The sequence below is a fragment of the Oncorhynchus masou genome, chromosome 32 (genome assembly GCF_036934945.1).
Source record: "Oncorhynchus masou masou isolate Uvic2021 chromosome 32, UVic_Omas_1.1, whole genome shotgun sequence".
Classification (NCBI taxonomy): Eukaryota; Metazoa; Chordata; class Actinopteri; order Salmoniformes; family Salmonidae; genus Oncorhynchus; species Oncorhynchus masou.
In genome coordinates this window covers 25,865,196-26,009,374 of record NC_088243.1, presented here as the reverse complement: position 1 = coordinate 26,009,374, position 144,179 = coordinate 25,865,196, and the positions used below count along the sequence as shown (strand labels likewise).

At 43.5% G+C, this 144,179-nt stretch overlaps 3 protein-coding genes across 7 annotated transcripts; 1 reads left to right on the top strand and 2 right to left on the bottom strand.

Moving 5' to 3' along the window:
- Positions 1–58,894: 58,894 nt before the first annotated feature.
- On the bottom strand, positions 58,895–120,612 carry brf1a (BRF1 RNA polymerase III transcription initiation factor subunit a). Of its 2 annotated transcripts, none has more exons than XM_064953650.1 (19): positions 120,363–120,612; positions 119,532–119,760; positions 115,315–115,395; positions 111,142–111,315; positions 105,736–105,767; positions 104,728–104,800; positions 98,280–98,429; positions 97,268–97,361; positions 97,024–97,150; positions 96,851–96,890; positions 96,649–96,741; positions 95,649–95,912; positions 84,644–84,705; positions 84,435–84,516; positions 79,864–79,919; positions 78,681–78,949; positions 63,545–63,596; positions 60,885–61,035; positions 58,895–60,707 (listed from the first exon to the last, which is right to left on the bottom strand). In XM_064953650.1, exons 2-19 carry the CDS (start codon positions 119,713–119,715, stop codon positions 60,676–60,678), a joined length of 2,016 nt encoding a protein of 671 aa, XP_064809722.1. In that variant the 5' UTR covers positions 119,716–119,760; positions 120,363–120,612; the 3' UTR covers positions 58,895–60,675. The 2 variants fall into 2 exon arrangements, with proteins under 2 accessions (XP_064809722.1, XP_064809723.1); XM_064953651.1 differs by having other exon boundaries at positions 119,532–119,741.
- LOC135525790 (BTB/POZ domain-containing protein 6-B-like) lies at positions 101,223–104,413 on the top strand. Of its 3 annotated transcripts, none has more exons than XM_064953654.1 (5): positions 101,224–101,581; positions 101,830–102,103; positions 102,302–102,392; positions 102,490–102,608; positions 103,035–104,413. In XM_064953654.1, exons 2-5 carry the CDS (start codon positions 101,919–101,921, stop codon positions 104,065–104,067), a joined length of 1,428 nt encoding a protein of 475 aa, XP_064809726.1. In that variant the 5' UTR covers positions 101,224–101,581; positions 101,830–101,918; the 3' UTR covers positions 104,068–104,413. The 3 variants fall into 3 exon arrangements, with proteins under 3 accessions (XP_064809724.1, XP_064809726.1, XP_064809725.1); XM_064953653.1 differs by having other exon boundaries at positions 101,224–101,608; XM_064953652.1 differs by having other exon boundaries at positions 101,223–102,103.
- Positions 120,613–130,451: 9,839 nt separating the features above from the next.
- LOC135525788 (zinc finger FYVE domain-containing protein 21-like) lies at positions 130,452–140,269 on the bottom strand. 2 transcript variants are annotated; one of them, XM_064953648.1, is made up of 8 exons: positions 140,043–140,269; positions 136,629–136,679; positions 135,127–135,295; positions 134,560–134,635; positions 134,272–134,363; positions 133,860–133,913; positions 132,549–132,679; positions 130,452–132,393 (listed from the first exon to the last, which is right to left on the bottom strand). In XM_064953648.1, exons 1-8 carry the CDS (start codon positions 140,166–140,168, stop codon positions 132,358–132,360), a joined length of 735 nt encoding a protein of 244 aa, XP_064809720.1. In that variant the 5' UTR covers positions 140,169–140,269; the 3' UTR covers positions 130,452–132,357. The 2 variants fall into 2 exon arrangements, with proteins under 2 accessions (XP_064809720.1, XP_064809721.1); XM_064953649.1 differs by lacking the exon at positions 133,860–133,913 and having other exon boundaries at positions 140,043–140,263.
- Between the last annotated feature and the right edge of the window lie 3,910 nt (positions 140,270–144,179).

Here is a 144,179-nt window from a genome sequence, read left to right as displayed (position 1 = left end):
TGAGCTGTAGTGGGAGCAGCTTGACTGTATGGTATGTAAGAAGTGCCCATCAAGCCAATCCAACTTGTGGGAGGTGCTTCAGGAAGAATGGGTGAAATCTCTTCAGATTACCTCAACAAATTGACTAAAACTAAAATGCCAAAGGTCTGCAAGGCTGTAATTGCTGCAAATGGAGGATTCTGTGACGAAAGCAAAGTTTGAAGGACACAATTATTATTTCAATAAAAAAATCATTATGTATAACCTTGTCAACGTCTTGACTATATTTCCTATTTATTTTGCAACTCATTTCATGTATGTTTTCATGGAAAACAAGGACATTTCTAACTGACGCCAAACTTTTGAACGGTTGTGTATATAAGTACAGTAGCTAGAAAAACAGTTTCAATGATTTATTCCTATTCAACAATATGTACTATATTTAACAAAAGACAAGTACATGGTAAAGAAAGTGTTCTCTTTCCAGTCTTTTCGGTCCTCTGAAGCAGCAGGTAGTCAGCAGGTTGTCACTGTCAAAAATACAGTTCTTGGAGAGCAATTCTGAGGTAATAATTTTGTGCGGACTGAGTGAGCGTTTATGCAGTGAAATAGAACTAGATCAGAGCAAGTTCACAAATAAAAAACATCTTTATGATACCTTGTGTAGGGATAACAAAGACACAAAAATGGAGACAGATACGGTAAAGTGGTTAATGGAATGCAGACCGTGGATGATAGGTATTTGGTATTTGGTATTTTATTAGGATCCCCATTAGCTGTGCAAATGGGGGCAGCTGCTCTTCCTGGGTCCACACAAAACATGAAACATTTAAAGGCACACATAGCCTACATATCAATGCATACACACAATCGATCTAGGTCAAATAGGGGAGAGGCATTGTGCCGTGAGGTGTTGCTTTATCTGTTTTTTGAAACCAGGTTTGTGGTTTATTTGAGCGATATGAGATGGAAGGATCTTCCATGCAATAAGGGCTCTATATAATACTGTACACTTTCTTGAATTTGTTCTGGATTTGGGGACTGCGAAAAGACCCCTGGTGGCATGTCTGGTGGAATAAGTGTGTGTGTCAGAGCTGTGTGTAAATTGACTATGCAAACAATTTGGGATTTTCAACACATTAATGTTTCTTATGAAAAGAAGTGATGCAGTCAGTCTCTCCTCAACTCTTAGCCAATAGAGACTGGCATGCATAGTATTTATATCAGCCCTCTGATTACAATGAAGAGCAAAACATGCTGCTCTGTTCTGGGCCAGCTGCACTTAACTAAGTCTTTCCTTGCAGCACTGGACCGCACGACTGGACAATAATCATGATCAGACTAAACTAGAGCCTGCAAAACTTGCTTTTTGGAGTGTGGTGTCAAAAAGGCAGAGCATTTCTTGATTACGGCCAGACCTCTCCCCATCTTTACAACCAATATGTTTTGACCATGACAGTATTTAATGTAACGTCAGGTAAGTTAGTCTCCTCAACTTGTTCAACAGCCACACCATTCATTACTGTCACAATCGTTGGAAGCATACTCGGACCAGCGTGCAGCGTGATCTGGGTTCCACATCTTTTATTAGAAATAAGTGAACCACACAACAAAACAATAAAGACAAAACGTGACGAAAATGGAGTGCTAACATGCAACTACACATAAACAATATCCCACAAAACACAGGTGGAAAAATGCTACTTAAATATGATCCCCAATTAGAGACAACGATAGCCAGCTGCTTCTAATTGGGAATCATACCAAACACCCACATAGAAAACAAAACTAGAACCCCACATAGAAAATATAAACTAGACTAACCCCCCAGTCACGCCCTGACCTACTCCACCATAGAAAATAAGGACTCTCTATGGGACTCCGGCCGCAAAACCTGAAACCAAAAAGGAGGGTTAGGGGGGGTGTCTAGTGTCGGTGGCGGCTCTGGTGCAGGACGAAGAACCCTCTCATCCCGCGGATCTGCCAGCTTCGGACGTGGCTGTGGTGCGGGACGAAGAACCCGCTCATCCGCCAGCATCGGGAGCGACTCTGGTGCGGGATGGAGAACCCACTCAGCTCGCGGATCCACCTGGTGGTGGCTCTGGTGCGGTGCGAAGAACTCTCTCATCCTGAAGATCAGGCCATAGACCCAGGCTGAACACTGTGTCTGGACTGGACCTTGATGCCGAGGTAGGCTCTTGCCATGGAGCGGGACTGGACACCGGCCCTGGCCTGGACATCGGTGCAGAGGAAGACTCCTGCCATGGAGCGGGACTGGACACCGGCCCTGGCCTGGACATCGGTGCAGAGGAAGACTCCTGCCATGGAGCGGGACTGGACACCGGCCCTGGCCTGGACATCGGTGTAGAGGAAGACTCCTGCCATGGAGCGAGACTGGACACCGGCCCTGGCCTGGACATCGGTGCAGAGGAAGACTCCTGCCATGGAGCAGGACTGGATGCCGTGTCTGGACTGGGCATCGGTGCAAAGGAAGGCCCCTGCCTTGGAGCTGGACTGGACGCCATGCTCGGACTGGGCATTGGCGCAGAGGAAGGCTCCTGCCCTGGAGCTGGAGGTTCTGGACCGTGGACCGTCACAGGAGGTTCCGGACAGTGGACCGTCGCAGGAGATTCCGGACCGTGGACCGTCACAGGAGATCGCAGGAGATTCCGGACAGTGGACCGTCTCAGGAGGTTCTGGACCGTGGACCGTCACAGGAGGTTCCGGACAGTGGACCGTCGCAGGAGATTCCGGACCGTGGACCGTCACAGGAGATCGCAGGAGGTTCCGGACAGTGGACCGTCGCAGGAGATTCCGGACAGTGGACCGTCTCAGGAGGTTCTTGACCGTGGACCGTCTCAGGAGGTTCTGGACCGTGGACCGTCTCAGGAGGGTCTGGACCGTGAACTGTCGTTGGAGGTTCCGGACTGTGAAACGTCACCGGAAGCTCTGGACTGGGAACCGTCGCTGGAAGCTCTGGACTGGGAACCGCCGCCAGAAGCTCTGGACTGGGGAGATGCACTGGAGGCCTGATGCGTGGAGCCGGTACAGGTGGCGCCAGACTGGTGACACACACCTGGAGGACTGGTGCGTGGAGCTGGCACAGGACGTACTGGGCTGTGGAGGCGTACTGGAGACCTGGTGCGTATAGCCGGCATCAATGGTACCAGTTCGATGACACACCTCGCACGGTGAGTACGAGGACTTGGCACAGGAAGTACTGGGCTGTGAAGGCGTACTGGAGACTTGGTGCGTAGAGCAGGCACAGATGGTGCCGGGCTGAGAAGGCACTTTTCAACGCGCCTGCGCTGCAGCATACTCCTTTCCACAACCTCTCTCCGGTATCTCTCATTACCTTCTTCTATCGACTCCCACACAGGCTCTGGCTCACTCCCCGGTTCCGCCGACCACCCCATGTGCCCCCCTTCAAAAATAAATTTGGACTGTTTTTGGGGATTTCTATGTGGCCGCGAACCCCGGCGTCGTCGCTGCCCTCCATCATAACCTTCCATCTGCTGCTCCTGCCAAGGAAGGCGATTCAGGGGCCTGTTCAGGGGCAGAACGACAGATTTGTACCTTGTCAGATCAGGGATTCGAACTTGCAACCTTTACTAGTTACTAGTCTTACGCTCTAACCACTAGGCTACCCTGCCGCTGATGTCTAGAACTTAAGGAATGATTTGTACCAAATACAATGCCCTTAGTTTTAGAGATGTTCAGGGCCAGTTTATTACTGGCTACCCTTTCCAAAACAATCTGCACCTCTTCGTTAAGAGTTTCAGTGACGCTGGATTGGCACACATTCAACAATTTTTTATTTTTACCTCAACACAGTGTGAAATATACTTTAAAACAATATAGCCTCAATGTATGCAAATTTAGCTGGGGGACAATGGGGAGATTTGGGATGGAGATGCATGTGGGAAAATGGTGCAGCCTTTTTACTTCACGCTATCTTGGCTGAGCTCCTATGTCAAGCACCAGGAAATGGACTCCAACATCTCAGAAGAGGTATGGTCTTGTCTTTTCGTTTAGGCAGTTGCTTGTAATCAGCTGGATGGCTATAGCAATTAGCCTTGAATCACTACAAGTGGTGTGGTGCAGACCAATTTATTGGATGCATATGACAGCTCCCCAAAGCACAAGAAGTATGATTGCTCTGACTTCTGAGGAGGCCGGATCACAGTAAATGCAGTACGGGCCACTGCAGATGTCGGATTGACCACGCAGAGGCTTTTACTCAATGCAGATGTCAGTGGGTGCATGGCATGGAGGAGCAGGCAGGGTTTGGGGGTTATGGAGTTTTCGGGGTTAATGGGGTAGAGGGAGGCCCAGCAGCTAACAGCAGCTCCACTTAACCAGAGCACTGTGTATTTTATGAGGCATGGCCTTGTCATTATCAGGCAGGTTTCCATTGCATATACTTGATGTTGGGGGCTCCACTCCAGAGGGAAGCTTTCATGGTTAAGTAGCAGACTCTCCCTCCAGCTCAGTTTGCATGTTGAGGCAGGCCTCGCCCCTGGAGGAGAAATTAAAGGCACTGGTTTTTACTGTTTTTATAAGGTGAGTGATTGGTTTTCATCTAGAGAGGATTACATGCTCTCACCAAACTGGCCTCATAAGTATTTCAGTAGCTGTAAGAATAGTACTGCTAATACAGTATTTATTCAGTTGACATTGAGCTTCAACCACATCATACATCCCAATAACAGAGTTATGGTGAATGGTTTTATCCCATTAGTCCTTTCACTAGATGTCTCTAGTTAGTCTGTCTCTCGTTGGAGATTTCAGGCGTCGTTGAAACTCTTCAGTGCATTTCTTTGACTAACAAAACAATTATTTCAGAACTTTCCTGGGTATAGGACCATCCACAAAATGTATGTCAGAGGTGTGTTTTTCGAGACTACCTTCTCTCCTTAAAGCAATTATATCACAGTTTGATTATGATGTGAGAATAAAATGGGACAGGGGAATCTACAGCACACACCCTTTCACTGCTCACACAGCTAATTTTGGTTCCAGAACTGTCTGAACAGAGCAAGGGCACAGGATGTTAGATGCATCCCTCGCCTGTTAACCGTGAATCTCATCGGGGCCTATAGAGACGTAGCGGAGGTTTACCGTCTCAGACAGGGGAGTGGGTGGAGGAGAAGGCAGCCGTGTGCCAGGTCTCTGTGTGCTGTCACGAGCCATCCATGTCAGGACATGCCCTCTCGCCTCCCTCACACACCCTCCACACACACAAAACTCCTCGCCAAACACAGTGCCAGGCGAGTCACACACCTCAAACACAGCCCAAAAACAGGACAGGACAGGAGACTTCTAAGTCATGCTCAAATAGTCTTAGTCCAGGACAGACTACATTCACCACAATATAACATCTCTACTGCTTTGCCTAGGCCCTAGAGGAACAAAGTGTTATTGAATTTAAATGGAATCTGTCTCTCTCTTTTCCCTCTTCACTGATGAAGCACTGTTTATCAAATCAGGATGTCCTCATTCTCAACTTGTAAATCAAATCAGGATATACACTCCTCAGGAAAGCTGAAACAGTAAAGATGGAACTAATGGTGAACACTTGTGTGTGATGTAGAATGTGGAGTAATGTAGAAACTATGGTAGAGTATGTTCATGAACGATGGATCACTACTTCGGAGAGAGAGTACTCATAGGGCAGAGCCATGTCATTCGAGATTGAAGACGATATTCAACGTTTGTCCAGGTCGAAAAGACGTCGGAAGATGACTTCAAAAACACCACACTATAAATACAAGGTATGTGGACAATCCTTCAAATTAGTGGATTTGGCTATTTCAGCCACACCCGTTAATGACAGGTGTATAAAATTGAGCACACAGCCATGCAATCCCCATAGACAAACATTGACAGTAGAATGGCCTTACTAAACAGCTCAGTGACTTTCAACGTGTCACCGTCATGGGATGCCACCTTTCCAACAAGCCAGTTAATCAAATGTCTGCCCCGGTCAACTGTAAGTGATGTTACAGCTCAGCCTCGAAGTGGTAGGCTACACAAGCTCACAGAGTAGGACCGCCGAGTGCTGAAGCACATAGCACGTAAAAATCATCTGTCTTCGGTTGTAACACTCACCACAGAGTTCCATACTGCCTCTGGAAGCAACGTCAGCACAATAACTGTTCGTCGGAAGCTTCATGGAATGGGTTTCCATGGTCAAGCAGCCACACACAAGCCTAAGATCACCATGCGCAATGCCAAGCATCGGCTGGAGTGGTGTAAAGCTCGCCGCCATCTGGAGTGATTAATTACATCTGGCAGTCCATCTGGTAGTCCAACGGACGAATCTGGGTTTGACAGATGCCAGGATAGTGCTACCTGCCCCAATGCGTTAGAGCCAACTGTAAAGTTTGGTGGAGGAAGAATAATGGTCTGCGGCGGATTTTCATGGTTCGAGCTAGGCCCTTCAGTTCCATTGAAGCGAAAACGCTACAGCGTACAATGACATTCTAGACGATTCTGTGCTTCCAACTTTGTGGCAACAGTTTGGGGTCCCTTTCCTGTTTTAGCATGACAATGCCCCCGTGCACAAAGTGAGGTCTGTACAGAAATGGTTTGTCAAGATCAGTGTGGAAAAAATTAACTGGCCTGCACTTCAACCCCATCGAACACCTTTGGGATGAATTGGAACCCCGACTGCGAGCCAGGCCAACATAAAAAAAAGTAGGATCAGAAAACCAGGTGTGACCACCATTTGCCTCATGCAGTTCGACACATGCAGTTCCCACTCCTTAGTTGTGTAAAGTTGCTGGATATTGGCGGGAACTGGAACACACTGTTGTACACGTTGATCCACTGCATTCCAAACATGCTCAATTGGTCTGGTGTGTATGCAGGCCATGGAAGAACTGGGACATTTTCAGCTTCAAGGAATTGTGTACAGATCCTTGCGCCATGGGGCAGTGCATTATCATGCTGAAACATGAGGTGATGGTGGCAGATGAATAGAACAACAATGGGCAGTAGGATCTTGTCACAGTATCTCTGTGCACTCAAATTGCCATCAATAAAATGCAATTGTGTTCATTGTCCGTAGCTTATGCCTGCCCATACCATAACCACACCGCCATCATGTGGCACTCTGTTCACAACGTTAACATCAGAAAACCGCTCACTCACACGACGCCATACACATGGTCTACAGTTGAGGCCGGTTGGATGTACTGCCATATTCTCTAAAACAAAGTTGGAGTCGGCTTATGGTAGAGAAATGAACATTAAATTCTCTGGCAATAGCTCATGGACATTCCTGCAGGCAGCATGCCAATTGCACGCTCCCTCAAAACTTCAGACATATGTGGCATTGTATTGTGTGACAAAACGGCACATTTTAGAATGGCCTTTTATTGTCTCCAGCACAAGGTACACCTGTGTAATGAGCATGCCGTTTAATCAGCTTCTTGATAAGCCACACCTGTCAGGGGGATTGATTATCTTGGCAAAGGAGAAACACTAACAATCAGGGATGTAAACAAATTTGAGCAAACATTTGGGAGAAATAAGCTTTTGTGCATATGGAACATTTCTGAGATTTTTTATTTCACCCCATGAAACATGGGACCAACACTTCACATGTTGCATTTATATTTTTGGTCAGTATATAAGAATAACATTGCTAATGCCTTCAACAATCATTTAATTGCAGCAGGCAATCTTTTTGAGAAAATGTTGACCACAAATGAAGGAAGAAAATATAATATATATATGAAGGGATTATGCATGAGAATGCTGATGGTCAGGGTTTCTCACAAAGCCTCTTCACAGAGGAGAAAGTTATAGATGCCTTGCTCGCGATAGACACTAAGAAAGCAACAGGGGCTGACAAACTTGACCCAGGGTTGCTGGCTAGAGCTGCATGTTCATTAATTGTTTAAGGTTCATTGAACAAGCATGGAAAACAGTGTTTAAACCATTTAAAATGAAGATCTGTGAAGATATTTGGATTTTTACAAATTATCTTTGAAAGACAGGGTCCTGAAAAAGGGACGTTTCTTTTTTGCTGAGTTTATAACTAAGCTGGTAAAGAAGCTGAAATTGAGAACTTTCTTTTTTTATAGAAATAAATCTAGTCTATCACAGCACAGAAGGGACATTGTTTTGGCCACTTTTATGTCAGTGCTTGATTATGGTGATGTTTTATATACGCATGGATCAGCATTAGTACTGAAGAAATGGGATGCAGTGAATCATGCAGCGTTGCGCATTGTTACTGGTGCAAACTTTTGCACACGTCATTGATTTAAATGTATCCAAGATGGCGTAGCAGTCAGACATCTTTGTCCTTCGTCTTATCGTGTCCCATGTATATATCTTTTTATTTATTTTTCTTCGCATGTCTTTTTTATATTTTTCTAAACCTCAACTTCAAAATACTCTCCTGCAGCCCGCGTCACCCAATGTGGTGTGGATCTGTTTTTTTATTTACATCTGAACCGGAATCCCCCATCAGAAGCTAGCCAGCTCACTAGCTACTAGCTAGTAGCTAACCTTTAAGCTCTCACCAGTTTGTACAACGCAATTCAAACCAGAGTATACCGGACCTATTTTCTCTCCATATCCCCGGCTTCCTACCGCAAGCTCTGAACCTTTTCAAATGGATCGCAGCTAGCTAGCTGCAATCCGAGTGACTACTCCTGGCTAACGTCTGTCCCGAAGAAAGCACCAATTAGCCTGGAGCTAGCCCATGCTAGGCCCATCTCCCGGCTAGCTGAAGAGGCCCATCAGCCACTCCTGGGCTACAATACCCGGACCCCTTCTACTGCCGGTACGGGGCACGGAACCCCACCGATCCTTCACGACTGGACTACCGACGTAATGTGCTCGAGGGGGTAATCAACAGGCCCCTACGTCGCAACATCCCCTGAATGCCCATCTGCTAGCCTGCTAGCCGCGGCCCACTAGCTGTCTAGAGAATATCGGACTTTTAGCTAATAGGCCCATCGGCCAATTTTTCGGGCCACTATACCTATTTTGACAATTGGCCTGGGCCCCTTTTACTCAACGAAGCCCTGCTTATCCATCCCGACTGGAATACCGACTTCATCTGCCCAAGGTTTTTTCTCCAACAGACCCCTCTGTCGCAACGTCCCCTGAACGTCCCCATCTGCTTGCCTGCTATCCGCTACTAGGTGACTTAAACTGGGACATGCTTAACACCCCGGCCCTCCTACAATCTAAGCTTGATGCCTTCAATCTCACACAAATTATCAATGAACCCACCAGGTACAACCCCAAAACCACCCTCATAGATATCATCTTAACCAACTTGCCCCCCATATACACCTCTGCTGTTTTCAACCAAGATCTCAGCGATCACTGCCTCATTGCCTGCATCCGTAATGGGTCTGCGGTCAAACGACCACCCCTCATCATTGTCAAACGCTCCCTAAAATACTTCAGCAAGCAGGCCTTTCTAATCGACCTGGCCCGGGTATCCTGGAAGGATATTGCCCTCATCCCGTCAGTAGAGGATGCCTGGTATTCTTTAAAAATGCCTTCCTCACCATCTTAAATAAGAATGCCCCGTTCCAAAAATGTAGATCCAGGTTCTCTCCAGACCTGACTGCCCTTGACCAGCACAAAAACATCCTGTGGCATTCTGCATTAGCATCGAATATCACCCATGATATGCAGCTTTTCAGGGAAGTTATGAATCAATATATACAGGCAGTTAGGAAAGCTAAGGCCAGCTTTTTTTTCAAGCAGAAATATGCATCCTGTAGCACAAACTCAAAAAAGTTCTGGGACACTGTAAAAGCCATGAAGAATAAGAGCACCTCCTCCAAGCTGCCCACTGCACTGAGGCTAGGAAACATTGTCACCACCAATAAATCCACCATAATTGAGGATTTCACCTGGTTACCCCTACCCCGGTCAACAGCCCTGCACCCCCCACAGCAACTTGCCCAATCCTCCCCCATTTCTCCTCCACCCAAATCCAGATAGCAGATGTTCTGAAAGAGCTGCAAAATTTGAACCCCTACAAATCAGCCTGGCTAGACAATCTCAAGCTTTTCTTTCTAAAATGATCTGCCGAAATTGTTGCAACTCCTATTACTAGCCTGTTCAACTTCTCTTTCGTATCGTCTGAGATTCACAAAGTTTGGAAAGCTGCTGCTGTCATCCCCCTCTTCAAAGGGGGAAACACTCTAGTCCCAAACTGCTACAGACCTATATCTATCCTACCCTGCCTTTCTAAGGTCTTCGAAAGCCAAGTTAACAAACAGATTACCGACCATTTCGAATCCCACCGTACCTTCTCCGCTATGCAATCTGGTTTCAGAGCTGGTCATGGGTGCACCTCAGCTACGCTCAAGGTCCTAAACGATATCATAACCGCCATCGATAAGAGACAATACTGTGCAGCCGTATTCATCGACCCGGCCAAGGCTTTCAACTCTGTCAATCACCACATTGTTATCGGCAGACTCAACAGCCTTGGTTTCTCAAATGATTGCCTTGCCTGGTAAACCAACTACTTCTCTGATAGAGTTCAGTGGGTCAAATCGAAGGGCCTGTTGTCCGGACCTCTGGCAGTCTCTATCGGGGTGCCACAGGGTTCAATTCTCGGGCCGTCACTCTTGCTGCTAGTGATTCTCTGATCCACTTCTACACAGACACCATTCTGTATACCTCTGGCCCTTCTTTGGACACTGTGCTAACTAACCTCCAGATGAGCTTCAATGCCATACAACTCTCCTTCTGTGGCCTCCAACTGCTCTTAAATGCAAGTAAAACTAAATGCATGCTCTTCGACCGATCACTGCCCGCACCTGCCTGTAAACTTTCCTTCCAGACTCAAATTAAGCATCTCCAATCCAAAATTAAATCTAGAATCGGCTTACTATTTCGCAACAAAGCATCCTTCACTCATGCTGCCAAACATACCCTCGTAAAACTGACCATCCTACCAATGCTCGACTTCAGCACATAATTTATGTAACGAATCTCGTCCTCGTCTGATGAGGAATATGACAGATCGGACCAAAATGCAGCGTGGTACGTGTCCATGTTAACTTTATTAATCTGAACACAAAATAACAAAGGTGAAACAACAACAAAACAAAACAGTGCTATCAGGTGACAAAACACAAAACAGGAAACAACTAACCACAAACACAGGTGGGAACAGGCTACCTCTGATTGGGAACCATACCAGGCCAAACACAGAAATACAAAACATAGAACAAAAACATAGAAAGCCCACCCCAACTCACGCCCTGACCAAACCAAAAATAGAGACATAAAAAAAGGAACTAAGGTCAGAACGCGACAATTTACAAAATAGCCTCCAACACTCTACTCAACAAATTGGATGCAGTCTATCACAGTGCCATCCGTTTTGTCACCAAAGCCCCATATACTACCCACCACTGCGACCTGTACGTTCTCGTTGGCTGGTCCTCGCTTTATACTCGTTGCCAAACCCACTGGCTCCAGGTCATCTACAAGTCTCTGCTAGGTAAAGCCCCGCCTTATCTCAGGTCACTGGTCACCATAGCAGCACCCACCCGTAGCACGTGCTCCAGCAGGTATATCTCACTGGTCACCCCCAAAGCCAATTCATCCTTGGGCCACCTTTCCTTCGAGTTCTCTGCTGCCAACGAACTGTAAAAATCACTGAAGCTGGAGACTCATATCTCCCTCACTAGCTTTAAGCACCAGCTGTCAGAGCAGCTCACAGATCACTGCACCTGTACATAGCCCATCTGTAAATAGCCTATCCAACTACCTTTGCACCCCAGTATCTCTACTTGCACATTCATATTCTGCACATCTACCATTCCAGTGTTTAATTGCAATATTGTAATTACTTCGCCACCATGGCCTATTTATTGCCTTACCTCCCTTATCCTACCACATTTACACACATTGTATATAGACTTTTCTACTGTATTATTGACTGTATGTTTACTTATTCCATGTGCAACTCTGTGTTGTTGTATGTGTAGAACTGCTTTGCTTTATCTTGGCCAGGTCGCAGTTGTAAATGAGAGCTTGTTCTCAACTAGCCTACCAGGTTAAATGAAGGTGAAATAAATAAAATAAATACAATTTAGGGGCCTTCCGGGTGGCACAGTGGTAGGGATATACTTGTCTCATCGCACACTAGCGATTTTGTTTTGTTTGGTTTTAAATTCTTATTAATTGCTGTGTTGTTTTTATTGTTGTATCACAGGGCACAACTGTAAAAGAGACTGTCTCAGCTTGTTTCCCTTGTTTAAATAAAGGTTAATAAATAAATATACACTACCGTTCAAAAGTTTGGGGTCACTTAGAAATGTCCTTTTATGTTTTATAGAAAAGCACTTTCTTTGTCCATTAAAATAACATCAAATTGATCAGAAATACAGTGTAAACATTGTTAATGTTGTAAATGACTATTGTAGCTGGAAAAGGCTGATTCTTTTTTAAATAGCTTTTTTTTCAAACACAAGGACATTTCTAAGTGGCCCCAAACTTTTGAACGGTAGTGTATACATAGACAACTTCCTAATAATGACTTGCTTTAACCCATAAACGTATTAATGAATGCATAAACTTAACCGTTGAAATTTGACGTTTATCCCCCATATTAAAAGGAGGTGTGTGCAAAGCTGTTGGGAATGTGTTTGAGAAGACTTAAAAAGGGTTGGGGAATAGATTCATATCGGTACGGTTTGGGGGATACTAACTTGTCTAGTAATGCAACATAAAAATGTTTATATATTTTAAGAAACATTTAGATAAATGAGGTTCAGGCTGATATGTCAAATCATGGGGGTAAATAAAAGTTATGTATGAGCTTTAGTGACTTTAATAGAGTTTATTATTAGCTTTCTTGGTTTAGCAACAGAGTTTCTAATCCCATATGTGCAACATCGCGAAACTTCCAGGAACGCTTGCGAAGCAGACCAAGCAGACCAAGCAGACCAAGCAGACCAAGCAGACCAAGCAGACCAAGCAGACCAGGCCGGGGTTTGGGGTTTGAGAAGTCAATGAGAGAAGTGAAAAATTATTTTCTAGTTGTTCATTTTCTCGAAATCTAAAGGCACAGCCTAGATTCAAGCCAATGTCTAAAGTAGTTAAACATATTATTACTCCAACCTTGTGAAAGTGACAAACTGACACATTTTGATTTTCGGCAAAAACTGATTCATATTGAAGGGGTACATTTGACTTGACAACCTGCACATGTGCAGTTCGGCGTGAGATGGCCGTTAGACCCGATGACTTGTTTCTGCGGATGAGGTTAGCTAGCCAACATCGCCATTGATATCGCCTACGAGTGTGATCAGGGATTTCTATTGGAGAAGCAGTTTCTGTCTTCATACTGTACTGCCTTTGGTTTAACGTTGTCTGTGTGTGTGACGAGATTGAAGCCCAGGCGATTCTGATGCACAATTTCCCACAAAGCACCTGTTTTTCCTCAGAAAATTCAATTTTCCGCTTCCTCAGTAGACCATGATGTTCTCAAATGTGCCCGCTGTTCCGTTTGTGACAAAGCTGTGCCATTTTTGCAGTTCCCATGGCAAGACTGAGGCCCAGGGTGTATTGCAGGTTCAGCGAAACAGACAGAGAGATAAAGAGGAAGAGAAACAAATTATGAGGGAGGATTCAATTAGACAGAGGTGGCTTTCCTCCAGAGGCAGGAGTGAATCATGCTGCCTGAGCTGGCTTCTGTGGGTCTCAGACACTAAGGATCTATTTGTTTGGGGTATTATATGGTTATAAACTGGTTGACCTTATTTCATCATATCACACTTGGTCAAGTCAACTCTGATACAAAAGAGAACTTGTCCAGCAGGACCCTGACTTCAAATTGCCCATCATGCATGTTGCCCAGCTTTTTGCCTGTTCCCTGCACTGCACTATACATTTCACATTATACACATTGAGATAACAGCACAGTAGCTTAGCCTACGTAGAACTTTCAACATATATTAGGTGCGTGATATTGAGCAGAAATGGAATCTTCTAAGTGTTTATGCAAAAATAAATCAAAAACAGATGGGAAAACACGTTGCATATCATAATTATGATTATGATTATTCTAAGTGTAAATAGTGTGACTGAGACAGATGACTCTCTAATCTCAACCACTCAATTACCCTCTTACCTCTTAACGGGGCTTTTATACACTCTAACAACCACTTCTATTATCCCTTTTAGTATTAGCACAGAGAGAGAGAGAGAAATAGAGAGATAATTAGAAAGAGAACGCACAGGAGGTTTGTTTTAATGTTGGCCATTAAACCAAATGAGTCCTGTGAAAAGGGATCAGAAAACAAACAGGATGCTCTAGAGTGGTCCCAACATCAACACCGGGAATTACCATTATCATTATTATCATCATTATGTTTATCAGACCTCTCGCTCTCACTTATTGCCTCAGTATGAGACTGCACATTTCTCTGTCAAGTTGCCATTTGGAAATTCATTTAAAAAGCCACATTTTAGATTGAGGGAAACTCGCTGCAACTCCCCAACGGGCTCGTCAGAGGTGAAGGTGGAGTCATGCGTCCTCCGAAACATGACCCGCCTAACCACTTCCTCCTTAACACCCACCAGCTTAACCTGGAAGCCAGACGCACCAATGTGTCAGATGAAACATCGTTCAACAGGGGAAAAAGGGTTGCAAGAGCGCAGTGAACCAAGTAAAGTCCCCCCAGCCAAACCCTCCCCTAACCAGGACGACGCTGGGCCAATGGACTCCTGGCCACGGCCAGTTGTGGCACAGCCCAGGAATGAACCCGGGTCTCTAGTAACGCCTTAGACCGCTGCGGCAATCGGAAGGCCCACCGCTTTGACCTTTCTGAAGCGGAAAATATTTTAATAAATGTAATTAATTAATTAAGGACAATTAACGACCTCAAGAGTCTCCATTGTACCCCAGGAACAGCTGCAGGTACACACACACAGTTGCTATGGATACCTTAAGGATACCTTATTTTGATAAGGTATCCATAGCAGGGATAACCCCCTCTACTCCCTCTGTGTGTAAGATGGATCTACTTTCATGTGTTGCTCTGATGTTACAAATAAGGTTCTTTACCCGCTGCCCCTAACAGACTACCTGCTTTGTCCCTTTACAAATACATACATTGAGCTGATTGTATTTAGATTATGAATGAGCAGGCTGAAATACATTGTGCTGTCAGTTTGTTCAGTCTTAATTACTTAATTAACCTTTCTCAACAGACCAATTAGTACAATTCTGGGACCCACTTTAGCCACCCCCTCCCCTCCTGTTCACCCTCCTCCTTTTCCAGAGAGGTCTGTACAGTTGAGTTGCTGGTAATCACTCACAGTCTGTTTCTACATAACTAATAGGCTCATTACTGGTGGAGAACAGGCATATGGTACCAGAGCAGACAGTCATGGTTTCCAATGTTTGCTCTTTGTCAGGGAGTGAGGGCGGAAGGGGGCTGGCAACCCCTTTTCATTTCTAGCATCTCTCAATTCCAATAAGAGATTGTAATTGCTGTCCTACTCCTACAAGTGTAAGACACCCCCCACAAATATGTATGTGCGTGTGTTGGTGCCCATACATGCATGTGTGTATGTATGCATGTTTGTTTTAACACAAGCTGCCTCTCCTCAGCCTCAGAGGGGGCTAGGCTGAGCAGCATGGCGGTCTAAACACTTCCGCATGCATCACATCACTGACTACACAAACAGGTTACATAACATTCACTCTAGGGAACAGCCCTCTCCTACCCCCTCCACACCTCTCGCGTCATCCTGAATCAGTGCACGGAAGCAGGCAGGGTGATGACCAGGCTCTGCCACAGGGGTTAAAGCTCTCATCCCACTCCCCACTAGGGAAGAAACCTCTGCTTAGAGGCTAACCCCAGCTCAGCTATCACTGTCAGTACTGATCACAGCTATGGTGGGGGGAGAGGGGGAGAGGGAGAGAGGATACTGCCCTAAAAAAGGGGAGAAAGAGAGGGGAGAGAGAGAAGCTCAGTCATATTTATGTCAGTGTTTTCTGTTGCAGTGCACAGAGAGATAGATATGGAGAGCCAGAGGGGGAATGGAGAGCGCAATGAGGCCAAGCTGAGGCCAAGCGTCGCCAATATTTTTTCCATATGTATCTGTTTTACATTTATACATCCCCTTTGCAGCAATGCTGTCCATGGAGGACCGCAGTCTTTTCCAAATGCATGTAGACTCTAGTCTACAGAGAAGATGGCCAGGTTTGTTTCCCAGCACAGTGTCCCACATAAACCCAGCAAATAAACCTCAATTACTGAATAATTTATTCAGCCTTTAAAAGCAGACTGTTATCAATGGGAACCGTAGATAAAGAGGATGGGCTGGATGGAGGCAGATCAGAGCAGAGCAGATGGGAGGATTTCAACATAGCTGTGTGTGATGCAAACTCACAAGTCACTAATGATCTGGGACATGAAATGTTACCTGCAGCGATGTTGTTGTCTGTGTTGTTGTTGTAGTAGACGTTGTTCTCACTCTCTGTGTGTGTGTGTGTTTCTGCACACGTGTGTTTACGCATCTGTGTTTGTGTCTGTCTGTATCTGTGTCTGTGTGAGACATTAGTAAGTTTTGACAGAGTGTGGACTAGAGGTTGACATGGGAACAGAACTCCTGTCAGAGTGATTTTTATTGGGATAGGACAGGAAAGTTGTCGGGGTTATAGAACTGTTGTGGGATTGGGACAGTACCCAACAACAATTAACAGGACAGGACAGGAATTAATTCATTTTTACTCACGTGTCAACCTCGTGTGGGCTGTGGACATGGACCAGGACAATACAGAATGCTGTTACAGTTACAACTCTTCCATCTAACCCCACAACACAACACCTCTCCCCATCCTAACCCAAACATAGACAACAACATGACCAAGCCCTCACCTCTGGATGCAGAATGCTAATTTAGAGGAGAAGAGGAGTTGCCCGGAGCAGATAAGAGAAGGGTTACATGGGGAGGAAGTGTCCTTCTTCTCCAGGCTGAGATAGCCACTCTGGGATGGGATGTTGGGGTGGGGGGTTCCAGTATGGTTCTGTAGATAACAACAGTCTGGTCATTACTGAAGGTGTCAGGTGAAGAGTGGGAGAGGAGGAACATGGTGTGTCAGACACATTTCCCTGTGTGGATCTGCTCATTAATCTTCACACGACCTTCATGGATGGGAGAATGAGAGAGAGAGAAAAAGAAAGAGGTGTAATATCAGGATGTGCTGATGAGTGTTTTTGTGGACAGGTTTGAAGGATGAGGGTGTTGTATGGAGATTACATTTCCTCCCTGTTGACAGTGATGGGTGACAGCTGTTTCATAGCGCCAGCAGCATACCACACTGCATCCCACTGCTGGCTTGCTTCTGATGCTGAACAGGGTCGGTCCTGGTCAGTCCCTGTATGGGAAACCAGATTCTGCTGGAAGTGCTGCTAGAGGGCCAGAAGGGGGCATTCTTCCCTCTGGTCTAAGGAGACCCCAATGCCCCAGGGCAGTGAATGGGACATTGCCCTGTGTAGGGTGCTGTCTTGCATATGGACATTAAACGGTTGGCCTGACTCTCTGTGATCATTAAAAAACCCATGGCACTTCTTGTGTAGGGGTGTTAACCCCGGTGTCATGGCTAAATTCACCACCTGGCCCCATTCCATCATGGTCACCTAATCATCCCCCTAATTGTGTGATGAGTGTTATGGCACAAAATTGGTTGACGTGCATCACCTTGGGGTGGCAGGTAGCCTAGTGGCTAGAGCATTGGGCCAGTAACTGAAAGGTTGCTGGATCTAATTCCTGAGCTGACAATGTAAAAATCTGTTGTTCTGCCCCTGAACAAGGCAGTTAACCCACTGTTCCCTGGTAGGCCGTCATTGTAAATAAGAATTTGCTCTTAACTGACTTGCCTAGTTAAATAAAGGTTCAATTTAAAAAATGAAAATAAAACACAACCTGGTGGGTGCTACACATTGGTGGTGGATGAGGTGAGTTTCCCTCTACTATGTAAAGTGCTTTGAGTACCTCAGTAGGTAAAAAAGCTCTACATATACTGAACAAAAATATAAAACGCAACAAGATACAGTTCATATAAGGAAATCAGTCAATTGAAATAAATGAATTAGGCCTTAATCTATGGATTTCACATGACTGGGAATACAGATATGCATCCGTTAGTCACAGATACCTTTACCAGTACGTATCTGGTGTGACCACCATTATCCTCATGGAGAGCAAAACATCTCCTTTGCATAGAGTTGATCAGGCTGTTGATTGTGACCTGTGTCCCACTCCTCTTCAATGGCTGTGCGAAGTTTCTGGATATTGGCAGGAACTGGAACACGCCGTCATACACATTGATCCAGAGCATCCCAAATGGTCTGGTGAGTATGCAGGCCATGGAAGAACTGGGACCATTTCAGCTTGGGGCCGTGTATTATCATGCTGAAACATGAGGTGATGGCAGTGAATGAATGGCACGACAATGGGCCTCAGGATCTCGTCACAGTAACTTTTTGCATTCAACTTGCCATCGATAAAATGCAATTGTGTTTGTTGTCCATTTTATTTAAAAAAAAAAATTCATAGCTTTTGCCTGCCGATACCATAAATCCACTGCCACCATGGGACACTCTGTTCACAACGTTGACATCAGATAATTGCTCGCCCACACAACGCCATACGCCATCGAAGGTGAGCATTTGCCCACTGAAGTCGGTTACGACCTCGAACTGCAGTCAGGTCAAGACCCTGGTGAGGACGACAAGCATACATATGGGCTTCCCCGAGACGATTTCTGACAGTTTGTGCAGAAATGTTTCTGCTGCGCAAGCCCACAGTTTCATCAGCTGTCCGGGTGGCTGGTCTCAGACGTAAAGAAGCCGGTGGCGGAGTTTCTGGGCTGGCATGGTTACACGTGGTCCGCGGTTTTGAGGCCAGTAAGACGTACTGCAAAATTCCCTAAAACGACGTTGGAGGCGGCTTACGGTAGAGAATTGATTGTTAATTTCTCTACCGAAAGCCTTGAATTTAGTAACAGCTCTGGTGGACATTCCTACAATTACACGTCCCCTCAACTTGAGACATCTGTGGCAGTGTGTTGTTTGACAAAACTGCACATTTTAGAGTGCCCTTTTATTGTCCCCAGCACAAGGTGCACCTCTGTAATGATCATGTTTTTTAATCAGATTCTTGGTATGCCACACCTTTCAGGTGTATGGATTATCTTGGCAAAGGAGAAATTCTCACTAACAGGGATGTAACATTTCTGGGATCTATTATTTCAGCTCATGAAACATGGGACCAACACTTTTACATGTTCCATTTAATATTTTTGTTCATTTCGTATGATATGTTACGAATTACAATTCGTAAGATATTAAGACCAGGTTGGGTATTTTGGTTTGGGGGTTAGGGATTAGTATGGGGGCTGTTGGAAGGGGGGTAGAATATTTATGATATGGGCATGTGCAATCAAAGGAAGGTTGAAATTCCCACTAAACTTCTGACCTGGGATGAGGGATGTTCCACTGTCAAATTAGATTTCAACCTTCCATATCCTAAACCCACACTAGTCCAGACACTCACTTTGGGATTTAGTCATCCGATTAGAGTTAATTGTCTGAAGCAACATCATAATGCTCTTACATGCATATTTGTAATGCTCAACACCTACTCATTTATACCAGACATGTATGATCATCCGACCTTTGGCCCACCAGTTCTGTGGTGTGTGTCCTAAAACACAGGACTGTGTATGAGTGGGCTATAGACAGTGTCTCTGTGTTTTATCTAACCTATATTTAGCCAGGTAGATCATCGAGAACACAATTTACAATGACAATAATGTGTAATATACAGTAGGCCTATACTCATCCAGCCTGATCACCTGTACTCTCCAGAACCATTGAATTATTTATCCAGCCTGGTGAAGTAACACACATAAATAATTAATTCCCTCTCTCTTGCATGATATCACCCGCCCTGTAGCACATCTAGTGTAGAACCTGACAGAGGCGTGCATTTGCTTGCTGCCCGTCTACTGTATCTGTCTTGTTTCTCTACAGGAAACATTTGCACACAGAATAAGAATGAAAACATTTTCAGAGGTCTCAATTTCCCCAGTGCCAATGTCTTAATTAGTTGTTTGTTTCTGAAAGGGGAGACTGTAATTGAGAGAGCGTATGCTGTATCACAACCGGCCATGATTGGGTGTCCCATAGGGCGGCGCACAATTGGCTCAGCGTCGTCCGGGTTTGGCCGGTGTAGGCCATCATTGTAAATAATAATTTGTTCTTAATTGACATGCCTAGTTAAATAAAAGGTTCAATAAACAAAAATATTTTTTAAAAGCATAAAAACAAAACAATTGTTAGCTAGTAGGCAGTAGTGTCACTTCTCTGATCTACAGGATCATACTGCACTGATCCAAGGCAAATACAGGGAGGATGCCCGGCTCCCACTCCAGCTCTCATCGGCCAGAAGCACTGCGCTGAAAGACTTCAACACACACATTCCGTAACATGGGTTATTTTATCAATTTTCAATCTGTTATTCAGCAGCAAAATCACATCTCAGAATAATGCTGCAACCCACATGAGAGCAGACAACCTCAGATCACATTAACATTAGAATAGCTGCTATGACAGCTATGGGACAGAAACATGTTGTGTTATTATAGAGGAATCAATCAAACACAATGACTGTGTCCCAGGCGGCTGTGAAATATGATGACCTACATCCCCCCTGTTTTCACCATGGTTCTCCTGGAGACTTCCTCACTTCCTGTAACTGGGATGAGGGGGAAACAAGCAGGATGATGGAGAAGACATCAACGCAGTGTTGGCACAACATCAGATAGTCCCAATGTGCCGTCCCCTGGGGGAGCGAGGCAATGCAGATATATGTGCAGCAGTTTACCTAGTGTCTCCAGAGACATCACTCCCTCTCACAGAGACACTGGACCCACAGGAAGTCGCTCAATGTGTTTTTCAGCATGGTTGTTGTTGTTTGTGTGAGTCATGACATCCACAGGAAGTTTTGTATGCAACTTCCTGTAGTCAACCAGCATGGGGGCACCTCCAATTTAGTAGAAAGTTTACAACGCGGAAAGAGGGAGAAATTAACATCCGCCATCCTTAATTGTTCACACATTCTGAGTGTGAACTTTTGGATCATTGTGCACTGTCTGCAGACATGCTGCAGCTGCATTGTTCACACAGAGACTCAGAACCTCTGGGCACTACTGCACACAGGGAATGGGGCGTACTGAGTCCCCCTCGGGTGTGAGAGTGAGCGGGCCGAGACAAATGAACATGTCAGAAACATCATCCTGAAACTGTTTGCAGCATTATGCAGACTTTGCTACATTGGAACATGAGCCAGGAGTGGTAGTTTGTCACCCATAACAGACAGGAAAAAGACAAGATGGATATTGAATCCCATCAAGGTATTCATGAAAACAGCACACAGGGGAGAGTCTGCTTGGCGATTGGCAAAATTTAGCAGGAACCTTTACGGAATATATTCTTTGTCTTATGTGAATCGGGGGGTTGATGTGTTGTGTTTTGCCGTAATGGGGGATATTCAAAAGCTTTCTCTACACACGTTTACATTAAAATAAGCCTGATATGAATATTTCATATCAACGACGGGGGGGAGAACTTTAGAGTTAAGCAGTCTGGTTTGGGTGGTTAAATTTGCTTTTTGCCAGCGATCTTTCCAAACAGACAATGTTCTCACTCTCCTGCTGTGGGATAGATTTTGGAATTTTATTAAGATCCCCACTAGCTGTTGATTTGATTTGATTTATCATGACACTAGGCGAGACCCAAATGCAGACACAGGTTGCAGATGGTTGGAGTTTAAGATGTTTAATAAAACCAAAGGGAATAGGCAAGAGAATGGATGTGGACAGACAAAAGGTCATAACCAGATCAGAGTCCAGGAGGTACAGAGTGGCAGGCAGGCTCGAGGTCAGGGCAGGCAGAATGGTCAGGCAGGCAGGTACAGAGTCCAGAACAGGCAAGGGTCAAAACTGGGAGGACTAGAAAAAGGAGAAAAGGCAAAGCAGGACAAATGGGATAAACCACTGGTAGGCTTGGACATACAAGACAAACTGGCACAGAGAGACAGGAAACACAGGGATAATTACACTGGGGAATACAAGCGAAACCTGGAGGGGGTGGAGACAATAACGAGGACAGGTGAAACAGATCAGGGTGTGACACTTCTGCTCTTCCTGGGGTCTACAAAAACATGACATAATACAGAACATTAATAGACAAGAACAGCTCAATGACAGAACAACATACATTAAAAAAAGGCACACGTAGCCTACATATCAATACATACACACAAACTAGGTGTTGCTTTATCTGTTTTTTGAAACCAGCTTTGCTGTTCTTTTCAGCATATTAAATGGAAAAGAGCTCCATGCAATAATGGCTCTATTTAATACTGTATGCTTTCTTGAATTTGTTCTGGATTTAGGGACTGTGAAAATACCTCTGGTGAAATATCTGGTGGGATAAGTTTGTAAGTCGCTCTGGATAAGAGCGTCTGCTAAATGACTTAAATGTAAATGTAAAATAAGTATGTGTGTCAAAGCTGTGTAAGTTGACTATGTAAACACAATGTTTCTTATAAAAAGAATAAGTGATACAGTCTGTCTCTCCTCAAGTAGTATTTTTTTACCAGCCCTCTGATTACAATGAAAAGCAAGATGTGCCACTCTGTTCTGGGCCAGCTGCAGCTTAACTAGGTCTTTATTTACAACACTTGACCACATGACTGGACAATAATTAAGATAAGACAAAACTAGAGCCTCCAGGACTTGCATTTTAGAGCGTGGTGTCAAAAAAGTAGAGCATCTCTTTATTACGGACAGACCTCTCCTCATCTTTACAACCATTGAATCTATATGTTTTGACCATAACCAAAATCAAATCAAATCAAATGTATTTGTCACATAGCAGATGTTAATGAGAGTGTAGCGAAATGCTTGTGCTTCTAGTTCCGACAATGCAGTAATAACCAACAAGTAATCTAACTAACAATTCCAAACTACTGTCTTATACACAGTGTAAGGGGATAAAGAATATGTACATTAAGATATATGAATGAGTGATGGTACAGAGCAGCATAGGCAAGATACAGTAGATGGTATCGAGTACAGTATATACATATGAGATGAGTATGTAAACAAAGTGGCATAGTTAAAGTGGCTAGTGATACATGTATTACATAAGGATGCAGTAGATGATATTGAGTACAGTATATACGTATACATATGAGATGAATAATGTAGGGTATGTAAACATTATATTAGGTAGCATTGTTTAAAGTGGCTAGTGATATATTTTAACAGTTAACAATCTAAGGTAACACCAAGTCATTTTTATCTCCTCAACTTGTTCAACAGCCACACCATTCATTACCAGATTCAGCTGAGATCTAGAACTTAGGGAATGATTTGTACCAAAAACAATGCTCTTACTTTTAGAGATGTTCAAGACCAGTGTATTACTGGCCACCCATTCCAAAACAGACCGCAACTCTTTGTTAAGGGTGTCAGTGACTTCATTAGCTATAGTTGCTAATGTGTGTATTGTTGAATCATCAGCATACATGGACACACATGCTTTATTTAATGCCAGGAGTAGGTCATTGATTAAAATAGAAAAGAGGGCCTAGAGAGCTGCCCTGCCGTACACCACACTTTGCGTTTGACATTAGAGAAGCTTCTATTAAAGCAAACCCTCCGAGTTCTATTAGATAGATAGCTCTGAATCCACGTTATGGCATAGGTTGAAAAGCCCTAACACATACAGTAAGTTCTTAACAACAGGTCATGGTCAATAATATCAAAGGTTGCACTGGGATAAGTTTTTTCCTCTTCTGGTGCATATCTTCAGGATAGTCTTCATTAAAGAAGATATACGTTCCCCTCAAGTTCTTGGCTCGTTCCAGAACAGCTACCTTGTCCTTGAACCTCAGGAACTTGACCATTATTGGCCTTGGCCCGTCACCTGGGCCGGTGGTGCGTTTTCCAGTTCTGTGGGTGCACTCAAAATCAATTTTCCTGTGGTCCATCTTCAGTTTCACTTAGAATATTTCCCTCACTTTGTCCTCAGTCTCATGTGGAGATTCTGCAATTCCGTCCACAACCATCTTGTTCTGCCTTGTCTGTCTTCCGTATCTCAGAGGGAAGTTGGCCGAGCTACAGCGGTGTTTGTCAGACCATGAGACATCCTGAAAATCAGTCTTCTCACAAAAACTTCTGTAGCGTCCGAACAGTTTGGCCTACAAACTAATATGACCACTCTATGGAAAGTTTTGCTCGCCCCAACAGCTTAGACTTTTAGAGGTTATGTAACCTCTGTCTTATGTAACCATAGCAAACATATACAAATTTGAGTGGGCGGATTTATGTTAACTATGTTACGTCTAGTCTATGAGACCAGGCTACTGTGGTGTTTTGTATTTGTATTTTGTATTTATATTTTGTATTTATTATGGATCCCCATTAGCTGCTGCCAAAACACCACCTACTCTTCCTGGGGTCCAGCAAAATTAAGGCAGTTTCAACAATTAAAAAAACATTACAATACATTCACAGATTTCACAACACACTGTATGTCCTCAGGCCCCTACTCCACCACTACCACATATATACAGTACTAAATCCATGTGTATGTATAGTGCATATGTTATTGTGCGTGTGTGTGTGAATTTGTCTGTGCCAGTGTTTGTGTTGCTTCACAGTCCCCGATGTTTCATAAGGTGTTTTTTAATCTGTTTTTTAAATCTAATTTTACTGCTTGCGCCAGTTACTTGATATGGAATAGAGTTCCATGTAGTCATGGCTCTATGTAGTACTGTGTGCCTCCCATAGTCTGTTCTGGACTTGGGGACTGTGAAGAGGCCTTTTGTGGCATGTCTTGTGGGGTATGCATGGGTGTCCGAGCTGTGTGCCAGTAGTTTAGACAGACAGCTCGGTGCATTCAACATTTCAATACCGCTCACAAATAAAAGTAGTAATGAAGTCAATCTCTCTTCCACTTTCAGCCAGGAGAGATTGACATGCATATTATAAATATTAGCACTCTGTGTACATCCAAGGGCCAGCCAAGCATCTTAAATTGAAGATGTGGCAAATAGGAGTGGCAATATCGTCTGCTATTATCCTCAGTTATTTTCCATCCAGATTGCCCTGTTCTGAGCTAATTGCAATTTTCTTAAGTCCTTTTTTTGTGGCACCTGACCACACGACTGAACAGTAGTCAAGGTGCAACAAAACTAGGGCCTGTAGGACCCGACTTGTTGATAGTGTTGTTAAGAAGGCAGAGCATCGCTTTATTATATACAGACTTCTCCCCATCAATATGTCTTGACCATGACAGTTTACAATCTAGGGTTACTCCAAGCAGTTTAGTCATCTCAACTTGCTCAATTACCACATTATTTATTACAAGATCTAGTTCAGGTTTAGGGTTTAGTGAGTGTTTGTTCCAAATACAATGCTTTTAGTTTTAGAAATATTTGTTGAGTGTTGCAGTCATTTCAGTCACTGTAGTAGCTGACATGTATAGTGTTGAGTCATCCGCATACATAGACTCTCTGGCTTTACTCAAAGTCAGTGGCATGTCGTTAGTAAAAATTGAAAAAAGCAAGGGGCAAGGGGCCTAAACAGCTACCCTGGGGAATTCCTGATCCTAACTGGATTATATTTGAGAGGCTTCCATTAAAGAACACCCTCTGTGTTCTGTTGTCCACATTATAGCAGGGGGTGTAAAGCCATAACACATACGTGTTTCCAGCAGCAAACTATGATCGATAATGTCAAAAGTTGCACTGAAGTCTAACAAGACAGCCACACAATCATTTTATCATCAATTTCCCTCAGCTAATCATCAGTCATTAGTGTAAGTGCTGTGCTTGTTGAGTGTCCTTCCCTATAAGGATGCTGAAATTCTGTTGTCAATTTGTTTACTGTGAAATAGCATTGTATCTGGTCAAACACAATTTTTTCCAGAAGTTTTCTAAGGGTTGGTAACAGGCTCATTGGTCGGCTCTTTGAGCCCGTAAAGGGGGCTTTACTATTCTTGGGTAGCGGAATGACTTTAGCTTCGCTCCAAGCCTGAGGGCACACGCTCTCTAGTAGGCTTAAATTGAAGACGTGGCAAATAGGAGTGGCAATATCGTCTGCTATTATCCTCAGTAATTTTCCATCCAGATTGTCAGACCCCGGTGGCTTGTCATTGTTGATCGACAACAATAATGTTTTCACCTCTTCCACAATGACTTTACGGAATTCAAAAGTAAAATTCTTGTCTTTCATAATTCGGTCCGATATACTTGGATGTGTAGTGTCAGCGTTTGTTGCTGGCATGTCTTCCCTAAGTTTGCTTATCTTACCAATGAAAAAGTAATTAAAGTAGTTTGCAATACCAGTGGGTTTTGTGATGACTGAACCATCTGATTCAATGAATGAAGGAGCCGAGTGGCTTTTTTTCCCCAAAATGTAATTTAAGGTGCCCCAAAGCTTTTTACTATCATTCTTTATGTAATTTATCTTTGTTTCATAGAGTAGTTTATTTTTATTTAGTTTAGTCACATGATTTCTTAATTTGCAGTATGTTTGCCAATCAGTTGGGCTGCCAGACTTAAATGCCATACCTTTTGCCTCATCCCCCTCAACCATACAATTTTTCAATTCCTCATCAATCCAAGGGGATTTAACAATTCTTAGTCATTTGCTTAATGGGTGCGTGCTTATTAGTAACTGGAATAAGTAGTTTCATAAATACATCAAATGCAGCGTCATTACACACCACAGACCAGGAAATGGTCATTGATCCAAGATGGCGTAGCAGTCAAATGTCTTTGTCCTTCGTCTTGTCGTGTCACATGTATATATATTTTTTTATATTTTTCTTCGCATATCTTTATTTATATTGTTCTAAACCTCAACTTCAAAATACACTCCTGCAACCCGCCTCACCCAATGTGGTGTGGATCTGTTTTTTCTAAAGTGTTTTTATTTACCTCGGAACCGGAATCCCCCAGCTCACTAGCTACTAGCTAGTAGTCAGCTAACAACTGCTAGCAGTCATCAGCTAACCTTTAGCTCAGAAAGCTCTCGCCAGTTTGTACAACGCGACTCAAACCGGACCTATTTTCTCTCCATATTCCCGGATTCCTACCGCAAGCTCCAAACCTTTTCACCGGATCATTGCAGCTAGCTAGCTGCAACTCAAGTAACTACTCCTGGCAAGCGTCTGTCCCGAAGCAAGCATCCATTAGCCAGAAGCTAGCCCATGGTAGAACCATTGTCCCGGCTAGCTGAAGAGGCCCATCAGCCACTCCTGGGCTACAACACCTGGACCCCTTCTACTGCCGGTACAGGGAACGGAACCCCGCCGATCCTTCACGACTGGACTACCGACGTAACCTGCTCGAGGGGGTACCCAACGGGCCTCTGCGCCGTGGCCGGCTAGCTGTCTAGAGCATATTGGACTGTTAGCTGAATAGATCCATCGGCCAATTTCTTGGGCCACTATACCTATTTTGCCAATTGGACTTGGACCCCTCTGCTACTCGGAACCCTACAAATCCATCACGACTGGTCTATCGACGTCACCGCACGAGGAGGCTAAAACAGACTTTCCTCCATCGCGACGTCCCTCTAAGGCCCTTCTGCTAGCTTGCTAGCCCCGGCCTGCTAGCTGTCTGAATCGCCGTGTCTCCAGCCAGCCCAACCACTCACTGATCACTTGGCTACGCATGCCTCTCCCTAATATCAATATGCCTTGTCCATTACTTGTCCTGGTTAGTGATTGTTGTCTTATTTCACTGTAGAGCCTCTAGCCCTGCTCAATATGCCTTAAACAACCATTTAGTTCCTCCTCCCACATATGTAGTGACATCACCTGGTTTAAACATCTCTAGAGACAATATCTCTCTCATTATTACTCAATGCCTACTCACATCCTACCATACCCTTGTCTGTACATTTTGCCTTGAACCTATTCTATCGAGGCCAGAACCTGCTCCTTTTACTCTCTGTTCCGAACGTACTAGACGACCAGTTCTGACAGCCTTTAGCCGTACCCTTATCCTACTCCTCCTCTGGTGATGTAGAGGTTAATCCAGGCCCTGCAGTGCCTAGCACCACTCCTACTCCCTGGGTGCTCTCATTTGTTGACTTCTGTAACTGTAAAAGCCTTGGTTTCATGCATGTTAACATTAGAAGCCTCCTCCCTACGTTTGTTTTATTCACTGCTTTAGCTCACTCTGCCAACCCGGATGTCCCATCCATGTCTGAATCCTGAGATTTCCATCTATCTATAACATCTTCCAACAAGATAGAACTGCCAAAGGGTGGCGGTGTTGCAATCTACTGCAGAGATAGCCTGCAGAGTTCTGTCTTACTATCCAGGTCTGTACCCAAACAATTCGAGCTTCTACTTTTAAAAATCCACCTTTCCAGAAACAAGTCTCTCACCGTTGCCGCTTGCAAAAGACAATCCTCTGCCCCCAGCTGTGCCCTGGACACCATTTGTGAATTGATTTCCCCCCATCTATCTTCAGAGCTCGTGCTGCTAGTTGACCGAAACTGGGACATGCTTAACACCCCGGCCATCCTGCAATCTAAGCTTGATCCCCTCAATCTCACACAAATTATCAATGAACCCACCAGGTACAACCCCAAATCCATAAACACGGGCACCCTCATAGATATCATCCTAACCAACTTGCCCTCCAAATACACCTCTGCTGTTTTCAACCAAGATGTCAGCGACCAGTGCCTCATTGCCTGCATCCGTAATGGGTCAGCGGTCAAACGACCACCCCTCATCACTGTCAAACGCTCCCTAAAACATTTCAGCGAACAGGCCTTTCTAATCGACCTGGCCCGGGTATCCTGGAAGGATATTGACCTCATCCTGCCAGTAGAGGATGCCTGGTTATTCTTTAAAAGTGCCTTCCTCACCATCTTAAATAAGCATGCCCCGTTCAAAAAATGTAGAACCAGGAATAGATATAGCCCTTGGTTCTCTCCAGACCTGACTGCCCATGACCAGCACAAAAACATCCTGTGACATTCTGCATTAGCATCGAAAAGCCCCCGTGATATACAACCTTTCAGGGAAGTTAGGAACCAATATACACAGGCAATTAGGAAAGCTAAGGCTAGCTTTTTCAAGCAGAAATTTGCATCCTGTAGCACAAACTCAAAAACGTTCTGGGACACTGTAAAGTCCATTGAGAAAAAGAGCACCTCCTCCCAGCTGCCCACTGCACTGAGGATAGGAAACACTGTCACCACCGATAAATCCACTATAATTGAGAATTTCAATAAGCATTTTTCTACGACTGGCCATGCTTTCCACCTGGCTACCGATCAACAGCCCTGCACCCCCCACAGCAACTTGCCAAACCCTCCTCCATTTCTCCTTCACCCAAATCCAGATAGCAGATGTTCTGAAAGAGCTGCAAAATCTGGACCCCTACAAATCAGCCAGGCTAGACAATCTCTACCCTCTCTTTCTAAAATGATCTGCCGAAATTGTTGCAACCGCTATTACCAGCCTGTTCAACCTCTTTCGTATCGTCTGAGATTCCCAAAGATTGGAAAGATGCCACGGTCATCCCCCTCTTCAAAGGGGGAGACACTCTAGACCCAAACTGCTACAGACATATCTATCCTACCCTGCCTTTCTGAGGTCTTCGAAAGCCAAGTTAACAAACAGATGACCATTTCGAATCCCACCGTACCTTCTCCGCTATGCAATTTGGTTTCAGTGCTGGTCATGGGTGCACCTCAGCCACGCTCAAGGTCCCAAACGATACCATAACTGCCCTCGATAAGAGACATTACTGTGCAGCCGTATTCATTGACCTGGCCAAGGTTTTCGACTCTGTCAATCACCACATTCTTATAGGCAGACTCAACAGCCTTGGTATCTCAAATGATTGCCTCGCATGGTTCACCATGCGCCCTATCGTTCACCATGTCGCCCTATCGTAAATATGATGTGGGCATGCCCCAAGGGTCAATACTGGGGCCCCTCCTGTTCAGCCTGTACATTAATGATCTGCCTTCTGTCTGTACTGGGTCTGAAGTTCAAATGTATGCAGATGATACAGTGATATATGTGCATGCAAAGAGCAAACAACAAGCTGCACAAGAACTCACTACTGTAATGGTCCAGGTTACAAAGTGGCTCAGTGACTCGTGTTTGCATCTGAATGTGAAAAAAAACTGTTTGCATGTTCTTCACAAAGAGGGCAACAGATGCTACTGAGCCAGATGTCTATGTGTCAGGGGAGAAGCTCCAGGTGGTATCCGATTTTAAGTACCTTGGCATCATACTTGATTCCAAAAGGAAAAAAAAGGTAATTCAAATAACTAAATTCAACCTAGCTAATTTCCGATTTATACGAAATTGTTTGACTACAGAGGTAGCAAAACTGTACTTCAACTCCATGATACTCCCCCACTTAACATACTGCTTGACTAGATGGGCCCAAGCTTGCTGTACAACATTAAAACCTATTCAGTCTGTCTACAAACAGGCTCTCAAAGTGCTTGATAGGAAGCCCAATAGCCATCATCATTGTCACATCCTTAGAAAGCATGAGCTCTTGAGTTGGGAAAATCTTGTGCAATACACCGACGCATGTCTTGTATTCAAGATCCTTAATGGCCTGGCTCCCCCTCCACTCAATATTTTTGTTAAACAGAAAACCCAGACATATGGCAGCAGATCCACAAGGTCTGCCATGAGAGGTGACTGTATAGTTCCCCTAAGGAAAAGCACCTTTAGTAAATCTGCATTCTCTGTGAGAGCTTCCCATGTCTGGAATACACTGCCATCAGACACACATAACTGCATCACATATCACACTTTCACAAAATGCTTGAAGACATGGCTAAAGGTCAATCAGATTTGTGAACATGGTCCCTAGCTGTGTGTTGCCGCTTTCCATGTTGTCTGTTGTCTGTAGCTTGTGAGGTGTGGAAACACTTTGTTGCTTTTATGCATTTTGTCTTGCTGCTTTTTGCTCTATGTTGCTCTGTCTGTATGCTACGTCTTGCTTGTCCTATGTTGCTATTGTCTATATTGTAATTGTTTTTAATAACCTGCCCAGGGACTGCGGTTGAAAATTAGCCGGCTGGCTAAAACCGACACTTTTACTGAAACGTTGATTAATGTGCACTGTCCCTGTAAAAATAAAAATAAACTCAACTCAACTCAACCAACTACTTTTCTGATAGAGTTCAGTGTGTCAAATCAGAGGGCCTGCTGTCCGGACCTCTGACAGTCTCTACCGGGGTGCCAGAGGGTTCAATTCTTGTGCCATCTCTCTTCTCTGTATACATCAATGATGTCGCTCTTGCTTCTGGTGATTCTCTGATCCACCTCTACACAGACGACACCATTCTGTATACTTCTGGCCCTTCTTTGGACACTGTGTTAACTAACCTCCAGACGAGCTTCAATGCCATACAACTCTCCTTCCGTGGCCTCCAACTGCTCTTAAATGCAAGTAAAACTAAATGCATGCTATTCAACCGATCACTGCCCGCATCTGCCCGCCTGTCCAGCATCACTACTCTGGAAGGTTCTGACTTAGAATATGTGGACAACTACAAATACCTAGGTGTCTGGTTAGACTTTAAACTCTCCTTCCAGACTCACATTAAGCATCTCCAAACCAAAATCAAATCTAGAATCAGCTTCCTATTCTTCCTATTTTTCTTTCTTTACATCATCAAAATATGAATCACTACAAAACGTATTGTATGACCTCTTATACACTATATTAGGCCCAGCCTTTAGAACTTTGGTTTTCCTAGATATGGATATCATATTATGATTACTACATGGTAGATTGTCATCTAGTTGAAAGAGCTGTCCTAAATATCGACATTCAGTAAAATCCTCACATAAATCGCCTAAAAACGTGTATGCGTATGCACAGCAGTGTTCTAGAATATCGGACAGTTGGCTTTCATACTCAAGCAATTTCTCTAACTGTCAACACAGTCAAATGAAAAGAGGTCGCATACCAGGAGACGCATTGGTTGAGAATTTTGGCAAAGTACACATTCAGGCTGTGCTTCCCCCTCGGATAGTGGTCTCAGAGCAGCATAGCTTAGTCACAATGGGACACCGGACTATCGTGTCACTGCATCTGTGGACTGAATTACGCTTAACACACTGAATTCACTTTTTGTCACTTATTATATTTCACTCTCTGTTCTATAAGAGATCAGAGGTCATGGGCATTAGAGGTGGCTGGATTTAACATTTGCATCTTGTGTTCATGGGAAAGTTTGTGAGCCTATGCATGCAGCCCCAGGCTGGTATGGCATGCCAACACTGATCGTGGTACTGTAGGGTGAGAGGAGGAAAGGGTGACTGTGACACAGATGCTTTTGAGAGCGCCATTTAACAGCTGACAACACTGACAGCCTGCGCCAGTTAATACCAAGTGATTACTTTCCCACACATCCACACAGGCTGACACATTGATCCACCTGTTGAAAGTAACAAGCTTCATTTAACAGCGCTGTAACTGGCAATTTGGCCACCAGAGAATACCTCCACATGCTATTAACATGGATAACAATGGCATTCTATTGTAGGTAGCTGAGTAGCACCACAAAAGCATCCCTCTCACCGAAGCCTGGCTGTGTGTATTCACAGTCAACCTGCTCCTGTCTGCTCTGATAGCAGCTTAGACTACAGAGCTAGAACACTGTAGGAATCATTGCTAATTAGTACAAAGGTAAATCCCCCGCAGAAACAGCTAAAATCAATTAGCCCACACTCTGGATGGGTGAGCTCAAGCCACGCCACCTTTCTCACGATCCCTGGGAGCTCTGGGAATCTGGGCTGATCGGTATGGAGCGCAGCCCCACTCCCAGATGTCCCCCTGAGGCTGGATCACTCCCCCTTACACCCCTCCCTTACATCCCTCTCTCCAATCTGTACCAGACAGACTGGCCATCACATTACTGTTACAGAGGCAACTTCCATCATTCTCCCTGCCTGTGAGTACAAACCATTCATCCAACCAAGCATAACTGAAGAGAATACCACCTATCCTACATTATACAGTTAAATGTGACAGGGTAGGAACCAGTGGAGGCTCCTCAGAGGAGGAAGAGGAGGACCATACTCAGTGAAATTTCCTAAAAATTAAAAGTGAAACATGAGAAAAGTTATCCTTTTTAGATAAAACTGTATTAAATATATTCATTTGTCACCAAATAATTGATTAAAATACACTGTTTTGCAATGAAGGTCTACAGTAACTTCAAAAGCACTGTCTGGGGTAGCACCATGGTGTAGCCGGAGAACAGCTACCTTCCGTCCTCCTCTGGACACATTGACTTCAATAAAAACCTAGGAGGCTCGTAGGCTTCACCCCCCATCCCTTCCATTTATTATGACCACTTCCAGAGGACGTCCTCCAACCAACCAAAACTTTGCAGTATGAACTGACATGTTGTCCATCCAATCGTAGAATTAGGATCAGAGAATGAACCTAGTGATTTGTATTGTGATTGTGCCACAGAAAATGAGCGTTCTGTGTTGAGAAGCTTGGTGACATTGTTGGATAGAGATTAAGAGTGAAAAGTGATAGTTGAGCATTGTTTTTATAATATTCAATTCAAATTAGTTTTTTTCAATTAACAGGAGACAGAGGAAGTATATTATAAATAGTTTTCTTGCTTGTAGAACTTTATTTTTGTGTCCAGTTAGTGCAATTTATTTATTTTTGCCTTGCTAACTTCAGTAGCTAGCTACCAGCGCGAGTGTGCAGCTTTCTCCACCAGAATGGTAGAATGGCCGACGCTGCCGAAAATGTTGTGGATTTTTTGTTGAAGAACCCTTTTGATTCTCTGGAGTACACGGTGCGAATTAAAAGTGAGGGTCGACCTCTGCCTGAGATCAGTTTCATGAAAAAGGATGAAAAGGTGAGGGCGTTCAATACCAACTGGTATCAAAAGTATAGCTGGTTAACAGGAGCATTTCATTGAGCCTCCTCTATTGCTGGCCTTGCCTGCTTTTTGGAAAGTCTGAGCCTTGGTCGAAAGGTGGGTACAGTGAACCGAAGAACATCGATCGCTCAGCAGGCAGCATATAATCTAGTCTAAATATAATTAATATCAACAATAAGTATGAGGTAACTGCAGTTTGACAGGGTTTTCATCCCCCCCAGGGTCAGGAGTTTTTTTCCCGTTTTTAAAACCATGTGACCTGATTAGGAAAAACTTGTCCCATCATAGCCCCTATATAACCTTTTACAACTGATTAATCACTGTCATATCTTATAGGATCCAGAGTTTTCCTGGTTAGGTCAACCGATAAGGAAAAACTCTGGGCCATAGGGGGTAAAAATTGCCCCCCGCTATGGGACCTATGGTGTCACCAGTCTGCTTGCAGTTGCATTTCTGTTCAAAATTGTGTATCAAGACTGTCCAAATGTGCCCAATTTGTTTATTAACAACTTTTCATGTTCAAAAATGTGCACTCTCCTCAAACAATAGAATGGTATTTTCCACTGTAATAGCTACTGTAAATTGGAGAGTGCAGTTAGATTAACAAGAATTTAAGCTTTCTGCCAATATCAGATGTCTACGTCCTGGGAAATATTCTTGTTACTTACATCCTCATGCTATTCGCATTAGCCTACGTTAGCTCAACCGACCCGAAAGCGACCCACTGATCCTGAAGAAGTTTTTAAGAGGTAATGACCAGTCCACTCTACTACCATTGTCAACTCTGTCCTGACATGAACTGAAGCCACATCTCATGTGTCCGCTCATCCACTGGCACATTGAATGTTTCCTCTCCAAGCACAATGAGTACCCCTATCAATTTTATCTCATTACTCTATGTAGAGTCAATCACATACACAAACACAATTACATTATTACACATCAATGATTTTACTCCTTGCTTGGACTAACTCATTCTTAGCTCTTTGGTCTACCTGTGTAGTGTGTTGTGTTACGTTTTTTTGTCTTCCCAGACAAATCCTGTCCTGCACTGAAGTCAAGCCTCTGAACACCTCAACTCATGCACTCATTCAATCACTGCTGTGATCCCTTCCAAACACTGTAAGTAATCCTCTCATTCCCCATAATATTATACTACAATTATCATTATTATTATTAAATGCTTTAGGTTCAAATAATGACTTTTGACGATTTTTGAAACACATCTCCCATCCTCCACAATTTTTAAAGGCACCAGTCTCCACTGGTAGGAACCAATGTTACAACCAGCAATAAATATTGTCAAATTTGAATAAACAAACCTTGATACAGTGAAACAAACATACCTTCTGAACAGATTTGACCACACCCCAAACAATTGCTCAAGACAGCTTGTTCCCTATAATGGTTGTCTTCAAACAAACACGAGTGCACAGAAACAATGCTACAAAATCTCTACATGTACAAACCTCTCACCTGAAAACAATTGAGGGGTGCTTAACTTCTTATGGCTGCAGGGGCAGTATTGAGTAGTTTGGATGAAAGGTGCCCAGAGGTGCCCAGAGTAAACGGCCTGCTCCTCAGTCTCAGTTGCTAATGTATGCATATTATTAGTAGTATTGGATAGAAAACACTCTGAAGTTTCTAAAACTGTTTGAAGGATGTCTGTGAGTATAACAGAACTCATATGTCAGGCAAAAACCTGAGAAGAAATCCAAACAGGAAGTGAGAAATCTGAGGTTGGTCGATTTCAACCCAGGCCCTATTGAATTCACAGTGGGATATGGATTACGTTGCACTTCCTAGGGCTTCCACTAGATGTCACCCGTCTTTAGAAACTTGAATGAGGCTTCTATTGTGTTGTGGGCCTGAATAAGAGCTGAATGAGTCAGGTTACTGGCAGAGAGCCTTTTCCTGGTCACCCGCATTTCACTTGATATCGACCTGCATTCCATGGTTTCTCTAGACACAAAGGAATTCTCCGGTTGGAACTTTATTGAAGATTTATGATAACAACACCCTAAAGATTGATTATATACTTAGTTTTAAATGTTTCTTCGACCTGTAATATGACTTTTTGAAGTTTTATTTATTTTCTGAGCGCCGTCAAAGATTATTGCATGGTTTGCTTTTACCGTAAAGTTTTTTTGAAATCTGACACAGTGGTTGCATTAAAACCTCTTGAAGTGGGGCACTATTTGTATATTTGGAAAAATAACGTTTCCAAAGTAAACGGCCTATTTCTCAGGACCAGATGCTAGAATATGCATATAATTGACAGATTATGATAGAAAACACTCTAAAGTTTCCAAAACTGTCAAAATATTATTATTATTATTATCATCAAAGGTTAGTGATACATTTTATCTCTATTTGTGCTTTTTGTGACTCCTCTCTTACATTTACATTTAAGTCATTTGGCAGACGCTCTTATCCAGAGCGACTTACAAATTGGTGAATTCACCTTATGACATCCATTGTAGATAACTAACACTATAGACACAATATAGACAACTAACACTATAGACACAATGCAGATATCTACAATGTGTCCACACTGTTAGCCATCCACATTGTGTCCACAGTGCCAGCCATCCACAACGTGTCCACACCGCCAGTTAACCAACACTATAGACACAATGCAGATAACTAACACTATGGACACAATGCAGATAACCAACACTATAGACACAATGCAGACAACCAACACCGTGGACACAATGTAGATAACACTAAAGACACAATGTAGATAACTAACACTATAGACACAATGTAGATAACTAACACTATGGACACAATGTAGATAACTAACACTATAGACACAATGTAGATAACTAACACTATGGACACAATGTAGATAACACTATAGACACAATGTAGATAACTAACATTATGGACACAATGTAGATAACTAACACTATAGACACAATGTAGATAACTAACACTATAGACACAATGTAGATAACTAACACTATAGACACAATGTAGATAACTAACACTATGGACACAATGTAGATAACTAACACTATGGACACAATGTAGATAACTAACACTATGGACACAATGTAGATAACTAACACTATAGACACAATGTAGATAACACTATAGACACAATGTAGATAACTAACATTATGGACACAATGTAGATAACTAACACTATAGACACAATGTAGATAACTAACACTATAGACACAATGTAGATAACTAACACTATGGACACAATGTAGATAACTAACACTATGGACACAATGTAGATAACTAACACTATGGACACAATGCAGATAACTAACACTATGGACACAATGTAGATAACACTACAGACACAATGTAGATAACTAACACTGTGGACACAATGTAGATAACTAACACTGTGGACACAATGTAGATAACTGTTCCACTGGATGTCAGAAGGTGAACCCACCAACCTGCAAGCCGCTCCGGACAAGAGCGTCCGCCAAATGACCCAAATGCAATGCAATGACCATGGTGCATATTTACATTTACATTTAAGTCATTTAGCAGACGCTCCTATCCAGAGCGACCCACAAATTGGTGAATTCACCTTCCGACATCCAGTGGAACAGCCACTTTACAATAGTGCATCTAAATCATTAAGGGGGGGGGGGTGGTGAGAAGGATTACTTATCCTATCCTAGGTATTCCTTGAAGAGGTGGGGTTTCAGGTGTCTCCGGAAGGTGGTGATTGACTCCGCTGTCCTGGCGTCGTGAGGGAGTTTGTTCCACCATTGGGGGGCCAGAGCAGCGAACAGTTTTGACTGGGCTGAGCGGGAACTGTACTTCCTCAATGGTAGGGAGGCGAGCAGGCCAGAGGTGGATGAACGCAGTGCCCTTGCTTGGGTGTAGGGCCTGATCAGAGCCTGGAGGTACTGCGGTGCCGTTCCCCTCACAGCTCCGTAGGCAAGCACCATGGTCTTGTAGCGGATGCGAGCTTCAACTGGAAGGCAGTGGAGAGAGCGGAGGAGCGGGGTGACGTGAGAGAACTTGGGAAGGTTGAACACCAGACGGGCTGCGGCGTTCTGGATGAGTTGTAGGGGTTTAATGGCACAGGCAGGGAGCCCAGCCAACAGCGAGTTGCAGTAATCCAGACGGGAGATGACAAGTGCCTGGATTAGGACCTGCGCCGCTTCCTGTGTGAGGCAGGGTCGTACTCTGCGGATGTTGTAGAGCATGAACCTACAGGAACGGGCCACCGCCATGATGTTGGTTGAGAACGACAGGGTGTTGTCCAGGATCACGCCAAGGTTCTTAGCGCTCTGGGAGGAGGACACAATGGAGTTGTCAACCGTGATGGCGAGATCATGGAACGGGCAGTCCTTCCCCGGGAGGAAGAGCAGCTCCGTCTTGCCGAGGTTCAGCTTGAGGTGGTGATCCGTCATCCACACTGATATGTCTGCCAGACATGCAGAGATGCGATTCGCCACCTGGTCATCAGAAGGGGGAAAGGAGAAGATTAATTGTGTGTCGTCTGCATAGCAATGATAGGAGAGACCATGTGAGGTTATGACAGAGCCAAGTGACTTGGTGTATAGCGAGAATAGGAGAGGGCCTAGAACAGAGCCCTGGGGGACACCAGTGGTGAGAGCTCTCTTGGGCTGGAAAAGTGGCTGTGTTTTTCTGTGGCTTGGTGGTGACCTAACATAATCATTTGTGGTGCTTTCACTGTAAAGTCTATTTGAAATCGGACACTGTGGTGGGATTAACAACAAGATTACCTTTAAAACGGTATAAAATACATGTATGTTTGAGGAATTTTAATTACGCACTTTCACTGGCTGTTGTCATATCATCCCGTTAACGGGATTGCAGCCCTAAAATGTTTTTAATACCAGAAATACTCTATGTAATGACTGGTATTGTCTCCGCACTAACAATGGGAGTCATTGTCATAAAGGCAGGTGGGAGGAAACAAGATCAGGTGGGAACATTCTAGCCAATGAGAGGGCAGATACGCACGTGAACGACAGACAATTGCGATTTGAAGTGGCAACTTTGAGAAAAACTAAGATGCAACGAGCGTCCACTTATATCAATATATTCATAACAACCTAATCATTACGGAATTTATTTTAGATCAAATAAGCCTATATTAGCAAATTAGCAATAAAAGAAACGTGTTGACCAAATTCAACACTCTAATAAAGGTCCATACAAAAAAATACCCACCTGGTCTGCTTGGACAGATTTTGACAGGAGTGGAGCCTCTCGGTTTGCCTCTTCCTCTCTGTTTATACTTTCTACATGTCCAACACTATTTAGGGTTCCCTGGGAAACACTGATCAAAACATTGGTTCCTACCTTATCACATAAACATAACTCAAGAGAATACATACTACCTGCCTAATAACTGCGCAATACAACGAGATAATGACCAGTAAGGTACAGTAAGATACTGCGCCCAGGGCATAACTGATTGTTGACCCTAATGGAGCTGTACCGTTAGTTAGCTGGGAAAACACTTAGTAGAGGGAATGTTGATGAAAGTAGCTTCCAGTTGAATTTAATCCACATTAAGGAAACAAACATATTTCCAGCCATCTCCAGCTCCCAGGATGCTGTGTGTGAGGATGAAGGATTAAGTATGTTGAGATTCCCTGAACAGTAATAGAAACTGACTATAAGGAGTAGTTGGAGGGGAGGATTTCACTTGGAAATATAACAAGACAACGATCTCTTTCCAAAACAGCAAAGCAGAGATACTGTCTCACATTTGATGAGGCTTGTGTAAGGTTTTCATTCTGCTGTGACATACATAACAGGGGTTGTGAGGTGTTGGGTTGACTGGTACTGAAGATGTGAGCCTGACAGAGACCCGACCAAGCAGACAGATTCAGAAATCAGACGTTCCATCTCAGAGGAGTAGCGTGTGCAGACACACACCCTCCCGGTTCCAGCAGCTGTGCACACAGAGAATAACATTTACCCAGCCAAATCCAGCGTGTTCTAATTAATTACTGCCTCTTCCAATGAAGAGAAAAAAAGAGTACCTGAGCATTTACATAAGGAGACTCTTAGAGCAGATGTTTGTGCATGCCCCTCCCTATGTAAAACATGGTGCTGCAGGCTACTGTGGATTCACTGAGGAGAACTACAGCTGGGGCTGGGACGACCGAGTTTGATCCAACCACAGAGAGACCATGATTCAGCTCAGACTCACATCCTCACATGCCAGCGCATGGCTAGACCGAACGAATAAACAATCACATAAGCAAGTATGCAGACAGACAGACAGATTATATAAACAGACAAGGCAATATACAGCCCTGGCAGACATTGTGTTGGACAGGCTCTGTGTGTCTCGCCCAGTTCACATTATTCTCTCCCGTCTCGGTCTTTCCTCTTTTTGTTTATCTTTCCCTCTGCTTTCTGTCTTCCCCTTTCTCTCTTACTTTCTCTCTGCAATGTTATGTATGCCAGCTCCCATGCAGATCTGGGCTTGGACAGATGGTCACAAGCAAATGTGTTTACTTCCACACGGTTCCCAACTAAATTAACAGATGCCTGCATGTGTCTCCACAATAATGGTGTTAATAATGAAACAGAGCTGAGCTGATGGGAGAACAGCAGAAAGTGGATGGCAGTGAAATGAAGACAGTATTGACCCTTACCTAGTCCCTCACTGCAGAGATTGAACAGGCATTCCCGCAAGCATACCCACACACCATGCACACACCCTTCCCACAGGCCTACAGTTCCTTCAGAAAGTATTCACACCACTTGAATTTTCCACATTTTGTTGTGTTACCAAGTGGGATTAAAATAGATTTGTCTTTTATTTTTATTTGATCTACACAAAATACTCTGCAATGTCATAGTTTTATGAAAGCTGTCTCTCTAAAAGCCTCTCTAAAAGTCTTTAAAAGCTATGCACACCTGGATTGTACAGTGTTATTCTTTAAAAAAAATTATTCAAGCTCTGTGAAGTTGGTTGTTGATCATTGCTGGACTGACATTTTAAGGATCATTGCTGGACTGACATTTTCAAACCGGTTTAAGTCAAAACTATAACAAGGCCACTCCGGAACATTCAATGTTGTCTTGGTGTGCAACTCCAGTGTATATTTGGCCTTGTGTAATTGTCCTGCTGAAAGGTGAATTTATCTCCCAGTGTCTGTTGGAAAGCAGACTGAACCAAGTTTTCCTCTAGGATTTTGACTGTGCACCGTGCACCTTTATTCCGTTTTATTTTATCCCCCCAAAAAACTCCCTAGTCCTTTTATTTATTTATATACACTGCTCAAAAAAATAAAGGGAACACTAAAATAACACATCCTAGATCTGAATGAATGAAATATTCTTATCAGATACTTTTTTCTTCACACAGTTGAATGTGCTGACAACAAAATCACACAAAAATTATCAATGGAAATCAAATTTATCAACCCATGGAGGTCTGGATTTGGAGTCACACTCAAAATTAAAGTGGAAAACCACACTACAGGCTGATCCAACTTTGATGTAATGTCCTTAAAACAAGTCAAAATGAGGCTCAGTAGTGTGTGTGGCCTCCACGTGCCTGTATGACCTCCCTACAACTCCTCGGCATGCTCCTGATGAGGTGGCGGATGGTCTCCTGAGGGATCTCCTCCCAGACCTGGACTAAAGCATCCGCAAACTCCTGGACAGTCTGTGGTGTAACGTGGCGTTTGTGGATGGAGCGAGACATGATGTCCCAGATGTGCTCAATTGTGGGATTCAGGTCTGGGGAACGGGCGGGCCAGTCCATAGCATCAATGCCTTCCTCTTGCAGGAACTGCTGACACACTCCAGCCACATGAGGTCTAGCATTGTCTTGCATTAGGAGGAACCCAGGGCCAACCGCACCAGCATATGGTCTCACAAGGGGTCTGAGGATCTCATCTTGGTACCTAATGGCAGTCGGGCTACCTCTGGCGAGCACATGGAGGGCTGTGCGGCCCCCAAAGAAATGCCACCCCACACCATGACTGACCCACCGCCAAACCGGTCATGCTGGAGGATGTTGCAGGCAGCAGAACGTTCTCCACGGCGTCTCCAGACTCTGTCACGTCTGTCACATGTGCTCAGTGTGAACTTGCTTTCATCTGTGAAGAGCACAGGGCGCCAGTGGCGAATTTGCCAATCTTGGTGTTCTCTGGCAAATGCCAAACGTCCTGCACGGTGTTGGGCTGTAAGCACAACCCCCACCTGTGGACGTCGGGCCCTCATTACCACCATCATGGAGTTTGTTTCTGACCGTTTGAGCAGACACATGCACATTTGTGGCCTGCTGGATGTCATTTTGCAGGGCTCTGGAAGTGCTCCTCCTTGCACAAAGGCAGGGGTAGCGGTCCTGCTGCTGGGTTGTTGCCCTCCTACTGCCTTCTCCACATCTCCTGATGTACTGGCCTGTCTCCTGGTATTACCTCCATGCTCTGGACACTACGCTGACAGACACAGCAAACCTTCTTGCCACAGCTCGCATTGATGTCAGTGTCAGTGATGTCAGTGTTGCTTCCTAAGTGGACAGTTTGATTTCACAGAAGTGTGATTGACTTGGAGTTACATTGTGTTGTTTAAGTGTTCCCTTTATTTTTTTGAGCCAATTTCGTGGTATCCATTTGTTAGTAGTTACTATCTTGCCTCATCGCTACAACTCCCATATGGGCTCGGGAGAGACGAAGGTCGAAAGCCATGCGTCCTCCAAAATACAACCCGGAAACCAGCCACACCAATGTGTTGGAGGAAACAGCATGCATCTGGCGACCTGGTGAGCATGCACTGTGCCCGGTCCGCCACAGGATTCGCTAGTGCGCGATGAGACAAGGATATCCCTACCGGCCAAGCCCTCCCTAACCCGGGCGACGCTAGGCCAATTGTGTGTCGCCGCATGGACCTCCCGGTCGCTGCCGGCTGCAGCAGAGCCTGGGCTCGGACCCAGAGTCTCTGGTGGCACAGCTAGCACTGCGATGCAGTGCACTAGACCACTGTGCCACCCGGGAGGCCCCACTCCCTAGTCCTTACCGAGCATACCCATAACATGATGCAGCCACCACCATGCTTGAAAATATTAAGGGGATACCTAGTCAGTTGTACAACTGAATGCATTTAAAGTGAAATGTGTCTTTCCGCATTTAACCCAACCCTTCTGAATCAGAGAGGTGCGGAGGGTTGCCTTAATCGACATCCACGTCGTCAGCGCCCAGGGAACAAAAACTGCAGATTTTTACCTTGTCAGCTCAGGGACTCGATCCAGCAACCTTTCGGTTACTGGCCCAACGTTCCTACCCTACTTTGCAAGGCACCTGCCACCTAAGAGTGGTACTTAGTTATGTGGTGTGCTTGATTTGCCCCAAACATAACATTTGTATTCAGGACAAAAAGTAAATTTCCTTGTCACATTTTGCATTATTACTTTAGTGCCTTATTGCAAACAGGAATATGGAATATTTTTATTTTGTACAGGCTTCCTTGTTTTCAATGTGTCATTTATGTTAGTATGGTGGAGTAACTACAATGTTGTTGATCCATCCTCATTCATCTCTTATCACAGCCATTAAACTCTAGCTGTTTTAAAAATCACTGTTGGTTTCGTGTTTTTTTACCCATCTACCAATAGGTTCCCTTCTTCGCGAGGCATTTGAAAATCTCCCTAGTCTTTGTTGTTGAATCTGTGCTTGAAATTCACTGCTTACAGATAATTGTAAACTCAGCAAAAAAATAAAAAATAAACGTCCCATTTTCAGGACCCTGTCTTTCAAAGATAATTCGTAAAAATCCAAATAACTTCACAGATCTTCATTGTAAAAGGTTTAAATAATGTTTTCCATGCTTGTTCAATGAACCATAAACAATTAATGAACATGCTCCAGTGGAACGATTGTTAAGACACTAACAGCTTAAAGACATTAGAGAATTAAGGTCACAGTTATGAAAACTTAGGACACTAAAGAGGCCTTTCTACTGACTCTGAAAAACACCAAAAGAAAGATGCCCAGGGTCCCTACTCATCTGCGTGAACATGCCTTAGGCTTGCTGCAAGGAGGCATGAGGACTGCAGATGTGGCCAGGGCAAAAAATTGCAATGTTCCGTACTGTGAGACGCCTAAGACAGCGCTACAGGGAGACAGTACGGACAGCTGATCATCCTCGCAGTGGCAGACCACGTGAAACAACAGACCACGTGAAACATGGGACCTTTTGGATCGGAGGGTGGGGCTAGGGCCATTCCCCCCAGAAATGTCTGGGAACTTGCAGGTGCCTTGGTGAAAGAGTGGGGTAACTGGCAAATCTGGTGTAGTCCATGAGGAGATGCACTGCAGTACTTAATGCAGCTGGTGGCCACACCAGATACTGACTGTTACTTTTGATTTTGACCTCCACTTTGTTTAGGGACACATTATTCCATTTCTGTTAGTCACCTTGTCTGTGGAACTTGTCCAGTTTATGTCTCAGTTGTTGAATCTTCTGTTCATACAAATATATACACGTTAAGTTTGCTGAAAATAAACGCAGTTGACAGTGAGATGACATTTCTTGTTTTGCTGAGTTTATGTGTGGGGTACAGAGATGAGGTAGTCATTAAAAAATCACGTTAATTACTATTATTGCACACAGAGTGAGTCCATGCAACTCATGTGCCATTTTTTCTCCTGAACTTATTTAGGTTTGCCACAAAAAAAGGTTTGAATACTTAGACTCAAGATATTTCAGCTTTTCATTTTTTTATATCTTTTTTTACTTTCTAAAAACATAATTACACTTTGACATTATGGGGTACTGTGTGTAGATCAGTGAGACAAAACACAAAATGTAGAAAAAGTCAAGTGGTGTGAATACTTTCTGAAGGCACTGTAAACATATCCACGCTTTGATGATTTGAACCCATTTGATTGGCCCCTATTGAAGAGCTTGATTAATGGTATGAAATGCAATAAGCAACACGGTGACTGCGTATACAGTATGCAAACATTCAAATCAAATAGGGCGTGTGGGATTATCCCCAATAAGTCTTATTTAAATATTACCATCATTCTAGCAGTGTGTGGGACCAACTTGGGATACCTGTTAATTAGATGCTATAAATAAATAGAGATCATTATTTATTATGGCTGATGTGGATTAATGTGATGTTGAGCTTAGTGTGGGTTTATGAGCACGTCCTTGAGGAAAAGCCATCCTACAAGAAGATGAAAATGATTACTGTAGCCTATCAAACTAACTGTATTCCAGTAGACACCAATAGCAGAGGAATGATTGGTTTATCTGATTTTAATTGAACCTTTATTTAACTAGGCAAGTCAGTTAAGAACAAATTCTTATTTTACAACGACGACCTACCCTGGTGAAACCCTCCCCTAACCCGGACGACGCTGGGCCAATTGTACGCCACCCTATGGAACTTCCGATCACGGCTGGTTGTGATACAGCCCAGGATCGAAACAGGGTGTGTACTGACGCCTATAGCACTGAGATACAGTGCCTTAGACCACTGAGACACTCAGGTTCCTCTGCTACAGTATTTCCAGGCTGTCAATATTGAAATATTCAGAATCTGGATCACTGACTAGAAAAAATGCATTTAGGCAGTTTTGCAACCAGAGAGAACAGGATGATTGGGAATAACAATAGAGAATAGTATATCATTATATTAGTCCTTTAGAATCAGCACAGAGTGTTGATTTGGCCGATATTCAGTCTGCCTGAGAAACACGTCATGGTGTTCTGATTACGTTGCGTTCTTTAAATTTCAAAGCAGAACATGGAGGATTTAGAAGATTGTCTTACATGCTACATTCCTCTGAAGGAGGTTTCTATTGTTATCTTGGCTGGTCTTGTTGTGAGTGTCTAGATGAGTGTTAGAGTAGGTAATATCTGTGCAGGGAATCGGAATTAATTTAGAGTGTATTGCTGTGGTATTTTTTCACTGAAAGGTGCCATAATCAACAAAGTGCTTACAGCATGTCTGTAGGTGGGAGATATAAAAACACCAGTGCAATGCTATATCGTTCTCCATGGCTAATCAGTACGCTCCCTGGATGGATATCATTATCATGTCAACTGGAGCATGGGCGTTCTTCTGGTTCATTCTGGGCCCTTAGTGTATCCAGTGAGAGTCCTTTTCTCATTGTTTCACAGATGAGTCATCTTCCCTGATTGCCACTTAGAGGTGTTTTGGGGGGGGTTGAGGTTTTGTGGAAGGCTAATCGTTACTCTCTCTGACTCCTCTCTTCTTCTGTACTGGCTATTACAGCATAAGTCCATCCCAGTGCCTGCCCGTCTGTAGGAAAACACTTAATAAACACACACCCAAATAGGCAATTAGAGTAAAGTCCACAGGCACAAACGTCCTCCTACAACCATCTCATCTCCTCTTCCTCCCTCCTCTCAGCGACATGTCGTGACAAGGCAGTGGCTTATGGAGCAAAGAATCAGGGGGCCGAATAGGCACCTGATCTCCACTGCAGTGTAGCAAAACAACAGAGAGCTACACTAAACACACCACTATAGGCCCATAGATGCATTACATATAGTAAGTCCACAGTAGCACTGAGGAATGTGAGGACCAATCCAGTGAGCGAGATTTAGAACAAAGAAGATGAAATGGTGTGTCGAGTTATGGAGTTAGGGCATCTACTCTTACTCCCCCCCACCCAGCGAGCCTGCTGAGAGATGACACCCCAGCATGGAGCCATGGACACCCCAGGGTTTTCACAGTGGTTCCTCAGCTTGGGTCACTGGAGCAGGGGAACAGTGTGCTTGGAAAAGCTCTGTTGCTCTCCCAGTCAGGCAGTCAGAGCTCATATAGCAGCCAGCCTGTTCATCTCCAGTTCAGCTCCCATCTTGGAATAGCCAGGCTGTGGAGCCATCACCATGCCACTCCAGGATGGAGCACAGTGGTGGGTGATCCTAGGAGAGGACTGGAGACTGGTGGGAGAGGTGGATGGAGATGAGGCTGGTTAGACACAGACACAGGGCAGGAGGTACACTGGCCAGAGAGACCAGCCAAGGCAGAGCAGAGCTGGCTGAGAGACAAGACCACAGCTGGTTGGCTAATGTCCACTTTCTCACTGTGCGCATGTAGGCACCATGCCAGAGGACAAATCCCAGTACTTCACATAACAGGTGGCCCAGATGACAAGAAATTATCCAGGGAACTGAGATCCTCGCTGGATGTCAAAGTAACAGAACATCAGGTATCATCATATCCGTGTAGCCATTCAGAATGAAAAAAACTAAATGCTCCACAAAAGACAGGAAAAATAATGTAATATGGATACATTCGTACATAGTCAGTGATTATGTATGTAATATAATGCTGTGTGTGAATAGTCATACAAATTATAGATAGTTGTTGTTCACTGCCTGGTCTGGGATAAATTATGAATCTGCTGTGGATGTCGGGGATGGGCAGGCACGTGTCTGATGCAGCTGTGATGAGGAGAACCTGGGGTCTGGCAGGGACCAGGGCTCTCAGCTCCTATCCTCTTCCGAGGTCTCAGGGCCTGTCTGTCTGGGTGGCTCTCAGCCCAGATCCACCAGACAATGTGTGTGTGCGCGTTTGTATTAGTGTGTGTGGACACGCAGCTGTGTGAGGCTGGATGTTTCCTGGCTTGGTTCCCAAGGGCACCCTGATGAAGCCTGGTCTGGCCTGGATGGAGGGAGGAGAAGGGAGGAGAGGGCGGGCTGGAGTCTGGCAGCTGTACAGAGGTCGGTCTATCTCTAGACCTCACACTGCAGTCTCATGAGCCAAACCCTGCTGAATGATCCACAGTCAACACCTGCCCATGTACCAGTGTCCGGGACACTGCACACAAATAAACGAGGATGCTCTGTAGACAAGAGGCGACACTACCTCTGGAAATAACTGGGTTATATAGACCCCTCCGCGCCCACGAGCGGGCGAGAGATTGATGAAACTCCTACTGAGAGAGGACAGAGCCCACATGGTCTGTTTAATCAGAATCATCCCTCTCGCTCTCCCTCCCTCTGTTCCAGCCCTCTAATCAAGAGCCAGGTGTTCAACATGCGCTACAGTCAGTTCCCTCGCCATCTCTCTGTCTCTTTCAATCTGTCTCAGCATCTTTTTTTCTCTCCTCCTCCCATTGCTCCCTCTCACAGGTGGGTTTGTGCATGGCTCTAACCCTGTAATTAAACAGTATCATCCACCTGCGCCATCGAATCAGATCTGACTTGAGATCATTATAAGGCTGCTAGGGTAGCTGCAACACAACAGAACAGAGGAGCACAGGGGAGTCAAGGCCAAGGGCACCAGGCTCTGACCCCACAGTGAGACCCTGTTGTGTGGGTGCACTCAAGGGGAGGTGGAGAGGGCAGAGGAGGCATTAGTGGGCTCACAGATCAGAGGGAGCTGTATGTTGGAACAGACAGGTACACACTCATACAGTATATGCACGTACACACACAGCTGGAGGTATGGGGAGAGAGTTAGATCTAATTTCTCTCTGTGATGGGGGGTTTCTGACAGAGGGAGTTTGGTGTGTGTGTGTGTGATAGCGAGGGTCTGCCATGGGAGTGGTCTCCACAGATGGGGTTCAGTAATCCCTTAATGAATTCAATTACAGAGATGGGACCATAAATCAACTGAGCCCAGAGCTGAAGGCAAACTCATCTGTTGCCACAGAGAAACAATTTAGCCCTCCTCCTCCAGCTCCACATGTTTACAGAGATGAAGAGGCTTTCTGTTTATGTAGGATTTATGTTTGTGAATTAGAAGAGCTTGCTGTAGCTGATGCTTGGACTCTGCTATACCGCCCAAAACTAAGTTAGGCTGAATGCCTCGAGAGCCAAGCAGCAGTTCTCTACTCCCTTAACTATGCCACTGGTATTACAGAAGTGAAACAAGACATGTAACTGTAAATATAAAAACATACATTATGTTATGAGTTTAACACCAAGTTAAGGCTACTCTTAACACTTTCCTGTGCTTTAAAGGTCACTCCCATCCAATATCAGTCATACCTGTATGAAGATGTCAGCAAAAATCTGACAAAAGATGACAGCCTCTGTCTATGACAATCTTTATCTTCTCAGATGATAATGCCTATAATAGGTATTCAGAGCAACAGAATACACCCACATCTATATTCCACAGTGGACAGCATAGCCTACAGCAGGGAGGTTGGTGTACAATGAGATTACAAAGAGAGAGGGTAAAGGAATCCCTTTAAGCTAAGGTCCTAGGAAATAATTGGGGTGAGGGAGCCAGGAGGGAGAATCAAAGTGCTGATGTAGAGAAAGGCAGAGTGAAGTGGAGGGAGTTCAAGGCAGGTGGGATTATTAGGGAAATTATTCTGGCAGAGCAGCAGCAGAGTCTGAGCAGGCAGGCAGTGGAGGGCCGAGCCTAGCAAGGTGCCTTTGAGCTGGCTGCCATTGGGTAAAGTTAGTGCCGCCGCTAAACTGCAGCTGTCAGAGAGAGGGAACCAACCAGGAAGGAGGAGAGGGGGTCATGCATCGGCTGCCTTCATGTACTGTATGTTCATCTGCCTGGGCCAAGAGTATGGAGAACAGGAAACAAGGGGGAATAGGGGGAGGAAAGGAGGAGTGGGCTTTCCCTCTTCACCTCTCTGAATCTACCTCACATCAATGCCAGAGGTCCTCTCCAAAAGTCTCATCGGCATTAGGAAAATTGCAGTTTAGTCAACTAGCATAAAGACATGCTGAAGAATGAATCCACACGGCCTTCTTGTCTGTTAGCACTGTGAAAGCGCATTAAGGTCGCATAATACCACAAAACTACACAACCAACACGGTTTTCCTTCCACAGACATTAAAGGTGACTGGAGTTACCAGACAAAGAATGAACTTCTCTACAGTAACATACAGGAAAATACTAATGTCAAACTTTAGTGTAGAAGATGATTTCGATGACATGGGAAAAGCTACGGTGGCCCTAGGGTGCAAATTAGCTTGGTAATATGGTAAAAACCAGCAAAATATTTAAAAGGCCATCAAAATACTTCAAGGGCCTGCAGATATTTCAGGCTGCAAATTTAGTTAAAAAGCGGATAAATATTTTAGCCTTTGAAGTTTGGTAAAATGCTATGTCGTTAGTAACCTAAGCTAGCAAAGTCATTAGCATTGATAACATGTTAGCTACGATGTTACATTGCTAGCTACATCATTATCAGCGCTATCTAGTTAACAACGGTAACAAGTTAGCTTTGATGTTATCAACAGTAGCTAGTTAGCTACATCATTAACGATGCTAGCTAATGCTAGCTAGTTAGCTTCATCGTTAGCAGTGCTAACAAGTTAGCTACGACGTTAGCAGACCTATCTAGTTAGCTAGGTCATTAGCAACGCTAGCTAGTTAGTTATAGCGTTCGCAAGTTTGCTACAGCATTACTAACTGCTAACAAAATTGGGGGGCAATTTTGTTGATACCATATACATTATAAAGCAGGCATAATTGCAAACTTGACCACACGTTGGCCCGGTTTTGGAATTTAGTGGGGAAGTAAACCCCACCTGAGCCCATGTTGAAGCTATGCGGGTAGCGCTTGAATAAAAAGCACACTGGTCCGTAAAATGTATTTGTAATAAATGTTGTAACCATAAGGCTTTCAAAGTTTACTTTTAAATGTACCGCATTTCAGGGAGATATCCAGGATTTTTTTATTATCACGATATATGGAGTCCAGTTTGTTGAGTAATGATAGGGTCGTTACACTGTGTTTATACGCGTGGATATCGACTCTGCTGCTTGAGCATGCTTGTGGAGCACAGTCGATAGCGCGCTGGACTTCGGGCTAGAAGGCCGAGGGTTCGAGACCTGCTCCCTTCCCTGCCTGTTTCATTACACTGGTGTCAGAAGTGATTGGACCTTGCTTGGCCGGTGAGTGCGTTCCTATACAATGTTGAGTCGTAAGCTAGCGCAAGGATGTGCTCTTTAAAAGGAGGGAGTTGTGTAACAACCCTGGTTCTATAACAAGGAGCTCCCTAGGCAGCGAACAGCCTGAGAGTGAATTATGCACACACCTGCAGCCAAGAGAAGTACACAATCAGCCACCCATTATCTTCAGCAACAAGACTGGACTGAAGAAGCCTAGAGGTGAAGAAAGAAGACTCAGGGTTGAACCTGCTGTCGATATCCTGGTCTCAACATTGTCCTTCATGAGCACTCCACCCCCAAGAGCTCAGTGTTGCTGCTCCACAATGGTGGCTGCTGACACGCAACTTATGTGTTTGGGTTCACAGCATGCTCGGGGCAGCCTCACAGATCCCCTAGCTGCACCCTCCTTTCTTTAAAGGAGAGGAAACAGAGGTGGTGGTTTTTCAGGGTAGATCTCCCTCTGGAAGATACCATGTGTGCGCTAGCCTCAGGTTCTGAGGCGTCATATGACGAAGGAGATGACGAGGATGTTGGTAAGTGTCTGGGTTTTTTTCTGGAGAAAAACCCAGTCAACTGACCGAAGTGGAAATGACCCCCCTCCCTAAGGAGAGCGAGGGGAACTTCACATCCTTGGGTCAGGAAGAGACGGGCTCTGAGTTCTCAGCAGCCCCCTCCAACGCAACGGCTTCTCTGCGCTCTGACTTTACAGGACTCATTGAGCGGGCCACCTAGAGATTACACTGCCCCCTATTCCCCTCAACCCGGAGGTGGATATGATGGTGGGCGGCCCTTAATCTAGACCGAGTCTGGAGGCTGTGCCTTTGGTACCTGCCAGCCCTCACTGGCGAAATACGTGGAGGGTGCAGTGTGGACGGAAAACAGCCTCAGGAGATCCCGAGGCTCGAGGACGCCCTAGCCGCGTACCTCGTCCCAGGTTTGAGCTCCTGGCCTCCGTTCCGGAAACCCACATTACCTACGGCAGACTCACAGCCCAGCTGGTAGGGAAGTCCTTCGCTCTAGGTGTACAAGCTGTAGTAGCAGCTAATAATATTGCGTTCCTGGCAGCCTCCCTCCCCGATGACGCAATCGCTGTTGGGGGCCGGCGCACTAACTCAGGCCCATGCTGTGTTCACTGGGGGCTGGAACCACAAGGTTACACATATAACTTCTTGCGACTAGGGGGCAATATTTAAATTTTTGGATGAAAAACGTTTTAAACAAGATATTTAGTCACGAAAAGATGCTCGACTATGCATATAATTGACAGTTTTGGAAAGAAAACTCTGACGTTTCCAAAACTGCAAAGATATTGTCTGTGAGTGCCACAGAACTCATGTTACAGGTGAAACCCAGTTAAAAATCCAACCAGGAAGTGGCACATTTTTTGAAACCGCCGCAGGCCAATGACTACTTATATGGCTGTGAATGAGCTACGAATGAGCTTACGTTTTCCACGTATTCCCCAAGGTGTCTACAGCATTGTGACGTCTTTTTACACATTTCCATTGATGAATAGCCGTAAGGGACCATATATAGCAAGTGGTCAGATGGTGTCTCCCGCAGAAAAATCTTGCGTAAAATACTGAGGTAGCCACCTTGAGGATGGATCCTAAACAACGTTTGCCGTGTTTCTGTCGATATTATGGAGTTAATTTTGAAAAAGTTCGGCGTTGTAATGGCAACATTTTCCGGTCGATTTCTCAGCCAAGCATGATGAACAAACGGGAGCTATTTCGCCTACAAAAATAAACTTTTTGGAAAAAAGGAACATTTGCTATCTAACTGGGAGTCTCATGAGTGAAAGCATCCGAAGTTCTTCAAAGGTAAATGATTTAATTCGGTTGCTTTTCTTATTTTCGTGAAAACGTTGCCTGCTGCCAGCAGAGCCTAGCATAGCATTATGCCATGATAAACTTACACAAATGTTTGTCTAGCGTTGGCTGTAACGCATATTTTGAAAATCTGAGATGACAGTGTTGTTAACAAAAGGCTAAGCTTGTGTTTGAATATACTTATTTAATTTGCGATTTTCATGAATAGGAAAAGTTACTAGGTGTATTTGTGTCCGCTGCGTTATGCTACTTCTTTTGAGGCTATGATTACGCTCCCGGATACGGGATTGCTAGTCGCAAAAGGATAACCAAAGTGTCGGCACCCCCGTTTCTCACAGAACGCTCCAATATTTCCTCCCCCTTTCGAGGGGGGCCCACCCTGGGCTATCCCACCACTTCAGTGTCGAGGGACAGCGGAGGCTTGGGCCATAGAGGAATACAGACCCTTCCTACTGTCTGTACCACAGCTTCACGCTCTCAGAGCAAAGCTGCACCCTCTCCCCCTGGCTAAGTCGGACCCTGCAGAAGGGTTATGCCATCCAATTCCACCGAACTTCTCTCCCGTTTTTGGGCGTGGTGGAGGCGGTGATGAAGATGCCAGAGAAAGTAGCCGCTCTTGTAAAAGAGTTTACATAACTTTTGGTGAAGGAGGCAGTCACAGTAGTTCTCCAAGAGCGGGCTATATTCGCTCTACTTCCTAGTGCCAAAAAAGACTGGAGGAGAACGAGGCCAAACCGCCCTTTCTAATGTTTACGACAAAACGTCTGCAGGACGTATCCACACCAATACTTTTGTATAAGCATAGATCTAAAGGACGCATATTTTTATGTGCCGGTGCATTCGCGTCACAGGAAGTTTCTGTGTTTCGCCTTCCAAGGGGTGCCACGCGAGTATGCCATTAGAGGTACGCCACGGCACCTCATACCTTTTCCAAATGCATGGAGGCGGCATTGGAACCGCTGCTTCGTCAACGGATAAGGCTACTAGCCTGCCTAGACAACCTACTGGTTCTCGCCCCGTCAGCAGAGCTGGAGATCGCACACACGACAGACAGTGACCACACGTCTGTGATTCGCTGTGAATTGGAAAAAGAGCACGCCTTTGCCCAGTCATCAGATTGTCTACCTGGGATTACAGCTAGACACTGACTATGAAGGCTCAAATTTTGGATCCTCTACGGGATGTCTTGTTGCAAGCCCTACGAAGGTTTATCCGAATCATATGGTGATGGCGCATTCCGTCATGACAATCCCATGTCGTCTGCCCACTCCGTGGTTCCTCTGGGACTTCTGCACATGCACAGAGCACAGAGATGGTTTGCCCAAATACAACTGGATCCAGTGAAGCACTTTCGTCGTGCATCCTGATGTAAGGGGTCCCAATAGGCAGTGTAATCCTACAGTGAGGGAAAAAAGTATTTGATCCCCTACTGATTTTGTACGTTTGCCCACTGACAAAGAAATGATCCGTCTATAATTTTAATGGTAGGTTTATTTGAACAGTGAGACAGAAAAACAAAAAATCCAGAAAAACGCATGTCAAAATTGTTATGAATTGATTTGCATTTTAATGAGGGAAATAAGTATTTGACCCGTCTGCAAAACTTGACTTAGTACTTGGTGGCAAAACCCTTGTTGGCAATCACAGAGGTCAGACGTTTCTTATAGTTGGCCACCAGGTTTGCACACATCTCAGGAGGGATTTTGTCCTACTCCTCTTTGCAAGTCATTAAGGTTTCAAGGCTGACGTTTGGCAACTCGAACCTTCAGCTCCCTCCACAGATCTTCTATGGAATTAAGGTCTGGAGACTGGCTAGGCCACTCCAGGACCTTAATGTGCTTCTTCTTGAGCCACTCCTTTGTTGCCTTGGCCGTGTGTTTTGGGTCATTGTCATGCTAGAAAACCCATCCACGACCCATTTTTAATGCCCTGGCTGAGGGAAGGAGGTTCTCACCCAAGATTTGACTGTACATGGCCCCGTCCATTGTCCCTTTGATGCAGTGAAGTTGTCCTGTCCCCTTAGCAGAAAAACACCCCCAAAGCATAATGTTTCCACCTCCATGTTTGACTGTGGGGATGGTGTTCTTGGGGTCATGGGCAGCATACCTCCTCCTCCAAACACGGCGAGTTGAGTTGATACTTATTGCGGCAGGGTAGCCTAGTGGTTAGAGTGTTGGACTAGTAACCAAAAGGTTGCAAGTTCAAATCCCCGAGCTGACAAGGTACAAATCTGTTGTTCTGCCCCTGAACAGGCAGTTAACCCACTGTTCCTAGGCAGTCATTGAAAATAAGAATTTGTTCTTAACTGACTTGCCTAGTAAAATAAAAAAAGGTAAAAATTGCCCTTGTTAAAATGCAAAATAATTTATAACATTTTTTGACATGCGTTTTGTCTGGATTTCTTTGTTGTTATTCTGTCTCTCAAGGTTCAAATAAACCCACCATTAAAATTATAGACTGATCATTTCTTTGTCCGTGGGCAAACATACAAAATCAGCAGGGGATCAAATACTTTTTTCCCTCACTGTACATTCCAGTGTTTACAGAAGCTTGTCTGACTGGATGGGGAGGGACATGTCAGGCTCGGGATGCCACAACCTCCTGGAGTTGGAGACCGTTTTACTGGTTCTGACCCACTTCGTGTCTACCCTATGGGGTCAGGACGTGCTGGTCTGGTCAGACAACCGAACCACAGTATCCTACATAAATTGCTGAGGAGGAGTCAGGACTCCTGCACTAAACCGCCTGGCGGAGAAATTGTGGCTGTGGGCTCACGAGCACCTTCGCTCGTTGACAGTAGCACACATTCAGAAAGTCGGAGCAGACCTTATGTCTTGAGGGGGTCCCCGAGACGGCGGTTGGCAGCTGCACCCTGACATTGTTTTCTAAATATGGGAATGGCTCGGGAGAGTCGAGGTGAACCTGTTCACGTCACGTGTGAATGCGCAGTGTCCCCTATGGTTTTCCCTACGAGCCCTACGAGGATTTTTTTTGAGCACCAACCATTGCCAGATGTTCTCCTGTACGCATTTTCACCGCTGTCCTGCATTCTCCCACTGCTAGCCTGCATGAGAACAGCAGGGCTGGCAACCATATTGATAGCTCTCAATCGCCCAGGTGCTCCGTGGTACGCGGAGATGACTCAAATGTTGATTGCGCCGTCATGGCCAATTCCACAGAAAGGATTTTTTTTTTTTTTTTACAAATCGGCCAACCACTGAGGCTCTGGGCCCTGATAGGAACAGGTTAAAGCGCCGTGGGGTATCAGATTCAGTAATCAGAACCATACAGGGCTCAGGTGCCAGTTCCACATCCATGATGTATGCCAGCAGATGGAACGTGTTTTCACAATGGTGTGCCATAGAGAATGTCGATCCCATGTGCGGTCAGGTCGAGAGCGTGCTCTCTTTCCTACAGTTCATGTTTGACAAGCAGCGCTCACCCGCCACCATTAAGGTGTTCATGGCAGTGATTTCAGCTTGTCATGAGGGGTTTGGCAGAGAGTCTTCAGCCACCCTCTAGTGAAACGGTTTCTATTGGGAACATGGCGGCTTAGGCCAGCAGCTAGAGCCACGCTGCTCCAGTGGGATTTAACTTTGGTACTCGAGGCGCTCCGCGAGACACCGTTCGAGCCATTGAATCAAATCCCCCTCATGATGTTGTCTCTGAAGACACTGTTGCTTGCCTTGACTACAGCCAAGGGTGTCAGTGATTTGTGTGCTCTTTTGACGAGACATGACTGCATTGCCATCAATGGCGACTTGAGCAGAACGGTGTCACATCCTAACCCGGGATTTATGCTGAAGAATATTAAGAGCCCATATAGGTCACAGTCCGTTGAGTTATGGGCCTTCTCCCCCCCCCCCCCCATGCGGAGCAGAGAGCAGAGGCTTCATTGCCTGTGCCCGGTGTGCGCCTTCGCGTGCTAAGTGCAGCACACGGCGATAATTAGGTCATTGCCTCCGCTGTTTGTGTCACGGTGCTAGTATACTTGGTAGACTATTTTCAAAACAGTGGTTGTCTCATTGGCTTTGCGAAGGCATTGAGATGGCTTATGAGGCGACAGGGTGGGCACTGCCTCAGGGTGTCAGAGCCCACTCCACTCATAGAGTAACGGAGTCTACGGCCCTTTTCAGAGGAACAGCGGTAGAGGATATTTGAGCAGCGGCGTCGGGGTCGTCACCGTCTCCTTTTATCCAACTCTACCGGTTAGACATGTCGTCTAGCTATCGAGCTCGTTCTGTTCTCGTTCTTCTGGCTGAAGGGAGAACTTCAGTTAAGAAAAGATGCAGGACGATTGGGCAGGGTTCCCATTAGGTCCACTCTTTTTTGTCAGGGAGTGAGACACGTGCGACATGACCTTTGTCTGACACTGTCAGTACAGCAGGGAATGTTTAGACTGCCCACCAGTGTATCACTGTGTAGGGGCGGAGTGATGAGGGAAATAGTGCTGTAACTAGTATTACTTTACTATTAAACTGGTCACTGAAATTTATGGAATATCGAGGTATGATCTATCTGCTTAGGCAGAGTAGTTGGCCCATATTCTATTATCTGCCCACAAATCATTGGCTTTGCCTATGGATTGAGTGTGGCGGGTTACACTGAGAAATCAGTGAGTAGGTCTTCTAAATTCGTTCAGCCTGTACTCATCTTTTCTGATGGGAAGGCTAGAACTAAGGCGGGAAATGTAGGATCAATGGACAGGGTTTCCATCAGGTCTGCTTTCTCTTATTAGAATGACTACATGACATGACTCCTGGCAGGGGGTTCATGTGTTGTATCTTACCCACAAGTCTATGACTGTGTTTGGGTAGAAGGATTAGGGACATAGTTTCTGTAACTGGTGTGACAGTACTATTAGACCAATCTTTAATACTTAGTTTGAGTTCATCGATCTGCTTGTACAGATTAGTATAGCTCATTCTGTTTTATCTGCCCACTAGTCATTGGCGGTGTCTCTGGACTGAGTAGGGTGGATTAGACCTATTAGTTCTGAGTGGAGCGGGGCCCCATAGGACTTAAGGCCCTGCCAACCCCCATTCTCGCTGAAGATCATTTTTCAGGAGGCTGTTTGTGGGGAAGCATCCCCTTATATTGGGACACCTGTACTCCTATTAGCTGCAGGTGTGTGCATCATTTCTCAGTCTTTTTGCTGCCTAGGCAGCGGGGCAATCCACTAGGAGCAGAGCTCCCCTATGGGGCTCTGCTCCACTCATAGAACTGGAGTTATAAACCGATAGTTACCGGAGTTGTAAATGCTGATATCTACTCTGCCGCTTGAGCATGCTGTTGGGGCAGTCGATAGTGCTCTGGACTTCGGGCTAGAAGGCCAAGGGTTCAAGACCTGCTCCCTGCCTGATTCCAGCAAAGTGGTTACGTGAAACTTTACCAAATAGGAAAAAAAAAACAACCTTATGAATTTAAAAAACAATGACCTGAACTTGGGCTAATTCAGGCCAAACTTCAGAACCGGACATATTTCTAAGCCTTTTACCATACTTCGCAGCCTATTATTTTGAAAGCTGGTTTGCCCCTTAGGGCCACTGTAAGAAGGGGAGTGGGTGATATTAATCCTAAACCTGTTTCAAAGGTTACTTGACAGGACGGCCATTTTACATATCATAAAACAGTATATCAGACGAGGTCATAAAATTATACTGAAAAAAACTGAAAAATAGCCTACGCTCCAGACTTTGATGGCTCTGGAGGAGTTACATGTGATATCTACACACAATGGTGCTGTAAAGCCCCCATCTGAGTGGGAGGTTGGGTTCAGCTGGCAATGAAGAGAGAAGAGGATGACGTGCCTCTGAGGTGAGGTGAGGTAATGTTCTAACATGTCAGCCCAGTCAGACCAGACCCTCTCAGTGACAGGGTTTGATGGGCGGGGGCGAGGAGACCCAGACCTCTCCATAAAGTTAACTGTACACCTCTGCCAAAGGTGATATCTGATAGCCTTGAAAACCAACACCACTATAAAAAAGACAGAAAAAAAATAGAATAAGACACCTTACCTTCTCTAAACCTTGCTTTATCCATTTGGAGATGCTAGGATGAGGATGCCTTTTAGCCAGCAGCTTAGTTACTGTACCATTTAACTCTGATGTCACAATTAGAGGAGAATGGTCACTAAACCCTGTGGTTTCATGTATTCATGTCAAAAGCAGTTCTAACACATATCAATACACGACGAAGAGATGATAGTAGACAAATTAGAAAAGAGAATAGGAACAAAAGTTTCCTGTTGGTAGGAGCTTTACTGAGACAGTCAATGCAAAACAAGTAACCTTCAACACAGACGGGTTAGTTGACGTCACGAAAAGGATGTGCACACTTCAAAATAGTGCAGAAGTCTGTTGTGATTCTGGATGGCCAGATATCTAGCAACAATGACAAGAAACTGCTTTGTGGGGAAATGTCGGTGGCTTGTTCAGCTAGTTATATTTCATTCTTGATACCATGTCTTGTTTTTAGGTTTTCACTGATGTCACATCTATGCTAATATGGCCAAAAATGTGCTAGCTAGCTAACCAACGATGTAGTGATCATTGTGCAAATGTATTTATGTTTTCAATAACACTGTAGACAAAATATAGTTTGTCAACAATCTAAGCCAACCTTGTTTTTCCCCATAGTTTTGCACGCGCCGGTTTTGTTGCTAATCAACCAACCCATCTATATACAGTAGCAGCAAAGTGGAAGGAGAGGCTGTGAACATTAGTCACATCCTAACTTCTCCTTAAATACAGTTGTGTCAACACAATGAACAAACCACCAGTGATCCTCCCAGTCAACATTTTCCAAATAAAATTCTAAAAGCGAATTTACAAAATAAATCCATAATGCAATGTCATTCATTTGGAATGGATAACATTGCATAGTTGATCATCAACAATGAGTATATTTGGCAGCTTTTTGTACAATTAATTAAAGCTGAGATGTGCGGTAGGCGCAACAAGCAATCCTGCATCATGGTAGAAAAAAGAAAAAAATCGTAGTACATACTATGCTGTTCTATCGCACGTGCAATGATTTACGAGAAAAAAAAAGTGTTGATGACGTAATGTCTTTGTTGTTGTAATACCCCAAACGGACGTGGCAGTATCACCGCTATGGATTCCAGCTTTAACACTTTAGTGATTATCCAGTCCAAAATAGTTTGCAGAATTCTTCTCCATAAAACAAATAATGAGAAATCATACCACATTAAATAAATAGCAGCTGTTGAAAAAGAAATCCAAAACCAAATCAAAATGCTACCAGTTCAAATTGACCTAATCCTATAATACAGGTTTCAAGACTTCATTGGCTGAATGCAACGTCATCACCTCGATTAACATGAGCATTTAAACTGAAACATGCTCCGTTTGATTTTACATATTCAAGGCATGATTATAGCAATACTTTGGCTTCAGACGCAAGCTTGCATACAGCTTTCATACATGATTTTTGAAATACTGATTGGACTAATACCTATCTGTTATGACTGTTCCCAACACATTAGGTAGTGTACTTCACTTTCATGTAATTACAGACATACTTATCCATGATAGATAGGGGGGGGGGGGTCAACAAGCTAAGGCAAAGTCAACATACACTACCGTTCAAAAGTTTGGGGCCACTATCTACAATAGCCATTTACAACAATAATGCCTACACTGTATTTCTGATCAATTTGATGTTATTTTAATGGGGAAAAAAGGTGCTTTTCTTTCAAAAACAAGGACATTTCAAAGTGACCAAACTTTTGAATGGTAGTGTATACTTGAGTGACGTGAAATGTAGGATGAGACATTGCGGTTAGTCTCTTTGTTCGATCCAGCTCAATACTACCCATAATCTCTTTCCTAGATAAAGTAGATATCCTGAGAAGAAATTGATCCTGTCATCATCTCCATCCTCTTCATCATTCTGCGAGCATGAAAGCTGTCTCCGCCGTCTCAATCAATGAGTCACTCTCTCCAAATGGGACAGGGGGTTGGAGTAGCACAACGGTCCAGACAAACAGGCCAAACCCAGTAGTGCTAGAAACCATCATCATCATCACATCCATACTCTGGAGTAAAAGAAGACCAAATGATTACTCAACTGCTCTCAAAATACATGTTTTCAAACATATGTAGACACCCTGGTAGCCAGACAATATGGCAACCCAACCAATGCAAGATGATTTGGATAATGCCGAACAAAAGATCTGGCTAACAGGCTAGTTTGAAGTATCTTTCTTACTGACCGTTGCCTCCCAGCAGCTCCATGGCGCTGACGCAGGGCTCCTCCTCATCCTCCTCTTCCTCATCTGCCACATCGTCATAGACCACAGGCCCACTCTCGACCAGCACAGAGTGAGGCGACACCTCAGAGGCCACTGGCAGGGGGATGGCTATCTAAGGAAACAATAAGGAAAAATCCACTAAATCAGTCCAACTAGTAATATGATTCTGCACACTGAGCCTGAAAGCCTGAATAGATGTTCAATGCGGAGGTTATAGCTAGCCTGACCCCCCCCCCCCATCCGAGTCCTACTGCATGTGGGTGTGGGCGAGGCAGGTGGGGGATCCACAGTGTGACGGAGACCCATTTCAGCTCCCTCTGCAGCAGTGTGTAAGCTCCTGCTGGGCTCTCTTCCCTCCCTCTCTCCATCCCTTCATGGTCACCCTGCTGGGCCTAGCCTCCCAGTGCGGAAAATGTCTCCTCATAATAGGAGCTGGAAGTCTCATTAATTATCATCAAAAGGAGGAAGAAAAAATTATATAAATTATTCTCCAGACTAATTAGTGGGTGGGTGGCCACTGGGTGGTGAGGAAGGGTCTGAGTCCTGGGAAGGAGCTATAGGAGAGGCAGGGAGTGTTGAAAGACCCTTTCAGAGGGAATGAGAAGACATACTGATTCAACAATCTTGACCCCGGACAGTTTTAAAGGTGAGAGAACTGGGTGACCTTGGTGGAATCAGGTCAGTCATAACAGTGTGATGAGTCAGTGGTTCTCTGCCATAGCTTACACTGGGGGAAGGGCTTGATGAACTTGACTAGCCTCTCAGCTTTAAAGCCAGGAACAGTGAAATCAGGCTTGTCTCTATTCTATTGCAGAGGTTTATCACAGGGGCCTGCCAGTTTCTCTGAGCTTGACGTTGAAACAGACATTTATTGCCAAGACTGTCAGGCAGAAGCACTGCACTGGGTAACTCAAAGTGCCATTTACTCCTAGGACATTTGTTTTGGAAATACAAAGAGAACCAGAAAAACTGCCAGGCAACAGCAAAGCACATCTCCTTTCTCTCTTCTGTGCTCCTTTTCCTTTCCTTACATAACATGAATTCCAAGCAAACCCGGCCCCAACCAATCAGAGAAGCCATTTGATGCCAGTTCCCAGGGGGTGGTGAGGTGTTGCTTAGTAACAAGCTTTGTTGACCCAGCCCCTCGTGGCAAATGTTTTCTTCCTGGTTGCTGTAGCCTGCACTGGGAGATTCCATTCATGGCTGCCAACACCACATGAGTGAGAGAGAGCGAGCAAAAGAAGGGAATGGAGCGAGACACAGCAGCAGACGGATGAAGAGTGGGTGCAGGAGAAAGTGAGGCTCCCTCCTGTACTTTCCAGCCCACACCGCTTGAATGCATGTGAACAACTCAGCGGGACATGGCCGCAGTCCTCTCCCATTAGTGAGCCTGCTGCTGAAGAAAGTCTCTTCCCCCCCGGTCCATAGGAGACTACAGGGTTGGTTAAAGAAAAAAGACTCACCCAATTTGAATATTATATCATATTTGTGCATCTCTGAGCAATGTTCTATCGATTCCCGGGGTCATTTCATGTTTTCATGTGTATCTGAGCCATCATCGTGCAAGCAGGCAGAAATACAGCCCATAAGATGAGTTTTGCATCCTATGAAGATATAACATTCAAAATGGGTGAAAACCAAAAGGTCATGATTCCTTTCCCCCCCTTTTTTCTCAAGATGTAGTGTTAGCGATAGTAGGCTTGGGCGGTATACCGTATATAGCCTTTCGAAAAAGCCACGGAATGGTTTTTCAATACAGGCAAAACTATTTATTTTTATACAGCTTCTTTCTTTAAAAATTAACCACGTTTTTTTCTCCCCAATTTCGTGGTATCCAATTGTTAGTAATTACTATTTTGTCTTATCGCTACAACTCCCGTACGGGCTCGGCAGAGACAAAGGTCTAAAGCCATGCGTCCTCCGAAACACAACTTAACACAGCGCGCATCCAACCCGGAAGCCAGTCGCACATGTGTCAGAGGAAACACCGTGCACCTGGTTACCTTGGTTAGCGTGCACTGTACCCGGCCCGCCACAGGAGTCGCTGGTGCGCGATGAGACAAGGATATCCCTACCAGCCAAACCCTCCCTAGGCCAATTGTGCGTCGCCCCACGGACCTCCCGGTCGCGGCCGGCTGCGACAGAGCCTGTCAGCTATATCACTTATAAATTAACTAAGATGTGCCAAATAAATTATCTCTAACTGGGTTTTACTAACGTTGCTAACTTGCAAGATCAAGCTTCTTGGTAACAGCAGCAGAGGCAATCCCCTCCTGGATTAATATTCCTGCTGCCTAATATATGTTTTGTGTGTGCTGCAAACTGCGTTTTGAGATACTTGCATAACTTTATGAGCGGGGTTGTCTGTCCTAGTAGTAAATGTTTGCAAGTGCTTGTTACCATTTACCTAGCATCTGCTATGAGAACTTCTTAGTACTTCTTAGCATTCTGGTAAGTGACTTTTTTACGTTTATATATTTTTCAATAGCACCCCTTGTGTGCACTACCGGTAATAGCGTATATCCCGGGGTGGCACAGACACGGCATGGAAATCTGGATACCCTTAGCGATAGTAAAAGTGTGTGTGTGTGTAAGAGACAAAAGCATGTGTAACATCTTACCTGGTCTAGAGCCAGCTTCTTATGGGGGTGTGCTGATATGAAGGGCCGTAACCTGAGAGAAACAAAAACTTTGAAGAACAGACCACGTGGCTGCAATGAATGGCAGAGATGACCGTTCAGAAAAAGGACATGAAGGTTGGACTGACAGAAGGTTGGAGCGACAGACCGACACAGAGGGAGAGAGAGAGATATTCTAACAGACAGAACACAGAGAGAGATGCAGTTGAAGTCAGAAGTTTACATACACTTAGGTTGGAGTCATTGTTTTTCAACCACTCCACAAATTTCTTGTTAAACTATAGTTTTGGCAAGTCGGTTAGGACATCTACTTTGTGCTTGACAAGTAATTTTTCCAACAATTGTTTACGGAGAGATTATTTCACTGTATCAAAATTCCAGTGGGTCAGAAGTTGACTGCCTTTAAACAGCTTGGAAAATTCCAGAAAAAGATGTCATGGCTTTAGAAGCTTCTGATAGGCTAATTGGCATAATTTGAGTCATTTGGAGGTGCATCTGTGGATGTATTTCAAGGCCTACCTTCAAACTCAGTGCCTCTGCTTGACATCATGAGAAAAATCAAAAGAAAATCAGCCAAGACTTCAGAAAAAAATAATTGTGGACCTACACAAGTCTGGTTCATCCTTGGGAGTTATTTCCAAACACCTGAAGGTACCACATTCATCTGTACAAACAATAGTACGCAAGTATAAACACCATGGGACCACGCAGCCTTCATTACCGCTCAGGAAGGAGACGTGTCCTGTTTCCTAGAGGTTAACGTACTTGTGTGAAAAGTGCAAATCCATCCCAGAACAACAGCAAAGGACCATGTGAAGATGCTGGAAGAAACAGGTACAAAAGTGGGGACAGCAGGTAGCCTAGTGGTTAGAGCGTTGGACTTGTAACAGAAAGGTTGCAAGATTGAGTCCCCGAGCTCACAAGGTAAAAAAATCTGTCGATCTGAACAAGGCAGTTAACCCACTGTTCCTAGGCCGTCATTGAAAATAAGAATTTGTTTTTAACTGACTTGCCTAGTTAAATAAGGTAAAATAAAATCGTATCTATATCCAGAGGTCGACCGATACCAATTTTTGTAATCATAAAAAAAAAAACGCCGATACCGATTATTGGAGGACCAAAAAAAGCCGATACCGATTAAATCGGACCATTTTTTAAATGTATTTGTAATAATGACAATTACAACAATACTAAATGAACACTTATTTTAACTTAATATAATACATCAAAATCAATTTAGCCTCAAGTAAATAATAAAACATGTTCAATATGGTTTAAATAATGCAAAAACAAAAGGTGTTGGAGAAGAAAGTAAAAGTGCAATATGTGCCATGTAAAAAAGCTAACGTTTAAGTTCCTTGCTCAGAACATGAGAACATATGAAAGCTGGTCGTTCCTTTTAACATGAGTCTTCAATACTCCCAGGTAAGAAGTTTTAGTTTGTAGTTATTATAGGAATTATAGGACTATTTCTTGCTAAACCATTTGTATTTCATTAACCTTTGACTATTGGGTGTTCTTATAGGCACTTTAGTATTGCCAGTATAGTTTCCTTCCCTCTCCTCGCTCCTACCTGGGCTCGAACCAGGAACACCACAGCCACCCTCAAAGCAGCGTTACCCATGCAGAGCAAGGGGAACAACCACTGCAAGTCTCAGAGCGAGTGACGTTTGAAACGCTATTAGAGCGCACCCCGCTAACTAGCTAGCCATTTCACATCGGTTACACCAGCCTAATCTCAGGAGTTGATAGGCTTGAAGTCATAAACAGCTGCTGGCAAACGCACGAAAGTGCTGTTTGAATGAATGCTTACGAGCCTGCTGCTGCCTACCATCGCTTAATCAGACTGCTCTATCAAATCATAGACTTAGTTATAACATGATAACACACAGAAATACGAACCTTACGTCATTAATATGGTCGAATCCGGAAACTCTTGAAAACAAGACCTTTATTCTTTCAGTGAAATACGGAACCGTTCCGTATTTTATCTCACGGGTGGCATCCATAAATCTAAATATTCCTGTTATATTGCACAACCTTCAATGTTATGTCATAATTACGTAAAATTATGGCAAATTAGGCAGCCCACACTGTTGCATATAACCTGACTCTGCGTGCAATGAACGCAAGTGACAAAATTTCACCTGGTTAATATTGCCTGCAAACCTGGATTTCTTTTAGCTAAATATGCAGGTTTAAAAATATATACTTCTGTGTATTGATTTTAAGAAAGGCATTGATGTTTATGGTTAGGTACACATTGGAGCAACGATACGCACCACATCGATTATATGCAACGCAGGACACGCTAGATAAACTAGTAATAACATCAACCATAACCATGTGTAGTTAACTAGTGATTATGATTGATTGATTGTTTTATATAAGATAAGTTTAATGCTAGCTGGCAACTTACCTTGGCTTGGCTTACTGCATTCGCGTAACAGGCAGTCTCCTCGTGGAGTGCAATGTAATCAGGTGGTTAGAGCGTTGGACAAGTTAACTGTAAGGTTGAATCCCCCAAGCTGACAGGGTAAAAATCTGTCGTTCTGCCCCTGAACGAGGCAGTTAACCCACCGTTCCTAGGCAGTCATTGAAACTAAGAATGTGTTTTTATCTGACTTGCCTAGTTAAATAAAAGGTGTAAAAAATATTTTTTTCATCGGCCAAATAGGTGTCCAAAAACACAGATTTCCGATTGTTATGAAAACCTGAAATCGGCCCTAATTAATCGGCGATTCCGATTAATCGGTCGACCTCTAATATCGGCAGTAAAACGAGTCCTAAAATCGACATAACCTGAAGGAAGAAGCCACTGCTCCAAAACCACCATAAAAAGCCAGACTATGGATTGCAACTGCACATGGGCACAAAGATCGTACATTGGAGAAAAGTCCCCTGGTCTGATGGAACAAAAATAGAACTGTTTGGCCATAATTACCATCATTATGTTTGGAGGAAAAAGGGGAAGGCTTGCAAGCTGACGAACATCATCCCAACCGTGAAGCATGGGGGTGGCAGCATCATGTTGAGGGAGTGCTTTGCTGCAGGTGGCACTGGTGCACATCACAAAATAGATGGCATCATGAGGAGGAAAATTATGTGTATATATTGAACATCTCAAGACATCAGTCAGGAAGTTACAGTTCGGTCGCAAATGGGTCTTCCAAATGGACAATGACCCCAAGCATACTTCCAAAGTTGTGGCTTAAGGACAACAAAGTCAAGATATTGTAGTGGCCATCACAAATCCCTGACCTCAATCCTATAGAACATTTGTGGGCAGAACTGAAAAAGCGTGTGCAAGCAAGGAAGCCTACAAACCTGACTCAGTCACATCCGCTCTGTCAGGAGGAATGGGCCAAAATTCACCCAACTTATTGTGGGAAACTTGTGGAAGGCTACCCTCAACATTTGACCCAAGTTAAACAATTTAAAGGCAATGCTACCAAATACTAATTTAGTGTATATGTAAACTTTTGACCCACTGGGAATGTGATGAAAGAAATAAAAAGCTGAAATGAAGCAATCATTCCATGTTATTATTGTGATATTTCACATTCTTAAAATAAAGTGGTGTTCCTAACTGACCTAAAACAGGGAATTTTTACTAGGATTAAATGTCAAGAATTGTGAAAAACGGAGTATTTAAACTTCCAACTTCAACTGTATATTCTAACAGACAGGCAGACACACAGGCAGAAAAAATATAATTACTTAACACATTGGAAATAATTAACAAAAACAGAGAAGATTAGAATGCTATTTGGCCCTAAACCGAGAGTACACAGAGGCAGAATACCTGACCACCGTGACAAACCCAAAATTAAGATAAGCTTTGACTATGTACAGACTCCGTGACCATAGCCTTGCTATTGAGAGAGGCCGCCGTAGGCAGACCTGGCTCTCAAGACAGGCTGTGCACACCGCCCACAAAATTAGGTGGAAACTGAGCTGCACTTCGTACACATTTCCCATTCCAATAAAGCCCTATGAATTGACTTCAATTCTAAGAGGGCAAGAGACTAACAGGCAGAAGGGTGCCAACAGCAGCAGTAATTCCTGGGGAAGAATATCTCCAGTGGATGAAATTAGAATCTCTTGGAGGCTCTCTGACCCCCTGCCTGCCCACCCTCTGCCCCCCCTGGTGAGACCCACTCCCCTGGGGGCTTACTGTAAGTGCCTTACTCACACTGATAAGAGTGGAGAGAGAGCACTTTTAATTAATCTGCTTTACAAGGAGGAGGGTGGAGGAGAGGGTGTGTGTGTTCACTGTTCAGCAAGCATGGCATCTTCACTCCCTTTGTCAGAGCTTATTAGAAAAGCATCCAGCAGCACCAGCCTATTCTGGGCTTAGTGGTGCTAGCCTACAGACCTTGTACCTAGACAGGACTGGGTGAGCAGGGTTCCCCAATAGGTCCCTTCCACAAACACAGGATCTTAGAGGCACCAGCACATACAGTTATACACATAAGGTAATCTATTCACTGTTGTGAAATGGAAAATGCATTAGTTAAATTAGTAGTATGAAAGTAGCTATGGTATAAATACATGGACGATGATAAAAAAATAAATCAGGGCTTCAAACTACATTTTCCAGGCTGGGCCTGAAGTCAGAGGCAAAGTTCCTCCCTCCTCACCATCAAACTATGCATAAAGATAAACTACCCACAAAAAAACTGTGGTGCCCACTCGCCCGTTTCCAGTATACACACACTTATTCTCCCAGTTTCTACTTTGGCAGGGCTGGCTGAGCGCAGTCCATTCACCCTAAAGTGGATTCTGGGACAGACAGAGCAGAGCTTGGCAGCATGAAACACTGATAGGGCCAAAAGAAGCTCCACATGGCACCATTCATACTCTACTCTAGCATCTCACTACAACACACTCAAACAGAAACATCTCCCACACACCAAAATACCTGCTTGAGTAAGAACACAAACTCATACAGTGTATGAGGGTTCAATGTTTATGATTGTTTAGGCTAGAAGACCAGCCTTGTTTGTTACAAAACAGACATGGCATTTATGAAAGGGAGATCATGGGCTTTATGAACAAGAGATCATTCTGCGTGGCCCTGGGGAATTCTGACCCGTAAGAGGATGTTGGAGACATATTGGGTCATATGTGGCCTTTTTTTGAAGTCATGTGTGGCCTGGAGATTGGCCCTGCATTCCCGTGTGCCTCTGGGTCTGGGCTAGACACACACACACACACACACACACACACCAGTGGGATGTGGTCGGGGCTCAGGATGGTGGCATTAGCCAGTAGAGTGACGGCATCTGTCTGACCATGCCCACCAGGGGGAGGATCAAAGGCTGATCACACAGATAGGATCAAAATGCTACTACTGTACTAAAAAGGTTCACTACTACCATCCTGGCTTTGAGTATCACAGGCTCAGTATGATCACAGACAGCCTGGGAGGATCAGACACACACTACTACTGCATTAATATCATACTAATAACACACTACAGGGACACTACTACCACGCTGACAAGGAGGATCACACAAAACACAGACAATGCGGTCAAAAAAGATGAGCAGACTGTCTCACACCAAAAGGCAGGCAGAGACAATGTCAGAAATACCAAACAGTCCATGTACTCATTAGTGACGAAGGGTATACCGAAACATCGCTACTTATTAAATACAACATAAAAACCGATTTGATATTAGAATTTTTGTTGCTTTCGGTACCCCAAATGTGTCCCACGGATCAAAAGCCTGTATCAGTGAAGGTGATGTCCCCCTAATAATGCCAGCCCACACTGCCTATTCCACTTAGCCCAGCACTGGGAGTCTGGGCTGCATCATGTTAGCTCCCCACTCATGCTCCACACTTGAATGTGACACGGCATTTAGAAATGTTGAAACCATTACTGTTGCAAAACAATGTCAATACAGGCTAGAACACTTTACAACGCAAGAAGATACCAGTAGCTTCCAGCTTTATAGGCAGACTTTCCTTGCTAGATTACAGCTAAAGCTGACATCAGTTCACCTCCCTAGTACTTTGTGATAATATGCCAACCATAACATAATATGCTGATTTTAAAGATAATTGCCACCAAAACTTTATTAATTCACTTTATTGGCCACTCACATTTCTCCCAAAGATAATTTGCCTCAAACAAGTAGGGTCTATCTGCAGACCGTGTTAACTACATGCCTCAGCACTACACTACAATTCAATTGATTGGACATGATATATTAGGTCTCACAGTTGGCGGTGGATGTCAGAGCGAAAAACAAGCAATGAGGTCAAAGGAATTGTCCGTAGAGCACCGAGACAGAATTGTGTCGAGGAACAGATCTTGGGAAGGCTACCACACAATTTCTGCAGCATTGAATGTCCCCCAAGAACACAGTGGCCGCCATTATTCTTCAATGGAAGAAGTTTGGAAGCACCATGACTCTTCCTGGAGCTGGCCACCTGGCCAAACTGAGCAATCGGAGGAGAAGGGCCTTGGTCAGGGAGGTGACCAAGAGCCCGATGGTCACTAACAGAGCTCCAGAGTTCCTGTGGAGATAGGAGAAACTTCCAGAAGAACAACTACCTCTGCAGCACTCCACCAATCAGTAATTTATGGCAGAGAGGCCAGACGGAAGCCAATCCTCAGTGAATTGCACAACAGCCCACTTGGGAGTTAGACAAAAGGAACCTAAAGGAATCTCAGGCCATGAGAAACAAGATTCTCTGGTCTGATGAAACCATGATTGGACTCTTTGGCATGAATGCCAAGCGTCAGGTCTGGAGGAAACCTGGCACCATCCCTACGGTGAAGCATGGTGGTGGCAGCATGCTGTGGGGTGTTTTTCAGTGGCAGGGACTGGGAGACTAGTCAGGATCAAGGGAAAGATCTGCTCCAGAGCACACAGGACCTTAGACTGGGGCAAAGGTTTACCTTCCAACAGGACAATTTAACATTTTATTTAACTAGGCAAGTCAGTTAAGAACAAATTCTTATTTACAATGACGGCCTAGGAACAATGGGTTAACTACCTTGTTCCGGGGGCAGAACGACATATTCTTACCTTGTCAGCTCGGGGATTCGATTTAGAAACCTTTTTGGTTACTAGTCCAATGCTCTAACCAACAGGCTACCTGCCCAATGACCCTAAGCACACAGCCAAGACAACGCAGGAGTGGCTTTGGGACAAGTCGCTGAATGTCCTCGACGAGCCCGGACTTGAACTCGACCTAACATTTCTGGAGAGACCTGAAAATAGCTGTGCAGCAACGCTCCCCATCGAACCTGATAGAGCTTGAGAGGATCTGCAGAGAAGAACATGAGAAACACCCCAAATACAGGTGTGCCAAGCTTGTAGCATCATACCCAAGAATAATCAAGGCTGTAATCACTGCCAAAAGGTGCTTCAACAAAGAACTGAGTAAAGGGTCTGAATACTTACAGTACACCAGTCAGAAGTTCAGACCCACCAACTCATTCCAAGGTTGTTCTTTATTTTTTACAATTTTATACATTGTAGAATACAGTGGAGACATCAAAACTATTAAATAACATATGTAATCATGTAGTAACCAACAACAAAAAGGGTTAAACAAACCTAAATATATTTTGACAGCTTTGCACACACTTGGCATTCTCGCAACCAGCTTCATGAGGTAGTCACCTGGAATGCATTTCAATTAAGAGGTGAGCCTTGTTTAAAGTTAATTTGTGGAATTTCCTTCGTTCTTAATGCATTTGAGCCAATCAGTTGTGTTGTGACAAGGTAGGGGTGGTATACAGAAGATACCCTTTTACCAAATAGGGCTAAGTCCATACTATGGCAAGAACAGCTCAAATAAGTGAAGAGAAATGACAGGTCCATCATTACTTTAAGACATTAAGGTCAGTCAATCCGGAAAATGTCAAGAACTTTGAAAGTTTCTTCAAATGCAGTCGCAAACAACATCAAATGCTATGATGAAACTGGCTCTCATAAAAGGACCACCACAGGAAAGGAAAACCCAGAGTTACCTCTGCTGCAGAGGATAAGTTCATTAGAGTTACCCGCCTCAGAAATTGGAGCCCAAATAAATGCTTCAGACTTCAAGTAACAGACACATCTCAACATCAGCTGTTCAGAGGAGACTGCATGATTCAGGCCTTCATGGTTGAATTGCTGCAAAGAAACCACTACTAAAGGACACCAATAAGAAGAAGACTTGCTTGGGCCAAGAAACACAAGCAAAAGACATTAGACAGAGTCCAAATTTGAGATTTTTTGTTCCAACCGCCTTGTCTTTGTGAGACAGAGTAGACGAACGGATGATCTCCGCATGTGTGGTTCCCACCGTAAAGCATGGAGGATGAGGTATGATGGTGCTTTGCTGGTGACACTGTCAGTGATTTATTTAGAATTCAAGGCACACTTAACCAGCATGGCTACCACAGCATTCTGCAGCAATACGCCATCCCATCTGGTTTGCGCTTAGTGGGACTATCATTTGTTTTTCAACAGGATAATGACCCAAAACACTTCCAGGCTGTGTAAGGGCTATTTGAGCAAGAAGGCGGGTGATGGAGTGCTGCATCAGATGACCTGGCCACCACAATCACCTGACCTCAACCCAATTGAAATGGTTTGGGATGATTAGGACCGCAGAGTGAGGGAAAAGCAGCCAACAAGTGCTCAGCATATGTGGGAACTCCTTCAAGACTTTTCGAAAAGCATTCCAGGTGAAGCTGGTTGAGAGAATTCCAAGAATGTGCAAAGCTGTCTTCGAAGGAAATGTTGGCTTCTTTGAAGAACCTAAAATATATTTTGATTTGTTTAACACTTTTTTGGTGACTACATGATTCCATATGTGTTCGTTCATATTTTTATGTCTTCAATATTATTCTACAATGTAGAAAATACTAAAAATAAAAGAAACATCTTTGATTGAGTAGGTGTCCAAACTTTTGACTGCTACTGTAAGTGATATTTCAGGTACATTTTTTTATGAATTTGCAAAAATTTGTAGTTATGGGGTATTGTGTGTAGATCGATGAGGAAAAATAAATTTAATCAATTTTAGAATAAGGCTGTAACATAACAAAATGTGGAAAAATCAAGGGGTCTGAATACTTTCCGAATGCACTGCAAGTACAAATATAAGGGAAACATGTAGCACAATCCCATGAAATCAGCCAAACAAGCTCAATAACTCAATGCGTGCACACTGTTGAATATACATCAACCTATATTGTGAATAGGCCTTCGCTACATCTAGATTTACCCAGTTTATCAATAGAGATTACCATTCAGATGTAAATAGATTGTTTTTACCAAAGTCAAATTGATTGTATAATTGATTGATTAATGCATACATGTTTGTCTCTGAAAATGTTTGAGCTAAAACAATTATAATATAATAATATTGAACTCAAGATGCCCAACGATTGAACAGAGCAGTAGCTGAGTCTCACTGTCTGGATCAAGAGCCATTCCTGTGACTTTGGCTAATATGTGTTTTTTTTTTGCCGTGGGATTGTTTGGTTATTGAGTATCATGATACACAACCTGGTATCTAAGTCAAAAGTCCGGTATCGTGACAACACTACTCATTATTGCGACACCACCTCAGCTAGAACAGTGAACATGTTCTAAAAATCTACTTTCCCCCTCACAGAAGAAAACATGTCTGACGTCTCCTCTCTAATGAGGGCAGGGGTGGTGTAGGTGTGACAGGAGTGACAGAGATGCCTGCACAGACCAGACCCACTCCATCCTTCCTCCCATGGCATGTCCCCTCTCACACCTCATCCCCTATGAGCTCACACCTTGGACTGGAGTAAGCATGGACACAGCTCAGCTCATTTTGGGGAGACACACAGTAACACTGCTCTTTCATTAGGGAGCTGTACCACCACCACCACACACCTCCATACTGTCAGATGTCACAGTGACAAACTATACATAGCCTTTGAAAAAGCCCAGAGGACATCAACATTAGCCGTGGCTTCTAAACCGCCCAGAAAAATACATCTGTCTGGCTAAAATCTAAGGCTACAGATGTTCCATAAAAGCTTACATCCAAAGACAAACTACTTATCGACTTGTTGGTCCCCAGTGTGTCAATATTTCCATAGTAACCGTCTGTAGTTATTCTACATCCCAAATAGAACAGCTTCATTCTGATTAAGCAGTGATCACTTTAAGCCTCACTAACCCAAAATATGCAGGCACTATCCTAGATCCTAGCTCCTCCTCCTGCAAGGGGACAGATCTTGTCTTAAAGTTCAGAGGTCAAACTGGTGTTCGAAATTGAGCTGGCTGCCAATGACGACAGCCTCCTAGGGAGCCCTTTCCCTCTGAACATTGATATCAGCAGTGGGGAGTGGCTCCTTGGACAGAGGAGATGTGACATGTATAAATCACCTCTCCAAAGACAATGGGACATATGAAGCACTCCTCTATTGGCGTGACGCCCCCCTCCACCTCTCTAAAAAGGTCAGACAGGAGACACTTGGGGAGACTTCAACACTCTCCCACTTTCACTCCCTCTCTTTCTTACTACCTCAGTCTTTCCCACACCACTGCTGTCCATCTCCGACTCTCTCTCTGTTAGACTATTAGTCTCTGCTGGGCTTAACACATTTCTAATCAGCTTACTGCCAATGAGACTAAGCCGGAGCTGAAAAGGCGATTGACGGAGAGCGTCTAGCCAGTGGCTGGCAACTGGTTAGAGCTGGGGGATGGCAACTATATAATTAGAAGAAAATCGTCAAAGCCAAGAGTGAGAGGAGCGAGACTAAAAGAGATGGAACCCTTGAGGATAATCTTAAGGTTAAATTAGTAATATAACAAATTAAATGGGGAGATGATTACAGTGAATGAGAAACAAAGAAAGCATTTACCATACATATGAATGTATAATCTGAGATGTTCGTGTACGCCCAGTACATCACTGGGGCCAAGCTTCCTGCCATCCAGGACCTCTATACCAGGTGGTGTCAAAGTTATTTTCAACTTTCCCTTACGGTACTTGTCGACTATCGGTCTTGTGCCGGTATTTAGCCTTAGATGGAGTTTACCACACGCTTTGGGCTGCATTCCCAAACAAAGACTCCAGCCACCCTAGTCATAGACTGTTCTCTCAGCTACCACACAGCAAGCGGTACCGGAGTGCCAAGTCTAGGTCCAAAAGGCTTCTGAACAGCTTCTACCCCCCCACCTTTAAAAAATATATACTGCTGCTACTCGCCGTTTATCTATGCATAGTCAATTTACCCCTACCTACATGTACATATTTCCTCAATTACCTTGACTAACCTGTACCCCCGCACTTTTACTCAGGACCGGTACCACCTGTAAATAGCCTTGTTATTGTTATTTTATTGTTGTCCTTTTTTTTCTTCTTAACACTCCATTGTTGGTTAAGGGTTTATAAGTAAGCATTTCATGGTAAGGTCTACACCGGTTGTATTCGGCGCATATGACAAATAACATTTGATTCTGTCACTATGTGATGATGAGCACTTCACACTGGCAGAGGGTGAGAAACCAGCAGTAGTGAGAAAAGGATTTGGCTGGTGCCAACAGTCAGTCCATCTCCTCTGGGATCTCCAGACAGACCACTCTGGTTCAGACACTTTCACTGTTTAGTATGCCCCTGGGCTCACAGAACTGAAAGAATAATTGTCTGAGTGCTTTGATACAAGATGGCTCCCTTTGTCACCAAGGCAGGTGCAAATACATGAGTGGTGAGTATAAAACAATGTATAGTGGGAAAGGCACTCAGTGTATCCGTCAGTCCATGCGTTACTACTCAAGAGAGTCTATTTGACTGGTTCAGGCTGTGGAACAATGAACTACGACTAATATAAACTCTGCCCATCTCAACGGTTCCCGTGGTGCTTCTTGGGCTGTGGATGGATATACTGTGGGATGGAGTCCAAACGGCCCACTTTGGAGCTCTAGTCCAAAAATGTCCAACCTTCATTGGTCCATTAGTTGTGGTAAAGCGTTAGTAGAACAAAGGTTTGGCTGTAGACAACTGTTTGCAAATCTAGAAGAGAGAAAGCTACTGCTAGCGGAGCTGGATGTCCAACAGAAAAATGCAGTTTCCCAGCAGTCTATTGTCCTCCTGTCCAGCCCAACGTATGCTTCAGGTAGGATGGGATGCCCTCTGGTCTGTAGCATTGTAACGGGTGGAGACTGCCTGGCAGTGGCACCCAAAGAGTTGGTTTCTGTGAGAAGCAAATCAAGAGAAATCCCATGGAAATACTTAGTGGTCACAGTCAGTCAGGGGTTTCAGGGCAGTGGGGGAGATCAGAGAGAGGCCAGGGAAGAGCTGGAAACCAGAGGGAGATTATACTCTCCCAATAGAGCTGCTACTATTAGTAGAAAAACAATTCTTTAGAGTGGACTGAAAATAAAGTGTGAAACATATTGGTCCATGTGGGGATGATCTGATGTCACTACTCTGCTGATGACACCTGCTCTGAGAGGCTTAATAGAAATGCAGAGAAAGTTGTTAATTCTTCACAGGCAGCAGAGAGAAAATCGATGGTCAAAAACTCTTGCCACAACCCTCTCCATTAGACCAGACTGTGGATCAGAGCTTCCACTAGAACTTTAGGGTTAGTTTTACACTTCTGAAACCCAACACAGACCGAAACCATACAACCCCCCTCCCCTTGGTGCAATATGCAGTCAAGTATTCCTCCCAAAAAAGTTGAATGGGGAAAAGGGCTTTAAAAAGAGAGAAGAAAGAAAAACAGCTTTGAATGGGAACAGATTAAGGAGGGAGAAGAGGGAAGAAGAAAAAGCACTGGAGGGCAATTATCTGGGCTATTTCTGGAAGAGTGCTTTTCCAGCCTCCAGTCGGAATGAAGGGAACAGGGAGGCCCTGTTTGGCAGCTGGCTGGAGAGGCGTGGAGGAATATGGAGGGAGAGGGATGGAGCGATTGAAGGACTGGCGGGTGGGAGTCCTGTAAAGTACAGGCCTGTGACCGGGTGAAGGGGGAACTCAGAGGCCTTCCCTGGAGGCCAGGCTGGCCATGACCGAGGATTGGAGACCCTTATAAAGCAGGCTTGAGACTGTGCAGGGCCAGGGGCCGGTTCCTACAGGGAAGAACCTTTAAGTGGAGTGGAGTGTGGGGGAGCAGAGCAGTGGTTGGAGGAAGGTGAGAAGGAGCACAATGCTTCAGTGTAGCAGTCAGTAAGGTCTTGAAGCAGGCAGCACAATGGACTTACTGTCAGCCACCGCTCTCCTCCACTTTTCTAGTTCTCCCTGACTCGCCTTTTAAATATCCACACAGCAACCTTTTCAGAGCCCCAGTAATGGTGTACTCGTCAAACAACCAGTGAAAGGACTCTTTCTGCAGTCAATGGGCAAGTCATGTTTTCATTTGAATGTCACCATTTCTGAGGTACAGCAAAGATGCCAAATTATCAACAGTGATATAGAAAAAGTAACTGTTTGGATAAACCATGGTGTGATCCCGTCTTGTGGTTAAAACTATGTTTGTTGAGCAAGCAGAACTAAAGTGCAAAGTTCCAATTTTTCTCAGCAAGTGGATGTGAGTCTTAAAAGCTACCTGCTAGCAAAAGCACTGTTCCATTCAGGAAAAACAAATGTTGAAAGTGTACAATGAATGATTCAATAACCATAATGTACATGAATCATTTACTGACATGAATGCATTTTTTTTTATGTACGGGTGGACAGTTGGAGGGAAAATTGTAATTCTTAAAGGGGGGAAAGGTTCATGAAGCAATCTTCAACAGCAGAAAAAAAACACGGAACTGGAGATGTCTTGAGTGTGTAAGCTACAGTAAACGTCAGCTTTCTAAAGAAGTGCTAGGCTACTCTGACTGGAGTAGTGCAACTATACTGAACAAAAATATAAAACGCAACATACTATATTTCAACACTTCTACTGAGTTACAGTTCATAAAGGCTGAGGAGCCAGGCCCAGCCAATCAGAATGAGTTTTCCCCCACAAAAGGGCTTTATTACAGACAGAAATACAAATCAGGTTGCTGGTCTCAGATGATCCCGCAGGTGAAGTAGCAAGATGTGGAGTTCCTGAGTTCCTGGGCTGGTGTGGTGTGGTTACATGTGATCTGCGGTTGTGAGGCCGGTTGGACGTACTGACAAATTCTCAAAAATGGCAATGGAGGTGGCTTATGGTAGAGAAATAAAGATTAAATTCTCTGGAAACAGCTCTTGACAATGGAAAAATGCTCACTAACAGGGATGTAAACAAATTTGTGCACAACTTTTTTGAGAAATAAGCTTTTTGTGTGTATGGAATATTTCTGCAATCTTTTATTGCAGCTCATGAAAATGGATTGAGAAGGTAGGATGAAGGGAGGAGCTGCAACTAGATGACTCCAGTAACACTTACTGCACTAGGAAGGGGGGCTCCCCTGGATGTCACTAAAAGGCTGGCTCTAGGCTGAGCTGGGTCTAGGCTGAGCTGGGTCTAGGCTGAGCTGGGTCTAAGACTTGTACACCTGCAAGACGGTTCCACACAAATTTGATTTATTGAGTGTTTTTGGGGAGTTAAAAAAAATGGAAAGTTGGGAAACCAATTTCAGTAATTCCAAGCAAACAGAAAAGTCAAAAGTCAAAACTGAAGAAACTGATTAACTTCAGAAGAAAGCCTCACAGTGGATCATAACATACTGAATGTGTGTGTTGAGAAAGCGGGAAAGAAAGAGAGAATGAGATCAAGCAAATCCTGGCAGAAAGAAAAGGTAAATCTCAGGGAAGCACATGGGAGTGAGTGGCGGTCTGAGTGAGTCCACAGCCTTCCGGAAAAACTAAAAAAAGGAATGCGAGCATCTGTCTGGTTGTCACTGGTGATTATTCCAGGCTAGAGGAAAAGTGCAGCCTCATCATTATTTAGAAGAGGAGCAACATCGCTTCAACAGGCTCTGAAGTGGGCATGTTTCCCTAGTGACAGACAGGAAGCTCAGAGAAGGACAAAAATACTGTTGCATCGCTCACATTTCCATTCATCTCCCATTTATTCAACACTGCTGCCGTCAGTCAGTCTTGAAGCTTAATCAGCCAATACTGAATATATTGAACAATATATGACAGTGAAAAGCAGTGGTATTATTAGATAGACTGAGTCACCCTGTGGTTCTGATTCACCCACCTCTTGCCCAGGCTGCTGAGTGGTGTGCCCAGGCTCAGAGGGACATTGGTGGGTTTGCGGTATCGTCCAGTCAGCCTCTGGGCTCCAGGGGTGGCTCCTTTCGGAGACTCTGCTGTCTGGCGGGCTGGACTGGCGCATGGCTTGACATTCAGTTCCTTCAGGATATCGTAGTTGATCTTAGTGGAGATCTTCTTCTGCTCCAGCATCTTCTCTATGGCCTCGTCGGCTGTGCTGGCATGGATCGGAGCCCGCTTCTTGGAGCTCTTGGGCTGCAGGGCACATAGTGGGATTTCAAATCACTCAGTATCCAGTCAAATGCAATTACTTATGCAAATTAGTGCTTTAGCTTAATGTACATTTGTAACTATACTTTGCACAACAAAGGGATGCTCTAGCTATGCGGCAGTATTATGGGAGGGGGCTGATTGTGAATTTGGACAACATGGCATAAGGTGGTTGGATCAGTGCTGTCAAAGACTCCACACCTCATTAGGTATCTATTGCGCTGCAGTTAATCCAGCTAGTGAAAACCAGAGAGCAGATGTTGGACCTAACAAGGAGGCTGGGCCTTGCCAAATACTGACGTGAAATGATAAACCCACTAGAGTGGAAAACATGCACACACATTGACACACCACAGCTTAGCATATATCCAGGCCACCCCAAGATCACTGCTTCTTTATACCAGTGGTTCACAACTGGTTTAGTCTCGGGACCCAAATTGAACCAGGTTGTCTATGGCGATCCAATAATCGTGTCACGATTTGTTGTTGTTGCCAAAATGCAATCTGGAACATGTTTACAGTAAATGCACCAATTATATGACAAAGGAACAACAGTCCCAACTTCTTCCATTGCCAATAATTCCACTTTGCCCATATTCTTGATGAAGAATGTTAAACTCACTGGTGTGAGATTAAAAAAAAAACAAATCCACTAAAGGCACTGCTAATAATTCTAAATTGAGAACTGATTGAAAAATAAAAAACAGGTTCATTATCATTTATACACACTTCCTACCTGATTTTAGTAGTTTAAGTTCAGACTGGTTTATTTTGACAAAAAAATTAAGTGTTTATTTGTATTATTCAGACACTCGCAACACATTCAAAACCTCCCAAGACCCAAATTTGGGTTGCAACCCACCAGTTGAGAATCGCTGCTTTAGATTGTCAGCATTTACCTTCTTGTCCTTGTAAATCCCCAGCTCCTTCTCTTTCGCTATCCGCTCTTCCTTTTCTGAAAGTATAAATGGATTGGGGGAATTCAATTGGAAATATAGTTATTTGTAAAGAGTCAATACAAAACAGTTTATTACAATATGTGCCTGGTGTGTTGTGGCCACAGGGGCTCTCTAAATAAATGCTAATTTAACCATTCTTCTAGTTGTTTAAAATGCAGTGGTAAATATGAAAATAAAAGCTTCCAATGAAATTAACATCCCCACCTGTCATGATTTATTTCTATGTGGTGGCACTGTCCACTCAGTTGTGCTGTATTTTGACCTCAGCTGAGCTCCTTCATGCATAGATTTTTCTTTGCACTTCCTCATTTTCAGCATGCGTTTGTGATTAAAATAGTCTTTATTCCAATGCATTTAATTTATCATCGTTTGCCTTTGTCAGTCAGCTGTTCAGAGCGCACACTGCTTTGTTTCTCAGGTGCGTGCAGATACTGATGTTCTCTGTACCATCCGGGGCCAGAAGTAGGCCATTTATTTTGCTTTATTATTGTCTATCAATATTTGTTTTCTTTCCTGGATCAGCTGACAGTCGACAATATCACTAGCCTAGAGCTAGACACCAATGTGCATCCAATAAGTATACGTTAATGATACTATGCCGATAGTTTCGGTAAGAAGCATTTGATTTTGTAATGACATAAGATTACATTGTCTGGGATTTGTGCCCATGGGAACTGTTTCTACGGCGAAACAAATCCAATCTTATTGGTCACATACATGTGTTTAGCAGATGTTATTGTGGGCGTGCTTCTAGTTCCGACAGTGCAGCAATATCTAACAAGTAATATATAAAACAATTTCACAACAAATACCTAATACACATCTAAGTAAATTAATGAAATTAAGAAAATATAAATATATGGATGAGCAATGTCAGAGCGGCACAGACTAAGATACAGTAGATAGTATAGAATACAGTATATACAGTTGCAGAAGTTTACAAGTCAGAAGTTTACATACACTTTAGCCAAATACATTTAAACTCAGTTTCACAATTCCTGACATTTAATCCTAGTAAAAATTCCCTGTCTTAGGTTCACCACTTTATTTTAAGAATGTGAAATGTCAGAATAATATTAGAATGATTTGTTTCAGCTTTTATTTCTTTCATCACATTCCCAGTGGGTCAGAAGTTTACATACACTCAGTTAGTATTTGGTATCATTGCCTTTAAATTGATTAACTTGAGTCAAACGTATCAGGTAGCCTTCCACAAGCATCCCAAAATAAATTGGGTGAATTTTGGCCCATTGGTGTAACTGAGTCAGGTTTGTAGGCCTCCTTGCTCGCACACGCTTTTTCAGTTCTGCCCACCAATGATGTGGGCAGGTGTTGCTTCAATATATCCATGTAATTTTCACTACATAAAGTGCACCAGTCCCTCCTGCAGCAAAGGACCCCCACAATATGATGCTGCCAACCCCATGCTTCACAGTTGGGGTGTGTTCTTGGGCTTGCAAGCCTCCCCCTTTTTCCTCCAAACATAACGATGGTCATTACGGCCAAACAGTTCTATTCTTGTTTCATCAGACCAGAGAACATTTCTCCAAAAAGTACGATCATTGTCCCCATGTGCAGTTTCAAACCGTAGTCTGGCTTTTTTATGGTGGTTTTGGAGCAGTGGCTTCTTCCTTGCTGAGTGGTCTTTCAGGTTATGTTGATATAGGACTTGTTTTACTGTGGATATAGATACTTTTGTACCTGTTTCCTCCAGCATCTTCACAAGGTCCTTTGCTGTTCTCGGATTGATTTGCACTTTTCACAAAGTACATTCATCTCTAGGAGACAGAACACGTATCCTTCCTGAGCAGTATGACGGCTGCGTGGTCCCATGGTGTTTATACTTGCGTACAATTGTTTGTACAGATGAACGTAGTACCTTCAGGCGTTTGGAAATTGCAACCAAGGATGAACCAGACTTGTGATTTATTTTGATTTTCCCATGATGTCAAGCAAAGAGGCACTGAGTTTGAAGGTAGGCCTTGAAATACATTCACAGGTACACCTCCAATTGACTCAAATTATCTAAATTAGCCTATCAGAAGCTTCTAAAGCCATGACATAATTTTCTGGGTTTTTCCAAGCTGTTTGAAGGCACAGTCAACTTAGTGTATGTAAACTTCTGACCCACTGGAATTGTGATACAGTGAATTATAAGTGAAATAATCTGTCTGTAAACAACTGTTGGAAAAATTACTTGTGTCATTCAAAGTAGATGTCCTAACCGACTTGCCAGTTGTTAACACGAAATGTGTGGAGTGGTTGAAAAACAAGTTAATGACTCCAACCTAAGTCTATGTAAATTTCCAACTTCAACTGTACATGTGAGATGAGTAATTCAAGATATGTAAACATTAAAGTGACGAGTGTTCCATTTATTAAAGTGGCCAATGATTTCAAGTCTGTGTGTAGGCAGCAGCCTCTCTGTGCTAGTGATGGCCATTTAACAGTCTGATGGCCCTGAGATAGAAGCTGTTTTTCAGTCTCTCGGTCCCAGCTTTGATGCACCTGTACTGACCTCTCCTTCTGGATGATAGGAGGGTGAACAGGCAGTGGCTCGGGTGGTTGTTGTCCTTGATTATCTTTTTGGCCTTCCTGTGATATTAGGTGCTGTAGGTGTCCTGGAGGGCAAGTAGTTTGCCCCCAGTGACGCGTTGCGTAGACCGCACCACCCTCTGGAGAGCCCTGCGGTTGTAGGCGGTACAGTTGCCCTACCAGGCGGTGATACAGCCCGACAGGATGCTCTCGATTGTGCATCTGTAAAAGTTTGAGGGTTTTAGGTGACAAGACAAAATTCTTCAGCCTGCTGAGGTTGAAGAGGCGTTGTTGTGCCTTTACCACACTGTGTGGCTGGACCATTTCAGTTTGTCAATGATATGTATGCAGAGAAACGTAAAAAAACGTTCCACCTTCTCCACTGTTGTCCTATTGATGTGGATAGGGGGTGCTCCCTCTGGTGTTTCCTGACGTCCACGATCATGTCCTTTGTTTTGTTGGCGTTGATTGAGGTTATTTTCCTGACACCACACTCCCAGAGCCCTCACCTCCTCATGTAGGCTGTCTCATCGTTGTTGGTAATCAAGCCTATTACTGTCTCGTGTGTAAACTTGATAAGTGAGTTGGAGGCGTGAATGGCCATGCACTCATGGGTGAACAGGAAGTACAGGAGGGGGCTGAGCATGCACCTTTGTGGGGCCCCAGTGATGAGGATCAGCAAAGTGGAGATGTTGTTTCCTACCTTCACCACCTGGGGGCGGCCCTTCAGGAAGTCCACGACTCAGTTGCACAGAGCGGAGTTCAGAACCAGGGCCCAGAGCTTAATGATGAGCTTGGAGGGTACTATGGTGTTGAATGCTAAGCTATAGTCAATTAACAGCATTCTTGCATAGGTATTCCTCTTGTCCAGATGGGATAGGGCAGTGTGCAGTGTGATGGCGATTGCATCGTCTGTGGACCTATTGGGGTGGTAAGCAAATTGAAGTGGGTCTAGGGTGACAGGTAAGTTGGAGGTAATATGACCCTTGACAAGTCTCTCAAAGCAATTCATGATGACGGCAGTGAATTCTATGGGGAAATAGTAATTTAGTTCAGTTACCTTTGCATTCTTGGGTACAGGAACAATGGTGGCCATCAATTTCACATAATGAAAATTTATGTTGACAGTTACACTTATAGCGCTTTTTCCAAGATCTCCAAGATCCATGATTTGTGCAGGGTTTAAGTTCATGGTTCTAATTCAATTGTTAAATGCTTAATAATGACAAATAACTGTCGTGTCATTGATGTAAGAAAAGGTAGTGCTATGTAAAAAAAAAAAAAAAAATCAACTCGTGTATTATATTGAATGCTTCCTATTCAGCGTGTGTTCATGAGTTTAAAATTGCCTTGACAGAGGGTAGGCTACTGGCAGTAGTGTAGGCCTAGCGAGGGTAAACTCAAGTAAATGCCGTTTACCCACCTTTTTTCAGAAAAAAATGCATTGACATTACCGGGAGCATTACTTTTTTCACCGTTTACGACCTATATATTTTTTTACTACTACACACTGGCTACCGGTAAGGCCTATTTGAAGTTTATGGTAATACACATTGTAGCCTAGTTTAGAAAGTTGACCATGTGTGTTAGGGAGACGGTCCCATTTTCCCCGGGACAGTTTCAGCCCCATTTCAACTGAAAAGGCTAAATTTGTCAGCAAGACACATCAATTAATTTAGGCCTAATCAATGGCAATCGCTGAATGTCATTGGGCACACATTTTGGTGTTTTGTAACAGATGTTTATTTCCATTAATCAAATAGAGTGAGTAGGCTGTACATGCAGTTTTGATGCTGGAATTATTTGAGTGGGCGAACAAGCACAGGTAGCCTACTTTGACGTGATTTATTTGACAGATAAAAATATCATGACTAGTTGTATTCCTGACACATTAAAAAGTAATGTACAGTTCAAATGACGTCTATTACTAAGCACATGAATTTTGCAATACAGAGACCCCCTGGGTGTGGCTGTACCTTTCTGCTCTTTCAAGTAGTCTTCATTCTGTTTCAGCCAAAGCTCAGTCTTGATTTTCACCTCTTTGTCATTCAGAAGATACTGCAGAGAATGGTACATAAATGACCTGTTATGCATTTCCAGGCTTTATTTGCTGGCAATCCTGTAAAGTCAGAATGAATAGATGGTTCAATATTAGGTGCAACATAAATTAAAATACAGTACATACCAGCTCAATCTCATCATCATCAATACCACTCAAGTCCAGCTCTCCATTTTCAGCATCCTCATCTGAAAAAATAAATTCAACATAATTATTAGAAATGTTAAGTATTGTAGGTTCTCAGGTACGCCAACCCACTCTGGGAGAAAGATATCAATTCCACAGCAGATAACACTTTACAAAATTCATCCAGTGTGTTTCTGCAAAAACAATTGTGCCTGGAGTTTCAGTAAATAATAAGCACCACAAATAAAATTAAAAAAACAATAAGTAATAGGTTTAAGCCTGATTTAAGCAGATCTGCCTGTACAGATTGTCTTTTCAATTACAATACGCTTTCAAGATTGTGGTACGCTTTATTTTCATGGAGTTGCTGAAACGTCAATTTGCATTTTGATGCGAGACAATGGATTCCTAAGCCTCATTTCCATTTTTACCCTCCTTCCTCTGGTGATTGTTCAGGTTGTCTGAGAAGAAACAGCCACCTTTATGCCGAGACAAGACAGGAGTGTTCTCAAATCCCAGGGAACTCAACACTTCAATGATGGACTGGAAAAAAAACATTCCTCACAAAGGAAAAGTCTGATTACCTTTGATAACAGAGACAAAATGATTGAGGGTTTGACTTCGGCAAGAAAAGAATAGAACAGCTTTCACACACAGATGAATCTCCTTGATTAGCCATTTTCTAATAAAGTGAGACTCCTTCGCCTGCCTACACACAGACAGTCTCAGTCAAAGGGAAGAGAATAGCGTCGTAAGAGGCAACGTGACAGGTTTATGGGAGCCGTTTAACTTCTGTCACCTCTGTTTGACGTGTTCAGAGAGCCATGCTTCCCTAGGTTAACACACTCACCACAGAAGCACACTTCAAAGCCGTGCCACACATATCCAGACAGGCTTCCCAGATAATTAAGGAGAGACAGGTGCACAGGACACGCCACACACACACACACACACACACACCTGCAATATTACAGAAGTTGCAATCCAGTCAGTAGTGTTCAGTAGGTCCCAATAGGTCTGGCCCAGCCATCTCAAAAGTTCCCTTCAGTGAAGTGTGAGGGGAATTTTTTCAATTTAACTCGGTGAGTCAGTTAAGAACAAATTCTTATTTACAATGACGGCCTACACCGGCCAAACCCGGGCGATGCTTGGCCAATTATGAGCCACCCTATGGGACTTCCAATCACGGCCGGTTGTGACATAGCCAGGATTCTAACCATGGTGTCTGTAGTGACGCCTCAAGCACTGAGATGCAGTGCCTTAGACAGCTGCGCCAGACAGGAGACGGACAGAGAACACGCTATTCATCCAGAGGAGCATGAGAACAGGGCTGGTGACAAGTTCAATTCATTTCCTTAAACTATGAGAATTACATTGCTTTTATCAAAACAAATTATTAAAGTAAATAATGATACTCTATGTGATGTGGAAAAAACGAAGAAAATAATAATGTACCGGAGTATAAAAAATTAAAATAGGCAGTAAATCGAGACAAGCTGCAAATTAATTAACGTGTTGTTTGCAGCAGGATAAAAGGCAGTGCAATTTACATTATATTCTCCTTTAATAATACCCTCTTAAAAATGACATCATGGTGGGAGATGGGCTTCTACAGTTTTTGTTCACACACTCTTGCACAGCACACCCTGTGTATCAATGCCACGAGCCCCGGGATTCCTTAGGCCTTTCCTTTCCCAATGAACACTTCTTTACCAGTAGATCCCCCTCCCCCTGGAGCACTCTAGAACGCACTCCAAATCCACCATGGAGGGGAGGAATGAAGGGTAGACCACTGTCAGATCATCAACTGTCAGGGCTGTCCACAAGCTAAAAACACCCAATTCTGATGTGATGTCAGAGATTAGATGCTACACCGCAGAGCTTCACTTATGTGTGTGAGTGTGAGAGAGAGAGAGAGAGAGAGAGAGAGAGAGAGAGAGAGATGGAGTCGCTGAGCTCCTTGAGCCCATATTTCAGAGAGACAAAACCACGGGGGAAAAAGAAAAAAAATATGGTCCAGCAAATTAGAAGGGAGCATCTCTGCGTCCTCCTCCCTTCTCCGCGCTCTGTCCAGAAAACACTCTCCAGAGTTTGTGATCGTCAGGATGAATCAGCTTGTGGCATGGTGCTGCTCACGGTGGATCACTATTACCGAAACATCAAGACTCCCTTGAGGTCCCCAACAACACCGCTGCTCCAAACACAAGGCTTTCCCTTAACCTGAGAACATGACAAGTCTCATCATCATGCAAAACCAGCCCAGTGATAAAGTCAAGCAGACTACATGGCAGCTCTGTGCTGAAGACAACCAAACAGAGCAGAGGAAATAAATAAAGTGTAATATTCTCCGACTGACATGGTTAGGCCAAGCTGAGGCAAGAAGAGCCCATTAAAATATGACCTCCCTAACCTTGACTGAGCCCAGACAGACCCTACTCCCACTCAGCCACCTGCCTGGGCCCCTGCCCTGAGCCAGAGGGAAGGCGAGAGAGATGGATAGAACGAGAGTGAGCGAGCGAGAGATTGGTGATAGATTTCATAGTGCTGCTGGGGGCAGAGCTGTGTGCTGGTTCACCATGTTGAGCACATCTCTATCACTAACCTTGGGACAGGGACCCACCAAGCATTACAGCCCACTTCATTATCTGTTCCAACCCTACCACATACATCAAACAGCATTCAGATATGTTATCATGGTACCTTGACAGTCCTTATGACATAATCCTGTGTTTGTGCTCCCTGGTTTCCACCATGCTAAATCAATAAACAGGTTTTAGCCCTGATGCACGCACAGCGAGTTAAAACCCTGTGTGAGTGAGTGTGTGAGTGAGAGAAAGTAACAGCCTGAGGCACAGGACTTCCTGCTCCTCCGTGGTAAACGGCAGCTGTCATCTCCACTCAGGCTGGGAGCTACAGACAGAGCATCTCCTTTTCCTCCCCAGTCCATGGAGACGGATCATGTCCAGTCACGAATCGCTCATATGACATGTGTCACAGACTATGATGCAGCATCTCACCAAGCTTAGGAGACACTACTGCAGCTCTTGGGAAACACATAATCAGCCTGGTTTTACATTTGAAATCACAAAGGGGCTTTGTGAGACTTCCTGACAAAGTGTAATAGGCCTGCAGAGATTAAAATACATACTAGAATGTTTTTATCCTAATCTTCCCGCTTTCGACATATGCATATCTCTATGATGTCATCAGTAGTCACCTTACCCCACCTTCCTCTGAGGGGCTGGCCATCCGGCCATCTGTCATGCTGGCCCTGGCCCTACAGACTGTACTGCCCCTAGGCATTGTAAAACACCCCACATCTCCGCCTCCTCACTGTGGAATTGAGGCATCTCCAGATGTCAGGCAGAGAATGTAAATGACAGAGCGGAGGACCTTTGTGTGTGTGTAGCTTCATCTGACCTCTATGATTATCTTCCTTCACATTTGGCAAACACCACAGTTTAAAGGCTAGCCCAGGTAGGTAGGTCAGATGGGTAGAGTGGTGCTGCTGCTGACTCAGTGAACATTTGATTCTATTCCATCTTGAATAGCTTCTAAATAGACCTTTAAACAGCCCAAAATTAGCAACTAGAGATGTTCTCACTGTTCACTTGGATCTGCCTTAAGATATTCACACACCAGAGGTCGTTATGCTCTCTGAATTATATTATATTTAGCTGTAAGTTTACAGAGTAGTAACTGTAGTCTTAGAATTGGAGTGTCAGGAGCCATGCTTAGGTAAGCAGGAGCCTACTTATTTACCAATGACTTTAAGCACTGGCAGTGGACAACTCCAGTCCTTGAGCGCTTGGTTGTCCAATGATTGATTGACCTTCAAATCAAAACCTGGTATGTGGGGGAAAATAAGGCACAAGTTTGTTTTCTGCGCAAACATCTGAAATGGTTCAGGGAAGTGCCAAGATTCACCTAAATCCAGAGGCCCAACACCTTTAAATGGCCCTTGCTGAGTGCTGACATTCTCAGCCTATAAAAGCAGAGCCGTTTAAAAAGTGCCCGAGGCTGACTGTGCTCAGTGATGCTGTTAAGGTCAGGCCCAAAGTCATTGATTGGACTAAGTGCCTGGGTGAAAACACAGGCCTTCAATCAATGCCTGCTCTAATGGTAAAGGACAGTGCTCCCTGAAGACAAAACTATATAGACTTTTGCGACAGAGTTATCATGTGGTTGCCGAGTCACAAAGCTTTGCCAAGACTGGCTGCTCTCTCCCTGACTCAAGTGTAAATGAATATGCCACTACTCAGAGACTAGAGCGTCTAAACTACAGCACACCTATTGTAACAATCTCTAGTCATGCCTCTGGTTTCCACCCTTCAATTAGAAGTCATCTGTACCAGAGACCGGATCTGGGAACAGAGAGGGTTCCAATCGAGATTTCTAAATAAAACCACGGGTCTGGGTCGGATCCGATATGATTGTCACGGGTCTCAGGTATGTGCAATTTTAACTGACTTGTCCGGAAGGGCCCATACAGATCCAAACGCAACTGCTGCAGTATAGCGAAAGAGACATTTTATTATTCATGCTGCTGCTCTTGCTTTTCATGAGTGGAGCATGGCGCATGTAGCATGTTGGCCAATCATGAATCAAAGTGGCACAAAGCGGCAGGTATAAAACCTGTGCGTGTGGCAAAAGTTAGAAGATATTTAATCAATGGAAGATGGAATAAATTACAGAATTAAAAAGTTATTGGAGAAGGATGGGCACCAATGACCAAGAACCACAACAGGTAGGCTGCTACTTAATATTCTGAACAGAGGTAACTGTAGGATGAGAAGGCATATTCACTGCAGCCTCAATTAGCCTAGCTAGTTAACTCCCGGGTTAATGCTGTCAAGACAGGTACTACATAATCATATTGGATGATAAATAACCTAACTATGCAGACTATTAGTCTACTATAGTGCGAGTATGCTTGTTTGGTTGCGGTCTCATCTCTCATCTGCTCACAGTATGGCCCCTCCCTGCCTGCTAGAGCAGCACCTCTCTCCCTTTATCAGCTCCAGTTAATAAAGTAGCAGAAATTACTTTCCCCACACTCTAGCTGTCTCTATGTTTTAAGAATTAATTTATGCATATCAGGTCCGGGTGGCAAAGCCCCAGGTCCATTTCGAAACGGGTCCAACATTTTGGACTCATGAAGATCCTCTCTACCTTCAATACAGGCGTTAGGGATGGATGACAGATTGGTTTAGTCTACTCAACTCCATCTTTAGTATCTTAAACACATGAATAGACTCAAAAGGACCCCTCCTCCCTTTCCTCTTAAGCCGTGCCCAAACCAACAGTGCACAAAAACATAACTGATCACACACACACAGATGAAAGACACCGTACTAATGACAAGGTCCTACTCTGTCCACTTAATGCTTCAAACATTGAGCTGGGGACCCTTGAACCTCCGCCCCTCCCAAACCCGCCAGTTTTGGAGAAGCTACTCTGAAAATATAGTTTACCAAGCTACCAATTACTTCACACCGGAAGAAGTTAAGCTACATTAAAGCTACCCTTACGAAAAATATAGTTTACTTAAGTAAAGTTAATTAGAAAAATATATAGTTAAGTTAAAAAATAAATTACAAAATAAAAACACTTTAGTTATTTATTTTTTGAATTTTACCCCTTTTCTCCCCAATTTCGTGGTTTCCAATTGTTTAGTAGCTACTATCTTGTCTCTTCGCTACAACTCCCATACGGGCTCGGGAGAGACAAAGGTTGAAAGTCATACGTCCTCCGATACACAACCCAACCAAGCCGCACTGCTTCTTAACACAGCACGCATCCAACCCGGAAGCCAGCCGCACCAATGTGTCGGAAACACTGTGCACCTGGCAACCTTGGTTAGCGCGCACTGCGCCTGGCCCGTCGCAGGAGTCGCTGGTGTGCGATGAGACAAGGATTTCCCTACCGGCCAAACCCTCCCTAACCCGGATGACGCTAGGCCAATTGTGCGTCGCCCCATGGACACGACAGAGCCTGGGCGCAAACCCAGAGTTTCTGGTGGCACAGCTGGCGATGCAGTACAGCGCCCTTAACCACTGCGCCACCCGGGAGGCACCTAGTTAACTAAAGTTCATTAGAAAAATAGTTCACTACTTCCAAACTATATTGTGGAAAAAATATCCAAATCTGAAATGTCATAGACTTCAAAAGAACCATCGCTCTGTAGTCAGATGTTAACAGAATGTGTGATTTAGCCGATTAAAACACAAAGCGAGCATTAGGTTTCAAGTGTGAATTGGGCAGGTCTGATGCCAAAAAATGAAATTCTTGCCTACGTCGCACATTTTTAGCAAGAAAAAGCAATTGTAGTTTTATTTCATTTAACCTTTATTTAACTAGGCAGATCATTTAATAAGAACAAATTCTTGTTTACAATGACGGCCTACCCACGCCAAACCCGGACAACGCTGGGCCAATTGTGCGCCGCCGTACTCCCAATCCCGGCTGGATGTGATGCAGCCTGGATTCGAACCAGGGACTCCGCGCCACTCGGCAGACTTCATTCCAGCAGTTAGCTACACCAATGTGGCATTAAATAAATTATTAACTACTGAAAAAAACTACCAAGATTTAAATTAATTTCAACTACCACCAAGATAATGCAATATGTAATTCAAATATTAGTTGAACTACAGGTAGTTCACTACTCCAACACTGCAATTAGCCAGGCCTGAGACACCACTGGCAGACTGCATCCATGACACAACAATTGCAGACACACAGCTCCATGAAAGTAGCCCCAAGAGGTACACACACCAACACTGACTTGCTTTAAATTATCCTCTCATTAGATCAGCCACATATTAAAAAGTATTCTATTAGAATGAGTCAAAAGGTCAGCCAATGTACAGTACCAGTCAGTCAATTCAAGGGTTCACTATTATTTCTATGTTGTAGAATAATGTTGAAAACAAAAACTAACACATGTAATCATGTAGTAACCAAAACAAAGGGTTATACAAGTCAAAATATATTTTATATTTGAGATTTACAAAGTAGCCACCCTTCACCTTTTTGACAACTTTACACACTATAGGCATTCTCTCAACCAGCTTCACCTGGAATGCTTTTCCAACAGTCTTGAAGGAGTTCTCACATATGCTGAGCACTTGTTGGCTGCTTTTCTTTAACGCCGTGGTCCAAACCATCCCAAACCATCTCAGTTGGGTTGAGATTGGGTGATTGTGGAGGTCATATGATGCAGCACTCCATCACTCTCCTTCTTGGTCAAATATCCATTACACAGCAATGACAGTGTTGGGTCATTGTCATGTTGAAAAATAAATGCCAGTGGGTCTAAGCGCAACCCAGATAGGATGGCGTATTGCTGCAGAATGCTTTGGTAGCCATGCTGGTTAAGTGTGCTTTGAATTCTAAATAAATCACCTACAGTGTCACCAGCAAAGCACCATCACACCTCCTCCTCCAAGCTTCACGGTGAGAACCACACATGCGGAGATCATCCGTTCACCAACTCTGTCTCACAAAGACAAGGAGGTTGGAACAAAAACATCTCAAATTCAGACTCATCAGATCAAAGGACAGATTTCCACCGGTATAATGTCCATTGCTCGTGTTTCTTGGCCCAAGCAAGTCTCTTCTCTTATTGGTGGTTTATTTGCTTATTTGAGCTGCCATAATATGGTATATTCTATATATTCTATTCTATATACCACCTCTACTTTGTCACAACACAACTGATTGTCTCAAACGCATAAAGGAAAGAAATTCCACAAATGAACTTTTAACAAGGCACACCTGTTAATTGAAATGCATTCCAGGTGACTACCTCATGACACTGGTTGAGAGAATGCCAAGAGTGTGCAAAGTTGTCAAAGGCAAAGGGTTGCTACTTTGAAGAATCTAAAATATATATTCATTCAACACTTTTTTTGGTTACTAGATGATTCTATATGTGTTATTTCATAGTTCGTCTTCACTAATATTCTACAATGTAGAAAATAGCAAAAATATAGAAAAACCCTTGAAGGAGTAGGCGTGTCCAAACTTTTGACTGGTACTCTATATCTTTCCCTTTCACGGATATGGATGAGATCCACATGACAAATGTACATTGAGAACTCAAACTCACATCAGTCAATAAAGCCTTTTGATACATTAATTTGAGAAGCATTATAAACTCAGCACAAAAAGAAACGTCCCTTTTTGAGGACCCATCTTTCAAAGATAATTCGTAAAAATCTAAATAACTTCACAGATCTTCATTGTAAAGGGTTTAAACACTGTTTCCCATGTTTGTTCAATGAACCATAAACAATTAATGAACATGCACCAGTGGAACGGTCGTTAAGACACTAACATCTTACAGACAGTAGGCAATTAAGATCACAGTTGTGAAAACTTAGGACACTAAAGAGGCCTTTCTACTGACTCTGAAAAACACTAAAAGAAAGATGCCCAGGGTCCCTGCTCATCTGCGTGAACGTGCCTTAGGCACGCTGCAAGGAGGCATGAGGACTACAAATGTGGCCAGGGCAATAAATTGCAATGTCCGTACTGTGAGACGCCTCTACAGGACGGACAGCTGATCATCCTCACAGTGGAAGACCATGTGTAATAACACCTGCACAGGATCGGTACATTCGAACATATTTTTATTTCACCTCTATTTAACCAGGTAGGCTAGCTGAGAACAAGTTCTCGTTTGCAACTGCGACCTACCCAAGATAAAGCAAAGCAGTTCGACACAGTTACACTTGGAATAAACAAACAATCAATAATACAGTAGAAAAATCTATATACAGCATGTGCAAATGAGGTAGGATAAGAGAGGTAAGGCAATAAATAGGCCATGGTGAAGTAATTACAATATAGCAATTAAACACTGGAATGGTAGGATGTGAAGAAGATGAATGTGCAAGTAGAGATACTGGGGTGCAAAGGAGCAAGGTAAATAAATCAATACAGAATGGGGATGAGGTAGATTGGATGGGCTATTTACAGATGAGCTATGTACAGGTGCAGTGATCTGTAAGCTGCTCTGACAGCTGGTGCTTAAAGTTAGTGAGGGAGGTAAGAGTCTTCAGCTTCAGAGATTTTTGCAGCTCGTTCCAGTCATTGGCAGCAGAGAACTGGAAGGAGAGGAGGCCAAAGGAAGAATTGGCTTTGGGGGTGACCAGTGAAATATACCTTTGGAGCGTGTGCTACTGGTGGGTCCTGCTATGGTGACCAGTGAGCTGCAATAATAATAATAATAATAATAATATCCCATTTAGCAGACGCTTTTGTCCAAAGCGACTTACAAGTCGGCTGGGGCCACTACTTTCACATATGGGTGGTCCCAGCGGGAATCGAACCCACGACGCTTGGCGTTGCAAGCGCCATGCTCTACCGACTGAGCCACACAGGTGGGGCTTTACCTAACAGAGACTTGTAGATGACCAGGAGCCAGTGGGTTTGACGCCGAGTATGAAGCGAGGGCTAGCCAAAGCATACAGGTCGCAGTGGTGGGTAGTATATGGGGCTTTGGTGACAAAACTGATTGCACTGTGATAGACTGCATCCAATTTGTTGAGTAGAGTGTTGGAGGCTATTTTGTACATCACACCTGTGGGACAGGTACAGGATGGTAACAACAACTGCCCAAGTCACACCAGGAACGCACAATCCCTCCATCAGTGCTCAAACTGTCCACAATAAGCTGAGAGGCGCTGGACTGAGGGCTTGTAGGTCTGTTGTAAGGCAGGTCCTCACCAGACATCACCGGCAACAACATCTCCTGTGGGCACAAACCAAAAGTCGCTGGACCAGACAGGACTGGCAAAAAGTGCTCCTTACTGACGAGTCGCATTGTCGTTTCACCAGGGGTGATGGTTGGATTTGCATTTATCGTCAAAGGAATGAGCGTTACACCGAGGCCTGTACTCTGGAGCGGGATCGATTTTGAGGTGGAGAGTCCGTCATGGTCTGGGGCGTGTGTCACAGCATCATCAGATTGAGCTTGTCGTCATTGCAGGCAATCTCAACGATGTGCGTTACAGGGAAGATATTCTCCTCCCTCATGTGGTACCCTTCCTGCAGGATCATCCTTACATTACCCTCCAGCATGACAATGCCACCAGCCATTCTGAGCGTGATTTCCTGCAAGACAGGAATGTCAGTGTTCTGCCATGGCCAGCCCAGATCTCAATCCTATTGAGCATGTCTGGGACCTGTTGGATCGGAGGGTGAGGGCTAGGGCCATTACAGCCAGAAATGTCCGGAAACTTGCAGGTGCCTTGGTGAAAGAGTGGGGTAACATCTCACAGCAAGAACTGGCAAATCTGTTTTCAGTCCATGAGGAGATGCACTGCAGTACTTAACACTGCTGGTGGCCACACCAGATACTGACTGACTTGATTTTGACACACACCCCCCCCCCCCCACCTTTGTTCAGGGACACATTATTTAATTTCTGTTAGTCACATGTCTGTGGAACTTGTTCAGTTTATGTCTCAGTTGTTGAATCTTATGTTCATACAAATATTTACACGTTAAATTTGCTGAAATTAAATGCAATTGACAGTGAGAGGACGTTTCTTTTTTTGCTGAGTTTATGATTCAAGCCGATGACTCATTTTAAATCACATAATGGTGAGTCTTAAAACCAACCCCATCTAATAATCTATTCTTCTGACAATAGATTATGTTTTGTCCTTAGTGGCTACACTGATCCTTCCGTAGAGATTGACTCGGTTTGTTTTGAAACTCATTCCCGTCTATGACTAGATTTTCTTCACCTTCTCTCGACACTCCCCAGATGCCCACTACCATGAAAACCAATCTGCTTCACCACATCAAGACAGAAAGTCAACATCCTCCCCATCTCTTACACCTTTGAAATCCCCCACACATTTCTAGATATGGAGTAGAAGGAGAAGTGAGAGAGTGGATTATCAAAATTAGGAAGGAGCAGTAAGGAATATTTCCGATGCAAACTAACAGCAGGACAAAAAGCATCTAGACAAGCAACAGGTTTGCTAACCGTTCTCCTTCTCCTCTCCGATGCACTTGCTGATAGACTCTGGGAGGCCGAGGCTGGCTGCGGTGGGCATGGGCCCCAGGAGGGAGGCCAGTGATGGGCCTCTGCGTGGAGGTCTCTCCTCCTGCCCCTCTCCATCCTCCTCTCCAGAGATCACCTGGTCACACAGCTCCTTATTGAGGTGCTGGGCCACAGCCTTTAGCTCCTCGTCCTCCCTCTCCTCCCCATCAGGAAGAGATATTTCATCGTCCTCTTCCTCCTGGGGGCCTAGGAGAGGTGGAGAGAAAGAGCAAGACATCCAAATAAAATCCTATAAATCCTACATGCAATGACATTTCTTAATTAAACTGATAAAACTAAATGATGCAGAGAACAAGTAAAGAGACTGACATTGCATTTCAGGGCAGATTGATTTAGTCGCTGTTGTGGCTGATTATGAAAATAATTTAAACTGTATGACATCTGTGTTTTCAATTAAGTCAAGAGTCCTTCATGTAGTTATGGGTGAATCTATCAACCCGGCTAATGAGACAAGGCACCTTATAAAAGAAGCACCTGGTTTAATTCTACGGTACCATCAAGCTGTCAAAGTATCATCATGACGACTGCTCTCTTAGTGTTGATAAAAGCCCAGTGTGTGTGTGTGTTATAATTGTGCTTCCCAGGCCCTGCAGAAGAGCAACAGCCCTACATCACGCTGACAGACAGCCAGCGGCCCCTCTACAGAAGGCGTGCAGAGATTAAGAATGAAATGCAACACAATCAGCTAGGGGGGCACAGATGGTTGGAGGGGGTTTAGCGCATCACAGTTAGATGGCAAATGTGCGTCATCATAACATTCTCATTTGCACTGAGTGAACAATTTTTTTTTATTCCTGAGTATTTAGATAAATGGAAGTTTCAGGCTCGAGCGACAGACTGGCAGCATAGTGAGATACACCCCCTCCCAGGGGGTCTAACTAGAGGACTTGCATGGCTGCTGAGCACAACCTTTGTGTCGTACCGTGTTTTACACAGGAGGCGTACATCCCTCTCAACTTGGGCCGGCTCTGCTCCAGCTCCATCTCAATCTCATCTTGGTACTCATGGATTTCACCTGTTGAGATAAAATCCAGACAACTCTGTAAAGTCAGAGTGGAGTCGGCAATCTCTGTACTTTTCTTTTTTTTGGTTGTCACTTGACTAGACATTTTTCATAAACGTACCTTGAACATCATCAATCTTCTTCTCCAATTCTTCCTCAAGCTAGAAGGAAAAAAACGAAATATCAGGGTGTGAATGTAAAAAACAGCAGTGCCATATTGAGACAAATCACCAGTTAAAACATAGGACAAGATAAATAAGGTGGTACGGTTGTATCCTTCCTGCAGTTCCTCACCAGCTTCATTCTTTTCTTCCTCTGGCCAGCGATGAAAGAGGGCGGGTCACACTCCTCGTCAAGATCCACTTTCATAAATTCCTCAATGGTCAGCTGGCTGGTGGGTGTGTCCTCAAACTCATTCAATCTGAACCATGAGAAGGAAAAGATTCAGCATACTCTTCATATAGATGACGGAGAACATGCCAGGCTAAACCTAATTCATTTGGAAGATGCTGTAATGTGCTTTTCAAGCAGCGCTCACCTCTTTCGTAGTGTGGCCTCGCACACCTTCACTACACTAATGATTTCTTTGATGGTACGGCGGAACTCGTGCATGCGAGCAGCGACCAACAGGGCTGAGAACAAAAACACACAGGTGAAATACTCCGCCACAGAAACAAACCTTGCCGACAAGTTTAATATCCACATATATTTTCCAATTTACCGACCAATTGTTGTAATATTCACGTTATAATAATCTATTAATGTTGGTAGAACATGTAGCGCTTGCAATGCCAGGTTTGTCGTTTCAATTCCCACAAGGGAACAGTGTGAAAATGAATGCACTCACTCTGGATACGAGCGTCATCTAAATTACTAAAATGTAAATCATCTAAGCCATTAGATAAATCATCAATTCAGTAGTACTGTAACCCATGTTTTATGTAACTGACAGTAGCAAGGTCTGTTTGAAGATGGATGTAAGGTTCTGTTCTTACGCAAGTAGTTTGAATGGTCTTTGTTGTTTCAGTAGCCTGCTTTTAGAAATCCCATGGTCTCTCACACACATTCACTTAATATTGAGTAACAAGTTCTAAACTTCTCTTTCCTCTATGTAAGTGAATCCTCTACATGATTAATGATAAGCAATTCATTAATCTGATATTGCAGCTGAGGAAAAGCAAGAAAGGCAGAAAAGTGGAACCAGGAACATAAATGTCCACATGCCTGAGGAAGTTGGTTCTTCAGTTTCAGGATGTCTTGCCAGTAATACATCTAAGCAGGGAGTGTTCTGTTCAGGTCAAGTAAGTAGGGAACAGACTGTAGTACATTGTCACTAATTGGAGCCTCTGTGGTTACTTATGAGTGTTACCTGTGATTAGGGGGTCACCTATGATCGAAGTTCGCATGATCTGAGCTATGATTACAGATCCCTGTGGCGAGCGATACCAGTTGACATGGTTACCTGTAGTTTCTGTTATTCATGATAAGGACTAGCCTACCTGCGATTGTGGTGGTAACCTGTGGTGTGGTTTACCTGAGCTCATTGTTACCTGCGCCACACAGTCCTGAGGGTCTCCGTCCCGTGTGCATCCAGTCCCTTTTCATCCTCTGCAGCAGTCGCAGTGCTGTCATGGACACCTCATGGTTCTTCTCTCCAAACTCCAGCATGTGGGCAAAGCGAGGGATGTACAGGCAGGGGTCTAGAATGGGAGATTGAGAAACTGAGATCCAACCCAGACAAGCAACATTATTATGCTAATATATGAATTACAGATGTCTAAATGGTGTACAGCAGGGTACTGTTTACAACTCTGTAGACATTGATCAGAAAGTGATGTGTCTTCTTTAATGAAAAAGTCAATATTATTAGATACACTCATATTATTTCCAGTGGAAGACATTGTGACCAATAAGGACGAATACTTCTACACTGCATTCGCAATCCAAACTACCTTAACTCCTGCCTTTCCATCATCCGAAGCAAACTAGTGACATTCAATCTCCATCACGTCAATTTAAATGTGTCGTTTCTCCTTTTTATGCACTTTGTGATTATTTTCTGTAATGAAAAGCACTATACAAGTTAAGGTTATTACTGTAGAATCAAATGACCCATTTGGCAGTGGCAGAGCCTTCTGTTGGAAAGCTGGAATACATTCAGTTGCCAAACGTTGCATATAAAAATGCCATGAAAAGAGCTGACATGATTCCTTATTCTACTTGTCAGGGAGGGATATTTTTCTCTACAAAGAAATAGGCTATATCTGAACGTTCCAAAACGTTGCATCCTGCTGAATGCACTCCGAGTAGAGCAGGCTGCTGGTAATAGGATATGGTAGGAGCCCAACCCCCATCTCCAAATCTAACATGTCTCCTGGGCTGGCTCTAGTCAAGTCACTACAAAGCAAACTTCAGGAATGGTCCCCTCTAATCTAACGCGGCAACATTCAGCCAAGGTAAACAGAAGTGCGGTCTTCTGCTGTCAAAGCTTTTGCTCGTGGCTTGCATCCAGTGGAAATAAAGTGGTGCGGCTGATGTTACTTAAACAATGCAAAACAGGATCAAACAAAGCTCAACTAATTCTGCATCAAACTTTCTCATTTCTGACGAGTGGAGATATTACAAAAGTAAACCAATCGGACATTAAATTACGAATGGTTTAAATCCAAATTAAGCAGTGATTACGCATAGGCTATAATCGGTCATTTAAATGCATGTATAATTTACATCAGAAACAAGGACGTGGATATATATTTTTTTGAGTTGGAAAAAGAAACAATATTTTCACTAAGAGTTTGTGCGATCTCAGTCCGATGCTTAATGTCCATATTTGGACTTCGCATTGAATTCATGCTGCATTCGTAACCAAGTGGGAATTGACCATATAGGACAGGAAAATTTCAATAGAAAAATCCTCCAACTGGTAATTACTAGTTGAGAGCTCGTCTATCATCCTGAGCTCCCACTTCTCCTACATGCTAACATCACCTACTAAGGAAATTAGCTTGCACGCCTCCAACTCAATCATCAAATTTGCGGACGACACCACAGTGGTAGGCTTGATTACCAACAACGACGAGACGGCCTACAGGGACCATTGGGGTGTAGTGTCAGGAAAATAACCTCACACTCAATGTCAACAAAACTAAGGAGATGATTGTGGACTTCAGGCAACAGCAGAGGGAGCACCCCCGTATCCACATTGACGGGACGGTAGTGGAGAGGGTAGTAAGTTTTAAGTTCCTCGGCGTACACATCACGGACAAACTGAATTGGTCCACCCACACAGACAGCGTTGTGAAGAAGGCGCAGCAGCACCTCTTCAACCTCGGGAGGCTGAAGAAGTTTGGCTTGTCACCAAAAACACAACCAACTTCTACAGATGCACAATCGAGAGCATCCTGTCGGGCTATATCACTGCCTGGTACGGCAACTGCTCCGCCCACAACCCGTAAGGCTCTCCAGAGGATAGTGAGGTCTGCACAACGCATCACCTGGGGCAAACTACCTGCCCTCCAGGACAGCGACACCACCCGATGTCACAGGAAGGCCATAAAGATCATCAAGGACAACAACCACCCGAGCCACTGCCTGTTCACCCCGGTCAGTACAGGTGCATCAAAGCAGGGACCGAGAGACTGAAAAACAGCTTCTATCTCAAGGCCATCAGACTGTTAAACAGCCACCAATAACATTGAGTGACTGCTGCCAACATACTGACTCAACACCAGCCACTTTAATAATGGAAATTGATGTAAAAAATGTATCCCTAGCCACTTTAAACAATTCCACTTAATATAATGTTTACATAGCCTATATTACTCATCTCATATGTATATACTGTACTCTATATCATCTACTGCATCTTTATGTAATACATGTATAACTAGCCACTTTAAACTATGCCTCTGTTTACATACCCTACATTACTCATCTCATATGTATATACTGTACTCGATACCGTCTACTGCATCTTGCCTATGCCGTTCTGTACCATCACTCATTCATATATCTTTATGTACATATTCTTTATCCCTTTAAACTTGTGTGTATAAGGTAGTAGTTTTGGAATTGTTAGGTTAGATTACTCATTGGTTATTACTGCATTGTCGGAACTAGAAGCACAAGCAGTTCGCTACACTCGCATTAACATCTGCTGTGACATAAAATTTGAGCTTGATAACAGCATTTTCGGCAGTTAAATACAACAAAACATTTATACAAACCAATCTATTAATATGGTATTTTAACTCTAATTTGTTTACAAACACGCTTGGTGTACTTTTAGTTCATGGTTTATATTGCTTGTTGGCCATTAGCCAATTGGCGTTTCTCAATTACTTCATAGCACGTGAATGCATCCAACTGGTATTTACGACTTCGCAACTGGTAAATTACCACCTCCCACTTAGTTACAAACGCAGCATTTCTGAGAGCTGGTCAGAGGCTTGGAGGAGGCGCTTCTGACGTTGACGGTATGCGTAAATCTGATTTGTTGTTGGCAGCGAGCTGGGCGTCCGAGATGATTATATCAAATAAAATATAAAAAAATTCACTGCAACTAAAACGCCAGACCCGACAAATTACAATTCACATCGTATCCACACATCAGCTAAGGAGGAACCCGCGCCTTTTCCTCGTTGATAAGTAGCTTTTGGAGAAAAACATCTGCCAGGATTTGCGCAGGAAAACAGCGAACTACAAGCGAGCAACGATGATCTGTATTTACCATCAGCACAAAAAAGGGAAACAATACGTTTCGAGGAGAGCTCAGTGGCAATAGAGGATGAAATGAGAAAGGAGTATACTGCTTGAACTTGTTATGCAACCTCAATCACTGGACTGATATTTTGTATGTTTCTCTTACAATTGATTCGGGGTTCGTAAGACTTCTTAATCGCTGAATTTATGCAACATTTGCATCTAAAGGTCACGATTTGTGTATCAATTGTCAACGCAGATTAATAGTAGATCCTGGAGTTCGTGGTTTATTTTTAGGGAAAGGGCCAACGCTTTGTGTGCCGATGCCAACGGCAGATTGCAGGTTGCTCCATCATGGTCGGATCATGAAGTGTCTGACTTTTTTACTCTTACTTCCAGAAACACTGAAAAAGTCTAAAACGACTGGGAAACACAAAGGCAGGTTACCAGTATGCTATGAGATTCTAACCCTGTCCTTGAAGAAGAAGATGGCTGCAGAACTGTACCCTGCGACCAACAACGGTACTACGGTGACCGGCACTGACAAGAAAAGCAATGTGCAGGTCACCCAGTCAACAACCACTGCAACAACACCGACCACCCAGCAAAACATAAACAACAACAACGTCGAACCTCCGAGCTGGCAGTCCTCGCACCCCACGCTACGGGAGAGGTACTCAGCTTCTTACTTACATCAAATTATTTCGATTTAGTTCAAATATGGCTATTGTAAACCAAGTCAATGTCCATAATTGGAATCACACTTTATAATGCTCCATTGTGTAGGGCAGGTTATAATATTGTCTTGCAAAAGCCTTTTATGGAATAGCCCAAGTTGTCATATCTTATTGACAAATTTCCTCCCTTCTAGGAACGCCTTGATGTTCAACAATGAACTCATGGCCGATATCCATTTCATTGTTGGTCCCTTCGGGGAATCTAAGAAAGTGCCAGCGCACAAGGTAAGCTCCCTCTCTATTTGGAGAAATAAGTTGACTTTTCTGAACCATCACGCCTCTGATGAGTGACTAATCATGTGTCCGTTTCCTTTCCCTCCAGTATGTGCTGGCAGTGGGTAGCTCGGTCTTCTGTGCCATGTTTTACGGGGATCTTGCAGAGGAGTCGCCCGAAATCCATATCCCAGATGTAGAACCTGCTGCTTTTCTAATTCTGCTGAAGTAAGCCACTCACTCCTCATATTAAACATGACCAGTACAATGTCACTTCAAAATAAATTCAAAGTAAGACAAGTGCCAAAATGCTAGATCAAAAGGGCACTGGGAGCACTGTAGAGAACTGTAATTGCTTGTTTCTCTGCGGTTTGTTCATCTTGAAACATTTCTCTTTCAAAGCCAATGATTTACCCAGAAGGAATAAGCAGTCTAGAGGATAATTACTTTTTGTTGATACTATAACAATTCGTCATCCACGCCAATGCAATGAAACGTTGCTGCTTTTTATCCACTTGGGAGAATAGTGGAAGCTGTGCCAAGTCCACATCCTATTTTCCTAGAAGGAATAGCCGTCATGAATTCTCCACGTGCTGATTTGCCTTCTTTACTAAACTAGAATCTCATTCTATTCCTCCATTTTGTCCCCTTCAGGTACATGTACAGTGATGCAATAGACCTGGAGGCTGACACCGTGCTGGCCACCCTGTACGCTGCCAAGAAGTACATTGTACCCGCCCTGGCCAAGGCCTGCGTCAGCTTCCTGGAGACTAGCCTGGAGGCCAAGAACGCCTGTGTGCTGTTGTCCCAGAGCCGTCTGTTTGAGGAGCCTGAGCTGACGCGGCGCTGCTGGGAGGTGATTGATGCGCAGGCAGAGCTGGCCCTGGGCGCAGAGGGCTTCTGTGAGATTGACCTGCAGACCCTGGAGATCATCCTGCAGAGAGAGACCCTCAACACCAAGGAGGTGGTGGTCTTTGATGCTGTCATGAGTTGGGCCACAGCAGAGTGTAAGAGGCAAGGACTGGGAGAAACCACCCGCAACAAGAGATCTGTCCTGGGCAAGGCGCTCTACCTGGTGCGCATCCCCACTATGACCCTGGAAGAGTTCGCTGATGGGGCAGCCCAGTCAGACATCCTGACACTGGAGGAGACGCATGACGTCTTCCTGTGGTACACAGCGGCCACCAAGCCCAAATTGGACTTCCCACTGGCACAGAGGCAGGGCCTGGCACCCCAGAAGTGCCACCGCTTCCAGTCGTCAGCCTACCGGAGCAACCAGTGGCGCTACAGGGGCCGCTGTGACAGCATCCAGTTCGCAGTGGACAAGCGGATCTTTATTGCTGGACTGGGCCTGTACGGGTCAAGTGGTGGGAAGGCAGAGTACAGCGTCAAGATTGAACTGAAGCGTCAACGGGTGACCCTAGCACAGAACCTGACCAAGTTTGTATCGGACGGATCAAGCAGTACATTTTCTGTATGGTTTGAAAACCCGGTTCAGGTGGAGCAGGATGTCTTCTATACGGTGAGTGCCGTGCTGGACGGGAATGAGTTGAGCTATTTCGGCCAGGAGGGCATGACAGAGGTACAGTGTGGAAAAGTGACATTTCAGTTCCAGTGCTCCTCAGACAGTACCAACGGGACTGGGGTGCAGGGGGGACAGATCCCAGAGCTGGTATTCTATGCATAAACTCAACTGGTCATAACAGACAAGTAGAGGACATATGGACTGTACATCCATGTGTTTAAGCCTTCTAAATAATGTAGCATTAAGACACTACGGTATGTCACTAAACAAAATACTATTTTTAAGTGAAGGAATGCTGTTATTTATTTTAAACGTATTTTAATTATTAACTGCATAAAGCAGTCCCTTGTAAAAAGTCGTATTGCACTTGTGGACAGCCTCTGCAATGTTTTTTTTTGTACATAAAGTACAGTTATATGGTTTGCAGCTTGATGCTGATCAATCCTGATGTTCTGTGCGAGAGCTTATGAACCTGCAGAAAATCATAAAAGTTATGCGAGATAAGCCACAGATGTTGCTGCTCATCATTATATAACTTGCTTGCATGTGTGAAATTTGTTTGAGGGGTTATTTTGTTGTTAGAGCACCCTCTAGGTACACAGATGAGTGCTACAGGCAAGTTGGTAAAAGTGATGTGGTCAAACCTTCATGACGCCTTTGTTGGAGCAAAGTCACTAATTTGACCACATAAGTGGTAAATAGGTTTGGTTCTCAGTAGCAAGACAACACTTAAAACAACAGCATTTCTCCAAAAAAGACATTCAACAGTATGGTTCTTTGTTTACAATAACACAGGGAGCATTGCAGGGAGACGGTAAGTACCTATGGCGGGGGCATTGATGCAGAGCTCCCTGGCCAGGACCAGGAAGGTTCTACCCAGGACGTAAACATTTACCTGAGGGAGGGAAAAGAGAATTAAGAGCAGAAATACAGGAGGGTTGTGCAACTTTCACTGAAACCCACTCTGTCAAGTCCACAATGTCCTCATAACATGATCCAGAGTTACTTAACAATTGAGTAGCTTGTGATCAAATCTGGCTTAGTAAGTGTAACTCAATGCTAAACTGGCGTACTATCTAGAAAGCCCATCGATTCTCCAGAACAGGGGCAGACTAAAAGCTCTAGTTTGATCTCCGACCATCTCATTCTTTCCGGCTAACGCTCCAGACCTTAGGGCAGCGTTTCCCAAACAAGTCCTGGGGCCCACCCTGGGTGCATGTTTTGGTTCTTAACCCAAGCACTACACAGCAGATTCATAGCTTGATGAGTTGATGGGAGGTGAGTCACAATGCCTTCCCCTGAGAGAGGAGGGCAGTGATCACTGGCCTGGGTGGGGCACCACAAACGGTGGATTTGTGGAATATCTATCCATAGCACACTGATCCTTGACCAGATAGCACACTCCTACCCTTCAAATACCAGGGGGTAGGGGTCAGCTCTTCCAAGGACAGCTGAGAGCATAAAAATACAACTGACCAGCTGTGTCTGAGAAATGTCCCTCCACCCTAACACTGACTTTATACACAGAAAAAATGTGGGCCTATATTTATACAGTCCTTGGCTTTAGTTGAAAAGCTCAACATACTGCATAATCCAACAAGATGGAAGTTGGCTGTTATATCATGGTCAGTGTGGGAGTGGGATTGTGTATACTTAAAAAATAAAAAGAAACATCCTTGATGTATCAGACTGTTCAATTATATTTCAGAAGAGGTTTTTATTAATAAAACCTTTTAAAAAGGGCTAAATGTCAACATCGTGGTGCAAACACTCAGCGAGTTGAAAAAAGATGGAGAAAAATTAGTGTAGGCCTACTCATTGGAAACTCACCTGCAGGAGGTCACTGAGGTCAAGCAGCATGTCTGTAAAGGGGGGGGGGGGTTAAATCAAAACCACAGGATAGTACACAATTACATAATTTGGGTTTCCATTCTCTGCAAATGGTACAGCCAAGTGTGTTTGTTATTTTCAATAAAAAGTATTTCAAACTTCCTAACCAGCATTCATTAACACAATATTACAGACGTTTGAATATGAAATACATTTTCAGGATAATTTCTGGTGCAGCCAACAGTGTACATTAATTGAACGTGTCACCTCAGGCCAGCAGCATTTCAACATATACTGAGCAACAGCTTCTGGAGAATCAGCCACCCCCTTTAACCTCTGAACCCCCCCCCCCCACCAATCAGCCTCTGGAGACACTTGTCTCCTGGTGACCAACACAGCCCCAGCATCAGTCTCTGTGGCGACAGGTGCACGTGTCCAGGGGCGGGTAAAGTGGATTAGCGACAACCCTTTTTAAAAAGCCTCACAATGGGATTATGGTCACCACTGAAATGGAAAAGATAATCATACAGTCTCGATATGAGATTACAGACAAGTCATCATAATAATGAAAACAAGTCCCTCTGTGCAGCTGATTTTCTCAGAGATAACAGTGGCCACAAGCATCCTGTTTTACCATTTCAGTAGTATGGGGAAGGAGGGAGGTTACTTCCTAGCCTTGCATGTAAAACGTGTGGAGTTTTCATTTTGACGTGAATACTTGGCTGTAATTCATCAAGGTCATGAATGTGACCATAACCTGGCCCTTCCCAACAACAGCACCTGTGGGAATGATCCCATTAAATGTATTAACTAGCATTTAATTGAGGGCCCCCTGAGCAATCATTGCAAATATCCAGATGTCCCTTCACTGAGCTCCATGCCATTTCAGCTGCTAGACACAATGAACAATGTTTGCCTCTTGATTCCTTTTTCTCTACTCCTCATTCCAGTCCTCTGTGAAAGTTCTACAGATCGTTTTCCCCAACTGTGGAAAAGGAAGTGGAGTGGAGCCATGGTTACTTTATCCAACCCTCACCCACGACCCACGTAAACAATGTAATGGGAAAGGCTTTGCTCTGCTCCCTCCATCCTCTTGTTCTAGCAGATAAAACTGTCCCCTGCCCTTCCTGTGAAACCACTGGCTGTTACATAACCACATCATACTCAGTCAATGACAGGAAACGATAAACCAACAGCCGTACAAATGGGATATAAAAAGCTGATCTGCTTAACATTAGGACAGTACAGAAATGGGTATTGAGTGAAACACATGACCACAAGTTATGTCGAAAACGACTACAACTCCTGGAGATTGATGCTACAGCTACATATATACACTACATATAGTGCATTCTAGGGCTGTCCCCGACTAAAAAATAAATCTTAGTCAACCAAGAGTCGTCTGTTCTTTCAACCAATTGATTGGTTGATATTTTTAAAATGTGTATTTTTCCATATATTGACACATCCTATGTGTTTTAACTTCTTGGTGACATGGGGGCAGTATTGAGTAGCTTGGATGAATAAGGTGCCCAGAGTAAACTGCTTGCTACTCTGTCCCAGATGCTAACATATGCATATTATTAGTAGTATTGGATAGAACACACTGAAGTTTCTAAAACTGTTTGAATGAGGTCTGTGAGTATAACAGAACTCATATGGCAGGCAAAAACCTGAGACAAATCCAACCAGGAAGTGGGAAATCTGAGGCTTGTAGTTTTTTTAACTGAGCCCCTATTGCAGATACAGCGAGATATTGGTTATGTTGCACTTCCTAAGGCTTCCACTAGATGTCAACCGTCTTTAGAAACTTGAATGAGGATTCTACTATAAAAGGAGGGGCTCATAAAAGCAGTTTGAGTAAGTGGTCTGGCAGAGAGCCTCGGACTCATGACGCGCGGTCACGAGAGAGCTCTCGTTCCATTGCATTTCAACAGACAAAGGAATTCTCTGGTTGGAACATTGATGTTTTATGTTAAAAACATCCTAAAGATGGATTCCATACTTAGTTTGGCATGTTTCTACGGGCTGTAATGGAACTTTTTGAACTTTTCATCCGACGTTCGGCGCGACCTGAACCCGCTTTTGGATTTGTGTACCAAACGCCCTAACAAAAGAAGCTATTTGGACATAAATGGACATTATCGAACAAATCAAACATTTATGGTGTAACTGGGATTCCTGGGAGTGCATTCTGATGAAGATCAAAAAAGGTAAGTGAATATTTAAAATGCTATTTCTGAGTAATGTTGACTACCCAATATGGCAGATATCTTTTTGGCTACTTTGTTGTCTAAAGGCTGTACTCAGATTATTACATGGTTTGCTTTCTCCGTAAAGTTTATTTTAAATCTGACACAGCAGTTGCATTAAGGAGAAGTTTATCTAAAGTTCCATGTATAACAGTCGTATCTTTATCAATATTTATTATGAGTAATACTCTAATTTGACGTGGCTCTCTGCACAGTCACTGCATGTTTTAGAACTACTAACGTAACGCTCCAATGTAAACTCAGATTTTTGAACTTTATCAAACAAAACAAAGTCCTATGAGTGTCATCTGATGAAGATCATAAAAAGGTTAGTGATTAATTTTTATCTCTATTTCTGCTTTTTGTGACTCCTCTCTTTGGCTAGAAAAATGTCTGTGTTTGTCTGTGGCGACCTAACAATCATTTGTGTTGCTTTCGCTGTAAAGCCTTTTTGAAATCAGTCACTGGCTGGATTAACGAGAATTTTATCTTTAAAATGGTGTAAAATACTTGTATGCTTGAGGAATTTTAATTATGAGATCTGTTGTTTTGAATTTGGCGCCCTGCACTTTCACTGGCTGTTGGCGAGGGGTTCTCCTAGACAGGTTAATCAAATCAACTATATTCACATTCACTATATTGTCTGATGCTTTAAGCATACGGTTTGATTAATTGATTTGATTGTGCTGGACCGGGCTCAGACTTGCTGCGTTGTTAAAAAATATAAAAAATGAAGACTGACTGGCACCCGTTGTCTCGCTCCCCTCCCTGCTGCAGCGACCACCAAAGACCAAAGTGTTGATCACGCTGTCCTTGTTGCTGAAGATGCAATATATATTTACAGCCATTTCTGACTAAAAGGTTATGTTACCGAAATTCCTAATTTGTTTAGGAAAAACTCTATTCTCTCAACCCTTGCTCTTTATGTGACACGTATGCATTGCATGCACGTGTCCAAAGACCTATTCACACAGGACTAGTATTACTAGAACGTTGGTTATGGAATTATTACTCAAAAATATCAGTTATTCCAGAGGATGATTCGTATGGGATTCTTTTTTTCCCAAACTGCCCCCTGTAATTCTTTCTTTTCTTCACAACGAATTGACAGTTATGACGCAAGCCTGGAGGTTTTTATTCTAGGCGTGAAGATACAGTATTTCAACATGTCAAGGTGATAGGGCCACACTGATAACTCAAGCTTGGTTCCCAAGTTTATAAATCATACCAAACCATCTCCTCACTCTGCAGCTGCCTCCGGCATTGTTCTCAACACCAATATGCTGGTTAACTTTGCTATTATGCACAAAGCAACATGGTCTAGGCGCCAATTCAACAGCGCACTGATGTGTTTCAGAACCGTGGACATCGAACTCTATCCAACGAAAGCGCATGTTATAAAATAATCTTATTTTTATTAGTGTTGCACCATTGTTCTTATGTAATATAACCATATACAATTTCAGTAGCCCATCTTAGATTGGACTGTTCCATTCCCACGACCTCCACAATGGATCAGTCAACAGCGCGAATCAGACATCTTGTACACCATGTGAGAATATACATATATTTATTTTTGCTCCTGCTCGACTAAATACTTTTGAATGCACTGGGGTCAGCCCTAGTACATTCGGAAAGTATTCAGAACCCTTCCCCTTTTCCACATTTTGTTACGTTACAGCCCGATTCTAAAATGGATTCAATTGTTTTTCCCCCTTAATCTACACACAACACCCCATAATGACAAAGCAAAAACAGTTTAATTTAAAAAAAATAATAATAATACATTTTAGAGTAAGGCTGTAACGTAACAAAAATGGGTAAAAGGGGAAGGAGTCTGAATAGTTTTCAAATACACTGTGGACAAGAAGTATGTGGACAAGAAGTATGTGGACACCACAAAACCCCTAATAAGTGGATTTGACTATTTCAGCCACACCATTTGCGGACAGGTGTATAAAATTGAGCAAACAGCCATGCCATCTCCAAAGACAAACATAAGCAGTAGAATGGCCTTACTGAAGAGCTCAGTGACTTTCGACCTGGCACGGTCATAGGATGCCACCTTTCCAACAAGTCAGCTTTGTCAAATTTCTGTCCCGGTCAACTGTAAGTGCTGTTATTGTGAAGTGGAAACATCTAGGAGCATCAACGGCACAGCCGATAAGTGGTAGGCCACACAAGCTCACAAAACTGGACCGCTGAGTGCTGAAACACGCAGCGCGTAAAAATGGTCTGTCCTCACTACCGAGTTCCAAACTGCCTCTGGTAGCAACTTCAGCTAAATAACTGTTCATCGGGAGCTTAATGAAATAGGTTTCCATGACTGAGCAGCTGCACACAAGCCTAAGAATACCAAGTGCAATGCCAAGCGTTGGTTGGAGTAGTGTAAAGCTCGATGACATTGGAGCAGTGGAAACGCGTTCTCTGGAGTGATGAATCACACTTAATCATCTGGCAGGCCGACAGATGATTCTGGGTTTGGCGGATGCCAGGAGAACGCTACCTGCTCGAATGCATAGTGACAACTGTAAAGTTTGGTGGAGGAGAAATAGTAGTCTGGGGTTGTTTTTCATGGTTCGGGCTAAGCCCTTTAGTTCCAGTGAAGGGTCATCTTAATGCTACAGCATATAATTACATTCTAGACAACTCTATGCTTCCAACTGTGTGGCAACAGTTTGGGAACGGCCCTTTCCTGTATCAGCATGACGATGCCCCGCCCCATGCACAAAGCAAGGTGCATACAGAAATGGTTTGTCGAGATTGGTGTGGAAGAACTTGACTGGCCTGCACAGAGCCCTAACCTCAACCCCATTGGGATGAATTGGAACGCGAACTAATCAACAAACATCAGTGCCCGACCTCACTAATTGTCTTGTGGCTGAATGGAAGCAAGTCTCCACAGCAAATGTTCCAACATCGAGTGGAGGCTGTTATACCGCAACGGGGGGGACCAACTCCATATTAATGCCCATGAGTTTGGAATGAGATGTTCGACGAGCAGGTGTCCATATACTTTTGGTCGTATAGTGTATAAAACGGTAACAAATATTTGGTTGTAGCATAAACATTTTGCATTCCCCTTTTTTCAAATCAACCCCTTCCCTCCTTCCTCTGTTACTCCACCACCCCTCTCTGCAATGTGTAAGGATACGAGGTGTTCCTTCCGTCCTGCAGACCAGGTAGAGGCATGCGGCCACCACGTGGGCCACCCTTCGACCCCGTGTCAGGCGTTTACACACGGCCATCTTGTAGAAGTTGAAGGCCGTGTCCAGGCAGTGCTGGTTCAGCTGCAGCTGGTGACCCAGTGTGTTGATCTGACGTCTCCCTGGAGACAAACACAGACATGTTATTACACACAGTTCGAAGTCGTACACACTCAGACGCACAATCATATGCACTTAAGACATATAATAAACAAGAGTAGACAAAGATCCACACACAACAGGGATTGCAATTACCCTGATGTTCAGTTCAGGTGTTTCGAAATCAGTGTGTCCTTTGCTCTCCTGATTAACTTTGCATGAAAACACTCAGACATTATACACAATCAGATGTCCCAGTGAATACACACAGGTAAGATGTGTGTGGCAAACTACTGCTGCTGAGGTAATGCAACATCTTAGTGATTAAATATTCCCCCTGCTTTGCTGAACAGATTGCTTCAGATTATAGGGCAGTCGCACATCACCAGCATTACTCATACCTAGGGTTGCACATTTTGGGGAATATTCAGAGGTGGAAACTTTCTGTAGGAATACATGCAAATTAATATTACTACCATTTAAAATGTAGATGTTTTTTTGCATTGGATATATTTACCATGTAACATGGAGACAGAAACATAAACCGTTTACCTAATAAGTAGACAATTTCAAATTATTAAATCCTGCCAATAGAAATAAAAAAAGGTTTAGTTACGAGTTGAACTTAAATGAGTTGACTTCACATGGGAGGATTTCACTGAACAACAAAAGGGAATATTGAATGATCCATCGCATCTCCCAAAAACGTTTTCAACATTTTGATAGTTCAGAAACTAAAAGCTTTGATTGTCTTCCTCTCAGGCTTCCATGTGTTCTCCCTGGATCTCCTCAATGTCCACCTCTTGAACATCAGACTGAGGCCTCATCTTCACTGTCACTTTCCAACCTTGAGGATAGCTCATTGTCAGGCTCAAAAAGCCTAAGATTTGCCCGGATGGCCACCAATTTTTCAACCCTTGTATTGGTCAGCCTGTTGCGTGCTTTGGTGTGTGTGTTCCCAAACAAGGACCAGTTGCGCTCTGAGGGCAGAAGTCAGGCAGAAGTCTTCACGCTTTTTGATGCATTTCAGAACTGCAGTTTCCTCTGCTTGGAGCAACAGTGAAGTGGGCAGGGCAGTACGGATGTCTTCTCTTACATCTGCAAGCAGAGTCTGAACATCAGACAGGATGGCATTGTATCCCTCAATCCGTGCAACTGCTATAGGTTTCAGGAGTTTCAGGCTGCTTTACCACTCCCTCCCGAAATGCATCATCCAGGAGGATCCTCTTGATGGGGCTGTACATATCAGCAGACTGTGATATGGCCATTTCTTGGAGAGACTCCTTCCCCTCCAGGAGACTGTCAAACATGATGACAACACCACCCCAATGGGTGTTGCTGGGCAGCTTCAATGTGGCGCTCTTATTCTTCTCACTTTGCTTGGTGAGGTAGATTGCTGCTATAACTTGATGACCCTTCACATACCTAACCATTTCCAAGGCTCTCTTGTAGAGTGTGTCCATTGTTTTCAATGCCATGATGTCCTTGAACAACATATTCAATGCATGAGCAGCACAGCCAATGGGTGTGATGTGAGGGTAGGACTCCAATTTAGACCAAGCAGCCTTCATGTTCACAGCATTGTCTGTCACCAGTGCTAATACCTTCTGTGGTCCAATGTCATTGATGACGGCATTCAGCTCATCTGCAATGTAGAGACCCGTGTGTCGGTTGTCCCTTGTAGAATACTGTTTGAAGGGTGGAGATGTAGTTAATTCTTTCTTCCCCACGAACAATTGACCACCCATTAGAGATGACTGCAATCCAGTCTGCTTTCTCTATGATTTGCTTGACCTTCACTTGAACTCTGCATTCAGCAAATGAGTAGGTCAAGCATGTCTGGTTGGAGGGGTGTATGCTGGGTGAAGAACATTCAGAAATCTCTTCCAATACACATTGCCTGTGAGCATCAGAGGTGAACCAGTTGCATACACAGCTCGAGCAAGACATTCATCAGCATTTCTCTGACTACGTTCCGCCATTGAGTAAAAAAAAAGAAACTTGTTTCCAAGAGAAAACTGTGGATAAGGTGTCGGATTCATCTTTTTCACCTCGAATAGAAGTAGGGGGACTTTTGTCAGAGGCTGCTTGATGTGAGTGCTGAGGGAACTATGCATTTGGCCAGATGATTCTGCATCTTTGTTGCATTCTTCAAATATGATTTGGCACAGTATTTTCAAATGTACACCGCTTTTCCTCCTACATTAGCTGCAGTAAAATGTATCCACACATCAGATAGGGCCTGTGGCATTTTCTTTGTAAGATAACGGTTTTAAAATGAAACATGTATGGAAACAGGTGAATTAACACTCAGTTAGCAGGCTCAAGCAAGCTAAAAACCCACATGGTAGCCAAAACTAACTAGCAGAAGTTGTTAACAAGTTAGATATGATTTAAACATACTTTGCTGTAGGCTACTATTTACTAGTTAACAAAAAATCATACATGTCATAAAATATATTAACCCCACCCAGTATTGTAAACAAAACTTACCAGAAAGCATGTAGTCCTTGGCTCAGACAGTGTAGTAGTGTGGGCTCAATAACATATCATATGTGTGCAAGATCTTGAGAATCAGCTGTGATGGAAGAATGCACTGTGCATGTAGAGGGTTGCAATTCCATTGAATTAGGGATAGTTTGACCAAAATATGCCACAAGACCTAGAATTGCCTTGTGTATCCTACAAAGGTTCACTGTTATAAGCTAACTTGATGAATTTAAGCAAAATTCCCTTAACTTCCCATGGCAAATTTCCGGAAAAAGTCCAGAAATTTACCGGAAAGTTTCCGACCCTTTGCAACTTTACTCATACCACTCCCTCCTCATTCCCCGCTCCTCAAGTTGTGACAAACTAAATATCCTGATTTCTATACAGCTCTGTCTATGCATCTTCCAAACCCCAACCAGCATCATCATCATCATCCGGTATATTTATTGTGACAGCTGGATTCAATTGGAAAGCCCCACACTAGAGATATATTGAGGCAGTTTGGGTCAAATGCAGGACATATGAGTTTTCTCCAGTAATGGGAAAAGGAACCTGTGTTGGTCATTGTGAGGAGACGAGATGAGTTAGAGTGGGGGTAGGGACGGGGGAGGCGGGAGCCGTGCTGGTGGGGAAGGATGACTGCATTAATCAGAGTGTGGGTGGGTGGGAGAGCAGAGGGTGGCCTGGCCAGACACTTGGGATGTTTATGGAGGAGAGCATTCCCTCACAGCACCACTCTTGTTCTCTCAGAGCTTCATAGAGACTATATATCCCCCCGCAGCATGACAGACCTATTAACCCATACAAACTCACACCCGGCTGTATCTATACATGTCTGCTCTTCTCACACACATATATTAGTCATTGTCCACAAAGTCTGACTAACGTCTGTCTCATCCCTACAGACACACTCTGACAGTGCTATGTTTGCAAGCCACACACACACACTCCTGCTTAGCAGTTAGCCAGCACTATATTGATCATCAGTACCATGGGAGTAGCAGGAGCCACAGACGACTACTCACATTAGGTTACTGGGAGATAACTGACATTTTACGGCCGAGTAAAAGTAACTTCCAAATAAACGTGACTAAACAAACAGGAAATCATCAAAACTAGGCAACACAGGCTGAATGTGTCCGACCAAACAAAGGAAACGTATGACATCAGCCCTTTCCTGAGGTATTCAAGCATGCGATGGATGTTTGCTTGTGCCAACCAAGCAATGCTGTAGTCACACCCTGTTAATCTCTCATTGGACATTAAAGGAAATGGGTTGTCCCTACCAAGTTTGTTGTGCTTCTGAAATAAGGTCCCGATACAGATGCCACTTTACGAGGGGATGAGGACCATGTAAAGCAGATGGCATTCAGTTTAATATGTCTAGTATAAGACTAAATACTTTACTTTCAAGACATCATGATACACAGTATTAAAAACAAAGGTTAATATCCTAGCGCACTCCTAGCTCTTATGATGCATGCACGCCAATGCTTTAGGAATGCAAGTGGTGACCCCTAATGTTAACTCACCGTTCTGCAGGGTCTGGGCCCGGGACTCCCTTCCAACGCCCGTATAGAGCCCTTCCCCAAAAGTGGGGTTCCTTCCAGAGGCTATAAATACAGGAGAAAGAGAGAAGCGTTACATCATGACACCAGGAGTGCAATCTTTAACATTCACAAAACGGTAGGGCTGTGGCGATACTTCCTTTAAATCCTGCTGTATGTAAGATAGTGTGTTATAGCTTGGAAAATCAATACATATGAGACTGGATGACAATGACATTAGGGCTGTTCTCCTAAATAAGTTAAATCTGCTTCATGTTTTGTTTCTTTTCCACGGTACTAGCGAGTTTCACGATACTGGTATCACACAATTTAGCAGATCTTATAGCAGGTCCAGCAAAATGCTTACAGTGCCTTCAAAGTATTCACAACCCTTTACCTTTTCCACATTTTGTTGTGATTAAAATGGATTTAAATTGTCTTTTTGTCAACGATTTATAGAAAATAAATTCAAACATTCGTTAAAAAATTTATGAAAAATGAAACACTAATATCTTGATTAGATAACTATTCAAGCCTCTGAGTCAATACATGTTAGAATCACCTTTGGCAGCGATTACAGCTGTGAGTTTTTCTGGGTAAATCTCAAAGAGTTCTTCACTCCTGGATTGTGCAACATTTGCCCATTATTGCATTTAACATTTTTCAAGCTCTGTCAAATTGGTTGTTGATCCTTGCTAAACAACCACTTTCAGGTCTTGCCATAGATTTTCAACCAGATTTAAGTCAAAATTGTCACTCGGCCACTCAGGAACATTCACTGTCTTCTTGGTAAGCTACTCCAGTGTAGATTTGGCCTTGCATTTTAGGTTATTGTCCTGCTGAAAGCTGAATTTCCTCTCCCAATGACTGGTGGAAAGCAGACAACCAGTCATTCCTCTAGGATTTTTCCCGTGCTTAGCTCCATTCGGTTTCTTTCTTATCCTGAAAAACTCCCCAATAGTTAACAATTACAAGCACACCCATAACATGATGCAGCCACCACAATGCTTGAAATGGAGAATGGTACTCAGTAATGTGTTGTATTTGCCCCAAACTTAACACGTTATATTCAGGACAAAAAGGTTCATTGCTTTGCCACATTTTTTGCAGTATTGCTCATGTGCCTTGTTGCAAACAAGATGCAGGTTTTCAAATATTTTTGTTATATACAGGCTTCCTTCTGTACAGGCTTCCTTCTGTTAATTGGGTTAGTATTGTGGAGTAACTATAATGCTGTTGACCCATACTCAATTGCAGACATTAAAATGCTGTTTTAATGTCACCATTGGCCTCATGGTGAAATTTCAGTTTCCTTCCTCTCCAGCAACTGAGTAAGACGGCCTAAAATACTCAAAGGGATATTCAATGACTGCTTTTAAATTTTTATAATCCCCCCAATCTACCAATACGTGCCTTCTTCGCGAAACATTTGAAAACATCCCTGGTCTTTGTGGTTAAATCTGTGCTTGAAATTCACTGCTCGACTGAGGGACCTTATAGGGACCTTACAGATAATTGTATGTGTGAGGTACAGAGATGAGGTGGCCATTAAAGAAATCACGTTAAACACTATTCTTGCACACAGAGCAAGTCCATGGAACTTGTGACTCAAGCACATATTTACTTCTGAACTTATTTAGGTTTACCATAACAAAAGGGGTTGAATACTTGACTAAAGACATTAAAGCTTTTCATTTTTAATTCATAAAAAAAAAATGCAAACCATAATTCCACTTTGACATTATGGGGTATAGTGTGTAGTAAGTAGACTTCGAGCATTGGCTTGCGAGAGCCAAAACAGCTCATAGGGCAGGATGCATGTTTCTGTAGTGTGAGGCAGCTTGATGTACAAGTACACCACCTGGAGAGGACGCTAGTCTATCGCAGGGCCTTGCATTACATTTTTTTTTTTTTTTAATTCAGGCTGTAACAACAAAATGTGGAAAAAGTCAAGTCATGGATTGAGATTGGACTTCTGGTTTTTACTTAATTCTCTGTACAGGCCAATGATTATGACAACGATTCTGATCTTACCATAAATTAATATATTGCGGCACTGGCCTGAGAAGATTGAAGTTCAATATCTAGCCTAGAATTAGTCTAGTAGGCTCACATTAACTATACTGAACAAAAATATAAACCCAACGCGCAACAATTTCAAAGATTTTTCTGAGTTACAGTTCAAGGAAGGAAATCAGTCAATTGAACTAAATTAGGCCCTAATTTATGGATTTCACATGACTGGGCAGGGGCACTGCCATGGGTAGGTCTGGGAGGGCAGGCCCACCCACTGGGGAGGCAGGCCCAGCCAATCAGAATTAGTTTTTCCGCACAAAATGGCTTTATTACAGACAGAAATAAACCTCCTTCCCCCTCAGACAATCCCACAGGTGATCCCGAACTGGCGTGGTTACACGTGGTCTGGGGTTGTGAGGCCGTTTGGACGTACTGCCAAATTCTCTAAAAAGACATTGGAGGCAGCTTATGGGAGAGAAATTAATATTCAATTCTCTGGCAAAAGCTCTGTTGGACATTCCTGCAGTCAGCATGCCAATTGCACGCTCCTTCAAAACTTGAGACATCTATGGCATTGTTTTGTGTGACAAAACTGCACAATTTAGAGTGGCTTTATATTGTTCCAGCACAAGAGGCACCAATCATATCAGCTTCTTGATATGCTACACCTGTCAGGTGGATGGATTATCTTGGCAAAGAAGAATTGCTCATGAACAAGGATGTAGACAAATTTGTACACTAAATTTGAGAAATAATCTATCCGTATAGAACATTTCTGGGATCTGTTATTTCAGCTCATGAGACCAACATTACATGTTGTTTATATTTTTGTTCAGTATAGCTAGCTAACTCAGCTGGTCCATTGTTGCCCATGCGAGGAAGTTAGGCTAGCAAGCATTTTAGCGAGGTAGCCTATGACAAAAAAATGTAAGTGTACCGTATGAGCCATAGATCGTTTTGCTAACATGAAAGAGGATGGCATTGGCGTAGGGTGAGTCCAAAAACATTTTGTGCATGCACACAGAAATAAGTACCATAGACAACCACATTATATTTAGCTAAATTGATTGGAATAAATTATTTTTGGTAATTGGCATCTTTAAGTTTGTTTTCAGTGTATTAAACTTAGTATATATAGCCTTGTTTTCATGATGTTTAAATGTTTGTTGAAATAGTGGTGGAATAGCGGATGCAGTGCTCCTGTTGTCTTCGTGCCGACTTGCCAAACTCAGTGGTTCTAAATCAGTAGTTGTTTAGTAAACTGTCAAACATTAACTTAAACATGCTGCAGGTCATATAACTGTTTGGAACATGCAATATTTGCTTTGTGGACTTCACATGACAGATGTAGCTATTCGGTTTTGTGATGAAACAAATATGTAGTTGAATTTACCACGGTGGCGTATGAACAAATGGGTTAGAGCAAACAATGCAAATATGACAACGGTTGTAATATGGCTTTCTTACTGGCTTAGCTTCCTCAGAGATATCACCCACGCACAGCTACTGGAAAGACTAGCCAGGGCCATGTACTCTGCAAAAATACCATTCTGCAATCCAAGTGACTAACTTAATGTCATGAAAAACTGCAGGAATAAAGGGATATAAAGGTTTTTTATACTTCTTATAAGCAATGTCTCTTAGCTCTCAAACCCTTCTTTCCACAAGGTTCCACGGCTGGCTCTGTATGAACTACAATTCCAACGCTGTGTATTAACGTTTAGAAACATAACCCTTCTTTCATATCAGCAAGAAATATTATTTGAAATAAAAAAAGACATGCTTACTGTATCTGATTTGCACAGATCCATACGTTGTGTGTGCCTCCAGCTGACAAACTACACTTCCTCCAGAGTTAAGCTAACACACTGGTGTTCAGAGCATTAGCACAGGTGGTCACTGGCTGTTTTTCGTAAACAAGTGCTGTACCATGGAGATCTGGCCATGTGGGAACACTAACCTTATAAAAGGTGTGTAGTAATTATTTTGTGCTGATTTGAAAGACATGTTCCTTATGCTTCCAAAGGGTACCATGAGTGATGCGTGTCTAGAGCAAGCATCAGGGCTCTTTAAAAAAGAAGATACCGTCATCAATAGGAACTAAAAGGTAGTTATCTATGAATGGGCTACCTCTCAGAATAATGTAGCTCGTCATTATAACCAACCTACAATCCATCTGCACATACCATCTCCAGCTACAAACTGTCCCACAGCAGAGGAGCCGCCCCCTCCTGTCTCCATGAACTGGACCTCAGACACGATAATGTTGTCCTCCAGGACCGAGCCACAGCCCACGCACACCGCATCGCCTCTGGCCTGGTCCACATCGATGTCTGTGCCCCCACAGTTCTTACACACTCTTGAACTCATGGTGAAGTCTGCTCACACTGCTCAGCCTGGGGAACAGAGAAGAAACTGGGCCACATTTTTGTGGAAGTCCCATTTTGTAAGAGTTGCATTTATTGGCTACATAAAAATCTACACATGTCATGTATTCTTCCAGCCAAAAGGTGGTGGCCTACAAGCATAACCTACTGCCAACAATTAAATCAACTGAAACTGCATATCACGTTTGTAAATAATTACTATCACAATAATATGATAGCCTAACCAACACTTTCATAAATCCTCTGTAACCTGACCCTGGACGCTTGGGGTATAAATGCGCCACTACACCCCTAGCTAACGTTACGTGGCAAAGCGTGATCATTTATCTAACTAGTTTGCTGTACATTTAAGTGTCATTTCTGTCAAATGCGTTTGTACTGGTCTAATGTGCTTGACATTTCCGTTAATGATTGTTCCGCATGTTTAATCTCGTACCTAGATGAATGAAATAACGACCCCGTCCTAAATCTTCAATAGCCGTGAGGGTTGGAATCACTGACCGCAAACTTTCTACAATCTACTAGGTTAGGATTTGGTATTAAAAATAAGTCTGTGTAGCCTAATGGGTAACATGGTTTCCAAAAGGTGGTGATGAATTGCTGAGAAAATACTGGATAATGAATACGCACCAGCCAATTCAAAGGCGATGCTGCTGACAGCGATGTGGCTAGCAAACTTTAGCTGATAGCAAGTCTCCCGAGTAGATTTCCAAGCCAGTGCGTCAGCTAAATCTATTTAAATGTTTTGTAGTGACTAGACAATGTATATAGCCTAAATGTACTGTTCTTTGGATTCTAAACCACACATTATTTACTGCAATGAGGTAACAAGATAGACAGACTACCATGCATTGCAATCCTTCTTGTAACCTCATTGCCAAGCCCACATGTGCGTTTTCATGCTTGGGAAATGGATTGGTCTAAACTGATTTTCGAGGGTGATATGCCCAGTAGTGATAATTCTCTATCCCTTTCTTATAGAAATGTGCCACCAGAGAATGTTCCTGCCTCGTACGTGATCAGTAATGATATTTGTTGATCCAGTATATGAAGAAAAAAACTCAAAATCTTTAAAAAATATCAAACTGCTACTACAAACACCCCCTTTTAGCTCCACATGATAGCGACCCATGTACACAGTTATATCACTGAATGCAATGGACTGACATTTTTAAAGAGACACGACCCTAAATCCTTGTCTTGTGACTTGACATCTTTCTTTTCGGTGTCATCATAACCTCATTCTAAACATAAGATATACTTTTTGGACACCACACTCCACAAATCAAGTCTTGCAGGCTCCAGTTTTATATATTTTTTATTGATTACTATCCAGTCATAGGGACAAGTGCTGAAAAGAATGATCTAGTATTTACATTTATTAAAAAATGAACCTTTCTTTAATTAGGCAAGTCAGTAAAGAACAAATTGTGACACCTCTAGCACTGAAATGCAGTGCCTTAGACCGCTGCACCACTCAGGAGCTCAGAACTGCAGCTGGCCCATAACAGAGCCACAAGTCTATGTATTTATTTGTTCAAAGTGTGGTTTACATTTCTGTATTGATCTGACTTCATTGTAATCAGAGGGCTAATTTTAATACTATGCATGCGAGTCTCTCTGTGCTAATAGCTGAGGAAAGACTGACTGCATCACTTCTTGTTTTAATGAGAAACATTAATGTGTTGGAAATTCCAAATTGTTTGCATAGTCAACTTGCACACAGCACTGACACACAGACATACCCCACCAAACATGCCACCTGGGGTCTTTTCACAGTCCCCAGGATAAGAACAAATTCAAGGAAACGTACAGTATTATACAGAGCCATGAGTGCATGGAACTCCCATCTTATAACAAGTGAACAGCAAACCTAGTTTCAAAAAACAAATAAAGGAACACCTCACGACAGAACGCCTCTCCTCCATGTGACCTACTTGTTGTGTGTATGCACTGTAACTGTAACTGATAGAGGCACACACACTACATGTTCATATTTTTAAATGTATGTCCATTGTAGTCTTTTGTCTGTAGTCTTTTCATTATGTGTCGACCCCAGTACAACTTGCTGTCGGCATCGGCTAATCCAATATGTATTTATTTGTTCAAAGTATGGTTTACATTTCTGTATTGCTCTGACCTTTCAAACTGTAGTCCAAATTACCTGTGGGCTGTTTAAAATTGGTGTTTTAACCCTAGGATGCATATGCTGTATTGGTTTCCCCCCTCCCAAAAAAACATATCAGCATCTAATATTCCAGGAATTCCTTAAATAACGTGTATTTAAAGTTAACATCCTAGTTTTTTTTTACTTAAAAAATAATTAATTAAAAAACGAGTTTTTGCATCATTACCCCAAGTTTTCATATGTGGGCCAAATATGACCGTATGTATTTCCTATGGAATTCACTGCATTGCAATCGTCAAACTGACCTTTCAATTTGCAAGTAGTCTGGGTAGCCATTTGATTAGATGTTCAGTAGTCTTATGGCTTGGGGGTAGAAGCTGTTTAGAAGCCTCTTGGACCTAGACTTGGCGCTCCGGTACCGCTTGCCGTGCAGTGGCAGAGAGAACAATCTATGACTAGGGTGACTGGAGCCTTTGACAATTTATAGGGCCTTCCTCTGACACCACCTGGTATAGAGGTCCTGGATGGTAGGAAGCTTGGCCCCAGTGATGTACGCACTACCCTCTGTAGTGCCTTGCGGTCAGAAGCCAAGCAGTTGCCATACCAGGCACTGATGTAACCATGCTCTCGATGGTGCAGCTGTAAAACCTTTTGAGGATCTGAAGACCCATGTCAAATTTTTCAGTCTCCTGAGGGGGAATAGGTTTTGCCGTGCCCTCTTCACGACGGTTTGGTGTGCTTGGACCATGTTAGTTTGTTGGTGATGTGGACACCAAGAAACTTGAAGCTCTCAATCTGCTCCACTACAGCCCCGTCGAAGAAAATGTGGGTGTGCTCAGTCCTCCTTTTCCTGTAGTCCACAATCATCTCCTTTGTCTTGATCATGTTGAGGGAGAGGTTGTTGTCCTAACATCACACGGCCAAGGTGTCTGACCACCTCCCTATATGCGGTCTCATCGTTGTTGGTGATCAGGCCTACCACTGTTGTCATCGGCAAACTTAGTGATGGTGTTTGAGTCGTGCCTTGCCGTGCAGTCATGAGTGAACAGGGAGTACAGGAGGGGACTGAGCACGCATCCCTGAGGGGCCCCCGTGTTGAGGATCAGAGTGGCAGATGTGTTGTTACCTACCCTTACCACCTGGGGCGGCCCGTCAGGAAGTCCAGGATCCAGTTGCAGAGGGAGGTGTTTAGTCCCAGGGTACAAAGCTTAGTGATGAACTTTGAGGGCACTATGTTGTTGAATGCTGAGCTGTAGTCAATGAATAGCATTCTCACATAGGTGTTCCTTTTGTCCAGGTGGGAAAGGGCAGTGTGTAGAGATTGCATTATCTGTTGGGGCAGTGTGCAATTTGAAGTGGGTCTAGGGTCTCTGTGAAAATGGTGTTGATGTGAGCCATGACCAGCATTTTAAAGCACTTCATGTTTTATATTTTAATTTTATTTAACCAGTTCTCATTTACAACTGCGACCTGGCCAAGTGTTAGAATTATTATGAATAAATGAATAAACAATATCCCCATTTTAAATAGAACTGTAACTAAGTAAACTTATACTCTGTTTTATTATATCTGATTAACAATATGAGTTCATAAGGTGGGATTGTGAGACACGGACAAGGAGTAATTAAAAGTTAATGAACACCATTCCAACTAGGAAGAAACGAATGGGTTGTGGACTGTGTAAACACATAAGGTCATTAACCTATGGTTGAACCTACAGAAACTTAGCTCTGGGGTTTTTAGATAAGACAGTGAGTGCATTCCTAGGTTTTCTGTTAATTAGAACTGTCAGCTCAGTGGTGATCGATAATGTTGAGGGGTCAAAAGTTACCTGGGAGTGTGTTAGTAAGTTAGAATGAACTTTTCACCTCACTTTGTCCCGGTCGAGAGGAGGGGATTCTGTTAAAACCATGAAATGACATCATGATTTGTATATAAACTGTTGCTCGTGGTAAAGTGGCAGCGCGCTCCGAGAATAAATTCTGTTACCTATTATTAAAAAGACTGGTCTCCGTCTATTTTATGCAAACAAGAATCTTACAAATTCTCATAAAATAGATTAAGGGTTTTCAATTAATGAAAGCACATTGGCATAATTAAATTACAGTAACACCAAGATAAAGCATAGCAGTGTGAACAGACAACAACACAGAGTTACACATGGAGTAAACAATAAACAAGTCAATAACACAGTAGAATTTCTTTTTTAAAAGAACCTATATACATTGTGTGCAAAAGGCATGAGGAGGTAGGCAAATAATAACAATTTAGCACTGGAGTGATAATTGATCAGATGGTCATGTGCAGGTAGAGATACTGGTGTGCAAAAGAGCAGAAAAGTAAATAAAAACAGTATGGGTATGAGGTAGGTAAAATGGGTGGGCTATCGATGGACTGTGTACAGCTGCAGCGATCAGTTAGCTGCTCAGATAGCAGATGTTTAAAGTTGTTGAGGGAGATAAAAGTCTCCAACTTCAGCGATTTTTGCAATTCATTCCAGTCACAGGCAGCAGAGAACTGGAAGGAAAGGCGGCCAAATGAGGTATTGGCTTTAGGGATGATCAGTGAGATACACCTGCTGGAGCGCATGCTACGGGTGGGTGTTGCCATCGTGACCAGTGAACTGAGATAAGGCGGAGCTTTACCTAGCATGGACTTGTAGATGACCTGGAGCCAGTGGGTCTGGCGACGAATATGTAGCGAGGACCAGCCGACTAGAGCATACAGGTCGCAGTGGTGGGTGGTATAAGGTGCTTTAGTAACAAAACGGATGGCACTGTGATAAACTGCATCCAGTTTGCTGAGTAGAGTATTGGAAGCTATTTTGTAGATGACATCGCCGAAGTCGAGGATCGGTAGGATAGTCAGTTTTACTAGAGTAAGTTTGGCGGTGTGAGTGAAGGAGGCTTTGTTGCGGAATAGAAAGCCGACTCTAGATTTGATTTTAGATTGGAGATGTTTGATATGAGTCTGGAAGGAGAGTTTACAGTCAAGCCAGACACCTAGGTACTTAGAGATGTCCACATATTCTAGGTCGGAACCATCCAGGGTGGTGATGCTCGTCGGGCGTGCCGGTGCAGGCAGCGAACGGTTGAAAAGCATGCATTTGGTTTTACTAGCGTTTAAGAGCAGTTGGAGGCCACGGAAGGAGTGTTGTATGGCATTGAAGCTCGTTTGGAGGTTAGATAGCACAGTGTCCAAGGAAGGGCCAGAAGTATACAGAATGGTGTCGTCTGCGTAGAGGTGGATCAGTGAATCGCCCGCAGCAAGAGCAACATCATTGATACATGCAGAGAAAAGAGTTGGCCCGAGAATTGAACACTGTGGCACCCCCATAGAGACTGCCAGAGGACCGGACAACATGCCCTCCGATTTGACACACTGAACTCTGTCTGCAAAGTAGTTGGTGGACCAGGCAAGGCAGTCATTAGAAAAACCGAGGCTACTGAGTCTGCCGATAAGAATATGGTGATTGACAGAGTCGAAAGCCTTGGCCAGGTCGATGAAGACGGCTGCACAGTACTGTCTTTTATCGATGGCGGTTATGATATCGTTTAGTACCTTGAGCGTGGCTGAGGTGCACCCGTGACCGGCTCGGAAACCAGATTGCACAGCGGAGAAGTTACGTGGGATTCGAGATGGTCAGTGATCTGTTTGTTGACTAGGCTTTCGAAGACCTTAGATAGGCAGGGCAGGATGGATATAGGTCTGTAACAGTTTGGGTCCAGGGTGTCTCCCCCTTTGAAGAGGGGGATGACTGCGGCAGCTTTCCAATCCTTGGGGATCTCAGACGATATGAAAGAGAGGTTGAACAGGCTGGCAATAGGGGTTGCGACAATGGTGGCGGATAGTTTCAGAAGTAGAGTGTCCAGATTGTCAAGACCAGCTGATTTGTACGGGTCCAGGTTTTGCAGCTCTTCCAGAACATCTGCTATCTGGATTTGGGTAAAGGAGAAGCTGGGGAGGCTTGGGCGGGTAGCTGCGGGGGGGGAGCTGTTGGCCGAGGTTGGAGTAGGCAGGAGGAAGGCATGGCCAGCCGTTGAGAAATGCTTGTTGAAGTTTTCGATTATCATAGATTTATCAGTGGTGACCGTGTTACCTAGCCTCAGTGCAGTGGGCAGCTGGGAGGAGGTGCTCTTGTTCTCCATGGACTTTACAGTGTCCCAGAACTTTTGGGAGTTAGAGCTAAAGGATGCAAATTTCTGCTTGAAAAAGCTGGCCTTTGCTTTCCTGACTGACTGCGTGTATTGGTTCCTGACTTCCCTGAACAGTTGCATATCGCGGGGACTATTCGATGCTATTGCAGTCCGCCACAGGAGGTTTTTGTGCTGGTCGAGGGCAGTCAGGTCTGGAGTGGACCAAGGGCTATATCTGTTCTTAGTTCTGCATTTTTTGAACGGAGCATGCTTATCTAAGATGGTGAGGAAGTTTCTTTAAAAGAATGACCAGGTATCCTCAACTGACGGGATGAGGTCAATATCCTTCCAGGATACCCGGGCCAGGTCGATTAGAAAGGCCTGCTCGCAGAAGTGTTTTAGGGAGCATTTGACAGTGATGAGGGGTGGTCGTTTGACTGCGGGCCGGTAGCGGATACAGGCAATGAGGCAGTGATCGTTGAGATCCTGATTGAAGACAGTGGATGTGTATTTGGAGGGCCAGTTGGTCAGGATAACGTCTATGAGGGTGCCCTTGTTTACAGATTTAGGGTTGTACCTGGTGGGTTCCTTGATGATTTGTGTGAGATTGAGGGCATCTAGCTTAGATTGTAGGACTGCCGGGGTGTTAAGCATATCCCAGTTTAGGTCACCTAACAGAACAAACTCTGAAGCTAGATGGGGGGGCTATCAATTCACAAATGGTGTCCAGGGCACAGCTGGGAGCTGAGGGGGAGGGTCAGTAGCAGGCGGCAACAGTGAGAGACTTATTTCTGGAGAGAGTAATTTTTAAAATTAGTAGTTCAAACTGTTTGGGTATGGACCTGGAAAGTATGACATTACTTTGCATGCTAACTCCGCCCCCTTTGACAGAAAATGTTATAGTTGGGTATGGAAATCTCAGAATTTTTGGTGGCCTTCCTAAGCCAGGATTTAGTCACGGCAAGGACATCAGGGTTGTCATGGCTACAGACATAAGTGCTACAGGTCGGTAGTCATTTAGGCAGGTTACCTTAGTGTTCTTGATCACAGGGACAATGGTGGTATGCTTGAAACATGATGGTATTACAGACTCGGACAGGGAGAGTTTGAAAATGTCAGTGAAGACACTTGCCAGTTGGTCAGCACAAGCTCAGAGTACACTTCCTGGTAATCCGTCTGGCCCTGCGGCCTTGTGAATGTTGGCCTGTTTAAAAGGTCTTACTCGCATCAGCTGCGGAGAGCGTGAATACACAGTCACCCGGAACAGCTGGTGCTCTCATGCATGTTTCAGTGTTACTTGCCTCGAAGCGAGCATAGAAGTAATTTAGCTAGTCTGGTAGAATCATGTCAGTGGGCAGCTCTCGACTGTGCTTCCCTTTGCAGTCTATAATAGTTTGCAAGCCCTGCCACATCCGACGAGTGTCGGCGCCGGTGTTGTACGATTTGATCTTAGTTCTATATTGAGGCCTTGCCTGTTTGATGGTTCGTTGGAGGGCATAGCGGGATTTCTTATAAGCTTCCGGGTTAGAGTCCCACTCCTTGAAAGCGGCAGCTCTACCCTTTAGCTCAGTGCGGATGTTCAAAGAAAATCAAAGCACTTATTGATTAAGCCAGTGACTGATGTTGTGTACTCCTCAATGCCATCGGAAGAATCGCGGAACATATTCCAGTCTGTGCTAGCAAAACAGTCCTGTAGCTTAGCATCTGCTTCATCTTACCACTTTTTTATTGACCGAGTCACTGGTGCTGCCTGCTTTAATTTTTGCTTGTAACAGGAATAGAAGGATAAAATGAGGGTCAGATTTGCCAAATGAGGGGGAAGGGAGAGCTTTGTATGCATATGTGTGTGGAGTAAAGGTGGTCCCGAGTTTTTTATCCCTCTGGTTGCACATTTAACATACTGATAGAAATACGGTAAAACAGATAAGTTTCCCTGCATTAAATTCCCGGCCACTAGGAGAGCCGTCTCTGAATGAGCGTTTTCCCATTTGCTTATGGTGGTATACAGCTCATTGAATGCAGTCGTAGTGCCAGCATCGGTCTGTGGTGATATGTAGACAGCTATGAAAACTCTCTAGATAGAGTATCTCATGATAAGCTGTCGACCACACTCTGACGAGCAAAACCTTGAGACTTCCTAAGATATCGTTCACTAGCTGTTGTTTACAAATATACATAGACTGCCACCCCTTGTCTTACCAGAGGCTGCTGTTCCATCCTGGTGATACAGTGTATAACCCACCAGCTGTGTTATTCATGCCGTCGTTCAGCCACGACTCGGTGCAACATAAGATATTACAATTTTTTTATGTCCCGTTGGTAGGATATACGTGCTTTTAGTTCGTCCAATTTATTATCCAGCGATTGTACATTGGCCTGTAGTATGGATGGCAAGGGCAGATTAGCCACTCATCGGCGGATCCTCACAAAGGCACCCCGATCGCTTTCCGCAATACTCCTTGCTTCTTTTTCTCCTGCAAATGACAGGAATGAGGGCCTGTTCAGGTGTCTGGAGTAAATCCCCCTCTTTCGACTCATTAAAGAGAAATTCTTCATCCAGTTCAAGGTGAGTAATCGCTGCTATGATTTCCAGAAGCTCTTTTCGGTGACAAGAGACAGTAGCAGCAACATTATGTACAAAATAAGTTTTTTTTAAAACAACTAAATAGCATGGTTGGTTAAGAGCCCATGAAATGGCAGCCATCCTCGCCGGCACCCTCTTACAGTCCATCCAATATATAAGGACACCATGTCGGTCGGAAGATATCCATCGCTACCTGAGGCTTGATGACAAGAGGACCAGTGTTCAGAAAGGCAACAGACCACCTGGTAGCCTTCTGGTATTTGTGGGACCTTTTCCTAGCAAACTGTAGAGAAAGGTTCATCCCCAGCGACTGTGTCACAGTGGATGAGCAGCTTTCCTACGGACCTGACACTTGGCATTCAGACCAAGGAGTTCAATCTTGGTTTCATCAGACCAGAGAATCTTGTTTCTCATGGTCGTGAGAGTCCTTTAGGTGCGTTTTGGCAAATTCAATTGTTAGCGTTGTCATTTATATTGATGATGAACTTTAGATTTTCAAAAATGTTTAAATATTATAAAACATGCTTAAGGTGGATTTATTTTGTTGTTCACACAAAGGTTTAATGTGAAACTCTGTAATATTGATTGTAAGAAAAATGCTATTATTTTTAATAGCCGTTATGAATTTATGTTATCATTTGTGCGAGTGTAGTATGTATGTGACCAATAAATTTGATTGAAATGTGTATCAAACCATTGAGACTAAAAACATTTCAAACAAAATAATTATTGAAAAAGGTCAAAAACACTCAAAATAATGTCTCACAAAATGTATAATATTTCAGAGCCATATAAATAAAACAGATATTACAGTCGGGGGTCATTTTGACCCAGCCTATGCATTCTTGGGCCGCCATGTTTACTATGCATCCTTGGGTTAAAATTATTATTGACCTTTCATTTAATAATGCAACAATCATTGTCATGATTTGTAAATACAATTTATGAGAATAGAGTTACAATTTAATGAGTTAAAATAATGGACATTTCTTGACACAAATTATTAGATATTGTAATAGGATTACTATTAGGACAGTGACGGTAAAAGGGGAGACCATAAAGAGCAGTGGTACTTACCATAACTGCTAAATGTGTCAATTTGACAATGCCATCGAGTGCAAAACTACCAATTTCAACTTGAGTGAATACTGAATGTAGATAACAGAAATAATTGAGTCTGGCCATCACAAATACTGATGCATCATGCAGAAACAGTTTATATGTCCAGCATCGGGGCATTAAAATAAGCCTGAACCGTAGGGCAAGGATATATACAAAATTGAGTGAATTCAGATAGTGGACATGAGGCATAAGATGCATTACTGAGTTCCGGCAGAAGTTATTCATTGTCAACGGAGCAGTCCCCAATGCTACGTTGGGGGGTACCACACTAGGCTGCGGTGAGTTCTGTGTACCACATGCGTTTAATATTCAACTCGTTTGTGGCTTTACAGTGCGGTTGTACAAACGGAAGTACAACTAGATAAAAGTTAGCTAGTTGGAGTCTGTGAAAAGCAAAGTACATGTGTGTTAAGTACGGTAAATGCGGGCAAGACTTCCGGAAAAACAAAACGCATATGGTGGACATCGGGCATTAGACAACATTCTTGTGAACTAAGCAAGGACTATTAAAAGGTCCTTAAAGTGAATAGCCATAGTATGCATTTTTTTTGACACAATGCATCGCAAACACCATGTCAACATGCCTGTTACCATATTAATACAATTGATTAGAGTGCAGCCTACTTGGGAGCGGTCCTGATAAAAAAAAACATTATGAAAAAGGAATATCAGCAACCTTCTAGATTCCGGCTAAATGTCCACAATTCTTTGGTTTGATAATACTAATAATATTTGGTCAAAAATGAAAATCTGTCTTAAGTATTTTATTTGGTATGTGAAGCATAATATGTTGGATATAAGCTAACAAAACAGAAGAGTAAAAGTGTTACATCAAACAGCATATTGTACCCTTAGGTTAAGGGTTAGATTGTTGGTATTGTGGCTGTGCAATTCATTTATAAAAAGTAAAGCAACCCAACATGAAAACAAAATGTTTAAGTCATCTTGTAGTGTAGGAATACATTTTTTGTTATACAAGTGCTACAAAAACTATACTAAATATTTTAGCTGTAAAAAGTAGATACACCGCATTGTGTTAAAATAGGAATATTTAACAAAATAGTTTATACAAAAATTCTATGGGACTACATTTAAAGAATTTAATAAACTGTGTACACACACACACACACACACACTCTTATGTGGAAACCTGCTCGTCGAACATCTCATTCCAAAATCAGGCATTAATATGGAGTTGGTCCCCCCTTTGCTTCTATAACAGCCTCTACTCTTCTGGGAAGGCTTTCAACTAGATGTTGGAACATTGCTGGGGGAACTCGCTTCCATTTAGCCACAAGCATTAGCGATGTCAGGCACGGATGTTCGCCGATTTGGCCTGGCTCGCAGTTGGCGTTCCAATTCATCCCAAAGGTGTTTGATGGGGTTGAGGTCAGGGCTCTCTGCAGGTCAGTCAAGTTCTTCCACACCGATCTCAACAAACCATTTCTGTATGGACCTCGCTTTGTGCATGAGGGCATTGTCATGCTGAAACAGGAAAGGGCCTTCTCCAAACTGTTGCCACAAAGTCGGAAGCACAGAATAGTCTAGAATGTCCTTGTATGCTGTCGTGTTAAGATTTCCCTTCACTGGAACTAAGGGGCCTAGCCAGAACCATGAAAAACAGCCCCAGACCATTATTCCTCCTCAACCAAACTTCACAGTTGGCACTATGTATTGGGGAAGGTAGAGATCACCTGGCATTTGCCAAACCCAGATTCGTCCAACGGACTGCCAGATGGTGAAGCGTGATTCATCATTCCAGACAACGCTTTCCACTGCTCCAGAGTTCAATGGTAGCAAACTTTACACCACTCCAGCCAACGCTTGGCATTGCGCATGGTGATCTGTTCGGACAACCATTTCATGAAGCTTCCGACGAACAGTTGTGCTGACGTTGCTTCCAGAGGCAGTTTGGAACTCGATAGTGAATGTTGCAACAGAGGACAGATGATTTTTATGCGCTTCAGCACTCATCGGTCCAGTTCTGTGAGCTTGTGTGGCCTACCACTTTGTGGCTGAGCCGCTGTTGCTCCTAGACGTTTCACAACAGCACTTACAGTTGACTGGGGCCGCTCTCGCAGGGCAGAAATTTGACGAACTGACTTGTTGGAAAGGTGGCAATCCTATGACAGTGCCACGTTGAAAGTTACTGGGCTTTAGTAAAGCCATTCTACTGCAATGTTTGTCTATGGCGATTGAATGGCTGTGCGCTCGAATTTATACACCGGTCAGCAATGGGTGTGGACGTAATAGCCGAATCCACTTATTTGAAGGGGTGTGCACATACGTGTGTGTGTGTATATACCACTAGAATCAGTGACTAATCTGTGGATCCCTAAGGAAGGGGTAAGGATCCAAATCTGCCAGCACTGAAAGTAGAGTATAGACAGCATGAACAAAGAAACTTAACTATGTCACAGATCACATAAAAAAATGACCTTAAAAGCGTTACGTGAAGGGAAATAGTTATGCCAAATGGCTTATGTCTATGATAACATTAAGAATAGCAGCATTAGATGGGTGGTTGGCCAAATAGTTCAATGGATTGTTACTGAAATGCACTGTCAGCATTTAGAGAATGTGAGACGGAAGGGTAGGAAAGAAAACACTTGGTCTGTGCCATCACTCTCAGGCTCTGGGCATCTTAGCAATGAGTCACCGGTCCCGAGCTTCATACAGCAGTTTGGCAGCCTGTCAGAGAATAGACAAAGTACAGGCAGAACTATTCAACCACATACACAGTATGTAATGGCAGGTCTGAAGCTTGGAAATCACAACATAAATTCCAGTACTATCAAATATAATCTTCCTTTTAAAACACAAGCCAGCCTGTTAATGTGGTGTACCTTGTGCATGGCAGCCAGCCATGAGGAGGCAGTCTTCTTGTCGTCTGCTGCCTCCATGCGTAACTGCTGAGGGTCCTGAGAGCCAGTGGGTTTGTAGTGGAGCAACATGCCACTGGCCCTGGAGTTTCCCCCTGGACACAACACACAGTTAAGCACAGTCTGGTCTTAGACCATACGTAACATAGTAAATGTAAATATGTTATGTATGGTTACATAAGACAGATGGTTACTGAGGGTGGTTGGTCGGGGTGGGTGAGCATATTACACAAACATCTACCAACCCAAATCTCATCACGTACAACTTTAGCATTTTAGCAACTACTGACTACTTTTTAGCATGTTGGCTAACCCTTTAACCTATCTCCTGAACTTAACCCCAACCCCTAGCTAACATTCGCCACCTAGCTAGAATTCGTAACATATTCCACATTTTGCAAATTTGTAAAATATAATACAAATTATAATTCGTAACATATCATATGAAATGGGTGATGGACATCCACAAATATTTACCATACGAAACACAACATATATTACTAAATGGAGCGTCTCGGATTTTCGTATAGAATAATACAAAATGCTATAAGACCAGGTTGTTAAGTAAGGTACAGTAACAACACTCACTATCTTGGGATGTACTCTAAAAGCTTCAGCTCAGACTTTGTAAACCAAAACTGCTACCTGGCTGGTGTTCAAACTAATGACCTTGGTGAGAAGAAAAAAAAGTAACCTTACAACATATCTCAAAAGGACACAATAACAAACATTGATTAAAGAAAACATGCAAGTGCTTCTTTGTTAACGACTGGCATGTGCCATAAATCACTAAGAAATCTATAGACTTGAAAAAATAAACAACATATCAGACGTACACAGAAGAAGTTGATAGGAATGAGGGAATATGTTTGGATGTCTTGAGCTGTGAACTAGGTTGTGTTCAGTAGGCACAAAGCAGAAGAAAACAGCCCAAACAGAGAGAAACAGGAAGGTGCCACATGGCAACTGTCAAATCAAGTGTTTTGATATGGTGTTGCCTAATGAACACCAGCCTGGTCACAGTTAGAGGGGCAATGAGACTCACTCTGGGTGTTTAGTTACACACAATCCCCCCCCCCCCCCCCCCCCCATGGAAGCATGCATGGGACACGGATTTTAAGGACGTTGCCTTTGTTCTACCACTGATATAAAATGCATGTACAATGATAACAAAGGCATTCTTATCAAAAGCAGGGCCACAAACTCTGGAGGCAGGTGAATTTAAGATGGGGAGGAATAAGGGAGAGGGGGACGAGGGAGTATAACAGTGCTAACCTTCAGAGATATACTGACTGTCCAGCAGACTTGTGTAAGTGTGAATGTCATTCTCTAAAGTCATAAGGAGAAAGGCCAGGCCGCCCAGGGAGAGAGGGAGAGAGTGTTTTAATATTAAAGCAGAGAGGAAACAGTCAGGCACAACCACCACCTCAGTATACTTACCATGCTGTTAAATCAGTTAAGGGTTTTCAAATCAATACAATGAAAAGACAGTCAGAATTTTACTGTGGATTTATGATTATACTTCCGGTCATAAAGAGGAGATGGAGCTAGTTCCTCCACCCACAGGAATCCATGTCTCTTAAATAAATAAGTGTTCAAGGAGCTGCACAGTATCACTGCTGTACGGTCATACTGCCCTCTGTACTGAGAGCAATCCAGCCAGAGAACATCTGATCCAGAGCTTTACCTTCAGGAGTGGACTCCTCCGTCAACACCTGCATACTGGAGATCCGAGACAGTTCCACCTCAAAATGGCTCTCCCCATCAAAGAAAAGATACCTGAGTGGAGAGGGAGATAAGAGACCAAGAGAGGTGAGAGTGATGTACTGAAAGTCATTCAACTGGAAAATATACATTTTCTAAAGTGGTTCTATCAAAGCTCAGATACAGTATATGTACTTCCAGCATTAACCTAAATAACTCCATTCTAGATACTTTCCCTTTGTGTAAACTGTAAAAAAAAAACTCACGATACCTGTGGTTGTTGGAGAGACGACACATCATGGTCTCAGACGTCTTTGAGGTGCCCAAAGTGACAATAAAAGAACCACCTGCGTATGACAGAGAAGTCATTACCAGTGAGTCAAATTAAAAAAGTATACCAATCAAAAATCCCTCTTTAAATTCATCCAACTGCAGATACCTCCCAGTCCACTGGTGTTGTACTAAAGGATAATCTTGGTTAACACTAAAATCTATCTTAATTTGGTTGTTTACATAGTATAATCTCTCGTGGACAGACAAATGATACGGCATTGTTTGACAATGCTATCTGGCTAACATGACCCCATTAGTCCAAAATGCTACAAGGCTTTCTCTCCGGGTCCCTGCCACTGCAGCAGGCCCTTGCCCTGGAGCTCACCATGCTGCAAATGGATTTTTAATTACGGGCCTGGCTGAGTGGAAGGGGCCTATTTATAACCACACTGGTCTGCACCAACACTCTTCACTAGCCAGGAGGGGGTAGAGCGGGGCAGGACAGCATCACCTCAGACACACACACACACACACACACACACACACTTAATTCCTTTGAACTCACCTCCCATAAGCACTTTGAGCTGTTTGTCGTAGAACTCCATTTCCTTCTGGGAGACCAGGCTGCACTCACCACACTGCCGGACTGGGTCGACGAAGCACATCCTGGGCAGAGCCACCTTCTTACTGCAGCACTTATCACAGAAACACCGGCCACACCGCCGACAGTGGTGCTAAACATCAACAGAACAAGAGGAAGGGAAGCAAAGGTCATAACAGGCAAAACTATGTATCCTATTGGCAAAAGTAACATTTTGGCTCAAAGTCAGGTAAAAAAATGTAAATACAGTTATCTGACACAATACATGACCAAAAGTATGTGGACACCAGCTTGTCGAACATCTCATTCCAAAATTATGAGCATTAATATGGAGTTGGTCCCCCCTTTGCTTCTATAACAGCCTCCATTCTTCTGTGAAGACTTTCAACTAGATGTTGGAAGATTGGAAGCAAGACCCCACATCATTCAGCCACAACGGCATTAATGAGGTGGGGCACTGATGTTGGGCGATTAAGCCTGGCTCGCAGTCAGTGTTCAACTTAATCACAAAGGTGTTCGATGGAGTTGAGGTCAGGGCTCTGTGCAGGCCAGTCAAGTTCTTCCACACCGATCTTAGAAAACAATTTCTGTATGGACCTCACTTTGTGCACAAGGGAATTGTCATGCTGGAACAGGAAAGGGCCTTTCCCAAACTGTTGCCACAATTGGAAGCACAGAATTGTCTAGAATGTCACTGTATGCTGTGCGTTATGATTTCCCTTCAATGGAACTAAGGGGCCCTGACCAAACTACAAAAAACAGCCTTAGAGCACTATTCCTCCTCCAAACTTAAGTTGGCACTATGCAGTCGGGCAGGTAGCGTTCTCCTGGCATCCACCAAACCCATATTTGTTCTTTGGACTTCATCACTCCAGAGAACGCTTTCCACTGGTCCAGACTCCAGTGGCGGCGAGCTTTACACCATTCCAGCCGACGCTTGGCATTGTGACCTCAGGCTTGTGTACGGCTGCTTGGCAAACACATTTCATGAAGCTACAGATGAACAGTTATTGTGCTAACATGGCTTCAAGAGGCAGTTTGGAACTCCGTAGTGAGTGTTGCAACCTAGGACAGACTATTTTTATGTGCTGAGCGCTTCAGCACTCGATGGTCCCGTTTTGTGAGCTTATGTGGCCTACCAGTTCACTGCTGAGCAGTTGTTGCTCCTAGATGTTCCACTTCACAATAACAGCACTTACAGTTGAACGGGGCAGCTCTAGCAGGCCAGAGATTTCACAAACTGACTTGTTGGAAAGGTGGCAATCCTATGAACCATGCCACTTTGAAAGTCACTGAGCTCTTCAGGAAGGCCATTCTACTGCCAATGTTTGTCTACGGAGATTGCATGGCTGTGTGCTCGATTTTATACACCTATCAGCAACAGGTGTGCCTGAACTAGCCAAATACACTAATTTGAAGGAGTGTCCACATACTTATGTATATTATGGGATCATAGTAAATCAAACCTTTCTTGTAAGGAAGTCATATTTCTTGTCACACTGCATACAGCTTGGGCACTGAAAGAGGAAAAGGACATACTTTTGGTTCACTCAATCTCAAACATGGACACAACAATTTGATTCACAGTTTAAATGGATTACCAAAAGACCTTTTCTTTACACTAAGATGATCACAAACCTAAGGCTTACAGTAACATACCCACAGACTTGATTTATTTAACTAGGCAAGTCAGTGAAGAACAAGTTCTTATTTACAAATGACGGCCTAACAGAAGGCAAAAGACACCTTGCGGGGACAGGGGCTGGGATTAAATATAAAATAAAAATATAGGACAACACACAGCACAACAAGAGAGATGCTACAAAAGAGAGACCCAAGTAAAAGTTTGCCTAACACTGACTGTTTTAATGCCACCTCATGTCACAGCATCTTAAAGATCAGTGTACCATTCAAATACATGGGTGAAGAGGCAGTGGTGTGACAAGCTGCTGGACAGGTTTACTATAAGGTTCACACACAGCTATGACTCATGGCCATCCCCCACTCAAGTATTTTCCAAAGTGGACCCATGTCATAATCATGATTAGCCTGGGTAGCCGCTCGTGGTCTTTATGGATCTCGACTATCGTCTGGGCTTGATGTGCACAGCCTGTCCCCCAGCGACCGGTTTGTACATAAAACATTCTCCATTAAGGCAGCAAAGGCTTCGATTACCTCAACTGGATTTTTTTTTAATTAAAAAGTGTACTTTCTTTATGAAACACATTTTCCACCACCATACCAGAGTGGCTAATTAATAACTAGAATTATAGGAATGATACTTTCTGATGTTGCATTAACTAGGCTAGTCAGGTTGCATCAGACCAGGGGAGGCTGCTTGGGGGAGGACAGCTCATAATAAATAGCTGGAGTGGAGCATTTCATTAAATCCACTCCAGCCCTTACCATGAGCCCTTCCTCCCCAATTAAGGTGCCATCAGTCTGTTGTTTACCCCTGGCTGAATGCAGGGCGCAACATCAAGAAGTAGCATTCGTACGCATTAGACACTAGCATGGTGGTGGATAATCAAACCCCCCCCAAAAAATGTATTGGTCACGCACACATATTTCGCAAGTGTTACGAAATGCTTATGCTCCTAGATCCAAAAGTGCAGTAATCCCTAACAATACATGCAAATCCCAAATATTAAAAAGGAAATATGTATACTGAACAAAAATATAAAATGCAACAATTTTAAAGATTTTACTGAATTAAACACAGTTCATATAAGGAAAGTCTATGGATTTCATGACTCAGAATATAGATATGCATCTGTTGGTCACAGATACCTTAAAAAAGAAAGGTAGAGGTGTGGATCAGAAAACCAGTCAGTATCTAGTGTGACTACTATTTGCCTAATGCAGCACAACATCTCCTTCGCATAGAGTTGATCAGGCTGTTGATTGTAGCCTGTGGAGGTCCTGGGCTGGCATGGTTACACATGGTCTGCGGTGGTGAGGCCAGTTGGAAGTACTGACAAATTCTCTAAAGTTACATTGGAGGCAGCTTATGGTAGAGAAATGAACATTTAATGATCTGAAACAGCGATGTTGGACATTCCAGCATGCCAATTGCATGCTCTTCCAAAACTTGAGACATCTGTGGTATTGTGTTGTGTGAAAAAACAGCACATTTCAGTGGCCTTTCATTGTCCCCAGCACAAGCTGCACCTGTGTAATATCCTCTTCATGATAATCCATCCACCTGACATGTGTGGCATATCTTGGAAATGCTCACTAACAGAGTGGTAAACAAATTTGTGCACAACATGTCAGAGAAATAAGCTTTTTGTGCATTTGGAACATTTCTGGGATCTTATTTCAGCTCATGAAACCCACACTTCACATATTGCATTTATAATTTTTTGTTCAGAGTATATCACATGTAAACATTATTGATATTATATGAATATAAACATTTGTATACTATATAGAAAAGCAGTAGTTATATAGGATGAGCCTTGACAAGAATACAATATATACATATGAAGTGGGTAAAACAGTATGGCTCAGGTGGGGGAGGTCCTTGATGATATTCTTGGCCTTCCTGTGACACCGGGTGCTGTAGATGTCCTGAAGGACAGGCAGTCAGCCCCCGGTGATGTGATGGGCTGACAGCACCACCCCTGTGGTTGCGGATGGTGCAGTTGCCGTACCAGGCGGTGATACAGCCCGACAGAATGCTCTCAATGGTGCATCAGTAGAGGGTCTTAGGGGCCAAGCCAAATTTCTTCAGCCTCCTGAAGTTGAAGAGGCGCTGTTGGCGGTGTGGATGGACCATTTCACGTTGTCAGTGATGTGTGCGCCAAGGAACTTTTCCCCTACAGCCCCTTCGATGTGGATGGGGGGGTGCTCCCTCTGCTGTCTCCTGAATTCCACGATCAGCTCCTTCGTTTTGTTTACGTTGAGGGAGAGGTTATTTTCCTGACCCCACTCCACCAGGGCCCTCACCTCCTCCCTGTTGGCAGTCTCATCAGTAATCAGGCCTACCACTGTAGTGTCATCTGCAAACTTGATGATTGAGTAGGAGATGTGCATAGCCACACAGTCATGGGTGAACGTCAATAAAGTGAGCATATTTTCCACGGTTTTTTTGCCTTCTCTTCATTAAATCCAGTTAAGGAGGAAATCGAATCCTTTGGAGCCTGAATGAAAAATGTTTTACGTATGAACCGGATGCCGGTGGGCGTAAGTGTTTCATCCGGTTGTGCACATCGAGCCCAATGGTGGCTGCCCAGGCTCGATCATGATGCATGAGAACATCTCGAAGAGACGGAGAGAAAAAAACAACTTCTAATTAACAGCAATGACTTGCTGAGCCAACTTTGGTTCTGTATTTTGGTGGCACCTGATGCAAAGCAGCTAACGTTAGCTACTTGACAACGTAGTTATCTAACTAGTTACTGTATTGGCGGCTCCATGTTGTCTAACTAACTTGACGTTACTAGCTAGAATACTACAGACAGCTTTGGCATTTATAGCTGAACACGCCACTTCGATACAACTACGACCCGAATGTATTTTTTTCGTAACAGGTTAGGATAATTAACCTAGTACTTTAGGAAAAGGGTTAGTGAAAATGCTCTCCTAACCTAGTGAAAAGTCACTTCGAGACATAGTTGTATCGAAGGAAGAGGCGTGTTTTTAGGATTCACATTTACAGCTAGCAAGCTGCAAAACATTATTAAAACCAATACATGCAAATGAAATAGCTAGGCAGTTATAAAAATGTTTTTTTTTAAAGCACATTTTTTTGATACTAATAATCATACGCCTTTTGGCATTCAATCGTGGGATAAGTAACGTTAGCTGGCTACTGTCCCAGTATCAAGTCCGAGCGGCGTTGCCCTATTGTAATTTCCTCTCCAATAGTCTCTTACCTCTTTGTCCGGGACCCACTGGGGTTCATCTAACGAAAAAGGGCTGTTAAACGCTCCATTCTCCGGGACCATTCGAAGTCCACTTGGGCTTCGGACCAATTTCTTGCCATCAGGCACTGTAGACATTTTTCCAGAACCTCTTTTTTTAGCTCATACTGAAAAACATTCATATCGTATTTGATGGACAGAGCTGTTCTCCAATATAAATGCGTGGAGTATAATCACTGATGTCATGTGATGAACCGCAGCAAACGAAAAGCAATGTTGTTTTGGTTTTCTGATCCCACCCACATTTTTTCATGACATTTTAGGAAAAACATCTACACAAACTAGAGCTGTGTTCGAATACCCATACTAACATACTGTATAGTATATACTACATACTATTAGTTCAGCTGTGCGAGAGAGGCAAGTTGAGTTTTCCAGGGTTAGAGTAGTGCTGAAGTTGTCATATGCTGAGGCGGTGAAAAAAGTAGAGGAAGAAGGGTTAAGGGGTAGGAGTGGTGGGAGTAGCAGATATATACCCGTACAGAAGGATAGGCCAAAATGTGTTAAGTTTCAGTAAAATTGTTTTTTAGCATTTATAGCAATGGTTATCAGCTGAACTACAGGGATGAAACGGAAATCGCAGAAAATTGAGGTTGCGGTGGCAGCTGCAGAGAGGTATTTGGGTGTGCGAGACTTCGACATCAGAAGAGTTCAAGGGTGTGGTGATGTCCCATCCTTTCAGAATGATGGCATGAGGTAGAAATAAATAGGTTTAATTGGTGGATGTTATTAGTGAATGTAGTGTTAGATGGTAGGGTATTTATTTAGTACATTTTTATTTATCAAGCAAAGTATAAGGGAATTGTACTCCGGTCTAGTAGGTGGCGGTAATGCAACAAATTGGATGCCAACCGCCTTTAAACCTCACAGAAGAAGACTTAGTTAATTTTAGTACACTGTAAACGAACGGTATCCTTTCAGTTGAGCGCTTTGCCTGTCTACCGGAAGTTGATGCTGTTTATATGCAACCTCTTGTTAGATTGTTAGCATAACAAATGACTAGCGAGACATTTTACGACGGGTGTGTTCTTAAATTCAATCTGGAGTGCCAGAGTGCACGCTGGACGCTCTGGCCGGGGAGTAGTGTTGATTCCAGCGTTCTGACCTTAAAACCACAGTCACTCACCCAAGCTAACTTGCTAGCTACTTCCAGAAGACACAAATGAGAACACCTCACTGACGATTCTACTCGCCCTAGCTGAGCTGGTTTGGCAGTTTTCATGTTATCCAGAGCGTTGGTGACTGTAACTACTACTGGCAACAACTTAATTACGCATTTTGCCGAGGTTTACTGACAACGGCCATATTCAACGGGTTTGTAAGTCCATCAGTTGTTCTGCGCTCTGGTACATTGACGAGTGTTCTGAAATCGGAGTAAATAGCAGAGCGAATTTATGAAACCACCCAAATGTCCATTGACAACGCAGAAGGCACTTTACCACTTAGCTAAGAATGACGGGAATAATAATGTCAATAAACGTTGGATAGTTAGTAAACATATAGTTAATATACTGGCAATTTTGATGTATTAGTAACCAGGTAACGTTAGCTAGCTAACATACCGGTACATACTTCTGTAATGATAAGGTATGTGGTTCGTAAGGATAGCGTCGCTAACAAATTGTCAGACAACATAACGTGTAAGGTAACTTATTTGAAAAGTCCTGACTTTATTACATTGTTTAACATTTGTCATAAATAGTTCAAGCAATGAATTTGCATCCGCTTTCGTTGGACTTCAGCTGCATATTTTCCGCCTTTTTCTTCAAAGCTATGAAGCCACGCCCATTTCCTGAAATAATTGCATTATCGGCCCTAAAAGCACGGAAATAGTCTCCTCTTTTATACTTCTATTTTGGCTTTTAATCGGCAGGGTTTCTTGTCATGGATCTTCAATTGTAAGCATATTTTTTTATCCACACATTATATATGGAATAATCTAGACACTTCTTTGTTTTTAGAATATTGGTTCAGAAATAATATCCTATTGGTGTGCCAACTTTTTATTTATTATAAGGAATTCTTATCACTTTACACCTAAATATTTTGCAATTGTTTTAGATACCATTCCCTCATGTGTTGCTTTATTATTCAGGAACGTGTCAAGACCTGACCCTTAGAACATACCTACAATTAATCCTGTTGACTCCTCAGTAGGAAAATGTGTTTTTCTTTAGGTCCATTCAACAACAATAGAGCAATTTAAGCCTTGTTTCAGCAGGATGTTGTATCTATCTATACCTTATGTCATGCCTTACTGGAACGGTTTTATTGATATCTGTTGGGAAAAAAGTTGGGATGTTGCCACACACATACCTACTTATTAAGAAAATTAAGGAAGTGTCTTTTAAAATTATTCATAAATATTATCCTGTCAACCACTATATGAAGAAGTTTTAAGAAAAACATACATTCAAATTGTACCTTTTGTAATGACCACCCAGAAATGGTGTTGCATCTTTTTTGTCATTGTATTCATGTAAGCAATCTGTGGCAAGACATCAGTATATTTATAATTGAACACATTTCTAAAGATTTTACACTATTATGGAGAGATGTACTGCTTGGATTATTTACCTACGATAGAAATAGGTTGAAACGATGTTATGAAAATAATTTAATTATTTTGGCCAAATTTCATATAAAAATTTACATTTACAAACAAAACACCACATTTTCTTACTTTACAAAAATAAATGTAACTATATTTTAATACAATTAAATACTCTACCAACAACAAAGATGTAAGAATCTTTGGCATAATAACTATATCTATACTATGACCAATAAGCAAACTATATACTCAATTTACGTAACAAATAGTGTGTTTAGTATGAGTATTCAAACACAGTTTTTGTTTCCATCGAATTAGCAACAGATTTCCATGCGAAATTGCTAATATAAAAAAATCCGAATAAAAACGATATGCGCATTTCCCCACCAGAGATGTTTGCATCAAATTTAATTGTTGCAATTAAAAGGCTGTGAGTGATGACATAGTACATAAACATACATTTTGAAGTTAAGTTCTCATGTACCGAATAAAAAAACAAGTTAAATGGGTTTCCATCTCATTTTCAACTCAGCTGATGGTTTTCTCACCATATAGCAAGTGTGCCCACTGGTATTAGCACGTGCGCTCTAACCAAGAGCGCGATCTCCTGTTAAATTCATTATGATTTATCATTCATTTATTTCACCTGTAGCCTAATAACTGCATTCTTCCCCGACGTGTCGTAGTGGGAGGACCACACAACATGTCATCGCGTAACTCCACGTTTACTTCGATATGGTTATTATATCAATATTTACGCATAAAAGCGTTTCCACCGATACATCCCGCATTATCCAATATACCGACACAAAAAAGATCCACATTGTCTATCTAGCGAATTTAGTTTTGTCGACATTTTTAAAGTTTATCGAAACATTTGTTTCCATTCGGCCTGTCATTACATGTTTTATCCGACACTTATTCGCATAAAACGTTTGGATGGAAACCTGCTTACATTTAGGAAAAAGTAGGAATAATAACATTGATTTGTAATGGATAACACTACAGATTATTTTGATATGACATAGCAACAAACAAACAATAATTGCTCCACCTATATGATTTCTGATCTGTCTTTTTTTTTTAAATGTTCAAGACTCATTAAAGATTTTAGATTCACTAAACAAGATCCGTTTTTGAAAGTTTATTAATTGATGGATTACAGATACAGTATATATAGTCTACTTAATAAAATCCAGTAGGGGACGCTGAGGGAATGATCATTGTCCTGTATGTCTATCTCCCCTGTCATGCTCTGCTCCATGAGCCAATGCTCCTTTACCAGACCCAAAAATTATAGAGGGACTAAGAAAAACATTTGTATTATTTTATTCATACCATACAATATATTTTTGAAGGTCAAACACTTCACCACTGTTTATGGGCTGATCCAGCCAGCACAGCAGGCAGCCTAAAGGAGAGAGGCTGGGAGTTTGATCCTATCGTCAGTGCAGCTCAGGACATCCCCACACATACATACTTCAAGCCAACCCCAAACAAACAAAAATTGCACTTTCAAAAACAAAGTTACAGAT

Bases quoted from the DNA above. Each gene is read 5' to 3' on its own strand.
- LOC135525790 (XM_064953652.1), top strand. From the start codon at position 101,754: ATGCCAACGGCAGATTGCAGGTTGCTCCATCATGGTCGGATCATGAAG. The intron at 102,393-102,489 runs GTAAGCTCCCTC...CTTTCCCTCCAG, and splicing joins AGAAAGTGCCAGCGCACAAG to TATGTGCTGGCAGTGGGTAG. The intron at 102,609-103,034 runs GTAAGCCACTCA...TGTCCCCTTCAG, and splicing joins GCTTTTCTAATTCTGCTGAA to GTACATGTACAGTGATGCAA.
- brf1a (XM_064953650.1), bottom strand. From the start codon at position 119,715: ATGAGTTCAAGAGTGTGTAAGAACTGTGGGGGCACAGACATCGATGTG. The intron at 84,706-95,648 runs GTTAGCAAACCT...TTATTTTTTCAG, and splicing joins CGGAGAGGAGAAGGAGAACG to ATGAGGATGCTGAAAATGGA. The intron at 60,708-60,884 runs GTCAGTAAGAAA...CTTTTACTCCAG, and splicing joins GGAGCTGCTGGGAGGCAACG to AGTATGGATGTGATGATGAT.
- LOC135525788 (XM_064953648.1), bottom strand. From the start codon at position 140,168: ATGTCTACAGTGCCTGATGGCAAGAAATTGGTCCGAAGCCCAAGTGGA. The intron at 133,914-134,271 runs GTAAAGCTCTGG...TTATGACTTTAG, and splicing joins GGAGGAGTCCACTCCTGAAG to AGAATGACATTCACACTTAC. The intron at 132,394-132,548 runs GTACACCACATT...ATTCTCTGACAG, and splicing joins GGCTGGCTGCCATGCACAAG to GCTGCCAAACTGCTGTATGA.